Raw genomic sequence first — 143,271 nt, 5'->3', positions numbered from 1 at the left:
ACCAAAACAGCATGGTACTGGTACCAAAACAGAGATATAGACCAATGGAACAGAACAGAGTCCTCAGAAATAATACCACACATCTACAGCCATCTGATCTTTGACAAACCTGAGAGAAACAAGAAATGGGGAAAGGATTCCCTATTTAATAAATGGTGCTGGGAAAATTGGCTAGCCATAAGTAGAAAGCTGAAACTGGATCCTTTCCTTACTCCTTATACGAAAATTAATTCAAGATGGATTAGAGACTTAAATGTTAGACCTAATACCATAAAAACCCTAGAGGAAAACCTAGGTAGTACCATTCAGGACATAGGCATGGGCAAAGACTTCATGTCTAAAACACCAAAAGCAATGGCAGCAAAAGCCAAAATTGACAAATGGGATCTCATTAAACTAAAGAGCTTCTGCACAGCAAAAGAAACTACCATCAGAGTGAACAGGCAACCTACAGAATGGGAGAAAATTTTTGCAATCTACTCATCTGACAAAGGGCTAATATCCAGAACCTACAAAGAACTCAAACAAATTTACAAGAAAAAACAAACAACCCCATCAAAAAGTGGGCAAAGGATATGAACAGACATTTCTCAAAAGAAGACATTCATACAGCCAACAGACACATGAAAAAATGCTCATCATCACTGGCCATCAGAGAAATGCAAATCAAAACCACAATGAGATACCATCTCACACCAGTTAGAATGGCGATCATTAAAAAGTCAGGAAACAACAGGTGCTGGAGAGGATGTGGAGAAATAGGAACACTTTTACACTGTTGGTGGGATTGTAAACTAGTTCAACCATTATGGAAAACAGTATGGTGATTCCTCAAGGATCTAGAACTAGATGTACCATATGACCCAGCCATCCCATTACTGGGTATATACCCAAAGGATTATAAATTATGCTGCTATAAAGACACATGCACACGTATGTTTATTGCAGCACTATTCACAATAGCGAAGACTTGGAATCAACCCAAATGTCCATCAGTGACAGACTGGATTAAGAGAATGTGGCACATATACACCATGGAATACTATGCAGCCATAAAAAAGGATGAGTTTGTGTCCTTTGTAGGGACATGGATGCAGCTGGAAACCATCATTCTCAGCAAACTATCACAAGAACAGAAAACCAAACACCGCATGTTCTCACTCATAGGTGGGAACTGAACAATGAGATCACTTGGACTCAGGAAGGGGAACATCACACACCGGGGCCTATCATGGGGAGGGGGGAGGGGGGAGGGATTGCATTGGGAGTTATACCTGATGTAAATGACGAGTTGATGGGTGCAGCACACCAACATGGCACAAGTATACATATGTAACAAACCTGCACGTTATGCACATGTACCCTACAACTTAAAGTATAATAATACTAAATAAAAAATAAATAAATAAATAAATAAAAGAAAAAAAAAGTGAGCAAAGGACATAAACAAACACTTTTGAAAAGAAGACATACATGCTGCCAACAAATATATGGAAAAAAGTTCAACATCAACGATTATTAGAGACATGCAATTCAAAAGCACAAAGAGATACCCTCTCACACCAGTCAGAAAGGCTATTATTAAAAAGTCAAAAAATAACAGTTGCTGGCAAAATTGCAGAGAAAAGAAGAACAATTATGCACTGTTGGTGGGTATGTAAATTAGTTCAATCATTGTGGAAAACAGTGTGGCGATTCCTCAAAGGCTTAAAGACAGAACTATCATTCAACCCAGAAATCCCATTACTCGGTATATACCCAAAATAATGTAAGTCATTTTATTATAAAGACACATGCACGCGTGTGTTCACTGCAGTACTATTGACAAGAGCAAAGAGAAGGAATCGACCTAAATGCCCATCAGTGGTAGACTGGATAAAGAAAATGTAGTACATATACAGCATGAAATTCTATGCAGCTATAAAAAAAGGCTACATCCTTTGGAGAAACATGGATGGAGCTGGAGGCTCCTTAGCACACTAATGTAGGAACAGAACACCAAATATCACATGTTCTCTCTTATAAGTGGGAACCAAATGATGAAAACATAGAGGGGAACAACAAATACTAGGACTCAATTGAGGGTGGAAGTTGAGAGGAGAGAGAGGATCAAGAAAAAAATAACTGGTAGGTACTAGGCTTAATACCTAGGTGATAAAATAATCTGTAAAATAATCCCCCATGACGTGAGTTTACCTGTAAAACAAACCTGCACTTGTACCCATGAACTTAAAATAAAAGTTAAAAAAAGAGAGAAAATGTCCTTAGAATATAAGCTTTATTATATAAACAACAACAAAAATATCCACAACTAGGGGAAAAAGAGGAAGAAGGAGAAAGAAGAGGAGGTGAAAAATACTTATAATTTAATGTGAAAATTGTTTAGGGGTCAAAAGTTTATTTTCTTGAAGATTTTAAACATTGAATCAGAAATGTCCCTGGTATATAGTAGTTACTCAATATTGGCTGATTGATTAAAGAACTGAATAGATGAGATAGGTATCTGTGATATCAGAGAGTAAAAGTGTAACATAATATAACCCTAAAGGTTTTTCTGAGTGTGCCCTTATTCTTCAATGGCTTTCTGACCACACAGTAGAAAATTTGTTAAACAGAATATTGAAAAATGACTTACTCCTGATTAGCAATATTTTGAGAGTTTGTTTTGACTCAACAAATAAAATATTTTATCTTATTAGATATACTAGCTTGCTTCCAGATAAAATGTGTGAATTTTTGAGTATTGTTACAACTCAAGTATGCATGTTCATTAATACTACTACACTAAACTTTCTAGTCAGTCATTCATAGGTTGTAATCATGGTGTTAATTTAAGGATAGATTAAAGTTAATTTTGAACCATCATTTTATTTTGTTTTTATTCTTCAGTTTTGCATGTTGTCTTAGTCTGTTTTGTGCTGCTTTATTAGAATGTCTGAGACTGAGTAATTTGTAATGAACAGAGATTTATTTCGTATAGTCCTGAAGGCCAGGAAGTCCAAGATCAAGGAGCCCACCTCTGGCAAGGGCTTTTGTGCTACATCATCCCATGGCAGAAGGCGGAAGGGAAAAGGAGCATAAAAGAGAAAAAGAAATATAAAACTGGAGGTCAGATTCAAGCTATACCCATTGCACTTTTGTAATAATGGCATTAATATATTCGTAACAATAGAGCCTTCATGATCAAATCACCTCTTAAAGGTTTTACCTCTTAACACTATTGCTTTGGGCATTATTTCCTGCACAAATTCTGGGTGACACTTGCAAGCCATAGCACAGATAAATAATCTACCTGCATTGTCAAACTCGTTTGAATATGTTGTAATGATCTTGTTAAATATCTTACCAACTCAATTATAAGTTTTTCCAATATGAATAATACCTTTTATTTTAACAAGTTTTTCATTGGGAAGATGTAAAAAATGTAAAAAGAAATAGTATGCAGCTTAACTAATAGTATAGGATTGAAAATTATGTAATTCTAACCCAATATAAACAATAAAAGTTTAAAAATGCGCATATTGGTAAGTGGGTTCATAATAAGTTTAATATCTTATCAAATCATCTAATCTTTTGCTTTCTTTAGCAGACTGATGGTGTAAGGAAAGCTAAACATATCAAAGTTGAAAGGGTAAGCTTTTTTTTTTTTTTTTCTTTTGAGACGGAGTCTCGCTCTGTCGCCCAGGCTGGAGTGCAGTGGCCGGATCTCAGCTCACTGCAAGCTCCGCCTCCCGGGTTCCCGCCATTCTCCTGCCTCAGCCTCCTGAGTAGCTGGGACTACAGGCGCCCGCCACCACGCCTGGCTAATTTTTTGTATTTTTAGTAGAGACAGGGTTTCACCGTGGTCTCGATCTCCTGACCTTGTTATCCGCCTGCCTCGGCCTCCCAAAGTGCTGGGATTACAGGCGTGAGCCACCACGCCCAGCTGAAAGGGTAAACTTATATAAGAGTGGTTGTTGGTTAACTGGATAGCTGTATAAAAAAACAACAACATAAGCATCAACAACAACAACAACAACAAAAAACCTTGAATTCTACCACACACCAAACACAAAAATTAATTTAATCGGGATCATTTACCTAAATATGAAAGATGAAACAAAAATGCTTCTAGAAAAAACTCCAAAATTTAAGATAGGAAAAGATGTCTTCTACAACATACAAAAAGTACTAATCATCTTGTAAAATATTTATAAATTAGAATTCATTAAAATTAAGAAATTTTATTTATCAAACACTATTAGTAGAAAAAAGACAAACAATAATAAGACAATGATATATGCTTTTTGTATCTAAAGAAGTATAAATGAATAAAGAATGTTCAAATTAGCTATAAAATAACAGACAACCCAATTGTTTTTAAATAGACAAAATAATAGGATTATTTGAAAATTTCAAAATTCCAAAATAAAACAATAAAGTTGAATGTAGTTTACTGAAGATAATCATATAGTTCACAGCTGGAAAAGGATCACCAGATGCATTATTTGAAGAATGTCAATTGTCCAGCTGATTTTTTTTATAAGTAGCTCTATGCAATAAAAATTGAGTTCATAATTTTGCCCAGTGAGGAAGAGGGAATTACTTAGATAAGACTGCATCACAGTGTAGGGAATGGTAGCAACTGCTTCTGTTTGGAGTGAAAGATTTTACAGTAGTAAAACAAATTTAATGGGCCAGTTCACTCTTTTTCAATCATGCTGTTAAAGTTTACTATTGAAATACTTGCTGTCTGAGGAATTACCATCACTTCAGTTTATTTGCAACCTCTGTCCTATATAACAGCAGGACTGTTTCTTTCCTCCTCAGAAAGATGAAATTGCAACAGCACGGTAAATCTCTCACATAACAAAAGAACTTGTACTTTAAAAAATGTCTTAAGTCTTCCTACTACAAATAACAGATTTAAAGCAGATTTAAGATGTGACTAATTTTATTTAATGCATCATAAGGGATCCTAAAAGTAAAGAATGAGATTTTGTAAGAATCTCTAGCATAGAAATCTCTAGCATCACAGAAACATTTCCCATTCACTGCCTTTTATGATTCATCAATTCATTGATAATCAAAAAAATGAATTATTCTCTAATTGTATGGAAAATCACTGGTTGTCTATAAAAAAACCAGAACTTTCCAATAATAGCTTTAAGCCTTCAAATCATCATTATTTTCCAAAATTCATAAACAAGAGTCACTAGCTGTTACTGACATCTTTTAATAAACATGGAACTTGAAAAGAGTAATTCACAGAGAGATTCTTTCCTTTATGTTCCTATCTCTTTTGTGTCTTTTCATCTTTTCCTTTGTTCTCTTTCCCATGAATTCCCCTCTTATTATTAAATTCCTAACTTTGTAACTAAAACCTGTAGTTGAAATTGACATGAACCTAATAGAAAATTGAGCAAAATACTCAACAGGCACTTTCAAAATTAGAATTCTAAATGGTTAACATGTGTGTGAAAAGATACTCAAATTTGTGTTTGTAACGATCCATCTTTAATAATTCTATCAACAATATGTACATTATTATTTATAAGTAATAGATTATTCACATACAAATAACTGTGTTCCCTTTTCCCAGTGCTCACCCCTCAGGTGTTGCAATGAAAGCCAGATGAAAACATTTTCTACATGAGTGGCCAGAACTTCCATGTAAGAGGGATGGAACAAAAAGGATAGTCTCTGCTTATATATAGGAAAAAATGGCTGCTGACTTTCCTCTTCTTGAAAAGAGACAAAATGTTCACCCCTTGGAGACAGAATGGGAAGGATTCCAGGATTTCACTCTAAACTCTTCGAATGTACATGCATCTCTCTGAAGGCCAGATAAACTTTGATGTGTATAGATTTTAGGATATAAAGTTATCTATCTATACCATGGTAACACAGATAAAACATTGAACTAGATAGTCAGGGCTACTTGTATATCTTGTGTTATGAACTGAATTTTGTCTTTTTGCCCCATGCTACCATCAAATTTATATGTGAAATCCTAACCCCCAGGACCTAGGATGTGGCCATATTTGGAGACAGGATCTTTACAGAAGTAATTAAGTTAAAATGACATCATTAATGTGACCCAAATTCAACATGACAGTCTTTATAGAAAGAGAATATTTGGACCTGAGACATACAGAGAAAAAATAATAAGAAGATAGGGAGAACAGAGTCATTGTGTTAGGCTGTTTTTACATTGCTATAAAGGAACTATCTGAGACTGGGTAATTCATAAAGAAAAGAGATTTAATTGGCTCACAGTTCTGCAGGCTGTCAAGAAGCATGGCACATACAAATGCTGCTGTTGAGGACTTTGGTAGGCTTCTGCTCAGGGCATAAGACTAAGGGGTAGCCAGCACATCACATGGTGAGATCAGGAGTGAGACACAGAGGTGGGAGGTGTCACAGTCTTTCAAACAACCAATTCTGGTGAACTCAGATGGGGTACTCACTCATTATCTCGAGGAGGGCACCAAGCCATTCATGAGGAATTTGCCCCCCATGATCAAATTTCTCCCTCTAGGCCCTGCCTCCAGTATTGGAGATCAAATTTCAAAGTGACATTTGAAGGACACAAATATACCAACGATTTCAGTCATCTCTAAGCCAAAGAGACAGGCCTGGAATAGCTCTTTCCCTCATGACTCTTAGAAGGAACCAACCTCCTGACAAATTGGACTTCTAACCTCCAAAACTGAGAGAAAAGAATTTTTTGTTTGTTTGTTTATTTAAGCCACCCAGTCTGTGATAATTTGTAATGGCAGCCTACTCAACTAATACCAACGATAACACAGTCACAGTTTTAATAAGTTCCATGAAGAAAGTGGACAGAATGCTAACGAATAAATGACCTAGGTTAAGTTAACCTGACCTGGATAGAACGGATAAAAGTTCCTGAAGAACTGGCACTTCATCCAAGATATGATAAAGGTGATGTGACAGAGAGCCCAGAGAAGAGCTCTCTGGGCAAAGGTAACATTAGCTTGGAACAACGAAGAGCCTGACTCTAGAGAAGGTCAGTGCTGCAGGATTGGGGTCCTGGTGAGGGCAGTGGAAGCTCTCCATGTAACATGAAGTGCAGTGAGGAGTGAGAACCACAGTGCAGAATGAATGGAGGAGAAGCGGAGGCACTGGGTCTTGGTGACAACCATTATAAAAAGTTTGGTTGAGAAAGATGAGTTGTAAGAGAAGAGAGAGAGCTTAAGTACATCTGTTTCTGTTTATACAAATATGTACCAATTAAACACACTTCTAAGTAACTAGGGAGACAAAGAATAAATCTCAAGGAAATTAGACATGCTATAACAAGAAATGGAAATAAAAATACAGCACACAAAAAGTATAAGATGTAGCTAAAACAGTGCTATATGAGAATTTTATAATACCTTATAACAATAGCAAAAGAATTAAACCTAAAGCAAGCACTAGGAAGAAAATAATGAAGATGGCAGCAGAAATAAAGGGCACTAGTCATAAAGAAAATCAACAAAACCAAAGCTGATGTTTTGATCTACAAAACTGATAAATTTTGTTACTTGGCCTAGAAAACAGAGTGAAGCCATCAAATTACGAAAAATCTAGAATGAAAAAAGGGAAAATTAACACTAACCATACACAAATACAAAGAATTACAAGGTGGAACCTTAATTCAATCCCAACTAATTATTTAAATGATAAAATATATAAATATTGGCCAGGCATGGTGGCTTATGACTCCGACTGTAATCCCAGCACTTTGGGAGACAGGCAGATGGATCACCTGAGGTCAGAAGTTCGAGACCAGTCCAACCAACATGGTGAAACCCCATCTCTACTAAAAAAAAAAATGCAAAAATTAGCCAGGCATGGTGGTAGGCACCTGTAATTCCAAGTACTTGGGAGGCTGAGGCAGGGAGAATTATTTGAACCCAGGAGGCAGAGGTTGCAGTGAGCTGAGATCGTGCCACTGCACTCCAGCCTGGGCGACAGAGTGAGATCCATCTCAAAAAATAAAAATATATAAAAATAAAAAATAAAAAAGTATAAATATTTTGAAAAGTCACAGACTACAAAGCTGACTTCAGTAATATTTTTAAAAATCCAAATATAGATCTATGAATTAGTTTTCTATAACTACTATAACAAAATACTAGAGAATAGATTTTAAGTGTTCTGACCACACACACACACACACAAAGTGTGTGATGTAAGTAGTTATGTTAATTAGCTTGATTTAGCCATTCCACAATGTGTATATATTTGTTATATATATATGCGTGTGTGTATATATATATATTATATATATATATTTCAAAACATGTTACACCATAGATATGTACACTTCTATTATTATAAAAGTGGTGAAAAGAAAAAATGAAAACAAAGTATCACAAACTTGGTGGCTTAAAACAACAGAAATTTATGTTCTCAGAGTTCTGGATGCCACTAATCCAAAATCAGTATCGCTGAGCCAAAACAAAGGTGTTAGCAGGGCTTCATGTTCTCTGGAGGTTTTAGATGAGTATCATTCCTTGTCTGCTCCAGGTGCTTGTGGATGTCAGTTTTCCTTGGCTTATGGCTACATTATGCTGATCTTTCTAGGCCAAAATCTTTAAATTGCTTGATTCTATTTTCTTACAGCCTCTTCTTGTGTGAGTATCCGATTTATCTGTGTCAAATCTCTCTTAGCCCTTATCTTAGTAGGACACTTGTGCTCTCCATTAGGGCCCATCTGAATAACCAGGATAATCTACTTATCTCAAAATCTTTCATTTAATCACATCTGCAAAGACATCACCATATAATTTGCCTAAACTGTGTTCAAGTGGATGCCCCTGTATTCCACATCATAAAGTATACCTATATCAAGTATTACATTAATTTAAAAACTTAAAATCACGGAAGAAAAGCCTAGGTACCAGTGAAGCTGATGAATTTTACCAAGTGATTAAAGAAGAATTAACACCAGTCCTTCAAAACACTTCAAAAAAATTAGAAATTCACTTTCTTAATCATTCTATGAGGCCAGAAATACCCTGATACCACAACCAAAGACGTCACATAAAATAATAAAGTATCATTTATCAACATTAACATGATAACCCTCAACAAAATATTTAACAACTGAATTTAAGAACATATAGAGAACTATAAAACATGATTTATTGGGATCAGTGTAAGACATCATATTACTAGAATAAAGGTAAAAAATACATTATTGTCTCAATAGAAACAGAAAAAAAAAAAAAAAAAACCACTTGATAAAATCCAATGCACATTCATGATAAAATCACACAACAACCTATGATTAGAAGAGAACTCTCAGAATCTGATAAAGCATTGGATTATATACTCATACTTATTTATATAATACTTAAAGAGTGAATGTTCTTCCCCTATGATAAGAAAGAGAACAAAATGTCTGATTTCACCACTTCCGTTCAATGTGGTACTAGAAATTCTAGCCAGGATAAGTAGACAAGGATAAGAAATAAAAGCCATTTAGATTTGAAGACAAGAAAAGCTCTCTCTATTGGCAGGTGAAATAATCTTATATATAGAAAATCCTGAGAAATCCATACATACACATACATGCAAAACTATTTGAACTAATACACAAGTTTATCAAGTTTGCAGAATACCAGATTTACAAACAAATGTATTTCATTTCTATACAATGGCAAAATCAAAAAATAAATTTCAAAAACAACTCCATTTACAGTAGCATGAAGATAAAGAAAATAATTAACAATACAATTAAAAAATAAGTTCAAGATTTGTACATTAACAATTACACAACATTGTTGACAGAAATTACAGAAGGTCTAAAGAATTGAAAACTGACATCCCACACTAATGAAATGGAATGCAAAACTGTTAAAATATCAATAATTTATAATGATCTACTAAATCGATACAATTGCTCTCAACCCCCAGCTACCTTTTTGTATAAATTCACAACTGACCATTCAATTTATATGAAAATGCCAAGAAACCAGATTAGCCAACACACCTTGAAAAGAACAACAAAGTTTGGGCTAACTCGTCCAGATTTTTATTATTTACTACAAAATTTCAGTAGTCAGTACAGATGGTATTGCAAACGGATAAACATGTAGATAAACTGGATGTAATGAAAGTTGAAAATAAATTCCTTTTTATGGTCAACTGATTTTAGACAATTAAATAGGGAAACAATACTTATAACAAATGTTACTGAGACAAAAGTATATTCACATGCAAAACAACGATAGTTGAGCCCTACCTGAAACATATACAAAAATCAACTCAAGATGATTATAGACCTAAATATGAAAGCTAAAATTATAAAATTCTTATAAGAAAATATAGGAGTAAGAGTTCTGTAAATAATGTTTCTTGGATATGAAACAAGATAAGAAAGCAAAATGAGAAAGAGTGCATTGATTTGACTTCATCAAATTAAAAACTTTTGTGCTTCAAAGGACATCATTCAAATAGGGAAACTCAACAAATATAATCGTAGCAACATTTGAAAATTATACAGGTGATAATAGACTTGTACCTAGAAAATATAAATACCACTTATAACTCACTAATAAAAATGTGAATAACTTAGTTTAAAGGTGAAAATTATTTTCATGAACAATTCTCTAAAGAAAATATACATTGGTCAATAAGCACATGAAAAGATGCTCCACACTATTAGTCATTAGACACATTAAAATCAAATCCATGATGCAATATTACTTTATACCCAATAGGAGGGCTCACATAAAAAAGTAGAAAGCAACACAATTACAAGTGTTTCCAAGAATTTGGAGAAATCGGAATTCTAAAGTGTTGGTGGATTTGTAAAATGATGCAGACCCTTCAAAAAGCAGTTCAAAAGTTTCAAAACATGATATATATATATCGTGTGTGTATATATATATATATAGGCATATACTCAAGATAATTAAAAACATATATCTACATTAAAACATGTCATTTTTCTAGCATCATTCTTCATATTAGCAAAAATTCAGATACGATCCAAAAGTTGAACAACTGGCTAACATATAAACAAATATAGCATAGTCATAGTATGGAATAGTATTTGGCAATAAAGAGGAATGAAGTATAGATACACGTGGTAGCATAAATGAAGACTGAAAACATTGTAACAAATTTTAAACAGCCAGATACCTTTAAAAGGCCACATATTAAATAAATCAATTGATGTAAAATCTGCAGAACAGGCAAATGCACAGAGATAGCAGGTAGATTTGTGTCTCCCAGGGGCTTGGGAAGAAGAGAAGAGTTAGTTAATTGTTTCCTTTTTAAAGTGATAAACTGTTCTAAAATTAGACCGTTGTGATAATTGTACAACTGCATGAATATACTAAAAGCTACTGAATTGCACAAATTTGAAAGTAAATTTTATGGTTTGTATATTAAAATAAAGTCATTATTTAAAAAATGGCCGATTTGTGTGCTGGGTATGATCTTGAGAACTTGGGATTTATAAATAAGTTTATTTAGGAAAGGACTCTATTAGTTACTTTTCACACTGCTATGAAGGATACTACCTGAGACTGGGTAATTATAAAGGAAAGAGGTTTAGTGACTCGCAGTTCCATAGGCTTAATAGAAAATATGGCTAGGGAAGCCTCAGGAAACTTACAATCATAGCAGAGGGGAAGCAGGCACCTTCTTCACAAGGTGGCAGGAAAGAAAATTAATGCAAACACAGGAAAAAATGCCACTTTTAAAACCATCACATCTTGTGAGACTCACTATCAGGAGAACAGCATGGGTAAAACCATCCCCATGATCCAATCACCTCCCATCTGCTCCCTCCCTCTACACCTGGTAATTCTGAGGATTACAATTCAAGATGTGGGGACACAGAGTCAAACCATATCAATGACAGTCATCTGAATGACGATATATCCTCGTGTTAATGGATTAATGACTAGGTGTGACATTTGTGATGATCTTCATGAATTTTTAATGCTTATTTGATTCACACCCGTTGTATGTTTTCAAATGTCTTTATAACAGTATATAATAAAATGTTTAAAATTTCACATTTGTAACAAAAATGAAGTTAGGAAAATATCAACAAGTTATAGGCAAGCTAAAATTGATTAGAAAACTAGTGAACATAAAAACTAGCATGATATAGTAAAACTGAAAAGCAATGCTACAACAGAATGGCTGTTTTCTTTGCCAAGAAATTTTAGCCATCTTAGTTTGCATCTTTGAAACTGATGTTAAATGTCTCAAGCCGTATTTCTAATTGGGGAAGATTAGCAAACTAATAAACGCAGTGGCAGATATTTATCATAAAATCACCAAGCAGTAGTTAAATCTTCTTCCTTCTGGGATCATTAACTATAGCTTAATTAGTTCTGCTTTAAAATCAGCTTGTACTTTTAACTCAACTATATAATAAAGTATACAAAAGTCATATAAATATACTGAAATTAATTTTCTACAATGAATGTGCAATAATTTAATAATCAGAAAATATTACTTCACATTATTGCAGACATAATTTTCTATAATCTAAGAGAAAATTTAAAGATAATTTATATTAATTGAAAGCAGTGAAAGGAGATAGGACAAGATAGTCTTAAGGGGAATGTTTTTATGAATTTAGAAGAGCATATAAATTATAAGCACATGGGACAGTTACATTTTGTAAAATGGCGTTGCCTATGAAACTATTATTCAGCTGGAGTAGAATTTTTATATGATGTGGCCGGGGTATCAACATCAATTTTGTGTACCTGGATATGTGACAAGTGGGACTGCTGGATCATATGGTAGTTCTATTTTAAGTTTTTTTGAGGTACTTCCATACTCCTTTCCATAAGGTTTGTACCAATTTATATTTTCACCAACAGTGCACAGTCTCCCTTTTCTCCACATTCTTGACAATACTTTTTATGTCTACTGTTTTTGATAATGGTCACGACCCTGGTTATAATCCTGCAGTAGTCCTTGTAAATCCTGAAATATATTCTTTTCTTTTTAGCAAAGTAGAATTTCTGAATACTCTGATTTGCTTATTGGAATAAGTAGGAAGTTTTTTCAGATTTTGCCTTGAAGGGAAACCTAGCAGTGTGTCTCACTCAGTTCACTGCTTTTTGCTTTTTACTAGTTATCTTTGGGCAAAAGTAACTGCAGTTTTTGCCATTGCTTTTAGTGACAAAAACCACAACAACTTTTGCAACAACCTAATGTTATCTTGTCTTTGAAGTCTCTTTTTTTTTTCTGTCTCATCCCTTGAGACCACCAGAAGTTCTGCTTGATTTTTCTGTTTATTCTTCAACAGCATCTCTGCGAACTAGCGAATTCTGGATTCAAACCTATTTACTCTGTGGCCAGAATGTTGTGATTGTTGACTGACAGTTAACATCTCTGTATTTCCCCTCTCTCAAATGTTGTATCTCCTAGTACAATTTCTTTAGCATCTCCCTGGCCCAAATTAAATAAACAAAAACAGAAATAAAAACAAAAACAAAAAATCTAGCTGAGAAACATAACAGTGTTTCTTATATGTCTTGGATTTTGCCACGATTTATAGTTGTTTTCTTCACTACTAATATCATTGGACTTGACACTATTTACATAATGTCTCACATCACTCTGCCATACTCATAAGCAAAAGTAACACTGACATCTTTTTAATTTTATTTTAAGGAAAATAACTTCTCAGCCAAGTGCAGTGGCTCACGCCTGTAATCTCAACATTTTGGGAGGCCGAGGTGGGTGGATTACCTGAGGTCAGTAGTTCTAATCATTCTAGCTAACATGGTGAAACCCCATGTCTACTAAAAATACAAAAATTAGCTGAGCACAGTTACACATACCTGTAGTCCCAGCTACTCAGGAGACTGAGGCAAGAGAATCACTTAAACCCGTGAGGCTGAGCTTGCAGTGAGCCGAGATCGTGCCACTGCACCCAAGCCTGGGTGACAAAGCAAGACTCTGACTCAAAAAAAGAAAACAAACAGACCCTCCTATACTAAGTTTGTTCTATAATCATTAAATTTTCATATAAAATAAAGGTAAGGAATGGGGAGAAAGGCAAATTATGTAAAGATTTATTTGCTCTTGAGTTTATTCTAACCTCTGAATGTGGAAGATAATTGCATAACAGTTAAAATTTATGAGTCAGTATTTACTCATTTAATTCATATTAATTGAACACATCTGTAGTTAGGTAAAAAATCATGGATGCTGGAACTTACAGTTAATTTGTCTAGTGCAAGACAACATTATGTTACAATTATATCACGTAGCATCATGTTATGTTCATCATATTATATAAACATATGTCATAGATAGAATAGAAATCTAGGGAAACATCAACTGAGATAACTAGGGCAGATGGTTTAATGTACCTTTATATGAATGTGTGTTTTGTTTATATTATAATCATGTATTCGTCTTTCAAACTAGTGGTTCTTGTTGCTATTGTTATGCACCATATCTATGACTGTGATAAAATACACAGTGACCAGCTGCCCCTTCTGTTCTGACATTCTTGTGAGCTATTTGACAAATTATTACTTTGGACTCTGCCAATAGAGATTTTTCTCTGTCCTCAGAAAGGCTGCTTCTTACCCTTGCAGCACACCATGTATTCCTTCAAATTGAGTCATTCTTCTGCCATTTGTTTTCCTCTATCTTAGCCTCCTGCTGCTTCTCCCTGCCATTGGCATAGATGGCACATTGCTTCGTATTATGCTTTGTGCATCTTTGAATTAGTCTTGCCTGCTTTTTGTACAATTTCCCTTTTTTCAGGTCACTCTACCATCTCAGATTTAGCATGTAGGTAAAATTCTTTAGGGAGTGAAAAGCCAAGTATGGGAGAGTCATGATGAATGTGGGTTTTCCCTCTACAGTGAATTCCTGAAGACTTTGTTCTTCTATTTTCTTTTTTTTTTTTTTTGAGACGGAGTCTCGCTCTGTCGCCCAGGCTGGAGTGCAGTGGCCGGATCTCAGCTCACTGCAAGCTCCGCCTCCTGGGTTCACGCCATTCTCCCGCCTCAGCCTCCTGAGTAGCTGGGACCACAGGTGCCCGCCACCTCGCCCGGCTAATTTTTTGTATTTTTTAGTAGAGACGGGGTTTCACAGTGTTAGCCAGCATGGTCTCGATCTCCTGACCTCGTGATCCGCCCATCTCGGCCTTCCAAAGTGCTGGGATTACAGGCTTGAGCCACCGCGCCCGGCCTTCTATTTTCAAATGTAGCTCCTGTGAGAGGAACATGAAACCTTTCCTCAGAATAGGTGAAGAGAAGCATTGGGTCACAAACAAAAGAAACATTTCCAAATAAATAAATTATACATGACTTTAATAATCTGAATCTTAGCAACTCAGATCATAACCTTGACTCCCCCAAGGAAACGTCAAAGTAACTATCGTTTTTCACAAAGCATGATCCCATCGAAGGGCTATCAACTTCATCCTGTCCAATTGATCAAATTCTCATTATGATAGCTTAAATAATAGCAGACAAAGAAAGAAATCATATTTATTGACACGGTTCCCTGAAAATGGTGATGCTTTCAGAATTTGAACAGAAAGCTAAGATTTATCTAGCATAGAGGCCTGTGTGTAAAGTGATACAAACAGGGAAGGAGTACAGTATACTCAAGGCATTGGAAAGAAGTAAAAGAAAAATTGTATTTTAATATTTTAATACAAGAAGGTCTCTAGTCAATTTCTTTCTTTCTTTCTTTTCTTTCCTTTCCTTCCTCTCTCTCTCTTTCCTTCTTTCCTTCCTTCCTTCCTTCCTTCCTTCCTTCCTTCCTTCCTTCCTTCTTTCCTTCTTTCTTTCTCTTTCTCTCCTCTCTCTTCTCCCCTCCCCTCCCCTCCCCTCCCCTCCCCTGCCCTCCTCTCCTCTCCTCTTTCGACCAGGTCTCATTCTGTCACTCAGGCTAGGAGGTTCGGGTGTAGTGGTATGATCTTGCCTCACTTCAACCTCCACAGCCTGGTCTCAAGAGATTCCCCACCTCAGCCTCCCTAGTAACTGCCACAATGCCTATTAGTAGACATGTGTTTTCACAGCGTTGCCAGGCTTGTCTCTATCACTTGAGCTCAAGGGATCCAGTTGCCTTGGCCTTCCAAAGTGCTGAAATTACAGGCATGAGACACCGTGCCCAACCTCTACTGGTCAATTTCTAAGTTTCAGCCTTTCCCCTTGCCCCCATTATGTTCTACAAATGCTGGACTCCTGCTGTAGATGTGAAACTGAGACATTTTCTAATTATTCCATTTTCTTTCTTATCTCAATGCCCTTTGTTTCTCTTTTTGTTTGTTTTTCTTTTTTGTTGTTGTTTCTCTTCTCCTGTGTTTTCTCTGCCATATTATTTTCAGTGTTCTGCAATAAAGAAGAGACATATTAAACCCGCTATGTGTGGAAAGAAATGTAATAGATTCTCTATTCTGTCACACTTCATCTATTATTATGTCATCAAAAACCTGTAGGCATAACAATAAAATAAAAACCCAAGGCAACAGTAGCTGCCAGTGGATTTTACAGATTAATCATTATATGCCCTAAATAATATGGATTTCAGTGGACTCCGAAGATGATTTTTTGAGTTATAGCATATGGGCTACAGAAGGTTTCTAAAATATTTAGGAATTAGGATAGTCACTTGTGACATTACTGAATTAGGGTGAAAGCGGAGGTAGAAACATCATATGGCCCTCAATTTCCACTTTACCCCTTTTCTTTTGTTAGACCCATCGCTTTGACTTTAGCATTTATAGGAAGTTTTAGGTAATATCAGTTAGTAATTTAAAAGCAGTCCTTCGGAAATGTATTAGTTGGCATACCACTCCCTTGAAACTCTCCTTAAAAAAGAATGGAAATGTAAATATCTTAGAAATTCTGCATGAAATAGTCTCCACTTGAAAATACATTAACATGTTTTAATGTATCCTATGACCTCTAGTTAATATTTTTGCTTAACTCTCCAATCAGTATTTCCAAATTTATTTGATCCCCAAAATTATTTATTTTGTTCCATAACATTCTTTAACACTCTTGTATTTTATCTCAGATGTTTTCTTCTAACATAACACTTCTTAACATCTCAAGGAATTGGGGTTCTGCCAAACACCTTAAAGAAATTGTGCCAAAACAGATATATGAATGACTGATTAAAATAGTTTTATTAACTCTTATCTCTCTAGTTTCCCTTGTATACTATTTTCAGAGTTGCTTTCTAAAACATAATTTTGGCTGGTTGCAGTGACTCACACATACAGTCCCAGCAATTTAAGAGGCCAAGGCCGGAGGGTCACTTGGGGTCAGGAGTTCAAGATCAGCCTAGGCAAAATAGCAAGTGCCCATCTCTCCAATATTTTATTTTTTTTAAATATTTAAACAATTAACTGGGCAAGGCTGAGGTAGGAAGATCACTTGAGCCCAGGAATTCGAGGCTGCAGTGAGCTATGCTCATGATCATGCCACTACACTCCAGCCTGGGTGATAGAGGGAGAACTTGTCTCTAAAAAATAAACAAATAACAATAAAATTAAATAAGACATATTTTATCTTCTGGAAAAAAGTCCAAAGGACACATTTTTGTCCGTGTATAAGTACATGTATATTTTATTAAATATTTATATATGTGATAATAATTGCTATGTTCTGTATTCAATATGCATTTTCATATATATATTATTTTGAGATGGAGTTTCACTCTTGTTGCCCAGGCTGGAGTGCAGTGGCGTGGTCTCAGATCACTGCAACCTTTGCCTGCCAGTTCAAGCTATTCTCCTGTCTTAGCCTCACATGTAGCTGGGATAACAGGCGCCTGCTACTATATCCAGCTAATTTTTGTATTTTTAGTAGACACAGGGTTTCACCATGTTGGCCAGGCTGAGCTGTAACTCCTGACTTCGGGTGATCTGCCCACCTCTACCTCACCAAGTGTTGAGATTACAGGCTTGAGCCACTGTCTCTGACCACATTTTTATATTTTGCATTCTTAAATTTCCTTTACTTTCAATCAGAATGAATCATTTCTTCAAAGCAGTATCCAAGTTGCATCTTATCCTCTTAAGCTATGCTATTTTAGTCTTTCTAACATCACCCGATTTTTTTCTCCAGTCAAAATCATATTCATCTGTCATATATTCACAATATTAATATTGTATTTGACTTAAATTTAACATCCTCTATTAGTTTTGTAGAAACGTAAATTATGCATTCTCATGTGTTCCCAGAGGTCATGTGTTGTACCTCAGCTACAGAATGTATTTATTTAAATCCAAGTTGTACTATATAATTCAATTATAACATTTATGTGTGTCTCAAATTTTTAACACAGTGTTTTAATCATGCAATGAATCAAATGCCGAAAGTTGATATTTTCAACAAACTTTCCTCGTTATATTTCCTTTGGGTGTTTTTGGTGTTCAATATCTAAAACACATATTGGGATACGTTATTTCTTTTACGTGAATATTTAATGGCAAAATTCAAGTCAGCAACATTAACTAATATCATTCAGTGCCTGAAACAGGGCTAGGCACATAACAGGCTTAATAAATACTTTTCAGGTGGAAGGGATTCAAACATCTGTTTTCCAGGTTGCTGATATTTGTTCCACTTGATAACTTTTCCTTTTTAGCTCTTTTTTTTTTCTTTTCTTCTTTTTTTCTTAAGTTATTACATTTATTGAAACATTTCCACAGCAATCTTTAGAGGAGTTTTACAGATGCACTATTAGCAGGCAGGACTACACAGGGAGTCTAGGAGTCCAGCTTCATTCAATAGTATCTGAGTAACTAAACTTGATAGAGCAGCAAGGGAGCAGATGCATTTTTACTAGAAATGAAGACTTGTGTTCTTGTAGAATTCTGATATATAACAACGCTACTTGTTGGCCCATAAGAAAATAGAAAATTATTCTCTGTGTACGTCTGGCTAAGCTAAATATGTTTACAAAAATAACTTTTCTGTCACATTCCATTATATGGGTGAACAGTCAAACAGGTAGGAAGAGAATAAAATGCTCACATATTTATAGTTTTATACTCAAGATCTCTTTCCTCACACACACGAAATGAAAATATAAGATGAATAATTGAAAAATGTAAGGAACTTCTGGATATATTTTTCATTGCTATATTTGCTTCTCGCACATTATCAGTTTTTATGTTTCCTTAGTTCCAGATTCCGTGAAGTAGGACTGCTTCAGTTTGTATTATCAGAGCTCTTTTACATTTAGAGTTGTTCATTTTCTAGTATAAGTACATTGAGGATCTACTTTGCATATGGAGTCTGAATTATTTAGAGACCACCAGTGAGTTTCATTTTTCTTTGAACTTAGAAAATCATTTTCTGTCCTGTTATGGAGAAACATATCAATAAAATATTGGTTGATTTTTCTGTGCTATCCTAAGCAGTTTATTTTTTTCCTGGAAAAAAAAGAGAGACAGTATTGTGAATATTATATCATCCAAAATAGTTTAGAGTCAAGTTAAATGTATGTTAATTTCTATATATTGGATTCTCATTTTATGCCACGTGTGGTGGAGGGCTGTGTAACGAAGTTGGTTGAGAGGGTCTTTGCCTTTTTACATGCCAGGTATATAATCCTTCTCTACATGCTATAGCTACCATGTGGTGGTGTATTTCTCTAGTTTTCAGATATTGAAATAATATGCAACTATCCTGAAAGGTGATGCTTTTTTTTAAGTTTTTACGTTTTGGTTGGCAAATTAGTTATTAATTATTCTACATGATTGAAAGTTTTAGAAAGCCATTTTAAAATGGACAAGTATATGTGGTTATATAAAGAGACACCTTCATAAAGGTCATTGAGTATTTTCTGGCTCAGACTCAGGGATGGTGAGTCTTGACAAAAATTCCTGTTTAATTTGTGGTGCTCAGTCAATACCCACCAAATACACCACCTCATCTTTATTTCTGGCTTACTCTTTTCTTCAATAACATACATTCTTTTTCCCCCTCCATCCTAGTTTGGGGGGATACTTGTCCATTGCATGTTTGTGTGGAGATACATAATATGCTTTCGTCTTTTTAAATATTTTTCCTGTTTCTCTGTTATTGTCTCTCAGGAAGTCAAAAGTAACTACCATGTGAAATACCACTAATTACTATAGAAATAGGAGAAGACAGAAAAAAAAAATGTGCATTAACTCTTCAAGGCTATACTCCAGTGATTTTATATGTCATCTATGTTCATATTTCATTAGCTATAAGAGTGAAATGCAATTTTAGTTTATATTAAGGAGGAAGAGAAATAGAAATGCTATAGATCAGTACTGAAGACTACCGTGAGGCATTGGTTTAATCCAGTTACAGTTTACAATTTATTTTAAAGTTTTAATGAGAGGAGATTAAGTTAAAAATTTTAATCTAAAGCCTCAATCTAACAAAAATGTTATGAAAAACACAGAGCCATAATTCAGCTTACTACAGAAAATAACTCCTATTATATTCTATGTGATATCCAATAATTTGCACAATAATGTGACTTCAGGTGGCAGGAAGGAATGTGCATGTACAACACCATCTAAGAGCTAGGGGACATTTTAGTGTGAATTGGATGAATTATCTGTCTTATCTCTTACTTTGAGGTCTTATGAATTATTCATTCTAGCACAATTGGACTCTGAAAATGTAAACCATTTTTGCTTCTTCTTGGCAGAGTTGAAATTACATTTCCCATTTTTCAAGGAATAATTTGTCTACCGTTAATATGTGCTCAGTACAGTAGGCAGAATTCCAGAAAGGATTTAAAATGCATGGGTGTCTGCTTTGAGTTTGTGTAGTTCAGGTGTTACCCATAGACTCAGAAAGAGTTTAAATAGGATTTAGGTTCTTCTTCTCTGGCTCTCTTCTTTCTAAAATTTAGCCCTCAATTTCCAGTAGATGTGGGCATATGTTTCTCCGGACATTTTCCTATGGTATTTCTTTTAAGCTAGCAAGTGTGTTTTTATTTAGAAGTTTCAGTCATCTGCAGAGTGTAGACCATCATTCCATACGGTGAGAAGCCATAAAAAATAGGGTATTGATCTTATAATGTTTCTTTCTTTAAAGTGTTAAATTCCCTCTGCTATCTGCCCACATTTCTAAATTTTTCAGATACTCTGCATGGGAATTAGTCTGATAGGGGCTACACAGGGATACCTGAAGCATACATCTTTTTGCTTTCAACTTTATTAAGGTATAACTGACAAAATTATATGTCTTTGGAGTGTATAAAGTGATAATACATGTATACATTGTGAAATAATTTAATCAAGCTAATTATCACATCCTCACATGTTTAATATGTGTATGTGTGTGTGTAATAGCATTTAAGGTCTACTCTCTTAGCAAATTTCAAGTATACAATAGTATGATTAACTATGGTCACGATTATAAAGATTAGATCCCTTTAACATATTCGTCTTGTAAATGAAAGTTTGTACCCTTTAACCAACATCATCTCATCTCTACCACCTCCCAAACCCTGGCAACTACAATTACTTTCTGTTTCTATAGGTTCTGCCTCTTGAGATAACTTGTGTAAGTGAGAACATGCAGTATTTGTCATTTTTATGACTTACTTTACTTTGTATGATGTCTTTAAGGTTCTTACATGTTGTCAAAAATGGCAGAATTTTCTTCTATTTTAAGGATGGTAATATTCCATTGTATATATCTATGTCACATTTTCTTTAGCCAATCATCTCTCAGTAGAAACTCAGGTTATTGCCATGTCTTGATTATTGTAAATAATTCTGCAATGAACATGGGAGTATAGCTATATCTTCAACATAATAATGTTAATTTCTTTGGATGTATACCCAGGAGTTAGATTGCTGGAACATTCGGTACTTATTTTTAAATTTTTTGAAGAGACTCCGTACTGTTTTCTATCAAGGCTGTAGCAATTTACATTCTCACTAACAGTAAGTAAAAGTTTCCCTTTCTCCACATCCTCACCAACATTTATCTTTTAAAATTATGTAATTATTTTATTTTATTTTTATTTTTATTAATAAAGATATATCTCTCATGCAGAATAATTCAAAATGATTTATTTATAATAGATATTTTACTCTCAAAGAGGTTGAGTGTAACTTTCTACTCCTTAAATTGAGTTATACCTAGTGACTTCAAAAGCCTAAGAAAAACTATGTTATTTCTTTCTCTTTGTATATTTATTTACTTATGTAACTGACATATAAAATTATAGGTAGAACATGTTGTTTTGAAATAATGTATGCTTTGTGCAACAGCTCAATTGAACTATTAATAGCATATGTGTTATTTCACATATCTTTTTTGGTGAGAACAGTGTATTTTTTTATTCACTTTAAAATATGAGGGAAAGTAAGATAGCATAGTTCAAGAGGGAAGTCTTTGTTAGCTCAGAGTTGTTTAAAAAGATTCCTTGTTCCATGTCACCAAATATAGCCCATGGGCCAAACCTGGTCAGCCCCACTTTCTTGAATGCCTTTTGAGCTATGAATTGTTTTCACAATTTTGAATGGTTGTACAAAATTCAAAAGTGGAATGATATTTTCTGACATATTAATGTTTTACAAAATTCATAAAGTTGAGTAATTGTGACGGAAACCACGAAGCTAACATTTTATATCTAGCCTGTTACAGAAAAAGATTACTGACTACTCTAGAACACAGTGTAGCCCTGTAAGAGCATCAAATAATTAGAAACCACTTGGTGTTTATCACAGTCCTTTGCAGATCCTTCTTGCTCTCTGGTGTTACTACTAGACTTGCCCCATGTCTTTTAGTTGTGACTTACTTTACCTGGAAAGACTATGATACAGAATGAAGTCTTATCTACTTACAAAATGCATAATATAACAGTGATACTACTTCCAGTAAACATTATAATATAGAGATTCTGTAGAAGAAGTCACAGTGATACCATTTAGCGATCTATTTAGGAATATCCAGATGAAATAATCACTTTGGAAGACTATCTGTCAATATCTATGACACTTATGCCAACTGAGTATCTACTGAAAACAATTTCGCTCCTGGCTGTATGCCTCAAATTTATAAATTTATATTTCTACCAAAAGACATTCACAAGAAACTTCAGAGAACTTTGCTCATGGGGGATTTGGAATAAACCAAGTGTCTATCAAAAATGGAATATATAAAGACAATTTTAAATACAATATTACATGTGAATAATAAGAAAAATAATTACTACTGTTACAGGAAATACCATAATAAATAACAGAAGTCAAAAAATATATCTGTATGATGCAACTTATATAAAATTTTCAACAGACATAATTAAGGTAACAGAAGTCCAAATAGTGGTTACTTATGGGAGATTATGACTGGGAGGAATATTGGAAATATTCTCTATGTGGATATAATTAGTGTTGCTACATACACACACATACATGTACATATGTGTGTATATATTCTTTGGAATATATACTTAATATTTGTGTATTTTACTGTTTGTATGTTGTCCCCAAATTTAAGAATGAAGAAAATTCAGGCAACCCAGTGTAACTGAGTTTTGTTAGTCCAGAGTTGTTTAAAAGTCTCTCTTAATAAAAACAAAAACAAAAACAAAAAACAGAAAACCTAAATGAACAAAAGAACATTCTTAGACATTTGGTTTCAGTCTCCCAAAAAAAGCATTTTTCAGCATTGATTCATTTTGTTTCATATTCTTTTACAGATGAAATTCTATGGAGAGACAGTAACTTTAGTCATTGGGCAAATCTGAGAACATACAGTGTAAAAAGTGTGTGAAGGTAGTATAGTGTCCCCAGGGGAAAGGGGTATAAAGGAAGACTTCCTGAATGAATTGTATAGTCTTTTTATCTTCTGAAACCATGGAATTATTTTGAAGTTAAGACTAGAATATAATTGCAAACATAATTAGAAAAATGGTTTCAAGAACTATTTGAAGAACCATTTCAAGTTCTTTGTTTTCAGGTATCCTCAATTTCAGATTTCCTATCTTCTCAAATAAAACACATCAGCAGCATTGCTAATAAGTATAATGGTTATAAATCAGAAAAAAAAAATGGCAAAATACACTACCACCCATGCCATTGCAATACAAATGCATTTCTTAATGAATGCTTATATGCTATAAGTGCTGTCTTTTCTCAAGGGATCCCTTATACAATAAAGTTCCTGTACTCAGACAAATTCAGACATTTTCTTAGGCATCATTTTGCTGACATTTACTGACATTTGACCCATAATGCTTCCCTTTAGGAGAAAGTAGGATACAGCCTGTGCTTGCTCTTCTGGAACCCTTTACCCTCTAACCTAATTTAAGGGGTTTATTTGGAATATATATATGTGTGTGTGTGTGTGTGTGTGTGTGTACATATATGTGTGTGTGTATATATGTGTGTGTATATATATACACACATATATTGATTAAAAAAAGAAAAACAGAAAACCTAAATAAACAAAATAACATTCTTAGATATTTGGTTTCAGTCTGCCAAAAAAAGCATGTTTCAACATTGATTCATATATATGTGTGTATATATGTATACATATACACATACACACACACACACACACACACACACATGCACATATATTTTATGTCTCACTCTGTCGCCCAGGCTGGAGTGCAATCTCAGCTCACTGCCACCTCTGCCTCCCGGTTCAAGTGGTTCTCCTTCCTTAGCCTCACAAGTGGCTGGGATTACAGGCACGTGCCACCACACCTGGCTAATTTTTTGTATTTTTAGTAGAGATGGGTTTTCACCATGTTGGCTAGGCTGGTCTTGAACTCCTGACCTCAGGTGATCCGACTGCCTCGGCCTCCCAAATTGCTGGGATTACAGGCATGAGCCACTGCTCCCAGCCAAGGCTACCATTTTAGTTAAGACAGTAAAACGATCATGAGCCCAGGCTTATTAGTGAAATCAACAAAGTGAACTTTAAGAAATCTGTACAGTATATAATCATTCTTTCTGAATTGCTCTTGCAAATTAAGAATAAAACAATTTGGCTACTCTAAAAAAAACAATTGTTAAATTGACAAGCTTAAACTACTTTAAGGGCAAGAACAAGCCTTATTGTCAAAACAAATAATTTACAGAAAAATTCAAGAAAACATCTTAAGGGAAAATATTATAAAAGCACTTAAATATTTAAATATTTTATTTATCTGGACTTTGTTTTACAAAAAAAATTTGCCCTCTGTTGTAAGAGCTTGCAATGAGTGAGGATGCTTCAGTAATCTTTTTCTCTTTTCCTTTTTTAAAAATCTGGTTTTTCTGCTAGAGGCAGAACTTTTTCTGGAGAAAGACATTAAATCATGCTGCTAGCTCTACCCCATTATTTTATACACTTCATAAAGAGACTGGAAATATCCTCAAATAGGAATTTATATGGTAGCGCTAAATAACTTCAAATTCAGTGTGTTTCTTCAAGGATGAACTAAGTGTTCATATGCAGGTTATACTTAATAGTCAAGCAGAAGCACACTGAAAATCCTTAAAGAGTAGGAAAGAGCTGAGACCGTCTACAATTTTCAACACGGTAAAGTTTCAGTAATGACAAAACATTTATATTAAACATGTTGATTTTCCCCCAGCATTGCATTGACCAAAATTTTTTTGGTAGGTAAAACTGAGCAACAGGAAAATATCAGTAACAGCCCTGCGAAGCAAATGGAAAACAAGACAAAGGTGCCCTAAGAGATGACAAAATTACAGCATTACATAATATTTAATCTAGTACAGATAGCCAGTAGCATATGTACGATGTTAAAACTAACAGGCTGGTGCTCCAGGCTGGGAAACATTCATTGTCTTCCTACTAATGATCCCCTAATGGACAACTTCAGCGCACGATGGGGTGTATTTTCACATAGAATCATTTTACCACAGACTGACTTTCTTGCCCAGTCTAATTTGCAGAAGGGATAAAAATACTTGGAAGCGAGACGTTTAGAGAGAAAAAGAAAACTTTTCTGTTTTTATTTTTAAAGAGTAATTCCGAAAGATACCACCGTATGTGGATCCTACACATTCACCTGTTTATCATGTGTGAAGTGGAATCGTCTGTTGACTGCATATTTCAATTCAAATTGTTGAAAGATTCTGAGATGATGCTGGCACTTGATTAATAATATAATCCTATTCTCTAGGTAGATAGAAGTCAGTAGTCCAAATAAGAGTTTTGAAAGTAAACATTCCTCTTAGAGAAACGTACAAGAGCAATTTACAGAATCTTATAGTGTATGAGATTTTGAAGATGACTTGTTTGTACCAACAGGAGAGAACATCCTAACAGAGGCTCCGAGGGAAGAACTTTGACACTGTGCCAAAGGAGTCACTTAATGTAATACAATTTTCTTTAAAGGCTATGTTGAGTATCTGGATATGAGAACTCATCCTTATTTTTACTTGAGGCATTAACATTAAGAAAGTGTGAGTCTCCTTCACAGGTAGAATTTTACAGTAGAAAGCTAGAAAATTTGTTTTATTGATACCTGTTGGTTTTTGTTTTTCATAGAGCTTTTTTTAAGTTCCAGTAAGACTGAAATTAATATAATACATTAAAATGTTTGTTGAGGAAAACTCTGAGTATTTATGAAGTGTTGATAAATCTCTCATCATGGCTACTTGCATCTGATTGGTTAGACTTACAAATTGAACCCATAGAGAAAATGCTATCATAGTAAAATGTCCCATATAATCAGGTGTGTTTCATACATACATTTATGAAGAAATAAATTGACGTGTGTGAATCTATTGATTCACTTGTAGAACTTAAAGACAGAAATAACATTTGACCCAGTGATCTAATTGCCATGTATATATCCAAATGAACATAAATTATATTATAGAGACACATGTATGCACATGTATGTTCACTGCAGCACTATTCACAATAGCAGTGACATGTAATCAACCTCAATGTCCATCAGTGGTAGACCGGATAAAGAGTAAAGATAAAGAGTAAAGATAAGTTGTAGAGTAACCATTTTACTTTAGATTTCCAAGATCTCGTAGTGATTTAAGATGAGATTTCTAGCACTTATAGTATGAAATCTCTGCAATTCAAAATCTGTAATAATTTCATTCATATTGTAATATACATGAAATCATGTAATATATAATTAATAAAGAGAAATATGTAAAAGTTATATTCCTGTGCAATTCCTGAAAGACAATGGATTAATTTCAAGAGTTAGCACAATTTTTGACTGCATAAATGCCTTAGGTATTACAAATGATTATTTCCTGTTCACTATATCAAAATCAGAAGAATTTCCATTGTTCAACACTTAGGTAATAATCATTATTTGCAATAAGTTTTTGAAAGAAAACTAATGGACTTTTTTCAATAAATTAATTTATATTGCTATTAGAATCTCTAGGAATTTGTTTTATATAAGAAACAAAGGATTGTCTAGACTCATATTATATGCTTTAATGCAATTAAAAATAATATTTTGCATCCTTTAATTTACCTACAAAGTAAAGAGAAAAAAAGGACAATTAGCAAAGCATATATTTCTGATCATACAGAAAAAGTGCATGTATGTTTTTATATTACAAATATATTCTAATAAAATAAAGTCAACTTTATTATTTTCACTGAATAGCCTACTGGAATTACAATCTATGAGCTATATCCTCCAATTCTATTTAATTATAATATTTGCATATTGTTTTATATATAGATTTGCTAGAAAATTCAATAGTAGGAAAATGTGAGTTCTTGTGCTATATGTTTTTAAATTGTCTCTAGTGTTTTCACTTCCATTGACCTATTATACTAATTTGCTCCATCGATGTGATCATGTACACCAATAGTTCTCAACACTAAAAGAAAAATAGAATTATATGAGAAATTTTAAAACCTACCAACACCTAGTCCCACCTCAGATTTTATGATTAAATTAAGAAGAGACATCCCCCAGGAATTGTGAAACAAATTTATGAGAAAAAGCAAACAACCCCATTGAAAAGTGAGCAAAAGATACAAACAGACACTTTTTAAAAGACAAACATGCAGCCAACAACCACATGTAAAAAAGCTTAACATCACTGATTATTAGAGAAATGCAAGTCAAAACCACAGTGAGATACCATCTCACACCAGTCAGAATGGTTAGTACTTAAAAGTGAAGAAACAACAGATGCTGGTGAGGTTGCAGAGAAAAAGAAACACTTATACACTGCTGGTGGGAGTGTAAATTACTTTAACCATTGTAGAAGGCAGTGTGACAACTCCACAAAAACCTAAAGACAGAAATAACATTTGACCCAGTGATCTAATTGCCACGTATATATCCAAATGAATATGTTATTATATTATAAAGACACATGTATGCACATGTATCTGCAGCACTATTCACAATAGCAATGACATGTAACCAACCTCAATGCCCATCCGTGGTAGACCGGATAAAGAAAATGTGGTACATATACACTGTGAAATACTATACAGTGATGAAAAAGAAAGAAATCATGTCCTTTGCAGAAACGTGAATGGAACTGGGGACCATTATCCTTAGCAAAATAATGCAGGAACAGACAACCAAATACCACATGTTCTCTCTTATAAATGCAAGCTAAATGATGAGAACACATGGACACTTAGAGGGGAACGACACACACTGGGGCCTCTCAGAGTGGAGGGTGGGAGGAGAAAGAGGTTAAGAAAAAAGAACTAATGGGTATTAGGCTCAATACCTAGCTAATAAAATAATCTGTACAGCAAACCCCCAGGACACAAGTTTACCTATTTAACAAATCTGCAAATGTAACCCTCAAAAAGTTTAAAAAATATTGTAAAAGACCACTAAAGAATCCAAATTCTCAAGTTGATTCTAATGTATATCCAGGTTTGGGAGTTATTATTGTATAGAAGTCAGGTTGACCATAATAATTTTATACAATGTATCATTTTAAATAAACTCATTTAATATGCCTTATATTATATAACATATATCATTTCCACATCTTCATTAATAAATAAAGTTTAAAAAGTAAATTAAAAAGGTATTCGTATTTCCTATTATTTAGTCTTGAACTTTAGTTTTGACATTCATATGTATGTAAAATATGTATACTTTACACTTTACCACTTTTTCATTTTTCTATAATTGCGGTTTGCTGGATTTCCATCAGATTGCTAGGTTCTATTCTAAGGGAGAGTTATCCCAGCATCAGGTGTAATATAACAGCTTAGAATTAAGCCTCAAGAGAGTGTAAAAGGTTGGTTTACTTGCTTCTGTATAATGTGGATACCAGAATCTTGACTTCTATAACTGTGATTTTGTTTTAAATTTTGTGGTTTTCATTTTTAATTGGGGTTTACTACATTTGAAAAACAGCACTTTGTCAAACTGCCCCAACTCAGAAATTATAGGTATGCCACAAAAACACTGTGCGTTAAGTTCTAGACAACCTCGATAAAGAAATATCACAATAAAGTGAGTCACACAACTTTTTTGGTTGCCCAATGCATATCAAAGTTATGCTTACAATATATTATAGTCTATTAAATGTCAAATTGCATAATGTCTATAAAAACAATGTATAAACTTTCATTTAACAATATTTTATTGCCAAAATAAAATAGTAAATAATCGAGCCTTTGAAGTGTCATAATAATTTTGCTGCTGGAGATTCTTGCCTCAAGGCTGATGGCTGCTGACTGACCAACGTGGTCGTTTCTGTAATTTGAGGTGGCTGTGTCAATTTCTTAAAATAAGACAACAATGAAATGGGCCACATCAATTGACTTTTCCATTAAAGTTATCTCTGGAGCATGCAAAACTGTTTGATAGCATTTTGAGAATGAAAATACTCTCCATATCTCATAGGTTGAAAGCTAGATCTTTTTGTGCCAAACAGCAAGCCAAGTTGTAAATGAAAGGAAAAGTTACTGGAGGTAATTAAAAGTGCTACACCAGTGAACACACAAATGACAAGAAAGCAAAACTGATTGCCACTACTTTATCAACTAAGTTTATGTAATGTTCTAAATCTTTCTTTGTCATTTTAACAATTTTCATAGCATCTTCACCAGGAGTAGATTCTTTCTCAAGAAACCAGTTTTTCTGCTCACCCATAAGTAATAACTGCTCATTCATTCAAGTTTTATCATAAGACTGCAACAATTCAGTACACTTCTAATACTGGTTATCTTGCTAGTTCCCCCAAATCTGCAGTTACTTCCTCCACTGAAGTCGTGAACCCCTCAAAGTCATTCAGGAGGGTTAGATGCAACTTTTTCCAAATTCCTGTTAATGTGGGTATTTTGACCTCCTCTCATAAATCACAAATGTTCTTAGAGGCATATCGAATGGTGAATTTTTTTCCAGAAGTTTTACAATTTATTTTGCCCAGATGTATCAGGGGAATCACTATTTAAGGTAGCAGCAGTAGCCTCATGAAATGTATTTTTTAAACAACAAGACTTAAAAATTCAAATTTCTCTTGATTCATGGGCTACAGAGTGAATGTTATATTAGCAGGCATGAAAACAACATTATCCCCTTGAATATCTCCATGAGAGGTCTTAGATGACTAGGTGCATGGTCAATGAGCAGTAATAGTTTAGAAAGAAATCTGTTTCTGACACATAGATTTCAACACTGCACTTAAAATATTCAGTACACCACGATGTAAACAGATGTGCTGTTATCCAGGTTTTGTTATTCCATTTCTAGAGCGCAGTCAGAGTAGACTTTGCATAATTGTAACAATTAAAGCCACCAATTGCATTAACTACTGAGTTAAGCTGTCCTTTGAAACTTCGAAGCCAGGCATTAACTTCTGCTGTCTAGCTAAGAAAGTCCTAGATGGCATCTTCTTAGATAGAAGTCTGCATCATCAACATTAAAAATAGGTTGTTTACTGTAGCCACCTTCATGAATGATCTTAGCTAGACTCCCGGATAACTTCCTGCTGCTTCTATGTCAGCACTTGCTGTTTGTGTTATGGAGATGGTTTCTTTCCATACGCCTATAAATACACCTCTGGTAACTTCACACACTTTTTTCCACAGCTTTCGTACCTCTCTCATCGTTCATAGAGTTAAAAGCCTTATTCTGAATTAGGCTTTTACTCAGGAGAATGTTGTAACTTTTTTGGTCTTCTATTCAGACCAGTAAAACATTCTTCATATCAGCGATCAATTTTGCTTTCTTGTCATTTGTGTGTTCACTTGTGTAGCACTTTTAATTTCTTTCAATAACTTTCCTTTGCATTTACAACTGGGCTTACTATTTCTCACAAGAGACTTAGCTTTCAACCTATCTTGGCTTTCAACATACCTTCCTCAATAAGCTCAATCATTTGTAATTTTTAATTTAAAGTAAAACATGGAAATCTTCCTTCCCTCCTTACAAGCCATTGTATTGTTATTAATTAGCCTATTTTTTTTCCTTAAGTTATTGGGGGTACAGATGGTATTAGTCGGTAACTATATTAATTTTTTACCTTTATTGATACATAGTAGTTTACATATTTATTGAGTACATGTGGGTCCTTCTTACATACGTAGAATGCATAATGATCAAGGTATTTGGAATATCCATTACCTTAAGTATCATTTTTATATGTTTATATATAAACATATAAAAGAAAGTCCTCCTTTCTTTCAGTTTTTTACAAATATACATAATATTGTTGCTAAGTATGGTTACTCTATTCTGCTGTCAAACATTAGAATTCATTTTTCTATTTAATTCTCTATTTCTACCTATAATGAACATCTGTTTAGCCTTATGCTTGCCTTCACCCACCCTTCCCACTCTCTAGTATCTAGTTTATATCATTCTATTTTCTATGTCCATGAGGTCAAGTTTTTTAGCTTACACAAATGAGTGAGACTATAAAATACTTGTATTTCTGTTCCTGGCTTATTTGACTTAACAGAATGACCTCTGATGCCCTCTATGTTGTTGCAAATGACATGGTTTCTTTTCTTTCCTTTTCCATTTTTTTTTTCTTTTTTTTTTTGAGATAGGATCTTGTCTTGCTCTGTTGCACAGGCTGGAGAGCAGTGGCACATTCGTGGCTCACCACAGCCTCTACCCGCCAGGCTACAGGGATTCTCCCATCTCAGCCTCCCGAGTATCTGCAACTACAGGTGTGCATCACCATGCCTGGTTATTATTTTTATTTTTATTTTATTTTTTTGTAGACGTGGGGTTTAACCATGTTGCCCAGACTGGTCTCAACCTCCTGGGGTCAAGCCATCTGCCCTCCTTGACTTCCCATAATGCTAGGATTATAGTTGTTAGACACTGAAACTGGCTGACATTATTTCATTCTTTTATATGGTCAAATAATATTCCATTGTATATATATACATATCACATTTTATTTATCCATTCATGTATTAGTAAGACACTTAGTTTGATTCTATATCTTGGCTATTGTGTATAATGCTGTGATAAACATGAAAATGCAGGTTATAATTTTGATAAACTGATTTCTTTTCCTTTGCGTAGAAGATATCCAGTAGTTAGACTGTTGGAACATATGGTAGTTCTATTTTCATTTTCTTTTTTCAGAAATCTAGACACTTCTTTCCATAGTGCATGCACTAATTTACATTTATGCCAACAGTGTATGGGTTCCTTTTTTCTGCATCCTTGACAGTGTTTTGTTGTTGTTGTTGTTGTTGTTGTTTTGGCTTTATAATGATAACCATCCAAACAGAGGTAAGATAATGTCTCATGGTGGTTTTTGATTTGTACTTTCCTGATGATTAGTGATGTTGAAATTTTTTTCATGTGCCTGCTTGGTATTTGGATGCCTTTTTTCAGGGGGAAATGTCTACTCATGTTCTTTGCCCATTCTTGATAGAAACATTATGTTTTGTTTTGTTTTACTGTTGAATTTTTTGAATTCCTTGCATATTATGGATATTACGCCCTTTCAGATGAGTAATTTTCAAATATTTTCTCCCATTCATAAGGTTGTCTCTTCACTCTGTTGATTGTTTCTTTTGGCATGCAAAGCTTTTTTATTTTCACATACTACTGTTTGTCTAATTTTTGCTTTGTTTCCTGTGCCTTTCTCGGTCTTAACCATAAAAATATTTGCCTAGACCCTTGTACTGAAGAGTTTTCCTTATTTTAATCCAGTAGTTTTATAGTTTTGGGTCTTACATTTTAGTTTTTAACCCATTTGAATTGACTTTTGTATATGGTGGGAGGTAGGGATCCAGTTTCATTCTAGTGTCTCAGGTTATCTTGACTTTCCAGCATCATTTATTAAAAAGTGTGTTTATTCTGCAATGTATGTTCTTGAAAGATTTGTTGAAGATCAATGGCTATATTTTGATGTTCCTTATTTTGTTCCATTAGTTTAAGTATCTATTGTTATACAGGTATTATCCTATTTTAGTTACTATAGCCTTGTAATATGTTTTAAAGTCACATGATGTGATGTTTTTAGTTTTTCTTTTTGCTCAGGACAGCTTTGGCCATTCAGGATCATTTTTGGGGCCATATGAATTTTAGAGTTTTTTTCTCTTTCTTTAAAAATGAATGTTGGTATTTTGCTAGGAATTGCATTGAATCTGTCTAATGCTCTGGACAGTTGTTCTTTTTAACAATATTGATTCATGAACTCCATTAACAGAGGATTTGCTTTTCATGGTTTTGTGTCCTCTTCAATTACCTACATCAATGTTTTGTAGTTTTTCTTGCAGAGATCTCTCATTTCCTGGGGTAAATTTATTCCTAGGTATTTTTTTTTTTTTTTTTTTGGTAGCTATTGTAAGTGGGATTACCTTCTTAATTTCTATTTTAGCTATATTATTATTGGTTTATAGTAACGTTACTATTTTTGTGTATTGATTTTGTATCCTGAAACTTTACCTATTTTTTATCAGTTCTAAAAGATTTTTGATAGAGTGTTTGGTTTTTCTAAATATAATTTCATGTCATCTGCAAATACGGAAAATTTGTCTTTTTTTTTTTTTCCAATTTGAATGCCTTTTATTTCGTTTTCTTGCCTGATCTCTCTGGCTAGGACTTTTAGTACTGTGTTAAATAGAAGTGGTGAAAATGGGCATTCTTTTTGTCAGGCCTCTGAGCCCAAGCCAAGCCATCATATCCCCTGTGACTTGCACATATACGCCCAGATGGCCTGAAGTAACTGAAGAATCACAAAAGAAGTGAAAATGCCCTGCCCCGCCTTAACTGATGACATTCCACCACAAAAGAAGTGAAAATGGCCAGTCCTTGCCTTAAGCGATGACATTACCTTGTGAAATTCCTTTTCCTGGCTCATCCTGGCTCAAAAACTCCCCTACTGAGGACCTTGTGACTCCCACTCCTGCCCGCCAGAGAACAACCCCCCTTTGACTGGAATTTTCCTTTACCTACCCAAATCCTATAAAACGGCCCCACCCTTATCTCCCTTGCTGACTCTCTTTTCGGACTCAGCCCGCCTGCACCCAGGTGATTAAAAAGCTTTATTGCTCACACAAAGCCTGTTTGGTGGTCTCTTCACACGGACGCGCATGACACTTTTCTTGTTGCAGTTCTTAGATGAAAGACTTTCAACTTTTCCTCAGTCAATATATTGTTAACTGTAGGTTTGTCATATATAACTTTTAGTATTTTATGGTATGTATCTTCTATGTTGAGTTTGTTGAGAGTTTTTACCAGTAAGTGGTGTAAATTTTGTCAAATGCTTTTTTCTGTGCCTATTGAGAGACCATAGAGTTTTCGTCCTACATTCTATTGATGTGATGTGTTACGTCGATCAATTTGCATGTGTTGAACCATTCTTTCATCTGAGAGATTAATCCTGCTTGTAAGTGGCGTATTATCTTTTGGGTATGCTGTTGAATTTGATTTGCTAGTATCTTTTTGAGGAATTTTTTTGTGTCCACGTTCATGATGTAGCTGTCTTTTGTGTTTGTACCCTTGTCTGGTTTTCTGTCAGGGTAATGCTGGTTTTGTAGGATAAGTTAAGAATAGTTCTCTCCATTTTTATTTTTTGGAATGCTTTTGGGAGGATTGATATTAGTTTCTGTTTATGTGTTTAGTAGAATTTGGCTTTGAATCCACCCATTTCTGTCCTTTATTTTTTCATTGAATGGTTTTTTAATACTGATTTAATCTTGCTATTTCTTACTGGTCACAATTTTTAATTTCTTCTCGATTCAATATTGCTAGATAGTTTTTTTTTTCCCATTATTTTTTCCTTTTCCAGTTTGTAAGCATCTATTTGTTTGTTATACACTCTAATTTTTTTTTTTTTTAATCTCTGTTGTATCAGTTATGGTTTTTTTTTTTTTTTTTTTTTTTTGACAGTTTCATACTGTCTCCCAGGCTGGAGTACAGTGGCACAATCTTGGCTCACTGTCACCTCCACCTCCCAGGTTCGAGCAATTCTCATGCCTCTGCCTCCCAAGTAGCTGGGACTACAGGTGCGTGCCACCATGTTCAGCTAATTTTTGTAATTTTCTTTTAGTAGAGATGGTGTTTCCCATGTTGGCCAGGCTGGTCTCAAACTCCTGACCTTACGTGATCCACCTACCTTGGTATCTCAAAGTGCTGGAATTACAGGCCTGAGCCACTGTGCCCGGCCAAGTTATAATGTATTATTTTTCAATTATGATTTTATTTGGGTATTCTCTCTTACTTTCTTGGTTAGACCAGTTAGCAGTTTATCAATTTTGTTTATCTTTTGAAGAGCCAGCATTTTATTTCGTTGATTCTTTGTAAATTTGTTATTGTTAGTCTCTATTTAATTTAGTTTTGCACTGATCTTTATTATTTCTCCTGTCTTACTAGCTTGGGTTTGGTTTGTTCTTGTTTTTCTAGTTCTTTGAAGTGCATTGTATTATATATTTGAAACATTTCTGTTTATTTGATGTAGGCATTGTTGCTATTACATTCCTTCTTAGCCCTACTTTTGCTGTTTCTCACAGGCTTTGGTATGTTTTATATCTATTTTCATTTGTATCAATAAATTGTTTGACTTCCACCTTAATTTCTTCATAGACCCAGTGGTCATTGAGGAGCATATTGCTGTATTTCCATGTATTTGTAAAGTTTCCAAAGTTTCTGTTGGTATTGATTTTTAGTTTTATTCCAATGTGATCTGAGAGGATGCTTAATATGATTTTAATTTTTTAATTGGTTCAGAATTCTTTCGTGGCCTAAAATTTGGTCAATTATGTACAATGTTCTATATAATAATGAGAAAAAAGTGTGTTCTGCCATTGTTTGATAAAATTTTCTGCAAATATCTGTCAGGTCAATTTGGAAAGCACCGTTTAAGTCCAATATTTCTTTGTTGATTTTATTCTAAATGACCTATCTAATGCTGAGAGTGGGGTATTGAAGTCTCTCACTATTATTGAATTGATGTTTATCCATTTCTTTAAATCTAGTAATATTTACCTTATGGATTTGGGTGCTCCAGTGTGGGTGCATACATATTTTGAATTATAATATGCTTGATGTAGGAATTTCTTTACCATTATACAATGATCTTTTTTGTTCTTTTTTACTATTTTGACTTAAAGTATGATGCATTTGATACATACATAGCTACTCCTGCTTGCTTTTGGTTTTCCTTTGCATGGAATATATTTTTCCATTTCTTTGCTTTCAGTCTTTATGTATATTTATAAGAAAAATGTGTTTCTTTTTAGAAATATATTTTTTGTTTAATGCACTCACCTATTCTCTATTATTTCGGTGGAAAATTTAATCTGTTTACCCTTAACGTTCTTATTTCTATAGGAGATTTTATTCATATTATATTGTTAATTATTTTGTAGTTGTTTGGTATATTTTTTGTTTTGTTTTGTTTTCTCTCTCTTATTGTTTATCTGTTTGGTTTGCTCGTTTTCTGTCGTGGAACCAATGGAGTCCTTTCTTTTCCTCATTTGTGCATTTGAGTTACCAGTGAGTTTTATACTTTAGTGTGCTGCCATGATTATACTGTCAACCTGTCACCTCTAGGTTTAGGACTCCCTTGAAAAATTCTTACTAGGCCTGTTTTAGTGGTGGTGAATTCCTTCAGCATTTGCTTCTCTGGAAAAGACTATTTCTCCATTTATGAAGACTTTTTGCTGGCTTTATTATTGGGTGACAGTTTTATTCTTTTTTTTTTTTTATTTCAGTACTGTTTCTACATCATCCCATTCTCTCCTGGACTGTGAAATTTCTGCTGAGAAGTTCACTGCTACTTTGATAAGGACTTTAAAAAATAGGTGGCTAAATGTTTTCCTATTGCAGTTTTTAGAAGTTTCTTTTTTATCATTGACTTTATACAGCTTGACTATAATGTGCTGTGAAAAAGACCTTATTGCATTGTATCTGTGAAATGTTGGGACTCCTATATCTGAATTGAGAAGTTTTCATTTGTTATTTTGTTTAATAGGTTATTCTTTCTTCACCTTGGGGGATAACAAAAATTCATACATTTGGTCACTTTATATGTCCTATATATCACAAAGGCTTTGTTCATTGTTCTTTTTTTATTTATCTTTGTCTAACTGGATTATTTATAAAGGCTTGTCTTTATGTTCTGAGATTCTTTCATTCTGCTTGAGCTACTCTATTATTAAAGCTTTCAATTGTATTTTGTATTTCATTCAGTAAACTGTTCACTTCCAGAATTATCATTCTTTATGATACCTATCTCTTTGGTTAATATATTATTCATATCCTAATTTTTAAAATTTTCTTTGGATTATTCTTCCGAACTTTCTTGTATCTCATTGAGCTTTTTCAGTCACATAATTATAAATACTTTTCTGTGACTTTTGTGGATTATTAAAACTGGAATCTGTTGCTAGGGAATTGTTGTGTTCCTTTAGAGGTGTCAAATTTTCTTTCTTTTTAATGGTCACTGTGTTCTTTCATTGGTATCTGCTCATCTGGTTTAATAAGGAACTCTTTTGATTATTTGAGTTTGTTTTCACACAGGAGGACTTTTTTCTTATGTTGTATCAAGAGTGTTGGTTGAGTAAGGCCCTTTGGATTTGATTTTGATGCCTGCAATGGTGTAGTCTGTGCATGATTTCTTCTGCTGTAAACAGTATCAGTAGTATCTGTGATTTTCTCAGTGGTTTAGAGTGCAGTTATTAGTGAAGGCTAAGGTAAAGCTTTGCTAGGCACAAGGAAGCCAGGTGGGCCAGTCTTTGGGCCCCAGGAATGGCAGTATTGGTCTGAGCATAGCTGTTCTCAGGCCTCAAGTCAGCATTCACTGGAACAGGTGTTAGCAGGGCTAGGTGGACCAACTCTTGGACATTCTGGTGGCTTCCTCAGATGCTGGTAGTATCAGTGATGAGCAAACCAAGTGAGTGGGTTTTTGGGTCACTGAGCATCCTGCACGGTGTGGTCAATGACAGCAGCAGTGGCAGGATGATCCTCTGGGTCTGAAGCAGTGGATACTTGTGTTGGCAGTGGCTGCAATGTGGGGTCACCACCCACAGACCAAGGCATGCAGCTTTCAGCAGCTCATGGTGGGAATGTGGACCCCTGAGGGTCTCTCACTTACTTTTCCCTGCAATAGTGAATCCCTCTTGGCTCACAGCCAATCTCAGCCAAGCCAATCACTCACTTTCATATTCTTCTGTGTCACAGGTGTTTCCCATGACTTCTCTATTGGACTCTAGCATTCTATCCTAGATGTTGTGTTCAAGATGTGATTATTTATCATTTTGGTTCTTTTTTCTGGAGAAGGCAAGTGTCCGATGTCTCTAGTCAGTCATCTTGAGCCCCTTAATTCTTTTAATACACAGGTCAGTCCTGTGGTTTGAGTATTATCATTACTTTCAGTTTTTGGAAGAGAAAATTAAATGTGGAGAAGCTAAGCTGAATGAGTTCACACAACTGCTAAGTGGTAGAGCCTGTATTAGAAGTCTTCCAGTCAGGATTTAAGGTCCTTGTTTTATTCTCCACAAGGTTGTATCTTTGTTTAATCTTTATTCCAATTGTTGTCTCCTTAATAAATCTGTTACAGACAAAGAGAATGAATTTTAGGGAAATTAAGTAACTTTTCTAAACTAAGCAATGACAAAGTTGTGATAACATATAAGTGACTCCAAATTCTACTACATTTTTTACCAGACCAGCATTTATGATGTACATCTTTTTATAAATGCATGTTTACGATTCAGTAATCTTAATTATGTTTTCCAAATGTAACAACTTTTGGATATTAAGATTACTTCTATGATACGATTCTTTGACAAAATATGCATACAGTTTGTTTCTTTGCTCTTAAGTTGAATCGGCAAATTCCTTGAAAAGTAGTTTTGGTGATTTGAAAAATTAGTGAAAAATACAGCCATTAGCTCATGCATTTTTAAAATTGAAACAGCCTGAAGTAAAATGTTCCTGAGATCACTCCTTCATTACGTATTCTTAATTTTGGCAAGATGAATTTTTTATAAATTTTTAAAAATCCCAAAAGTTTCTCGAGGTTCAACTTATACTAGGTAGAATTTTTCTGAATTGCTTATCAGATAATAGTTGTACAATTAGAAACATATGTTTGCTTTGATTTTATGTCACTTTGTTTTCAAAGATAAAACATAAAACTCTGTTACCTGTGGAATTAATTGCTTTTGATGTAGCAAGTAATGTATGTTAAATAATAAATGTCCTCTGAGAATGTACTAAAAAAGGAATAAAAAAGGAATAAAAACTCATCTGAATTTCACATTGCTTTTAAGGTATTATTTCCCATGAGTATTACAGTAGGCCTTCATTCAAATAGTTCTCTGCTCCTAAATTATGTATATGAAGTTAAAATGTCATATATCTATTTATTTTAATATATATCCATATATATGACATGTATGAAAGTCTATTATTGATAATAATTATTTTATGTTTTCATTACAAAAGAATTCATGTTATATATATCTAGTGCTACATAACAAATATTATTTTTACTTATAATTTTAATAATTATCTAAGAATTCAAGAAAATCTCAAAGTAAAAAGAGATTCAAAGATATTACCAATGAAGATTTCATGTCGTATTAGATAATCCAGAATAAATTTTGATCATGTGACCAAAATACATTTCAGGACATACCACTTTTCATTTCAACAATGTGGCTTTGCTGCTTGACATATTTTATTTATTTATAGAGTGTGGAGATCGCAAAGTGTAATTATCAGTTACAAATTGTAAAATCAAGGACAGGAAGTTAAACCATGAAGTGCCCTTCTGTAGAGCTTATTTTCACCACAGTAGGAACATTTTATGAGGATATAAAACAAGTGTATCTATAAGTACCTTCCTATGCCATCTACAAAGCAGATAATCAATCTCTCCTATTCTATTCTATTCTATTCTATTCTATTCTATTCTATCCTATCCTATCCTATCCTATCCTATCCTATCCTATCCTATCCTATCCTATCCTTCCTTTTCCTCTCCTATTTTTAGCAATCCTTCGTCTGCCTTCTCCGATATTTTCTTCCTTCTTTAAAAAGCTTCCTCAAAAACAGCTCTCATCTTACATTTTTATGTTCTAATTTTTCTGACATTTTTATGTTTTAAAACTTCAGTGAGTAATTCCAAGAACTTATATCATGCTGGGAAAGATTAAGAGCATCGTAAAATAAGTCCAATAAATGAAAAATTAACAATGACCATAGGGTAGATGTGGTATCTCTGTACATCTACTTCCTACTCTGCTAGGAATTACCCCACCAGAATTTGTATGTCTTATATAGAGAATGGTCATTATCTCTACCTATACTCAAGCCAGGAATATGGAATAATCTTTAAGTCTACCATCTCTTTCAGGTCTCTATAACATCAAAATTCATTTATTGTTATTTTTAAATTCTTAGTGCCTCTTGAATCTTCCCACTTTCAATACTTCTACCACAGACTACCACATCACCTCTTACCTGGATTACTATGGTAACTAGCAAATAAATGCCTGACTCAGGAAAACTCTTTGAAGCCATTTCCCCATGAATCAGCCAAAGTGAGTTTTTGTCAAGCTAAATTATCATGCTTTTGCATCAATTAAACCATGAATCTATGTATATTATCTTCAAGGCAAATTTATAATTTTTTAAAATGGCAGTGCTGTCTGTACCAGTGATCCTCAACTGGGGTTGGTATCACTCCCCTGGGATGTATTTGGAAAAGTGTAAGATAGCACCTCACACCTGTTAGGAAGGCCATTGGAAAAAAATAAAATGAAATATTTTAGTGACGATGCAGAGAATTTGAAACCAACTTTCTCACCAACAGGGCCCAAGGGTTTCAGTATTTCAATATTTCCCCTCATCCTCACTGAAACATTTCCTTTATTTTTTCCTTTATTTCTTTCTTTTTTTTAATAATGGCCTTTCTAACCGGTGTGAGGTGATATCTTACTGTGGCTTTGACTTTCATTTCCCTGATGATTAGTGATATTGAGCAACTTTTTCTATGCCTTTTGGCCATTTGTATGTCTTCTCTGACGAAATGTCTTTTTAAGACCTTTGACCATTCTTTAATTGGGTTATTTGCTTTTTTATGTTATTGAGTTGTAGAAGCTCTTTATATATTTTGGATATTTATCCCTTGCAACATATATGATTTGCAAATATTATGTCTCATCGAGTAGGTAGCTTTTCCACTCTGTTCATTACTCTCTGCTGTGAAGAAGTTTTTGGTACAGTACTTCTTGTCTATTTTCACTTTTGTTGTCTGTGCTGTGGGGTGCAGCCATTGTGGAAAACAGTATGGAGTTTCCCTCAAAAATTAAAAACAGAACTACCATGTGATCCAGAAGGCCCATTTCTGTGTCTTTATCCAAAAGAATTGAAATCAGGATCTCAGAGAGGTATTTATATTCCCACACTCATAGCAGCAGCATTATTCACAATAGCCAAGAGATAGAAACAACCTGAATGTCCATCGGCAGATAATTAGATTTAAAAATTGTATACTTACATATGTACCATGGAATATAATTCAACCATCAAAAAGGATGAAAATTATATCCTTTGCTACAACATTTTTGGATCTTGAGGGCATTATGCTAAGTGAAATAAGCCAGTCACACAAGGACAAATAAGGCATGATTACACCCCTGTGAGGTATATTGAACAGTCAAATTCATAGAAGCAGAAAGTAGAACAGTGGTTATCAGGGCATCGAGGGGAGAGAAAATGAAGGTTTGTCATTGAATAGGTATAGAGTTTCAGTCTAACAAGATTAAAACCCTCTAGGGCTCTGCTGTACAGCATTGTGCTTATAGTTAAAACTGGACACTTAAAACAGTTGTTAGGTGGGTGGATATCATGTTAGGTGTTTCTTTACCACAAGAAAGAGAAATAAATCAAGAATGTTAAATGTGTGAGATAGTCACATACCTTGAAAAAGTTTGTACTCTAAATGCCAATAGTAATAAATTGAAAAAGTTTGCAATGGCACGTAAGATATAACATAATATATCTAGGAGAATAGATGTCAATTCTTTAGAAGAGTTGGATGGGATGTGATGAGTTAAAGCAAAGATATGTTCTATTTTTATATGCTAGGTTTTCAGCACTGGCACAATGTCAAGGAAATATCAGCTTGTATTTATTATGATTATTATCATTATTATATCTAAGTGATTTATCGGTATTTAAAGTGAAAAAAAATATATGGAGTCCAAAGGAAAGACTAGAGAGTCATTTAAAAATATTCTGTGCAGATGTAAAATTAGATCTGCTCTGTCAACATGTGAGTTGACAGTGGAAACAGTCAATTAAGGGGAGAACAGGACATATTCCAGCTTTTAAAGAACAGTTACACTGAATAGAGGAGAAGAAAAGATTGGACATAAAATAAAAAGAGAGAGAGAGACAGGAAAGAAAATAAACCATGAAATTTTGGCAGGGTCAAAGAATCCATATGCTTCAATTTAAAGGATCAGTCATGCAACATGCTCCAGAAAGGAGAAAACATATGCAAGATTCAGAAAAAGTCTATTTCATTATTGATGAGAATATGCTTTGCATAGAACAAATATTCCAAAAACTTTGTCAAATTTAGTTCCAAAAATCTGTCAAATTGGTAAGCATAAAGAGAGCAATTTTATGCCAGTAAAATCTTAAGCATAAAGTGAAGGAATTAAAACAAAAACTTGTTTTAAAATTTGGTGATAGGAAATAGTTGAAACAAAGAATGTAGACAAAAAAATTGAGAGAAAATTAGGAAATACATTTTTGTTTACTAGGGGTTGGTTTTGGAGGTGTAAATCTTCAGTCAACAAATATTTATGGGGGATTTAATTGTGACAGGCCCTGTTCAGGGCTCTGTATCACAGGCACATTTCTAACGGAGAAGCACAGAGAAATACAGAAACATACACACTCAAGGCCCCAAAGAATTGCCTCCTCGTTTATCTTTCAAATCCAGAAGGCATCACGTTCAAAACTGTCTGCTATAGCTCTATGAATATTACAGCACTGTTGGCACTCTAATGTACTCCCCAGACATTTCACCTGCCTTCTAGCAATACTGCTTCCAGGATTGATAGAGAAAAAAAATATACCTCCTTGTTTTATGTCCTCTGTTTTGTCATTTATGGCCCCCCCTACAGTCCTAAAATATATGTCAGATAATTTTAGGCCGAGTAACTTATCTTTTATAGAATAAGATAGGGAACTAAAACAGTCACTTTTCTATAAAAATGATTTTTGGGTTTTCATGTCCATACCTCCAATCCTAATAATTTTCCAGGCTTTATGTTGCGTTACTCTAGGATACCTTCTGTAGTGTATACCATTTTAACACTCGTAAATAGTAAAACATCATTACAATAAAAAAACTCAATAAAAATTAATAGTTTTACGGCCTATGCCAAATGCAGTATGTACAAAGATGGAGAAAACAGACTTGACCCCTGCTGTCATGGAGCTGGCAGTTTCATTGCTCAAGAAACACACAAAAGCAAAATGCCCTTCATGAAGATTTCCTGAATCCCTATGACAGAGATAATTTTTATTATAATTTGTTGCTCTTCATGTGTACTTATGTTAAAATATTTAATAATCTAACTTGCTGTCGATGTATTTATATGTTAATTATTCCTTGTAGACTGTTTACTAGTAGATGGCTATACTTAGAACACACTAAGTGTTTAATAATGCTAATTTAAAATTTCATACCATTCATATATTTCATTGTATGAAATAAACCACAATTCACTTTTAAATTACTAAGAAATTAATGAGTTTTGGTCTCAGAAATATTCTCAAGTCTAGTAAAAGCAAGTTCATAAGTATTCACAGCAAGATATTTCAAAGTTTTTTGCTATGTTACAATTTTATATTTTCGATTAAACACAAGGAACAGAAATACAGACCTTAATAATACCCTTATCTTACAGTGGGATAATCAAAAGCAGACAGGAGAGTGTTGGATTCTAGTATCATTGGTTGTTAATACATTGTCCCTAAAACTTGAAGAAAGTGTTGTGGGACTACTGCATATTTAAGAGTCCGGCTCATTTATAGTGGTAAGTTTCACCCATTGAGCAGTGACTATTAAACAATATATTTTTACTGTTCAGAAATATGACAGAATTTTGCCACTTCCAAATTACAGCCCTTCCCATAGAAACTATAGACATATTACTTAATAATTAAGTCCTGTTCTACAGAGTTGTCTGCAAAAAATGTTTATGGATTGAGTTATAGGAAAATATGTAGTGCCAGGAAGTTGAAATAACTCTTTTATCTTTGTTTGTATGCAGAATTTTTATCTTTGTTCATATGCAGAATTTTTAGATCCAACAAGATAGTCACAGAAATATAATGTCATTCTTATTATGCAAATATAACAGCTTATTAAATGTTATTCTCCTTATTTTCTCAATGTTGGGAGAAGCTTCAAATAGGGAGAACAAAGTAATAGGTTGCAGGGCACTCCATAATATAAAATGAGATGGAGGTCCATCTCATTCTTTAAGGACTTATGAAGGAGCTGAAGAAAACTTGTTCTAGTAAGATTAGTTAATAACCCCGTTCAGCTTATAAAAATGGTTGAATAGTCTAGGAGAGTTCTCCTTAGAGACAATGTTAATGTGCTAGTTTCTTCTCCCTCAATGAGCAAGGAAATAATGCCAACCCTTCTCCTCAATTTGAAACTCATCAGAAAGATTCTTCAAAGGAAATACATGGACTCACAAAGCTTGACATGTGTACCCTAGAGTTTGAAGAACAAAAGGTATCACGTTTGACTGAAGTATGAAGACTTAAACAGTCAGAAGCTATGGTTAAACCTACCCCTGTCTTCAGGAAGAATGAAAAAAAAATGTAACTGTTTGTTAACTTTCCATTCGTGGAGCAAGGTGCGTGTCTCTAGGGCCTAGTCCCTGAGAGGGAAGGCAGAGATAAGAGTGACTCATCTTAGAAGCATCTCGTTCAAGAGAATACATAAAAGTTTACCAGTGGAAGGGTGGATGACTGAAACCCCAGATGTTCAGGAAAGAATCCTAAGTGTCTATAGCAGAGGACAAAGAGAAATTATCTGCTCCAAAGCAAATATATTCAAACATTTTCAACTGGAGATAGCAGAGAATCTCCATAAGTGACTCACCAAATGGAGCACAGCCATAGCATATGAACACAAGACTGGACTCCGCCTCAAATTCCCTACCCAACACCAACTCTATCCCTCACCCAGACATTGGAAGAGTCAGAAACAGTAGTCTATGAGCAAAGGATTAAGTACAATAAGAAGAGAAAGGGTCAGCTGAGCAATCTTGCCATAATTTTTCAAGCAAGTGTTGAAACTGGAGAGGAAGGCTTTAAACGAGAAAAAAGCTGGAAGTCTTGATAATATTGTGGATTCTATTGATCACTTAAATATGAGTATTATGTGGCTTAAGAGGATTTTTCCATTTATTTTTATTTATTTATTTTAAATTTTACTTTATGTTCTGGGAAACATGTGCTGAACATTCAGGTTTGTTACATACGTATACATGTTCCATGGTGGTTTGCTACACCCAACAACGCGTCATCTAGGTTTTAGGACCCGCACGCATTAGGTGTTTGTCCTATGCTCTCCCCCCTCTTTCCGCCCACACTCCAAGAGGCCCCAGTATGTGATGTTCCCCTCCCCATGTACATGTGTTCTAGTTGTTCAACTCTCACTAATGAGTGAGAACAAGCAGTGCCTGGTTTTCTGTTCCTGTGTTAGTTTGTTGAGGATGATGGTTTCCAGCTTCATCCATGTGCCTGCAAAGGACATGAACGCATTCATTTTATGGTTGTAGGCTTAAAAAGATTGAAAAGATTATGGAAACATTCTAACATTTAATCCAGCAGCAGGAAAGGAGAAATCCAGAGAGAAGACATAAATGGTCAATAGCAGGGAAGATAAGGAGAGTTGTATTTTCATCCTACTCAGTCCAAATTATTTAATTAAGCCATTACACAACTGAGGAAGTCAAAGTGATTGTTTTTCCAAAATGTACGATTCATAAGAGTTATTGGAAAATTTGAATGTTTATAATCATATAGTTATTGTTTTACTTTCCTTAACATTTTAGATAAGGCATTTATGTATTTATTTATTTTTGCTGTCTTCTTTAAAAAATAAATGTTATTATGTATATTTAAGGTGTACATATAATGCTATAAAATACACATATATTAAAATGGTTGTTATAGTGAAACAAATGAACACATCAGTCATCTCAGTTTTTAATATCAAAATAGAGAATATAGTTGAGCATTTGCCATTTTTGGCTAAATTGTGTATTTTTTAAAACTGCACACTCGAAAAGACCATGGATTTAACTCAAATTATCATAGATTCTGATATTTGCACAGCATACAATTAGTTTCTTTTAAGTATTTATTTAAAATATTTGTAAATATAGAAATTTAACAAGTAAAATATGTATTTATTCCATATTAAAGTACAATATACTCATCAAAAATGTTGCCCTATAATGTATGGAAAAATCACACACTGCACACACTTTACTGTTAAAGAATAACACTACTGTTAAGGAATATAGGAACCAACTGCATTTGTCAGGGTTCAACCATGGGACAGAAAATATTCAGTAATTGGAATAAAAGAAAATGCAACATGGAGAATTATTCAGAAGCAGGAAGGGATTTACTCTAAAGAATAGAGAAGTATAGACAGCAGTCACTATTGCTAAGGTGGAGGCAGAGCCCCCAAGGAACCAATAAATCTCGAAGATTCCCTTCCTTCAGTGGCCTGGCCATTCAGGCCTCATTGCAGACAGCACAACTCTGGCTCTGGATGACAGAGTTTGCTAAGGTGCTTCAAGGAAGCAGAGGTGTCCTGTGAGGCTCCTGTGGAACTGACTGGGACGCTGCTGGAACTCCCTGGAGCAAACGCCACTGGCTGCCTTTCCTGCATGCAGCTAACACACAGTAGGAGAAAAAAGGAAATGAGCACACTAGAATCAAGTCCCATTCTACTCCTGTGTCCCACCAGCGCCATCTACTGACAAACCTTAAGCGTCTTGCCAGTTGGCATAGGAGGAATGTATATTTTTAAAATGTTTTTAATTGAAACAATGGAGTTCGGAAAGGCCAAGAAAAATGAATTTGGAGCTGAGAAGCAAGAAGGCAATAACTCACATGACAACATTTATGATGGAAAATGTATGAAATCTGGAAGGATCACAGGTAGATGGATACCTACATAGGCAGACGTAGATATTAAATATTTTGGCATATGGGAAATAGTAGAAACTATTACATAATGTTTAAAATAATATACTGTTCATTAAAGGAAATTAATATGGTATAAAATGTTATTTATTATTTTCACAACTGAAAAAGAAGTGGAAACAGGAGAAGGACTAGCATCAACAGTAAGGATTTCTTTAAAATAAAATAAGCTTTCATTTTAATAAGACACACATCATTAGGAAAAATTATACTACCCTATTCTCAGTTATATTTTGGACTGGAAAAAAAATCTTTAGGATTTTCAGGAATCTCCAGATTTAACTCACCAAGTTCATGAAAAATGATATCACCAACCCAATATTTTCTCTACCAGAATTGCCTTATTTGAAAGACTGTGTCTGAACTTAGACCCAGTGTAACTGATTTTATGAAAAAAAAAAAGTATATATATAACAGATTCTGTTAAATTCTAAGAGTTGTGGAGTATGTCAGAATCTTTTCATTTTTTCTGTGTCCAGCCATAGTCTATTAAAACAGCTTTTCTCAAAGTGTGATCTTGGGACCAGCAGCATCACTGTCACCCAGGAACTTACTAGGTCAGGTTGTGTCCTGACCTCAGTCTCTGAGGTCAGGCCCCAACCAAGACCTCCTGGATGAGGCATTTTGAGGATTGGGCCCATTAATCTGTATTTTCAGAATATATCTAGGTAATTCTCACGCAAGCCAAAGTTTGAGAACCACTGATGAGTTTCTCTATCATGTTATTGGCAATTCTTCCAGATTTATAAAATATTTAATGAATATATCTTTTTAGAAGTCTACTTGAATATAGTTTATTCTGAAGGTTGCTTCTTCTGGTAGAGTTTCTCATGTATATCTGTCTTGCCCACTGAATGAACATATGAGAAGTACTGCAGTTACCTGAAGGTTATTATGTATGGACAAAAATAACATGTAGTTGACTGGAGTTTAAACATTAGAAATAGAGCAAATATTATTACTTGAAATTTACTAACACTAAAATAAATGAAAACCTTATTCTGGTGTTTAAACTATGTATTTTAGCTCTGTTATTTTATAAATAAAGGTTTCAAATTATATATATATATGTAATTTTATATACAAAAACATATAGTACATTATTCTCATTTCAAAAGAAATGTGCAACTTAGTGTTCGGCAACCCAAATCTTTTGAATTTTTGCCATTTGGAGCACTGAAGTAAATCAAAAACTAATGAAAAATTCAATACTGTAACACGTTTAAGTTGAGCAATATGTAAATTCAGATTTTTGTTTTTCTGCTGGAAAAATCCCCCTCAACACTTTAAGATCCACCACCATATCCTACAAGTATCATCCTACTAAGTAGTACTTTTTACTTTTAGTTGGTAATCAAATAGATATAAAATTCTATAAGCTAATGGCACCAAGCTACTTAAAGCAGATATTAGTAAAACCAATTCTATATTCCAGATGAATTTTCTTATCTCCAAAATTGTATTTTAATTTAAACCTTTTTATATCACTTGCTAGGAAACTAAAATTTTTCATGTAATATTCAGATTGTTTATATAGGTATACGTCTCAGGCATTACACTCAAAACAGATGTAATATACACTAATAATTTGTTCAAGAATCTCCTTATCTATGCAGTATCTGGTTACAGGGAAAGCACTATTCCCTCTAGATTTATTTTATCTTAATATTTGGTGTTATGGGCAGAAGACCAAGTTGACTCCCAAATCTGAGATCACATATCTTTTGTGGTTACTGTAATCTCCATTTAATATACTTCACCAGATTCTGCCTTGAGCAATGTCCACATGCACACAGAAAATCAGTTGTACTCTGTCTAGTGTCAGCTTCTCAGAGTCCAGACTCAAGTCTCATGTGTGTAAGTCTCACCGTTTCTGCATGGAAACTAATCTTAGCTACCATTGATTTACATAATCACAAATTAAATATATTTTGTTGTTGTTATTTTTGTTTTTGACATTGCTCAAAGCAAACAAGATATATTTATTATATGGTTCAGAGTAAGACAGAGCTATCATTCTAAGGAACTGAGTTCTTAAAATAGTTTAAAAAAGGGAAGTACTTTTTTGGCTACTAGATTTGGAAAAAGAATCTTTTTGATTTTTATTCAATTTGTGGAGCTGTTTCTACTGTTCTATTCAGTAAGATTTTAGCATCATAACAGAAATTCAGCCCCTGAGGTCAGGAAATCAGGTTTCCATGGTAAAACTTCCTCTGATGGTATTTTGCAGACATTAATAGGAATTCTGGACTTTCTATGGCACAGGTTTTGAAGAACATAACAGGAACTTACATATCTAACTTACCTGTAGACATCTGAAGGCAATACACATTAAAGAAATTGCCTGTTAGTTGAGTGTGTTCTCTCTGACTGGTATTAACACAAGGATGATAGATTTTCTCCAGCCAGTTTTCATGTCACTACCTTAATTTCAAAACTGTTTTCTTTTCAATAGGCCTATATATCTGCTCTTGTTCCAAAATGCATTTCACTTTCATGTGTATTTCTAGATACCAGAACTACAAATAGAACTACAAAGGTTCTATTTTTCTGTATTAAAATTCACAAAATGCTGCATTTTGAGAATGAAAAAGCTGAAGTAATAATGTTTGTCCAGAAATTAAGATCATCATCACCTCTAGCAGAACTGGAATCATCTAACAGCTGTTGTTGTCATATAAACTTTGCCCTAAAATTTATCCGTGTGTCAGAGCCAGATTCTTATTGGAAGTCAGCGTGCCTGCTGTCAAAATTTACGATGTGTGTGCGTGTGTGTCTCTGTGCGTGTGTGTTTTCTTTTCTGTCTTTGTAATTCCAGTCTTCAACTTTCATTTTAATTTTTTTTCTTTCTAACTTGCTGTGGCATGAATTGTATGCAGTTTCTTGTGCAATGCCCTGCTGTTTCTTTAAACATTCAAGTCTGTTTCCCCAGCAATATACTTTTAAGAAATATTTCTAAGATATGTGTTTAAACAATAAAAATGTACAAATTCACCTTCAGAATGTATTGCCTAAAGAATTATCTATCTATCTATCTATCTATCTATCTATCTATCTATCTATCTATCTATCTATCATCTATCTATCTATCTATCATCTATCTATCTATCTTACCTACCTATCTCTATATCTATCTATCTATCCATCTATCATCTATCTATCTATCTATCTATCTATCTATTTATCTATCTATCTATCTATCTATCTATCTATCTATCTACCTATCTCTGTATCTATCTATCTATCTATCTATCTATCTATCTATCTATCTATCTATCTATCTATCTATCTATCTATCTACCTATGTGATCATCAAGACAATTTAACCGCAATGGTTTCCTTTTGGGTTTGCAACAGTAATGAGGAACAGAGCTTGGAGAAACACTTCACTATGTGGCTTTTTGAAATTTTTTGTTATTTGATTTGTGAAGTATTTTAGAAATTTAAAATAAAATTTTAAAAAATACACATAGAAGAAAATAGTTCCAAGAAAATAAATCAATATAGTATAATCAGTTCAAGTAATACATCAAAGATGGCTTTAAACCTTTCTGTTTGTGACTTCTCTTTCTAGCATGGTCAGACTTCCTATGTGAAGGTCTTTCTAGAGGGAATGTGGCAAGCCTGAACTTTTATTCTGGCTTAGGATATGGTAATTTGGAGTATTTAATAAATAGATGAGATAAATCTATAATATATTGTTTCTCTCCATTTATTTATGTGTGTGTGTGTGTAACAATTAGGCCTACCCTATTAAGTGATATATATACTTACATCTTTCATATACATTTTTGAGGGGGTGGATCCCATCTAACTCATCATGAACTGAGAGGGATAAAGTAAATCTTACTACCAGTGGGTTTCTATTTCTCCTTGTATTTTTTTAAACAAATTGTTTCCTGACTGTTGGTACAATTTGATGTTTGTAAGTTTTGTTACATCACAATTATGACTTGCATTTTTAGCATTATAAAAGTGTTCTACTTTTCTTGTTTAATTCTTCCTGACCTGAAGTTCTGTTAACCTGTTTGGTATTCAAATTACATCTCCTGCCTAACGTTTAGCACACTTTTAGATTTAAGTATAAAATACAACAGGAAGGTGCTCAAATCCCAAAAGTGAAGCTAGACACACTTTTGCAAAGTGATCACACCTATGTTACTCCTAAGCTTATCAAGACATCCAGCATTGTCAGCACCTGAGACACCTTTCTATATGCATTCAACAGGCTATATCATTATTTTACCTAGTTGGCAAGTTTGGGCTTGTATGCTATGTAACATGGCAAGTCAATCTCATAGTTATGAAACCACTCTTGGTCTTCTTTAGCTATACAGTAGATCTACTGTGGTGATATTACGTAGTGATATTACATGGTATGCTGTATCTATGGATTAAAAACCTTTGGTAGTGGTGCTGACTGAGGCCACAGCATTGAAGAAAAGTGCAATTGTGCAAACATGTGAATTTCTCTAGGTAATTTGCTTCTCTTCTTTGTAAATAAGGGCTTCGATGTAATCTATGTTATCATTTGATGAAAAGCTTCTTAATGGAAGTACAGTGTTGGGGATCATCATTGCTTTCTGTTGGCAAGTTGTACATTTGGTAGCAGCAGTTCAGAAACACAGTAGCTGCCTCAATTCCAGTCTTCTACATTTCAGTTCTTTAATTATTCTTCCTTACAGGCCTTTGACTAGCTAGATAATGAATTTGTTAACATTCACAAGTTGAGTTGACATTCAAAATGGGTAATCAGGTTACTGGGAATTTTACTTACTGGGAATTTTTTTGCTTCACTACTATCTTTAAAGGCCACTTTTGAGTGGGAATTTAGTATAGTTCCAGCCTACTTACTTAGCCGCCTTACTCAAAAACACAGTTGGAGCTTTTCCTTTTCTGTTATCTGGTCACAAATGATGTCCCAAGATGACATATTGCTATATTGGTGCAATATCTTGTGCCATATTGGTGAATATCATGGATATTTAGGCTACTGGCTCATGTGACTTGCTTGTGTTTTGTTTTCCAGTCTTGGTAAAGTTTGTTCCAGGATGTACTCTTTTACCTTATGTTGAAGTATGGCTATCCTACTCAATTTTATAACTCCATGAGTTTAAGAAAAGCCAGCTCATGATGAGTACTACTTTCCATGTTGTTCCTTAGTGTTTCATGTCAAGAGGTCTTTCTCTACCTGCATCCAGTAACATGCCAGTAACTGCTTTTCAAAACTTGTGTAATTCTCTGCTGCAGATGGCATGCCATTGTTATAAGATGTAGTGGTCTACTTAATATTTCCTCCATTTGTCTAAAATGCACCAGCCAGTACATTCCTTTCCAAGAGTGTACTTGAAAGAGTAAATATGTTTTCTACAAATATAATTAGGCTTGCAGTGGATTTTAAATTATGTTAGGAAAAATTGGCAGCCTTATGACAGTAAGTAGTCCATTCTATTAAACTGGCATTTATCCTAGCATTTCTGTATATTCTTAAACAGAATCATAATACCTCAAAGTGTGTATTGTTATTATGGATAGTATTCTGCTTTCTAATATGTTTTCTAGGAAATTATTGCTGATATATGATAATACTATTAATATTATTGATTTATGTTAGTTGAGTTTGTATCTGGAGAGTGAGTTGAATGCTTTATTTGTTGTAGACTGACACCATCCCAGATTACATTGACGAATGTTATAAAAATTGTTTCACTGTCTTATGCCAGAAGCTTACCTGTGGGCCATCTACTATAGGTGATTGAATCTTCATTGCCATCAGGATGGAAAATGATCCAGACACAAAATCCAATATTAGCTTCTGCTGTTTTTAATGATTCCATTTTTGGTAATACTTGCCTTGCCAAAATGATGGTGTCCAGTAAGTAGATGATAATAAATATGCAATATTCTATTGGAGAATTGACAGCTATAGAATGGGGATGAAGGAAGCAGGTTTGGACAGGAGGAAAAGTGTTACTAGGCATCCCAAATGAAGGATGAAGGGTTTAGATTACCTGATGAAGATCTCTGGATCTTCCAGACTCTTTTAAAGTTATTCTGAGTTGGAGAAAAGAGGCTGTTATTGTATATTGCTACCTTAAATAGTCACTGGATGTAGGTTTCTCACGGAATAGGCATGGTTTTAGGCAAATCAGTTGTTTTTCAATTGAGGCACCTTGCAAAGGAATTGAACATTGAAAGTTATCTTCTGGAAGCAATCTCACTAGCTAGGGCAGTAAGTTTTTTATAAAGGGGGATCTGTGAAGCTTACTATTATAGTGTATTCATTACATATATATTGAATTTTGTATCTGTAATTACATACACACATAACACAATACAGCAATTTTTTCTGATAGTTTTTATTTGTGAGGTAATTCATTTTGCTAGTGTTTTTTTGTCATTTTCTTTGTAGAACATTTTTATAGATCCTGTGCTAGTTCTTTCTTTTCTTTTTTTTTCTTTTTTTTTTTTTTTTTTGAGATGGAGTCTGTTCTGTCGCCCAGGCTGGAGTGCAGGGCCGGATCTCAGCTCACTGCAAGCTCCACCTCCCGGGTTTACACCATTCTCTGCCTCAGCCTCCCGAGTAGCTGGGACTACAGGCGCCCCGCCACCGGGCCTCGGGCTAGTTTTTGTATTTTTTAGTAGAGACGGGTTTCACCGTGGCTAGGCCAGGATGGTCTCATCTCCCTGACCTCGTGATCCACCCGTCTCGGCCTCCCAAAGTGCTGGGATTACAGGCTTGAGCCACCGCGCCCGGCTCTTTTCTTAAAAGTTTTCATTGAAAGAATTTGTTTTTTCTCATTCAGATGTTTTCTAAGTCTTTCTTATTATTAGGAACTGGTAAGTTAAACATATCTGGATAGCTCATTTTCACAATGCCAAAGTTCGTTCGTTCTTAGTAACCACAAACACACACTGCTTCCTGCAAATATGGCTTGTTATGTGAATTTTAGTCTATGTAAATCTTACTGCCTTTATCTGAAATTAACTGGGCTGGAAGAGCTCCTGCCAACATCCTGCACACTTTATATTTTCTAATCTTACTGCCTTTATCTGAAATTAACTGGGCTGGAAGAGCTCTGCCAACATCCTGCACACTTTATATTTTCTACGTCTTGCAACTCTTTTGCCTTTAGGCCATATTCTCTCCTCAGAAATTATATTTTGTCATCTACTTTAGCTAAGTTCAGCATCAGTAAACTATCCTCAGTTTTTCTCCTATTCAGTACATGTGTATTTTGAATAAATATCCTTGCTTTTGACAGTCATTAATGTATTATGGTTTCATAAAAAAATAAGCTTGGATTTTTTATCTTTCACATTCTTATACTTTTGAGTGATTTCTAGGAGGAGAAAGAAAAATTGTTCAATTTTCCAACCCATATAAATTCTGGAAATCAACTAAATCCTATATTAAAATAAACTTCTTAAAAGTCTTTCTACGAATATAATTAGGCTTGCAGTAGATTCTAAATTATGTTGGGAAAAATTGGCAGGCTTACAATAGTACGTAGTCCATTCTATTAACTTGGCATTTATCCTAGCATTTCTTTACATTCTTAAACAGACTCATAATACCTCAAAGAGTATATTTTTGTTATGGATAGTATTCTGCTTTCTACTATGTTTTCTAGAACTTATTGGTGATATGTGATAATATTATTATTGATTTTTGTTAGTTGAGTTTGTATCTGGAGAGTGTGTTGAATGGTTTATTTGTTGTAGATTAATACTCTTGCTTTTCCTAAGACATTTTATTTCCCTTAGAATCATGCTTCTACTTCTCTCATTTTTCTTCCTCTGAGATTATATTGAACAATTGTGTATCATCTTGTTATCATGTTCTGTTTGTGTTGAATAATAGTGGACATTCCAGTGTTGTTACTGATTTGAAAAGGGATTACATGTATACTTAACTCTGATGTTTCTATAATATGTTGGTAGCTATATTAGATAAAGAGAATTCCTACTCAAATTTACTTATTCTGTGCATTATTAAATATTTTAGGTGTTGAAATGATGTGAAATACATTTGGGACCTTAATTTACAATTCATTTCTTAACTAATTAATGGTAAAATATATTGATAAAAGTTCCTGTTATTAAGATAACATTCAAATATCTGGGCAAAACCTTTCATAATTATGATCCACTGTAAAAATCTAAAGATGGACTCAGATAATACAATCATTTAGAATTGTGGTGTGGATGAGCACAAGAGAAATGACTTTTCTATTTTCATGTCATCTTAACTAATTTTGAAATTAATTATTGTGTTGATTATTATTGTATGTCAACTTGATTGGATTGAAAGATGCAAAGTATTGCTCCTGGGTGTGTCTGCGAGGGTGCTGCCAAAGGAGATTAACATTTGAGTCAGTGGACTGGGAAAGGCAAACCCACCCTCAAGCTGGGTGGGCACAATCTGATCAGCTGCCAAGACAACTAGAATAAATGCAGAAAGACGAATGTGGAAGGACTGGAGTGGCAAAGTCTTCTGGTCTTCATCGTTCTCTCATCCTGAATGCTTCCTGCCCTCAACCAGCAGACTTCAAGTTCTTCAGCTTTTGGACTCTTGGACTTACACCAGTGATTGTCCAGGGGCTCTTGGTCTGTCAGCTACAGGCTGAAGGTTGCAGCATCAGCTTCCCTACTTTTGAGTATTTGACATAGACATACTTAGCAGCTGGCAGAACTCCCACATTGACTCCCTGACTGGTAGCTATTATGGGTGGGGGCTATCATGGTGGGGAAGGCCAAATGGAGACCATTAGAGCTGCCTCTACCTAAAAAAAATAGTAAATCAAAAACAAAATCACATCCCTGGAGGGATTGAAGAGATTAGTGCCACCATCAAGAACTTGAAAGATGCAGGGGTGGTGATTCCTATCACATCTTCATTCAACTCTTTCATTTGTCCTGTGAGCAAGACAGATGGATCTTGGAGAATGACAGTGGATTATCGTAAGCTTAACAAAGTGATGACTCCAATTGCAGCTGTGGTACCAGATGTGGTTTCATTGCTTGAGCAAGTTAGCACATCTCCTGGTACCTGGTATGCAGTCATTAATTTGGCAAATGCCTTTTTCTCCATTCCAGTCCATAAGCCCTTCCAGAAGCAATTTGCCTTCAGCTGGCAAGGTCAGAAATATACATTTACTGTCCTATCTCAGGCGTATATCAACTCTCTGGGTTTGTGTCATAATCTTGTTTGGAGAAATCTTGATCTCTTTTCCCTTCCGCAAGTTAGCACATTGGTCCATTACATTGATCACATAAACTGATTGAATCCAGTGGGTGAGAAGTAGCAAACATACTGGACTTACTGGTGAGACATTTGTATGTCAGACGATGAAAAATAAATCCTACTAAAATTCAAAGACTTTCTACTTTAGTAAAATTTCTAGTGGTCCAGTAGTGTGGGGCCTGTCAAGATATTCCTTCTAAGGTGAAGGATGAGTTGCTGCCTTTAACCCCTCCCACAACAAAGAAAGAGGCACAAAATCTAGTGAGCCTATTTGGATTTAGGAGGTAACACATTCCTCATTTGAATATGTTACTTTGATGCATTTATTGAGTGACCTGAAAGGCTGCCAGTTTTGTGGAGTCCAGGAAAACGTTCTGCAACCAGTCCAGGTTGCTGTGCCCGCTGCTCTGCCACATGGGTCATGTGACCCAGAAGATCCAATGGTGCTTTAGGTGTCAGTGGCCGATAGGGATGCTGTTTGAAGCCTTTGGAAGACCCCCATTGGTGAATCACATAGGAGAACTCTAGGATTTTGGAGCAAAGCCCTGTCATCTTCTGCAGATAACTACTCTCCTTTCGAGAGACACCTGTTGACCTGTTACACGGCTTTGGTAGAAACTAAACATTTCACCATGGGTCATCAAGTCACCATGTGACCTGAACTGCCTATCATGAAATGGGTGCTTTCTGACCCATCTAGCCATAAATCGAAGCATGCAGAGGAGCATTCCATCATCAAATGGCAGTGGTATATACATGATCGGACTAGAGCAGGTTCTGAGGGGACAAGTAAATTACATGAGAAAGTAGGTCAAATGCCCATGGTCTCCATTCCTGCCACCCTGCCTTCTCTCTCCCAGCCTACACCAGTGGTCTCATGGGGGAGTTCTCTATAATCAGTTGACAGAGAAAGGGAAAGCAAGGGCCTAGTATTCTGACAGCTCTGCACGATATTCAGATATTCAGGCACCACTTGAACATGGACAGCTGAAGCACTACAGCCCCTTTCTAGGACATCCCTGAAGGACAGTGGTGAAGGGAAATCTCAGTGGTCAGAACTTCAAGCAGGGTACCTCACTGTGCACTCTGCTTGGAGGGAGAAATGGCCAGATGTGTGATTATATACTGATTCATGGGCTGCAGTTAATGGTTCGTCTGGATGGTCAGGGACTTGGAAGAAGCGTGACTGGAAAATTGGTGACAAAGAAATTTGCGGAAGAAATATGTGGATGGACCTAACCAAGTGGTCAAAAACTGTGAAGAGGGTCGGGCACGGTGGCTCAAGCCTGTAATCTCAGAACTTTAGGAGGCAGAGATGGGCTGATCACGAGGTCAGGAGATCGAGATCATCCTGGCTAACACGGTGAAATTCTGTCTCTACTAAAAAATACAAAAAATTAGCCAGGTGTGGTGGTGGGTGCCTGTAGTTCCAGCTACTCAGGAGGCTGAGGCAGGAGAATGGTGTGAACCCGGGAGGCGGAGCTTGCAGTGAGCCAAGATCACACCATTGCACTCCAGCCTGGGCGACAGAGCGATACCTTGTCTCCAAAAAAAAAAAAAAAAAAAAAAAAAAAAATGCCCTGTGAAAATATTTGGATGTCATATGAGTGCTCACCAAAGAGTAAACTGCACAGAGGAGAATTTTAATAATGGAGTGGATAGAATGACTCATTCTGTGGACACCACTCAGACTCTTTCCCCAGCATCCCTGTCATCACCCAATGGTCCCATGAATAAAGTAGCCATGGTGACAGGGATGGAAGTTATGCATAGGCTCAACAACTTGGACTTCTACTCACCAAGGCTGCCCTGGCTACAACCACTGTTGAGTACCTAATTTGCCACAGCAGAGAGCAACACCAAGCCTCTGATATGGCACCATTACTTGGGGTGATCAGCCAGCTACTTGGTGGCAAGTTGATTGTATTGGACCACTTTTTTTAAGGAAAGGGCTGCAGTTTATCCTCACTGCAATAGACACTTACTCCAGGCATGGGTTTGCCTATCCTGCACACAAAGCTTCTGCCAAGACTACCATCTGTGGACTCATGGAATGCCTTATCCACCATCCACCATCATGGTATTCCAAACAGCATTGCCTCTGACCAAGGCACTCACTTTACCAGTAAAGTTCAGCAGTGGACTCATGCTCATTGAATTCACTCATCTTACCATGTTCCCTGTCATCTGAAGCAGCTAGATTGATAAAACAGTGGAATGGCCTTTTGAAGTCACAAGTACAATGACAACTGGGTGATAACACTTTGTAAGGCTGGGGCAAAGTTCTCCAGAAGGTTGTGTATGCTCTGAATCAGCATCCAATATACGATACTGTTTCTCCCATAGTCAGGATTCACAGTTCCAGGAACCAAGGGGTGGAAGTGGAAGTGGTACCACTTACCATTACCCCTAGTGATCCACTAGCAAAAATTTTGCTTCCTGTTCCCACAACACTATGTTCTGCTGGCCTAGAGGTTTTCAGTTCCAGATGGAGGAATGCTGTCACCAGGAAACACAGCAATGGTTCCATTAAACTGGAAGTTAAGGTTGCCACCTGGACACTTTGGGCTCCTCCTACCTCTAAGTCAACAGGCTAAGAAGGGAGCCACAGTGTTGGCTGGGTTGACCCAGACTATCACGATGAAATCAGTCTACTACTCCACAATGGAGGTAAGGTGGAGTATGTGTGGGATACAGGAGTGTCCCTTAGGGTATCTCTTAATATTAGCATTCCTTGTGATGAAGGTCGATGGAAAAATACAACAACCCAATCCAGGCAGGACTGCAAAGGGCCCAGACCCTTCAGGAATAAAGGTTTAGGTCACTCAACCAGGTAAAAATCCACAACCTGCAGAGGTGCTTGCTGAAGGCAAAGGGAATACAGAATGGGTAATAGAAGAAGGTAGTTATCAATACCAGCTATGACCACATGACCAGTTGTAGAAATGGGAGCTGTAATTGTCATTAGTATTTCCTCCTTATTTTGTTAAGAACATGGTTGTGCATATATACACTTGTAGGAAGAGAATATCTTCATTTTATTTCCTTTCTTTTTCCCTTATCGTATGACATAAGATTTACTGGCTTCATATCAACATTTAAGGGTTGTTAAGTTTATGTAATAGCATTTGGGCTGGGGATTGGTGAGTTTCCACTTGTACGAAGAAGAGCTGCATTATATTAGGTGTAATTATAACTTTATCATTGTCTTTATTTGAAGAGTATGTATGATTTCAGGAGATGTGTATGGATTCAAGTTGACAAGGGTAGACTTGTGATGGTAAATACTGAGTATCAACTTGATTGAATTGGAGAATGCAAAGTATTTTTTCTGGGTGTGTCTGTGAGGATGTAGCCAAAGTAGGTTAACATTTGTGTCAGTGGATTGGGAGAGGCAGACCTACCCTCAACCTTGATGGGCACAATCTAATCAGCTGCCAGTGTGACTAGAATCAAAGGAGTCAGAAGAACATGGAAAGACTAGACTGGCTGAGTCTTCTGGCCTCAATCATTTTCCCTTACTGGATACTTCCTGTTCTCAAACATCAGACTCCAAGTTTTTCAGCTTTTGGACTCCTGGACTTACACCAGTGATTTGCTAGGGGCTCTCAGGCCTTCGGCCCCAGACTAAATGCTGCACTCTCAGTTTCACAGCTATTGAAGTTCTGGGACTTGGACTGGCTTCCTGGTTCTTTAACTTGCAGATGGCCTGTAGTGCAACTTCACTTTGTGATTATTGGAGTCAATTATCCTAATAAACTCCTCTACATATATTTATCTATGCAATTCGTTTCGTACCTTTAAAGAACCCTAATATAAGTACATTCTAACTTTGACAAATAAGCGAGGCCTTTTTTTCTCATGTATTATTTTTTTCTGTGAAAGTTGTATACAATAGAGTTTTCCTTGATAATTTGGTAGAACATTTCTGTAATACAATCTTGTATGGGCATAAAGTATGTGTGGATGGGTGTTGGGTGTGGCAGTGGTGAGCAATGAGAAGTCTCTAAGTAGCATTTCAGTTACTGTCATGCTTCTCTATATGTCTACTATGATAACTTTGGCATTTTAAATTTTTCCCGAAGAGCATATTCATTTTATCTAGGTTTGCAAATTACACTGACATATAATTGTGTGTGTGTCCACATAAATGTGTGCATATGTGCACACACATGCACATATATATACACACACATATATTTATATGCACAATGCATATGTCTCTACATATATATTCTGTTTTGACTAAACTTGTTTTATTTAGATGTTTTGTTTACTGTTATTTTCTTTCTTTTATATTGTAGAAGTTTTTCTAGAGTTGTGTTTGCATTTCAGTCTTCTCCAAAAAATATCCTTTGGATTTGCTTAAACTTATTAATCATGCCAATCAAATTCACGATACTAAAAAAGGTTTCTAAGAGTTCTCATGCTATTCTTCATGCTATACCTTCAGACTGTCTTTACCTACTTTTTGTCTCTCATGCTGGGTGTATGAGAGGGAGCTGGAATTCCAACACCTTTCCAAGAGTTACCACCTTTTTAGGAGGTGATCTCGGAAAAAAATTTAAAGTACTGGCAAGGACAGGTAGAATAGCTATAAAACTCGAAGATGTTTGCTATGTCTTTTGGCCCATTCTGACTGCTATAACAAAATACTATGAAGTTTGAGTAGATTATAAATAAAAAAGAAAACATTTCTCACTCTTTTGGAGGCTGGGGAGTTTAAGAAAAAGATGCCAGAGAATTTGACATCTGGTAAGGCCTACTTTCTGGTTCATAGATGGCACCTTCTGAATTCTGTCCTCACATGGTGGCAAGGCCCCTTGGGCCACTTTAAAAAGGTACTAATCTCATTCATGAGGGAACCTCACCAATTATGTAATTGCCTCTCAAGGGTGTTATTTCCTAATAACATCATATTGTGGTTGAGGATTCCAGCATATAGATTTTCAGGCCACTGTACTATGTTAAGTGTGCTTTTACTAACAGGTAAGCACTAAACTAATAATGCCTTAATAATTAAGATTAAGTCTTCTCAGTTCATAAAAAATCTGGAGGACAGAATTTGCTAGCAAAGGTTTAATGGTAAAGTGTCATAACTCTAGGTTAGCATCTTATAGTACCTTAATTTGTATGGTAGTACCCTTTACACTCAACCTGCAATTAGCACTTACTCTGTGACAACCTTTTCTTTTAAAATAGATTAACGTTTTTTGCATTTAATCCTTACAGAAAAACTATAAGGTAGATCTTGTTACTTCTCCCTCAGATGAGTCAATAGGAAATAAAAATATTTAGTAAAAATTTCTAACAAATTTCAGTTTATTTCTCATTGGTCAACACTGAGTCACAGCTTATTCCTTTGCCAGGGATTGGATTTTTATTTCATGAAATCAAAAGATCTATGTCTATACCAAAAAAAAAAATTAGGGTTTTGTTACCAGGCAAAAATGAGAGTAGAAATAATAGTCTTCAACCTAAAATCTTTGCGGAAGAACTGAAATTATGGGAGAAATAAATCAAAAGTTCATGGTGGGTACAATGAGAGATAAATTATGCAAATTAGTTGAGCCACATAATTGATATTATTGATATCATTGCTATTACTTAGATTTAAATATATAAGCAAATAAAATGCTTTCAATGTTTTTTGTTTTTCAAATAGAATGAAAAGCTTTTATAATAGATGAAAATAAAGATAAAATCAGTATAACACTAAGAATTATAAAATCTTATTGTATTGAACTTGTCTTTGAATGTATTCAAGTGAATTTATAAATAAATGAATACAATAAGTGAATTGCACCACAAAATATAACAAAATCCAAAGATCAAGTGCATTTTTTGACCATCAGTATGGTGTTTTGGCAGGAAATACGTAGACTTGATCATGAAAGACTTTTTAGAACTGTTGGAGAAAAAAGTCTAGAAAACATTTTAAACTATATACTATGAAGCATGACAGTTAATGAAGTTAAAGTGTATGTAGAACTGTAGAAATATAATATAAAATATGACAGTTAAGGAAGGTAAAGTGTATATAAAACTGTAGAAAACAAGAAATAGAATTTGGAAAAATACCATGTTTTGAGGTATCTTTGTAAATTCATGCAACTATATTTGTAATGAAATTTTTCACAAAAAATATGAGCTTATGGTTATGTAAGCTGAGGTTTAAGATTAGATGACGATGATGATAAAACACAGATTGTGCAAAGAAGCAGATTTAATTCATTAGTTATGTGAAGCATAATATACAGTAATGGAAGTTCATACTTCTTGCAGTCAAATTTTCCAGCAATCCAGTGCTAGCTTAAGGATAAAACTATTATTTCTGAAGTTTCTTTCTAACATATTCCACTTATAATTAACTTCTATTTTTATCATCCTTTTTAGCATTTCATTTGTATCTCTTAAAGAAAGAAAATGTAAACTTTTAGAGCCACAAAATTGATATCATTTGTATCAATTATGGTAACATCTGGTAGTTAGCAGTATATTCATGGACCTAGGCTTTCTTTCTTACTAAAGAGTCTAACTTCCCTAAGGGTTTATATGTAGTTTTTGGTTTTTCTCTGTATTCAGTACCATTCCCCTGATGCTGACCGACATGTTTAGTGAACAGAACACAGTGTATTTTTATTGATAACATGGAGAATATTGATTTAATGGTAGCAGAGTTGTTTATTGAAAAAAATAGGCACAACAGTTCCCAACAACAAGCTACCAATCCCTTGTAAATTGAAGAAAAATACCTAAGACTTACTTATAATACCTAAGACTTACTTAGAAAATACCTAAGACTTACTGATAAAATCTACATACAGAATTTTTTGAAAAAAAATTTTAGTTAAAATATGAATTAAATGACTTCTATATTATTCCCATCTTTTAATACTATATTGTTGCTTAATTCTTACTAAATTGTGTATCCATTATTAATTAATTGTGTTTCCATTATTAATTAATTGTGTATCTATTATTAATTAATTCTTACTAAATTGTGTATCCATTATTAATAAAAACTGTAAGATTACAAATTAATAAGATTTTTAATTTCTACAAAAACATTTTAAAATAAAATTAAATCCAAAGAAATCTATATTACACATCATAGATTTGTTAAAATTGCTGATGTTATTCCTGACATTTGTATGGGTTTATGTGCTTAAGAATCAGGTGGGAATCTTGATAAAAATATACATATTTTTGATATGTATATTCTTGATATGTATATTCTTGAATATGTATATTCTTGATAAAAATATACACATGTGCCATTTGACATTTTAAATCTTTGGGGATAAGAGTGAGAGAAGAGTCAACATTTTTATCAATTACTCAAGCTAATTTTGATATACCATGAAGTTTTATAAGTACTGATATATTTTTTTTCTTTACTATGGCTGAATAGTATAAGTGAATTAAGGTGAGAAGCAATTTTCAATGCACTAATCTAAAACTGTACAGATGACAAATAGTATTTCAACAGATGAAGAAAAAATAAACTTTACTATTTATAAACTTTACTGTTTATAGAAAAGAATTTGATTTCACTCTTTGATTCAAGAGTGAAAAACACAATAATTTAATGCACTTTGTGGTAATGGTGGAGTGTTGAGGTTCTGTTTTTATAAGTCACAATATTTCAAATTAACCATGCAGAAAAATATTGTATTTCCTTATATTGACCAGACACAATATTGGACAGTGTCATATGCAATATGAGTGCCAGACTAGGGTCCATTAATAATAAAGGAGCTAGTGAGTGAGACAATTTAGATGACTCAATGGGGTGATTCAGAGACAGACTTTGTTGAAGTTATATTTAGTTGGCAGTTATAAGTTAGATAATTAAAATTATCTAATACTGAGTCAGGTGAGGTGGCTCACACCTGTAATCCCAGCACTTTGGGAGGCTGAGGCAGGTGAATCACTTGAGGTCAGGAGTTCGAGACAAGCCTGGCCACATGGTGAAGCCCTGTCTCTACAAAAAATGCAAAATTTAGCTGGGCATGGTGGCATATGCCTGTAATCCCAGCTACTTGCTAGGCTGAGACTGAGGCAGGAGAATTGCTTGAACCCAGGAAGCGGAGGTTACAATGAGCTAAGATCACGGAACTGCACTCAAGCCTGGGTGACAGAGTAAGACTCCATCTCAAAGAAAAAAAAAAAAAAAGAATTATCTAATACTGAATTCTTATGTGATAATTACCAGATTTTAGAAATTTTGAAAAGTATACAAACACATAGAAATTCCTAAGAATAGTGACTCTTCATTTGAAGAACTTTTTTTTTTCCTTTAGAGTCTATGAATGGGCTAAGTGTTGCTGCTTAAACTATAAGGATTATTTCACTAATATTTAGAAGCCTTCAAGTCAGAAACCAAAAAAGAGCTGCTAATGAAAAGATCTCATTAAGTAATCATCCACATCTCTCCCGACCTATCACCCTTCTAAGTCTCCATAGTCTAACATCCCCCTCTCTATATCCATGTGTACGCATTTCTTAGCCCACATTTATGAATGAGAACCTGCAGTGTTTGGCGTTCTGTGCCTGGTTTGTTTCAGTTAATAACTGCTAGTTCCATCCATGCTGCTACAAAAGACATGATTTCATTCTTTTCTACGGCTGAATCCTACTTCATTGTGTATATATACTACATTTTCTTTATCCAATTATCCATGGATGGACACTTTGAATTTTCCATATACTTGCTATAATGAATAATGTTGTGGTAAACATAAAGCACAGGTATGATATATTTTTGATATATCGATTTCCTTTGGATAAATACTCTGCAGTGGATTGAATGATAGCACTATATTTAGTTATTTGAGAAATCTCTATACTGTTATCTATAGAGTTTGTACTAATTTAAATTCCCACCGTCAGTGTGTAAGTGTATTTCTTTCCTCCACCATTTCCTCCACTTTCTCACCAATGTGATTTTTTTTGGTCTTTTTAGTAATAGCCATTGTTTTCCAAGATAGTAGATTAGAGGCTTTTAACATGCCTCAGCCACTTGTAAATAGCAAGATAATGCATTAAGATAAACTCTGTTAGCTTTAATACAAAAAAAAAATGGAAATCCACTGAAATCATGAAGGGCGCTTCAGATCCTGGGGAAGAGAATGAGGATAACCACCCCCATGTGACAGTGTCCAGCTAATAAAAGTGAGTGAAACCATAAAACATGAGAGAGGAAGACAGCTTCATTCTGTGACTCAACCTTCCACAGGGGATATTAGCAACCCAGGCTGAAGCAGAGCACCTTGTTTCTCCCATGCACGGTAACTAACATGTGGAGAGACTTGGAGATGCGGGAAGAAAAGACACTGGGAAAAGTAGCAGGAATTTTCCCAGATCTGGTACTGAGAGCAGGAAGCCATTTTTATTCCAGGTGCATACGAAGCCATTTTTAATCCAGTTGCATATAAAGCTATTCTTTGGAGACCTAGCAATATGGCCGTCCATGCAAGCATTTCAGTCTTGGGCCAGAGATTGGAGCGCCTGCTCTAGAGTAGGCTAGAGACTTCTACGGTCAGAACTGTGGCAAGCACCCCAGCAGTAGGCACTGAAATTGTGCTCTCTCCTGCCACAGGCCTGGGGTGAGAGGAAAGCTGTCACAGTGACCGTTTCCCCTGGGCAACAAGACTTGCATCCAGGGCCAACTTGGTGACCTGGAAATGGTGTTTGTGTGCCCTTGCTGCATGCCCCAGTCTGCTTTCCTGAGCTTATGTCGTAGTGGGGTCCTCTCTGCTCCACCTAAGAGCACTCACTCCCATGAACCAGCAATCTGAAGCACCCCACCCTTCATGAGCAGAGATGATAGTGCAGCAGGGCCTTTCCTCTCCACACCCAGGCGAAACTCCAGGCATTCAGGACATCCGTTCATCTTCCTTCTGCATCGATTGTGATGCAGTGAGACCCTCTCTGTTCCACAACCAGGCAGGTCTTCAGGCATTTGGAGCACCCATTTGTATGGATGAACAAACTGAGGTGTCCCACTATTACTATGCAGAGATCCTGGGGCAAGCAGACCTTCTCCACTTCATACCCAGGCAGATCTAGAGACATTCAGAGCAACTGTTTGCCTGGTTGAGCAGCTTCAGACATGCCACACATCCTGGGAACGGATGGTGGTACAGTGAGGACCTTGTCACTCCACACACAAGCAGCTCTCTAGGCATTTGGAGTACCTGCTCACCTGTATCAGCAGCCTGAATGATCCTACGCTTCCTGCATGTTGACTGTGGTCCAGGTGGACATCTCTGCTTCAGGCCCAGGCAAAACAGGTCCAGGTATTCAAAGGACCTGTTTGCCCAGCTTGAGCTGCCAGGCCCTTCCTGTGCAGAAATCCTATACCTCTCTAATTCCAACCCGGGCTGACCTCCAGGCATTCAGAGCACCTACTTTCTTGTCTCAGCATCCTGAGCTACCCTACCCTTCCTATGGGAAGATCGTAGTGTAGCGGGGCCCTGTCCTATCCGTGCCCAGGAAAATTTCTCGGCATTTCGAACACAAATTTACCTGGATTACCAGCCTGAATTGTAGTACCCTTCTTGTGCGGGGATTGTGGTATAGGGCATAGTTCTATACTCCATGCCCAGGCTGATCACTAGACATCTAGAGGACCTATTCTCTTCAATTAGAAATTTAGGCCACTCCCACCCTCAGTGCGGAAAACTTGAGGCCAAGACAGTTTCCCAGGTCCATGCCTAGGCAAACCTCCGGGCACTTGGTGGTCAACCACTGGATTCTCTTTCCCTACTGATGCTTCTGCCTGCTAAAGGGGACCTGTAGAAGGATCTGCCTGGCCTGGTCCCCCTCATCTTTCCCATCCCAACCCCCCGAGGCTGATCAGGAAGGGGAGACTACGTGAACTCCACCAATGAGCTCATTGCTTGAGGCAACAGAGAACTTCTCAAAGTAAACAAGAATAAAATATATTCACAACCACATCAGCAAAAGCTGGCTCTTACCTATCCCCGCCATCTACTGGCTTGTGGGTCAAACTGCAAGCCCAATATAAAACCTATTGACAGAAGGGCATAGGGCTGTAGAGGCAAAGTGAAAAGACCCCTACCTAGCACTCTCTACAGTCACACCCCACTAGGGAGCAGGTACAGGGAAAGGGAAACAAATAATATTATAGAAAAAGAAAGAAAAAAATCTTACCTACATGAAAATAATTACAAAATTTAGAAGTGCTAGTATCTTTGGATTAGAAGGAACCAGTGAAAGTATACTGGCACCATGAAAAATGTGAAAGTGGTGACACCAGAGGATCACACTGGCTCTCCAGCCATGGTCCCTGACTATAATAGAGACTCAGAAATTAATATAAAGAATTCAGTGCATGGATTGCAAGGAAACTCAACAGGATCCAAGACAAGGTTGAAAATCAACACAAAGAAATTTCTAAAGCAATGCAGGTAAGGAAGAAAAGATAAACATCTTAAAAATAAATCAACCAGACCTTCTAGAAGGAGAAATCTCACTGAAATAATTTCAAAATACAATTGAAAGCTTTATCTAAAGACTGGATCAAGCAAAATAAATAACTTTAGAGCTTGAAGACCAGTCTTCTCAAATAACCCAGTCAGACAAAAATAAAGGAAAAAAAGAAATTAAAAAAGTGAACAAAGTCTTTGAGAAATATGGGAATGTGTAAAGTGACAACATATGAATTATTGGCATTCCTGAGAGAAAAGGACAATAGTAAACAACTAGGAAAACCTATTTGAGGGAATAATACCAGAAAATTTCTCTATTTTTTAGAAAGGTAGACATCCTGACCCAAGAAATAAATACAGCATCTGTGACATACTATACAAAATGAACATCATCAAGGCATATAGTCACAAGACTGTCCAAGGTCAATGTTAAAGAAAAAATATTTAAAAAGAAAAGATTAAATCACATACAAAGGGAACTAGATCAGGATAATAGCAGACTTTTTATCAGAATCTTTGCAAGCCAAGAGAGACTGGGGGCTTATTTTAAGCATTTTTAAAGAAAGGAAATTCCACCCAAGAATTTCACATTCCACTAATATAAACTTCATAAGCAAAGGCAAAATAAAACCTTTTTCCAAATAAGCAATAACTAAGGGAATTTATTATAATACCAGCCTTATGAAAGATCTTTAAGGAGTTCTAAACAAGAACATGAAAGAATGATACCTGCTAACACAAAACATGCTTTATTACATAGCCCACAGACCTTATAAAGTAACCACACAATGTAAGCTACAAAGGAAGCAGCTAGCAACTCCATGGTAGGAACAAAACCTCACAAATAAATACGAACATTGAAAGTAAACAGTGTAAACACCCCACTTAAGAGGCAGTTTCAAGTTGAGTAAAAAACAAGACCCATTCATCTGCTGTTTTCAAGAGACTTATCTCACACATAACACCACTCATTGGCTCAAAGTAAAGGTTTGGAGAAACATCTATCGCACAAATGGACATTTAAAAAAACCATAAGTCACTATGCTTATATTGAACACAACAGGCTTTACACCAATAACTTCAAAAAACAACAAAGAACAGCATTACATAATGATGAAGGTTCAGTTCAACAAGAAAATCGCATACTTAAATGAGGTAGTTAACCTATTTAGAGCATCTACCATTGGAGCAACCACATTGATAAAACAAGTACTTTGAGACCTAGGAAAAAACTAAGACATCTACATAATAATAGTGGGAAACTTCAAACCCCACTGAGAGCATTAGGTAGATCATCTAGGTAGAAAACTAAAAATTGAATTTTGGAAATAAAATTCACACTGGACCAGTTGGACCTACCTAATAAACACCTACAGAACCCTTCACCCATCAACCATAGAATATATTATCTTCTCATCCACACATGGAACATACTACAAGGTTGAACTCATGCTCAGCCACAAAGTGTCAATAAGCTGAAGAAAAAGGAAAATCATATCACTTGTACTGTCAGATCACAGTGGAATAAAAATAGAAATTATTACCAAGAAGATCTCCCCAAGCCTCACAATTACATGGGAATTGAACAACTTGCTCTTGAATGACTTTTGGCAAAGCAACAAAATTAAGGTAGAAATACAAAATACAAAAATCTTTGAAATAGATGAAAACAGAGACATAGCATACTGAAATTTCAGGGATGCACCAAAAGCAATGTAACGGGGAACGTATATATAGCACTAAGCACCTATCCCAGAAGTTAGAAAGATCTCAAATTAATATTATAATATCATACCTAGAGGAACTATATAAACAAGAACAAACTAACACCAAACATTGGTTCTTTGAAAGGTTAAACAAAACTGAATGACCACTGGCTAGATTAACAAAAACAAAACAAAAAGAATTTTCAAATATGCAAAATCACAAACAACGGTAACATTACAACTCATTCCACAGATACAAAGATTATCAGAGACTTTTATTAATAACTCTGTGCACACAAACTAGAAAGTCTAGAGGAAATGGATAAATCCTGTAACCACATAGCCTCTGAAGATTGAATCAGGAAGAAATTGAATCCCTGAATAGAGCTATATCAAGTTGCAAAATTGAATCATTAATGAAAACCATACCAACCCAAAAAAGCCTTGAAGCGGGTAGATTTGCAGTTAAATGCTACCAGATGTACAAAGAGCTGCTGGCATTTCTACTCAAGCTATTCTAAAAAATTGAGGAGGAAAAATTCCTCCCTAAGTCATTCGACAAAGTCAGCATCACCCTGACACTAAAACCTGCAAAGACGTAACAACAACAAGAACAAACTACAGAACAATGTCCTTGATGCCATAAAAGTCTTCAACAAAATACTGTCGAACTAAATCTAATAGCACATGAAAAAGTTAATTTACCTCGATCAGTTAGCCTTTATTCCTGGGATGATGCAAGGGTGGTTCAACATATACAAATCAATACATGTGATTAACCATGTAAACAGAATTAAAACAAAAATCATATGATCATCTTAATAGTTGAATAAAAGTGATGAAATACAATATCCCTTCATGATAAAAATTCTCAACAAACTAGGTATCACATGAACATACATCAAAATAATTAGATACATCTATGACAAACCCACAGACATCATACTGAAAGGGCAAATGCTAGAAGCATTCTCCTTAACAGTAGGAACAAGACAAGGATGCCCACTCTCACCACTCCTATTCAATATAGTACTAGAAGACTTAACCAGAGCAATCAGGCAAGAGAAAGAAATAAAAGACATCCAAATAGGAAAATAATAAGTTAAATATCTCTCTTCACTATATTTGAAAAAAACAAAAAAGTATTCTAAAATTTATATGGAACAAAAAACAGAGCCCAAATAGCCAAAGCAATCCTAAGCAAAAAGAACAAAGTTGACTGGGCACAGTGGCTCATGCCTGTAATCCCAGCACTTTGGGAGGCCGAAGCAGGTGGATCATGTGGTCAGGAGTTCGAGACCAGCCTGGCCAACATGATGAAACCCCATGTCTACAAAAAATACAAAAATTAGCTGGATGTGGTGGTGCATGGCTGTAATCCTAACTACTCAGGAGGCTGAGACAGGAGAATTGCTTGAACCTGGGAAGTAGAGGTTGCAGTGAGCTGAGATTGCGCCGCTGCACTGCAACCTGGGAGAGAGAGCGAAACTCCAGCTCAGAAAAAAAAAAAGAAAAAAAAAAAAGAACAAAGAACAAAGTTGGAGAGATCATCTTACCTGACTTCAAACTATACTAGAAGGCTACAGTAACCAAAACATCATGGTATTTGTACAAAAACAGAAACATAGACAAATGCGACAGAATAAAGAACCCAGAAATAAAGCTGCACACCTACAGGCATCAGATCTTCGACAAAGTTGACAAAAATAAACAATGGAGAATGGAATTCTTATTTTAATGGTGCTGCGATAGCTGGCTAGCCATATGCAGAGAACTAAAACCAGACTTTTTAAATAACAGCCGTTCTAACTAGAGTAACATATCTCATTGTGGTTTTAATATGCATTTATCTGATTATTAGTAATATGGACCATTGTTTTCATATACCTTTTGCCGTTATGTCTTCTTTTAAAAACATATCTATTCATGTGTGTTGCCCACTTTCTAATGGAATTGTTTCATTTTGTTGATGTTCTTGAATTGAGTTTCTTGTATATGTGGATACTAGTCCAAAGGTTACCTCTTTATTTATGCAACTAGAATGCACAGTGAAGCATTAGTATTCTTAGTTTTTTATTTGCATAGTCCTTGAGGAGTTTGAGAGTACAACTTTAAAAGTGCGCAAAATCATCATTATACTGGCCACTGGTAGTGGTCATAATAAACACACATCAAGTGTGTTAGTACACTATCATTAGACTGTAGCAATCCTACATATCTGCAACAATTTAGTAACATAGAGAATAACTAGAAAACTTATAAAGATCTCTTAGTATATATGACTGAAATTTCTCTGCCATAGATGATACTAGTTTTGAATCAAACACTTAAATTAGTTCATTATGGTTCCCCTTATGTCCAGGTAAAATTAGAATGTCCAATAATACGCATTTCTTTGGACTGGGGAGTTCTTCAGAACACAGATTTTTGGTGCTAAGCCATGAAATTTCCATATATAAAGGGGAAAAGTTGTTAACATGAGTGACGTTGTTTCTAGTTTCTATAAATCTAGAAATGGCCGTTCCCTCCTCACCCACTCTTAAATACATGTAGACTTTGGCAGGAATACAGGACTTTTTTTTTATGTTTGATGTACTTTTGATTTCAAAGCAATTAAATCTGAATAAAGAGAACATCAAAGGGCAGATTAGTTTAAGTCTCTTAAAATACTACTGAATATTGTGGGGATTTTCTGAGCAGCCTGCTTCAAAAATTCTGAAATGTGATGAATGAACAATCTAGTCTTATGCTCTGAAAGCCTTTGGAGCCTTGAGGAGCAAAGACTGGGAATAGAAATGAGCAATTTTGATACATGTCAAGGGGCACTTCTCCCCTAAAACACACATACAAAGGACCACTTAATTATATATTCTAGTAGATTTCCTTCGACATGATATTTTGGTAGCAACTTTTCCTTCTCACAGAAACTCTTACTTGTACTCTTGTTGATTTTTTTTTTTTATTATCAGCATCAGTTAGCCTAGTGTTCAAAGAAAGGAGTAGATGCTGACTCAGTAACTACTAATGGACACAAAATGGATCTCATGTTGATGGTCATAAAGAAGATATGGAACAGAAATTTCCCTTCTATGTGTATTATACTCATTAATGTATTTGAGTCACACTAGAACAAGAAGGCACACACTATATCTAACATGGAGGAGAGATTAGATTGTGTATTTTATTTTCTATTCTAAGCTCACTAGGACATACTATTATTCACTATCTTGACTAAATAATTATACTTCCTGAATCATATTACATCAGAACTTTGGTGAACAACAATGACATAGGAATTAATAGTAGACATGAAGGGTAGTGAATTAAATAAAAAGTTTTTACTGTATTCTTATAAAGTAATTAATTAAATTTTTAGCATTTTGTTTTCTGTTAAGATTTCACATGTGATTTAACATGTTACTTTATAATTTCACTTTTTAAAACATTAAGTTTTAAACATCTTTGTATGTAATTAAATATTCTTTTACATAAATATTTTTAAGTAATTACATAGGTATTCATTTTATAAAATTATCATGATTTTAAAAACATTTTTCATTGCTGGACCTATGGATCATTTTTATTTTTATTACTATAATAAAGAATACTGCAAATAAAACATTTAAATTTTCCATGCTAATTGTTGTCTTATATAGATTTCTATATATAAAGTTGAGGAACCAAATAATGCACAGATGTTTCTGGTCTTGTTAAACGGGCATTCAAACATACTATACAAACTTACTCTTCCAAGTATATTGCTCAACAGTACCAAAATGTAAATGATCATTAATTATCCATAATTTGTGTAAGCTTCATTTTTTTCTTCTTATGTTAGAATGGAAAATAAAGAATATTGTATATTGATTTAGTTAGTGTATCAAGGCTGTTTTACTAGAATAATACACCATGATCATATTTTCTTTTTGACTACTTTAGGGATATATTTAGTTTCATTCTCATAAAAATTTATAGCTCAATGAATAAATGAACAATGAGGTAATGTTCTCCAAAGCATGTCCAGTTTTATATCATGATTCATCATATATAAGAACTGCTATGGAAAAGATAATGCTATTCTAGAATTGCATATAGGACAGGTTGATTTATCTTTGCATTCTGTGTGTTTTGATGTACAGACTTTTTAAAGGCATTCATTCATTAATTTGACAGGGCATGCCTCCTCTATGTATGACAGCATAGTGGTTCTAGGGGTATGTAAAATGAATAAAATACTGACTCTGCCCTTAAGGAATTTAAAAACTAGTAGGAGAGAGACATGAAAATAAATAGCCATGATACAGAATGAAATGCTAAGTGCCCCCAGAGAGGTGTGAAAGCATACTCCAGGAAAATGCTGATAGATGCAATTGCTTCTATAGAAGGTAAACAGGTAAACTGACATTTGTTGGGACTTTAAATATTGGATAGTGTTTTATTCTTTTTCAGAACAGTCATTTCTTTGGCACTTTTAAAAAATAATGAAAGGAAAATCATATTTCCATATATGATAAGTAACACTAAAATACTCACATTTCTTAAAATGTCAATAATGGAAGGGATCTCAAAGATCATCTAGTCCTATATATTATTAATATCAAGACATGAATAAAATATTTTGGAAATTGAAGTATGTTTACAACAAAACCTCAACTATCCATACTCATGTAATAATTCTGTAAGACTTCTAACCTTGACAAATACATTTGTCTACTTCCTAGTCTATTTGTCCTAGGCAGCAACTTGACATTTTACAGTTCATTTGGAGAGAAATCTTTGCAAAACTACTTGGGATCCTTGATTTGGTTAAAGCTAGAGGAAATTGTGGCTGGGAAAAAAAAAAAAAAAAAAAGACTTAATAGGCCGGGCGTGGTGGCTCACGCCTGTAATCCCAGCATTTTGGGAGGCAGAGGTGGGAGGATTGCCTGAGATCAGGAGTTCGAGACCAGTTTGGCCAACGTGGGGAAACTCTGTCTCTACTAAATTAAAAAAAAATAAAATTAGCTGGGTGTGGTGGCATGGTGGCATGCACCTGTAATCCCAGCTACTCAGGAGACTGAGGCAGGGGAATTACTTGAACAAGGGAGGTGGTGGTTGCAGTGAGCCAAGATTGTGCCACTGCACTCCAGCCTAGTGCCAGAACGAGACTCTGTCTCAAAAAAAAAAAAAAAAAGAAGACTTAATATACTTTCAGATGATTTTATTATCTTGATTGATAGTATTTAAGTTACAATAAACTTCTTATTGATTTCTTTTTATTGGAGAGTATTTTCAATTGAGAATCAGAATATTGGGATGTAGTTTTTATTATTTAAATAATTACTAGTATCAACTTAAGAAAGTCTTTAGACTTTTCTTGACATAGATTTTCTCACCCAATTATTTCCAAGTCCCTTTTAACTATATCTAAAATTTTTGCTTTTTTTCTTTGTAAAATCGTAAATGAAATATATATTTGATATTGACTTTACTAGATAGAAAGGCTGTGATGTTGGATGTTGGAAACTCTCATGCTCAGTTCTCATTACGTCAACCATTTCAATTGTCACCTTTCTCCCACTTTCCCAGTGATTACGGCATTCTACAAGTTATTTTCTTTTGTCTTCCATTTCTATTTAATACATTGGTAAAATTCTAAGCCCAAATTTAACTGTTAGTTCAAACTGCTTTTTAAGGGTGTAATTTTCTGCTATATTTGCCCTTTAATTATATAAAGCTATGTAATTGCTCTAGAGAGAATAAGAATGCAGGTGGGATGTAATATAACATGTACCTTTTCTGAACAAGTAAAAAGTTGTGCAAATTGAAGCTGTAATTACTATTTGCAGGTGTAAAGAAAAAATGATTTTCTAGTCACTGTATTCATTCATCTTCAGTAGGAAATTATAGTTTTTCTAATTTAAAAAAGTCACTTGATTTTTCTGAGCATTTGATTGCTTGAATATCACACACTTTTACTTTTTGTATGAATTGGGCTGTTTAGAGGTTACTGTCTAGAAAATGTTGAGACATTTATTTAAATCCAGGGTATATTATACATTCCAGACTGTCAGCTCAAGGCTAAAGTCTTCCTTGAAACATGAGAAATGGATAACCATGTGCATGTGACTAGTACCTACTCCATGACAGTTTTCTTAAGAACCCTGTGGTAGAATTAAATTATCAGAGGTCATGGAAAAAGCTGCTTGTGTCTAATGAGTATCACACTGGAAGGCCATTATTGAGGTAGCCATAATTTTTATTAACAATACACATACAACCAATAGTGTCAAGATAATTCAAGACTGAACAGTCCATCCATACACCAACCTGTAGATTCCTGCCAGTTTATGCAACTCAGGGAATTACCAAAAATAAATTTTAAAAATTAAAGTATATTCCAGTGAATTTACTTAATTTTGAACGAATTTTTTGTCAAAATTTTCACTTTATTTTATCTATCTTCTATCCTTTAAAAATTGTTTTGCTCTTTTAAAATTGAATTTACATATTTATTGAAAATATTTACATTATATGTGTACTTTTTACTATAAGTACTCTTCAATATAATTCAAAATATTTATTTTTCTAAATTATTTATTAAATTTAATTGACATAGAAAATTATTTATCTTTATTGTACACAGGAGGATATTCTGAAATATGTGTACATTATGAGATGGCTTCATATCCAATAAATAGTCTTGATACTAAATTCAGACCAATACAAAACCATAAAACTACTGAGCAATATCCCCAATGAACACAAATGTAAAATTTCTCAACAAAATATGAGCAAACTGAATTCAACAGCACTTCCAAAAGATGATACACTATGATCAAGTGGGTTTTATACCAGGGATGCAAGGATGGTTCAATAATGCAAATCAATAAATGTGATGCATAACATAAATAGAATCAAAGACAAAAACTATGTAATCTCAATAGATACACTAACAGTGTATAAGCGCTTTCTTTTCTCCACTGTTAGTAGTAAGTGTAAATTAGTACAACATCTATGGAAAATTTTTGGACATTTTGCAAACAACTAAAAACAGAACTAAATTCAATCAACCAATCTCACGACTAGCTATCTACCTAAAGAAAAATAAATCATTATATAAAAAGACAACTGCATGTCCATACTTATTGTAGGACAATTCACAATTGCGAAGACATAGAACCAACCTAAGTGCCCATCAACCGAAGAGTAGGGAAAGGATACACAATGAAACACTATTCAGTCGTAAAACTGAAATTATGTCTTTTGCAGCAACATAGATGAAACTGGAAGTCATTATTTTAATTGAAATACACAGAGAGAGAAATAACACATGTTATCACTTATAATTGAGAGTTTAATAATGTGTACACATACAGGTAGTGTGTGAAATATCAGACAGTGGAGACTTAGAAGAGGGTGGGTGATGAGAAATTACTTAATATCTATAATGTATGTTAATCACTGATAGATATACACTAAAAGCCTGATTTCAATACTTTGCAATATATCAATATAACAAAATAATACTTGTACCTCATAAAGTTATACAAATCAAATACAATTTTAAATATGATTACTGAGATCAACATAATGGAGTTTTACTCCTAAATTTTCTTCTAGTAGTTTTAACGTTTCTGGTCTTACATTCAAGTCTTCAATCGATTTTGAGTTGACTTTTTTATATGGTGTGAAGTAAGGTCCGATTTTATTCTTTTGCATGTGGATGTCCAGTTATTTCACATTTTTGAACATTCTGTCCTTTTCCCGTGCATCCTTGGCACTTTCACAAAAATTAATTGACCACTGATGTGTAGCTTTATCTTTTGGCTTTATATTCTGTTCTATTGGTCAATGTGTCTGTTTTTATTGGGGGGAAGAGGATATTTTTTGCCAATACCATGTTATTTTGATTATAATTGCTTTGTAATACATTTTGAAATCAATGATGTGGTTTGGCTATGTTCCCACCCAAATCTCATCTTGAACTGTAGTTCCAAAAATCTCCATGTGTTCTGTAAAGGACCCAGTGGGAGGTAATTGGATAATAGAAGTGGATACCTCCATGCTGGTCTCATGATAGTGAGTTCTCATCTGATGTTTTTATAAGAGGATTTTCCCGCATTCCCTTGGCACTTCTCATTGCTGCTGCTATGTAAAGAAGGATGTGTTTGCTTACCCTTCTGCCATGAGTGTAAGTTTCCTTAGGCCTCCCCAGTCATGCTGAACTGTGGTCAATTAAACCTCTTTCCTTTATAAATTACCCAGTCTCTGGTATGTCTTTATTAGCAGCATCAAAATGAACTAATACAGTAAATTGGCACCATGTGTGGGGGTGCTGTTGTAAAGATACCCCAAAATGTGAAATGACTTTGGAACTGGGTAATAGGAAGAGGTTGGAACGGTTTGGAGGGCTCAAAAGAAGACATGAAAATGTGGGAAAGTTTGGAACTTCCTAGAGATTTGTTGAATGGCTTTGACCAAAATGCTGACATTAATATGGACAATAAGTCCAGGATGAGCTAGTCTCAGATGGAGATGAGGAACTTGTTGGGAACTGGAGCAAAGGTGACTCTTATTATGCTTTAGCAAAGAGACTGTCAGCATTTAGCCCCTGCCCTAGAGAGGTGTGGACTGTGAACTTGAGAGATAATTTAAGGTACCTGGCAGAAGAAATTTCTAAGCAGCAAAGCATTCAAGAGGTGACAGAACATAAAAGTTTGGAAAATTTGCAGCCTGATAATGCAATAGAAAACAAAAACCCATTTTCTAAGGATAAATTTAAGCCTGCTGCAGAAATTTGCATAACTAATGAGGAGGCAAATATTTATTGCCAAGACAATGGGGAAAATGTCTCCAGGAAATGTCATAGACATTCACAGCAGCCCTTCCCATCACAAGCCTCAAGACCTAGGAGAAAAAACATAGTTTCCTGGGCTGGGTCCAGGGACTCCTGCTGTGTGCAGCCTAGGGAATTGGTGTCCTGTGTGCTAGCCAGTACGGCTATGGCAAGAAAGGGTCAAGGTACAGCCGGGTCTATGGTTTCAGAGGGTGTAAGGGCCAAGCCTTGGCAGCTTCCACTTGGTGTTTGTCCTGAAGGTACAGAGAAGAGAATAATTGAGGTTTGGGAACCTCCACCTAGATTTCAAAGGATGTATGGGAAGGCCTGGATGTCCAAGCAGGGGTATGCTGCAAGGGGTAGAACACTCATTTGAGAACCTCTGCTAGGGCAGTGCAAAAGGGAAATGTGGGGTTGGAGCCCCCACAGTATCCCCACTGGGACACTGCCTAGTAAAGCTGTGAGAAGAGGGCCAGCCTCCTCCAGATTCCAGAACAGATTTCAGACATCCACTGACGGCTTGCAGCATGCATTGGGAAAAGCTGCAGACACTCAATGTCAGCCATGAAAGCAGCCATGAGGGGAGTTGTACCCTGCAAAACTACATGGTCAGAGCTGCCCAAAATCATAGGAGCCCACCCCTTGCATCAGCATGTCCTGCATGTGAGATATGGAGTCAATGGAGATCATTTTGTAACTTAAGGTTTAATGACTGCCCTGTTGGATTTTGGACTGGCATGGGGCTTGTAGCTCCATTATTCTGGCTGATTTCTCCTGTTTGGAATGGGTGTATTCACCCAATGCCTGTACTCGCATTGTATCTAGAAAGTAGTTATTGATTTTACAGGCTCATAGGCAGAAATGACCTGCCTTTCTCAGATGAGACTTTGGATTTGGACTTTTGAGTTAATGCTGGAATGAGTTAAGACTTTGGGGGACTGTTGGAAGGGCATGATTGTGTTTTGAATTGTGAGGACATAAGATTTCAAAGGGTCCGAGGGCAGAATGATATGGTTTGGCTGTGTCCCCTCTGAAATCTCATCTTGAACTGTGGTTCTCCACTTATTGTGGGAGAGGCCTGGTGGGAGGTAATTGAATCATGAGGGGTGGTTACCTCCATGCTGTTCTCATGATAGTGAGGGAGTTTTCATGAGACCTGATGGTTTTATAAGGGGCTTTTCTTATAGATGTGCCCGACTTCACTTGGCACATCTTATAGATGTGCCCGACTTCACTTGGCACATCTCCTTGCTACTGCAGTGTGAAGAAGAACATATTTGCATCCCCTTCCACCATGATTGTAAGTTTCCTGAGACCTCCCCAGCCGTGGTGAATCATGAGTCAATTAAACCTATTTTCTGTATAAATCACCCAGTCTCAGGTATGTCTTTATTAGCAGTGTGAAAACAGATTAATACAATCAGAGAGTATGGTACCTCCAGGTTTGTTAATTTTCACTCTAGATTGCTCTGTCTATCCTGTATTTTTTTTTTTTTGGTTTCACAACAATTTTAGAATTTTTGTTTCTATTTCTGTGAAAAAAAAGGTTATTGAAATATTCATAGAAAATGCTTTATACCTGTTTATCACTTTGATTGGTATGGAAGTTTTAATAATATTAATTCTTCTTATCTTGGAACACTAATTTTTTTCCGTCTATTTATACATTTGGAAATGTCTTTCATTAATGTTTTCTAGTTTTGGGTGTACAGTTCTTTCTCCTCCTTGGATAAATTTAGTCAGAAGTATTTTATTTTACCGTTTGTAGTCATCAAAAATGTTTTTTTAATTTCTTTTTCAGATACTTTGTTGTCATCATATACAAATGCTAGTGATTTTTGTGTATTTATTTTGTACCTTATAACTTTACTAAATTTGTTGACTAGTTCAGACAGTTTTGTGTAGTCTTCAGAGTTTTGTAAATATTGGATTCTCTCATCTGCAAATACAAACAATATTATTTCTTTCCTAATTTGGATACCCTTTATTCATTTTGTTCCTCCCTGTTTGTTTTAGGTAGGACTTGCAATGTCCTTTTAATTAGTAGTAGCAGGAGTACACCTTGTCTTGTTCCAGATTTTAGATGAAAAGCTCTCAGCTCTTCCCTATTGAGTGTGATGATGTTAGCTGTGGGTTTATTATCTATGGCTTTTATTGTGTTGAGGTGCTTCTTTTTATACTTATTTGAGGGTTTTATCAGGAAAATATGATAAATTTTATTAAATGCCTTTTCTGTATCTATTTAGATGGTCACATAGTTTTGTTCTTCATCATTCCCTTCATGTGGTGTATTACACTTATTACCTTGCATATATTGCAGCATCCTTGCATCGCAGGGATAAATCCCACTTGAAAATGGTGAATAATTTGTAGTTGTGCTGTTGAATTATGTTGTATTACAGTCTACCTCTTCCTTCATAGCTATCTATTAATATTTGTTTAATATATTTCGGAGCTCCAATTTTGGATGATATATGTATTTATAAATGATACAGTCTCTTGATTAACTAACCTCATTAACATAATACAATGACCTTCTCCTCCTTTCTTATAGTTTCTGACTTCTTAAAGTCTGTTTTATCTGATATAAATATAGCTATTCCTGCTCTCCTTTTGTTTTCATTTGTACAGATTTTTTTTTTCCATTCCTTCACTTTCAGTCTATGTGCTTCCCTTAAAGGTGGGATGTAGTTGGGTCTTGGCTGCATCATTATTATTTTTTAATCCATTAAGTTATTCCTTACCTTTTAATTGGATAATTCATTTACATTCAAGGTAATTGTTAATTGATAAGGGGTTACTATTGTCCTGTTTATTTCACCTTGAACAACTCTTCGTGGTATTTCTCGTAAAGAAGGTCTGATGGTAATGGACCCCCTCAGTTTTTATTTTTCTGAGAAATTCTTTATCTATTTTTCATTTCTAAATAACAGCATTTTTATTTACAGTATGCTTACTTTGCAGTTCTTTTTCCCTCAGCACTTTGACTACATCATTTCATTCTTTCCTGGCATGTGGTATTTCTACTGAGAAATCTGCTGATAGCCTTATTGGAATTCCCTTACATTTGATTTATTTCCTTTCTCTACCTGCTTTCAGGATCTTCTCTTTATTTTTAATTTTTGATGGCTTGATTATATTATGTCTTGGTGTAGTCTTATTTGGAGTTAATCTGATTACAGATCTTTGATTTCCAGTCTTCTTGGAACTCTCTTAACATTTGATTATTTTTTCTTTTCTCTTGCTGCTTTCAGGATCTTCTCTTTATCTTTACTTTTTGACGGTTTGATTATAATATGTCTTGATGTAGTCTTATTTGGAGTTAATCTGATTAGAGATGTTGGATTTTCCTCTAGATGGATATTTTTATATTTTCTTGTATTTGAAAAGCATTCTGCTATTGTTTTTAAAAATAATCTAATACTTTGATAATCTCTTCTTCAATTTATGTAACTCTAATATTTTCTCTTTTGATGCTGTTCCATACATTCTTTATTCTCTCATCATTCTGTTTCATTGTTTTCTTCCTCTATGTATTATCAAATAACCTGTCTTTGAGTTCACAGATTTCTTTATGTGTGTGTGTAAAAAAACATATTGTTTATGCCCTCTTATTTTATTCATTGTATTTTATAGCTCCATAATTCCATTATTTGTTTATTTTAATAGCCTTAGGAATACGAGTGGCTTTTTGTTACATGGATGAATTTGATGGTGGTTGTGTTGGTTAATACTGAGTATCAACTTGATTGGATTGAAGGATGCAAAGTACTGATCCTGGGTGTGTCTGTGAGGTTATTGCCAGAGGAGATTAACATTTGAGTCACTGGGTTGTGGAAGGCAGACCCACACTTAATCTGGTGGGCACAATCTAATCAGCTGCCAGTGAATACAAAGCAGGCAGAAAAACGTGAAGTGGCGAGAATGACCTAGCCTCCCAGTCTTCATCTTTCCCCCATGCTGGATGCTTCCTGCCCTCAATCGTCAGCCTCTAAGTACTTTGGTTTTGAGACTCAGACTGGCTCTCCTTGCTCTTCAAACTTGCAGACAGCCTATTGTGGGACCTTGTGATCATGTAAGTTAATACTTAATAAACTTCCCATAGATAGATAGATAGATAGATAGATATAGATATATAGGATGTATGTAGCTCCATAATTGCATTATTTATTTATTTTAATAGCCTTAGGAGTACAAATGGGTTTTAGTTACATGGATGAATTTGATAGTGGTTGTGATGGTTAATACTGAGTATCAACTTGATTGGATTGAAGAATGCAAAGTACCAATCCTGAGTGTATCTGTGAGGTTATTATATATAGGATATATATCTATATTTCTATCTATCTATCTATCTATCTATCTATCTATCTATCTATCTATCCATCCTATTAGTTCTGAGCCTCTAGGGAACCCTGACTAATACAGTGGTGAAGTCTGGGATTTCAGTGAACAATGTACATAATATGTAGTTGTTTTTTTTTTATCTCTCACCTCCTTTCCAGTCTTCCACTTCTGATTGTTCAGTGTCCAGTATACCAATCTGTATGCCTTTGTGTAACCATAACTTAGATACCACTTATAAGTGAGAATATGTAGTGCTGGGTTTTTAATTTCTAAGGCACTTCACTTAGAATAATGGCTTGTAGTTCCATCAAAGTTGCTACAATATACATTATTTTATTCTTTCTTATGACTGAGTAGGATTCCATGATGTGTGTGTGTATTTGTGTGTGTGTAATCAAAAACAATAAACAACCAAGACAATATGTTTAACAGAGAATATTAAAGTTATTTTCAAAAAAACAAACAGAAATTATGGAGGTAACTACATCACTAATCCTGGAAATGCAAATTAAAATCACAGTGATATATCATATATATGTGTGAGTGTGTGTATGTGTATCACACTTCATCTACTCATCACTTGCTAGGCACTTAGGTTGATTTCATAGATTTGAAATTGTGAATTGTGTTATGATGAACATATGCATGCAGGTGTCTTCTTGATATAGGGACTTCCTTTACTTTGGGTAGGTAGCCAGTTGTGGGATTACTGGATCAAATGATAGGTCTACTTTTGGTTCTTTGATAAATCTTCATGCTGTTTTCCATAGAGGTTGTACTGATTTACACTCCTACCAGCAATGTATAAGCATTTCCTTTTCACCACATTCATGTCAACATCTATTGTTTTCTGACTTTTAAATAATTTCTATTCTGGCTGGGATAAGGTGGTATATCATTGTGGTTTTATTTTGCATTTCTCTGATGATTAGTGATGTATGCAGTTAACTCCATAATTTCTGATTGATTTTTTTAAAACTTCAATATCTCTGTTAAACTTATTGTTTTGGTTATTTATTGTTTTCCTGATTTCATGAAATTGCTTTTCTTTATTTGTTTAAATTTTGTTGAATTTTCTTAGAACAATTATGTTGAAGTTTTTGTCAGGTAACTTATATAGTTTCATTTCCTTGAGGTCTGTTATTGGGATATTACTGTGTTCTTCTGATTGCAGTATATCTCCTTGGTTTTTTTTATGTTTCTTGTTGTCTTACATTGATGTCTGTAGATACGAAGAAGTAGAAACTTTTTTCCACTCTTTGTGTACTGGTTTTGTCTGAGATAACTCTTGACTAGTCAACCCATTCAAAAATTCTGGGAAAGTCATCTGGAGTGGCCGGTATATAGCCTTGGTTTAGAGTTTCCAGGTAGTCTTCCCTGGTTCTTGGGCAAGCAGGTAGATGTGCCTGGCATCTAGGTTCATGGGGTTAGGCCTGGAGTATAAGCTGACTGCTTTGGACCACTTGAATCTGAGTAGGTGTAGTAAGTCTGTGTGGATAGGAATAGAGCTTGTACTCATAGCCAGGGTTCACAGACACTGACCTATCATTGAGGTAGACCTTGAGCATCAATATACAGATGCTAACCAGATACTGGGATAGCCCTGGTGCCCACATCCTCTGTGATGGTTTTAGAACATGAATCCCCAAGGGCAGGCCTGACATTGGGGTGGGCCTGGAGCTTAATCCATAGGGAAGGGCCTAAAGCCTGAGTTTGCAGGGATGGTCTTGTAGTCTCTTTCTGTGGAGACTGGTGGAACCATGGGCTACAGGAGTGGGTCTACGTGCTGGCTCTGCTAGAGCAGGCCTGGACCTTGACCGTGACCCTGGGTTCACTAAACTAGGGGCCATATGGACCAGCCTGAAATTGTGAGGCCACGATGGTGCTAGGCAGACATTGAAACTGAGTTTGTGGGAGCAGATTTGGAGACTGAGATTGCAGGTGTTGGACTAGAGCCTGAAGTCATGTGGCTTGGTCTAGGGCCTTGGGTTGGATGCACTGGAGCCTATGTCTTTAGGGGCCAATTCAGTGCCCAGGGACTACTGGGGTGAGCCTGAATCTGGGTCTACTAGAAATGGAACAGCTTGGCCAGGCCTAGAAGGTGGGGCAGTCTTCCATGTAGCAGGACTATAACTTGTATCTATGGAACTGGCCTGGTGAGCAGACTTGGCTCTGGGTTGGCTTATAACGGCGGGGTGGGCCTAGAGTCTAAGGGATTATTTGTGGCCGGGAAGGCCTGAAGTATGCATCCTCAGGGGCAGACCGGGGATAAGGTCTGTCAGTGCTGGCCTCATGACTAGAAATTTGGGGCCAACCTGGTGCTAGGCCAGGCCTATGCAGTCAGCCTTGTGCTGTGAGTAGTTTGGAGCCTGGGGCAATGTGTGCTAACCTAGAGTCTGGAATCCTGGGACTACCCCTGGGGCCTGAGTCTGTTGGGAGTGGCCTGGTCCTGGGTTGGGACCAAAGTTCAGTGACATTGGACTGGAGCTGACCTGAAGCTGAGGCCAGCCTGGAGCCCGGAGGCACTGGGGTTGGTCTGATTGAGGGCAGTCCTAGAGACAGACTGACAGACCTGATCTATTAGTCAGGGTTCTCTAGAGGTACAGAACTAATAGGATAGATGTATATATGAAGAGTTTATTAAGGATTATTGACTCACAGGATCACAAGGTAAAGTCCTACAATAGGTCATCTGCAAGCTGAGGAGCAAGGAATCCAGTCCAAGTCTCAAAATCTCAAAAGTAGGGAAGCTGACACTAAAGCCTTCAATCTGTGGCTGAAGGTCTGAGAGCCCCTGCAAACCACTGATGTAAGTTCAAGAGTCCAAAAGTTGAAGAACTTGGAGTCTGATGTTCCAGGGCAGGAAGCATCCAGCAAGGGAGAAAGATGAAGGGCAGGAGACTCAGCCAGTCTAGTCCTTCCACATTCTTCTGCCTGCTTTAGTCTAGCCATACTGGCAGCTGATTAGATAGTGCCCACCCAAACTAAGTGTGGGTCTGCCTCTCCTAGTCCACTGACTCAAATGTTAATCTCCTTTGGCAGCACCCTCACAGACACACCCAGGGATAATAATTTACATCCTTCAATCCAATCAAGTTGACACTCAATATTAACTATCACACCGGGAGACTAGGCCTGTGGGATTCTGATTGGCACTGGGTGGGCCTGGAGCTGTAGACTGTAGCCAGTCTCTGGGTCTGTGGGGGTCTTCCCAACACTAAGTTTTACTCAGGCAGACCTAGTGTGAGTGTCTGAGGTAAAAGTCGGTGCTCATTTACCTCTCCTTTCCCACATGGAAGATGTGTCTTTCTATACTTTGCCACCTGGGGTTGGGAGAATGGTAACAAAAATGTTAAATTATCCTACTGACTCCCTTTAATTTTTTTTTCTTATTTCTGTGCTACGGTCAGTTGCTGTAATTTCTCACTTTGTTTCCTTAGCTCCTGTAAGGTATTTCTGTGCATGGATAATTTTTTAACTTGATATTACTGCAAGGAGAAGAACACCGGGAAATCCTATTCCTCAGTCACTGATATCCAGCTCCTACTGAATACAACTCATTGGCATCCCTGAAAGAGATGGGGAGAAAACACGCAACTTGGAAAACATGTTTTAGAATATTGTCCATGAAAATTCCTGCAGCCTCATTAAGGTGGCCAACATTCTAAGGAAATGCAGAAAACTCAAAGATCCTATATAAGAAGATCATCCCCATGACACGTGATCATCGGATTCTCCAAGATCAAAGTAAAAGAAAAAAATGTTAAAGGCATCTAGAGAGAAGGGGCAAGTTACCTACAAAGAGAACCCCTGATACGAGGCTAACATCAGACTTTTTAGTAGGAAACCTACAAGCCAAAAGAGATTGGGAACCTACATTCAGCATTCTTTTTTTTTTGTTTTGAGACAGAGCCTTGCTCTGTCGTCCAGGCTGGAGTGCAGTGGTGCGATCTCAGCTCACTGAAAGCTCCGCCTCCCGGGTTCATGACACTCTCCTGCCTCAGCCTCCCAAGTAGCTGGAACTACAGGTGCCCGCCACCATGCCCAGCTTTTTTTTTTTTTTTTTAGTGGAGATGGGGTTTCACCCTGTTAGCCAGGATGGTCTTCATCTCCTAACCTCGTGATCTGCCCACCTCAGCCTCCCAAAGTGCTGGGATTACAGGCATGAGCCATGGTGCCCGGCCTCAACATTCTAAATGTATATTTATTTCTTTTAACAGCATCATGTATGAGTAAAGTATTTTTTATATTGTATTCTTCTACCAGATTTTTAAATAATTAGAATGTTAGTTAGAAACAATCTATGTTGGATTTTAATTTATTCTTTTCTCCCAAATGCCCTTTATAAGCTCATGAATATAATTAGTAAATATTAAGTAATTGACATATAGCCAATTTTTGCTATTTAGAAATACAGATAGATATGGATTTTACTTATATTAGTCCTAAATATGATAATCAAATATATAATTTACACCTAAAATTGCATTCAAATATTTTTGGTAATTGTTAATGCCCAGAGCTAAAAATGCTTGTATAACTAACTTTATATTTTGACGCAATGTAATGGTTATTTTGTTCCATGCTGTACCCGACTCCAGACCAAACATTTTTGTTATTATGCACTGAATGAGAGGGATGAGGAGGTATTTAAAATTTTTTCCCATAATACATTTTAACATATTCGGCTTTGTTAGAAAGTGTTTGCATCCGGTGATTGAGACTCCAAAGCCAACACTGCCATTGTTTGAGGTTATATATATTTTCGTTCATTTGTTTTTGTTCTGTACACTTTTGAAGCCAGTGTTATCTACAGCTATGAAAGTATTTTGCCTATATAATTCTTGCAGAAAGCCAATATATTTAAAACATTATCTCTCACATGGCCTGCCTTGTCATTTTTGTCCATAATTAGTACCACAAATTACTTCCAATTACTTAAAGCTAAGCAAAATATCCTGCCTGGTGTGTTTATAAAAATACATTTAAGATTTGTGTGACTTATTTCTATGTTGGAAGACATTAAAGAAGAAAAGGTAAATATTTATATAAAACAGTAACATATAGACACTAAAATGCAAACTATATTATGGTCAGCAGTCAATAGTTGGTATGCTACTTATTAGCTTCTTTAACAATGTAATTACTAATTAGCTTCTTTTTTCTCTCTCTCTTTATCTTCTTAATTATTTGTTAAACTTTTATTTTGGATTTGGGGGTAGATGTGAAGGTTTGTTACATAGTTAAACATGTGTCAAGTGGGTTTGTTGTACATATTATTTCATCACCTAGGTATTAAACCCAGTAACCAACAGTTATCTTTTCTGCTCCCCTCCCTGCTCCCACCCTCCCGTGTCAATAGACCCTAATAATGTCTGCTGTTTCCTTCTTCATGATCATAAATTCTTATTATTTAGATCCTACTTATTAGTGAGAACATGTAGTAGTTGATTTTCTGTTCTTGCCTTAGTCTGCTAAGGATAATAGTCTTTAGCTCCGATTTGACTGTTTCTAAACCAAAAAACATGTTGTCAAAAATACATACATACATACATACATACATACATACTTTTCTCAGCTCTTACCAGAACTGTTCAAATAATACTCACTAATTATCTACAATTGGTTTTATAAATTCGGTACAATTTCTGTTCAGAAATAAAGGTACAAATTCTTCAGACATTTGGATTAGTGCTTATATGGCTTGGAACCTTTTATTAGCTAATAATTCTGGGAGCTTAAAATACTTTAATGAGTCTTAAAATATAGACACTATTAATTTTTAGTACTTTGACATTTTGAAGATTATAATGCACATGATTAAGGCTAATTCAATAAGATAATTACACATATAATTTGCTTAATTGAGATGGATGAGTGTTGGAAAAAGTTGGCTAAATATAGGGATCTCAAATTGAAGATTACGTCTGTTCAGTTGAAAATGTGACCCTCCTAATATAAAGCACAATTCTGTCATTTTAATCTAGTATTAAATTCTGCAACTGTTTCCTTTAGCTGTAATTTTCCATGTCAACAATTTTTTAGCAAATTAACAATGCATCCTTTTATATGTAATTATTATTAGTATTGTTGGCATTCATTATATTTAAACCGGTTATTAATATAAACATATTAGAAATGCCAAGTTTAATATCTTCAATTAATCTATAAATCATACATATATACTTCTTCATTTAATAATTAAGACATAGTTTTTAGAAGACACAGGACTGAGCTACTATGCTATTGTATGTATTTAGTTTAAAGTAAGTATCTTAGGCTGGGGATGGTGGCTCATGCCTGTAATCCCAGCAAATTGATTGATAAGCTGAGGTGGAAGTATTGCTTGAGTTCAGGACTTTGAGACCAACATGAACAGCATAGCAACCCCCTGTCTCAACAATAAATAATTAAAAAACTAACTGAGTGCAGTGGCATGCACCTGTAGTCCTAGCTAGTCAGGATGCTGAGGTGGGAGAATTGCTCGAAACTAGGATTTCAAGGCTGCTGTTAACCATGATCGTGCAACTGCGCTCCAGCCAGGGCAACAGAGCGAGACTCAGTATCTAAATTAAAATAAATACTGAGAAAGTTTTTCTGTTAATTAAAAAATTATACTTTCATTATCTCTTCTATAACTTCTGTTTCTAATTCCTACAGAGTTGTAGACTATATTCAAAATTTGATTATCTGTCCACTGGCAGATTGTCTAGCAGGTTTAAATGTGGAAGGTAACCACACAATTTTTCTATGACATACCCCAAATCTCACTATTAACTGAAAGAGAAATATATCACATTTTCATTGTATAAATCAATATTGAATTATTATTGTTAGCTTCACTTCTAGACACAGTGGGATAATTGTGCTAGGTTTACCTTATTATTGTAAACAATGATAGCACTGAACAGATATGAAAGATGACATTTTTCAGGCTTTCTACTATAGTTAGCACAGGTCTTAGATTTTTGAGAGAAGGGAAATACATGTCTGAGCTTTCATCCTACAGCATTTTCTGACTGCAGAACAAGGGTATGAAGGCCATGTGGAAAGCAGCTCTCTTGAGAAGCTGAGGAAATAGAAATAGAAGTTTGAGGATGGTGAATTTTGGAATTTGTCAAGCATTATACCACAAAGGAGAGAGCTACACCCAGATAAATCTCCAGAATGTCTGTTGTTTCTTCTAGAGACCTCATTGAAAGCTTGGCTATGTGTTATGAGGCTGAAAGAAAAAGAAAAAGAATTACTGCAATACCAACTGCTAAATAAATATACTAGAGATTTCATGGTGTTGGAAATTCTAGACTTCCAACCCATATGGAGTAGAGATATTCCCTTTGAGATACCCTATATTCTATTGAGAAAGCAAGTCTATGGTTTAGAAGTATAGATCCACAGAGCTTTTACATAAAAGGCCAGCTAGCAATTATTTTAGGTTTTCATGGCCATATGATCTCCATATCAACTACTCAGCTTTGCAATTTTAGTGGCAAAGATGCTACTGATAATTCATAAGCAAATAGGCATTGGTATGATGAAAAAATATATTTTAAAACTAAACATATAAAAACCAGATTATTTGGCCGGTGAACTTTAGTTTGCCTACTTTTGTTCTAGAGTATTTGCCAAATTCTAGGAGTGAGGACAAAATTAAAATAGAGTTGCCCTAGCAAAACACAAAATCAAGTATGACATTACTAATAGAGGCCTCCACTATTTTAACTGTATCTCAAAACAAAATGCAATGCTTTTTAAAGGACAGTAATGTAACACCAGTTCCCTACAATGTATAGTCCACAATGATTGGCATAAAATTAACCAGAAACATTATACATGCAATGAATCAGAAAATATAACTCATAATTTAAAAAAAAAAACCATACAAATACGCCTGTGGTGACTCAGATGCTATATTTTAAAAATAACTTAAAACTGACAAATAAATATGTATCTGACAATTTAAAGCAAAGGATGCATATCATCAATAAAGATATGTAAAAACAAAAGGAAAAGGACACGTAAAAATAAAATAGGACTTTTTGACTGAAAATTATAAGATCTGAAATTCTAAAGGACATACATAAATTTCAGAAAATATTCTCTGACCACAGTGGAATTGAATTTGAAATCATTGTTAAATAAGATGGAAATTATTGGTAAATAAATATCAATGATCAAACTAAACATTTGGAATTTATTATTTTTGTTTTAACTTTTAGGTTGAGGTGTATATGTGCAGCTTTGTTACACAGGTAAAGATGTGTCTGGGGGTTTGTTGAACGGATTACTTCATCAACCAGTTATACACCATGGAATGCTATGCAGTCATAAAAAGGATGAGATCATGTCCTTTGCAGGGACCTGGATGGAGAGGGAGGCCATTATCCTTAGCAAACTAATTCAGGAACAGAAAACCAAATTTCACATATTCTGACTTATAAGTGGAAGCTAAATGGTGAGAACACATGATGGGAACAACACACACTGGAACCTATCAGAGAGTGGAAGCTGAGAGGAGGGAACAGATCAGGAAAAATAGCTAATGAATACATTTGGAACTTAATTAGCACATTTCTAAATAATTTTGGGATAAAAGAAGTGGTTATTAGATATTTAAAAAGTGGATATATTTTGGACTTAATGATAATATGTAACATGTCAAAATGTATGTGATACAGGCAAAACCATGCTTAGTGTCATAATTGATAGTACATTTAAATGCTGTTAGAAAAGAAAAGATATTTAAAATTAATAATTGGCATTTCTACCCTAAAAACTAGAAAATAAAAGCTAATTAAGAAAATGGAAAAAATATATAGAAATAATAAAATAATAAAGTAAAAGCTAAGTAAAAGGAAGAAAAAATATAGAAATTATTTAAATAAATATAAATTTTAGTTTTCAAGGTATAAACTAGATTCAGTATAAAAACAACAGCAAACTAAATCTTGGAACTAAAGTAATATTTTTTTCTCAAATATTATGTATTAATTTTAATTGAATAATAGAATTATTCAATGACTGGCTATGATACAATAAGTTTAAATTTAATTTTAAATTGTATTATTTAAAAAGTTACTGTTTGTGTAATATTATCTTAGAATATAGACAGGATATATTGGTCTCTAAGTTATTAAATTCTCTTGGATAATTTTACATATACTTTTTTTCTCAGATTTTTATTTTTTTAAAGTTTCTGCTAATTGAAATAGAGAAATGTAGAATAATAAACAATAAAAATAGAGTGCATTAATTACAAAGGTAAGGACTGTGGTATCTAAGAAAGCAGGAAGTGAAATTATATGAAAGATGTAAAGCCTTTTCAAGTAAGTTTTGCTGATTCATTCTCTCTCTCTTTCTCATCATCATCGTCATCTATCCCATAATTCACTTGATAGGTGAGGACTGCTCCTTTAGTTACATATTAATGTTCTATTGCTGCTGTAAAACATTACTACCAATTTACAGGCATAAAACAACACAAATTTATTTTCTTACAGTTCTGAAGGTCAGAAGTTTGAAATCAGTTTTGCTGGACTAAAATCAAGTTTTCCACAAGCTGAAGTTTCTGGAGTCTAAAGCGAGGAATCTACATTCTTGAGTTTTTCAGCCTCTAGAGAACAGGAGCATTCCTTAGCTCATCGCTCCTTCCTCCATCTTTAAAACAAGCAGTGAAACGTCTTCTGTCTTCTCTTGTGTTTGGTCCCTTCTTCCGCCCTTAAATTCTCTCTTTCTGACTTTAATATTTCTCTTATAAAGGCCCTTGTGATTATATTTAACCCCAAAATATAATCCTGGATAATCTTCCCATCTCAAGACCCTTACCATAATCATACCTGCAAAGACCTTTTTTTTTAAAAAAATGTAAGGTAAAATATTTACAGCTTCCAGGGATCGGAGTATGGATATTTTGGGGTGCCATTATTAAGCCTACCACAGGTCACATAATGTGAAGATTATTGGTGATCTAGAAAAAAACTAGGATGGGACTTGATGAGACAAAGTGTCCAGTCTGAAGGCAGATTAAGGAAGGAGAGAATTGTAGCCATTGGATATAGAAAATACTGTTCAGGACATTTGATGAAAACCACGGAAGGAATAATTGAGTACTCATTGGCAGAAGTGCCATTAATAACTTGTTTTCCTCTTTTAATTTAAAATGTGAAAAATAACATATTTTGTTGATGGGCATAGGATAATAGCAAAAACACTGATGTAAAAGTAAAAGAAAATAGTTTCTGGAAAGATTTCCTTGATTGAGCAAATGAGGATTAAAGCATGAATAAGAACATGAAAAGTATATTTACGGAAACAGGAAAGTAGAATGTAAGAGACAGACGACAGCACATGGATAGATATGAGGTTGACAGTTGAAAAAAGCCTTTGCCCAGTTCCGTCAGTGAAGTAGGACCTGAGTGTTGTTGAATTATTATAGTGGCATGTGAAATGTTTAAAACAGTTCCCAAACTTTTCAGCACCAGGAACTGATTTCGTGGCAGACAATTTTTCCATTGACAGGGTCGGGGGGATGGGTTGGGGATGAAACTGTTTCAACTCAGATCATCAAGCATTAGATTCTCATAAGGAGCTGTGCAACCTAGATCCCTCCTGTATGCAGCTCCTAATAGGACTTGTGCTCCCATGAGAATCTAATGTCCTTGCTGAACTGACAGGAGGCGGAGTTCAGATAGTAATGTGAAATCTGTTGGTGCAATTTTGACTTCTGAAGAGGATGTACATTACTCATGTGTGCCTACTCCCTTTATCACTTATGGTGGGATGTACTAATTAATGCTACTATATTAAATGATATGGGAATCTAGTATCTTATGTTTGGGGTCTGTATTTCTTTCTTTTTTTTTTTTTTTTTTTGAGACGGAGTCTTGCTCTGTCGCCCAGGCTGGAGTGTAGTAGCCGGATCTCAGCTCACTGCAAGCTCCGCCTCCCGGGTTTACGCCATTCTCCTGCCTCAGCCTCCCGAGTACCTGGGACTACAGGCTCCCGCCACCTCGCCCGGCTAGTTGTTTTGTATTTTTTAGTAGAGACAGGGTTTCACCGTGTTAGCCAGGATGGTCTCGATCTCCTGACCTCGTGATCCGCCCGTCTCGGCCTCCCAAAGTGCTGGGATTACAGGCTTGAGCCACCGCGCCCGGCTGGGTCTGTATTTCTAATGCGAAAGTTATAAGAGAAATGTATGAAGTAATGGAGTTAAAATGGTAGAAGCAAAAGCATCATGGCATAGTTGAAGTAATGTGGATTCTTGTTGTTTCTGTCTTTGGAAAGTCATCTACTATAACAAAGCATCTATTTTGTCATTTTTAAAATAAGAATAATATCTAACACATTGAATTTCCGTGAGAGTTTATTGTGATAATCTGCTAAGAGGACTATTACACAACTGTACCATTCCATTTTCACGCTGCTGATAAAGACATACCTGATACTGGGTAATTTATAAAGAAAAAGAGGTTTAATGGACTCACTGTTCCATGTGGCTGAGGAGGCCTCACAGTCATGGCAGAAGGCAAAAGGCACTCTTACATGGTGGCGGACAGGAGATAATTTGTGCAGGGAAACTCCCTCTTATAAAACCATCAGATGTCATGAGATGTTCATTATCACAAGAACAACACAAGACCTGCTCCCATGATTCAGTTACCTCCCACCTGGTCCCTTTCACGATAGCTGGGAATTGTGGGAACTGCAATTCAAGATCAGATTTGGGTGGGGATACAGCCAAACCGTATCAACAACCATGCACAAAAATAAATACAATTAAAACCAAACTCATTTAATATCTGGTCCTTGTTACTATTGTTGTAAATAAGTTTATTTTGTTGTTACTGCTCTGGTGGTGGAAAATAATAGGTTGGGAATACATCCTGCACTAATTTCATATGTATTTTGAGATCAAATATATATATACAGCTATATAGAGATTATATAAATTTATATATAATATACAAATATGCACGTGTACATGCACGCGCGCGCGCACACACACACACACACACACACACACACAGGCGTGTTCTGTTTCCTAGACTAAGGATTGCAGTTATATAACTTCATGCAGATCTTCGATCAAATTTGATTTTGAAATATTTTGCCCACATAACTTGGGAAGTTGTTTTGGACATCTTAAAACCTTTACTGATGATCTAATCATCTGATTAACCCCAGCTATGATAGTAGTTTTGCTTTTATTTTTCAGCCCAACTTCAAATCACTAATTAATGTAATTAATATATGTATTTAAAAAATCAAATTAAAATTTAAAAATCTCTTTTTGTGTAAATAAAAGAAAATAACTGGTATCATTGAGATAATTGTATAATTATTTGTATGATAAAATATATAATATACAAATATATCTAATCAATATAAAGTATTTATTTACAATAAGTGTAAAAATAGCAGCAGAATATTACCAGTTGTGATGGTAGTAATAAATTATGATAAACCACATGACTTCTCCCTTCTTCCTTATGAATAACATATAAAGAAATCTAAATTATGCTTGTTAGAAGTACATGAAAGGAAGTAAATTTCTGTGTATGTCTGTACATATATACATATATATTGAAACCATATATACATATGGATAAGTAAAGAATAGCATCTTTAGAATAAAAAAGATTCATGGCTATAAACATTTATGAAATGGGCTGCACATTAGACTCTCAAAGGGAAACTCATGAAGCGCTATCTTTGAGAGTCTAGTACATAGTCAATTTCATGAAACTTTGTAGCCAGTTACTAAAATACTTTTGTTATAATTTAATCATTTTCACTTTATAAAAATACAAAGGGAGTTGGTGGGACTCAACTGAATAATAGTGTGTTTCAATTGAAATCTAAACTTATTTATGGGCAAAATAACCTAAATAGTTCCTCCCTAAAAATACACACTATATATAGCCTCCATAACACAGCATGAGCCAAATAGATTTATTTTTATAGGTTTATCCCAGAATATTTCAAATGGAGAGTAAACTTCAGGGCAGCATAAACACTATGTGAATCAGGAATACACGTTATTCCATGTAGTAAAAATAAAAAAACAAAAGTTAGGGAACAATAATATTGATAAGATTTCTTAGATTATTGATTTTTAACACAGAGCAGCTAAATGTCGTTGTTTTGGGAATACATTTTTTATCAAGCAATTACATATTTTAGAATTTTTTTTAACATTTTATAAACATTTCAACCAAAGACACTTAGGTTCTATTAACAAAGAAATATTCAGATTGTTTTTCCCCTAACAAACATGAAGACATGTGCGTGAATAAACTATTACTATTTTATGTCTACTTCTTCTTCGATGTTTTAAAATCAATAGTCCATTTTCTACTAAGATGAAAAATAAAACTGAATCAGCATGGAATTTAATTAAATATTTACAAAACTCATCTATGTATATTATTTTGTTTTATAAGAAAATAATGAATATTCTAGACAAATATGATATTTACTTAAATCATCTTCAATTAAGTGGTGTTGTTCTAAAGAAGTAATTTACTTAAAAATAGTTTACTGCTGTTGTGATTTCTAAGGGCACATAAAAATTATTACTTCTGGAAAGTTTGGGTTTATTTTGAGAACAATATGAAGACATACCATTAAAAACATTGTAGGGAAGAATAGACTGAATTTTCAAAAGCATAACAAAGTGTGTAGGCTAGGTAAGAAATGGGAAGCACAAATCACAATTACAAAACAATAGACTAAGTTGATAGAAGTCTTAGGGGCTGATGGAATGTGAGGTAGAAAGGGAAGTTTTTGGTTTTCTTTGATTTTGTGCCAAGGAAAAAATTCAGAAGGAATTTTTGTTTTCATGTAAAAATCCCAAGAGAGAATAAAACCAAAGGTACCTAATAATGCATTCAATTGGGTTAGCGGCTAGGAAACCAAATCAGGAAGTTACTTGAAGCTGCATAGCACATTCAGACTCAGAGCATATGCTCCAAAGGAAAGCTGCTGCTTGCACAGGCAGGGTCTGCCTGGGATACATCACTCTATGCCCCAGTTAGTAAAATGGAAATAACAATGTTAATTGATCATTGGGTTCTTTGAGGATTAACTAAGCTAACACTATTAAATACTTAGAACAGTACGTGGCAGTTTGAAAACTCTCCTCAAACCTTAACTTTTCAATCCAAAGCACATTGCTTTCTTGACTAATCTGCTGTCAAGCAGAGAAATCATGGGGAGTAGTAGGGGTGTTAGTGAGTGCAAAGTCTACACACATAAAGTTCTAGGGATATAGAGCTTAAATTAAAGAAACCATAAAAAATGGCTGTGCCAAGGGTGATAGATGGGCATGTGGCATTTGTAGAACATATTGGCCTACATATCTTCAGGAATACTGTTGGTAAAAGCTTGTTACTTCAAAGCAAAGTTTTAACCATTGCAAATAGGTATTGAGAGAACCCCAAATGAAGAAGTAAGTACTCTGATCCAAATTAGTAACAAGCAGGCAGAAACGATTTGACAGACATGAGTACATAATAAAATATCAGGAGAACTTTGAGAGTGAAAGGACAAGAGCAAAAAATAGAACAGATAGACACCTGCATATACACAGGTATAAATCACACTTGTGATATGTGTGTGTACATATGCATACACATAGCATATACTACAATATATTTCCATACAGATAACTCATAACCTGTTACTGTATTCAGTTAATCACATAGGTGGCTCTTAACCCATAGAAGTGATATGATATTTTGACTAAACTTTCTGCTGCCAGCATACAATACATAACATAGGCAACTCTAATTAATTAACGCTGGTTATGGACTAAAGTTTTTGTTTGTCTGTTTTGGTTTAGAAACAAGGTCTCGCTCTGTTACTCCAGCTAGAGTACAGTGGTGTGGTCATAGTTCACTGCATCCTGGAGTTCCTGGGTTCAATGGATTCTTCCACCTTGCCTGCCAAGTAACTAGGGTTACAGGTGCTCACCATCATGCCCAGCTAATATTCTTAATTTTTAGATGGTTTGTTTTGGTAAAGATGAGGTGCTGCTGTATTGCTCAGGCTGGCCTCTAACTCGGCTCCAGTGACCCTCCAACCGTGGCCTCCCAGACTGTTGAGATTACAGGTGTGAACCACTGCACTCAGATCATTTTTATGAAATAAAGTTTAGAGGGTATAATATATATCCTACACATTAATACATACCAACAACCAGGCTATTGTAGAAAATAAATCATAGGTAAAATAATAAGGCAATTGTCTAATAAATCATATTTCAATACAATTATATACAAGTATAAATATAGGAAACATAGAAAAAAACTATTACTAACAAACCACACAAATTTATTATTGTTTGGTCACAATAATAAATTGGAAATGTTCATTAATGTTGTCTTCTGTGGTAAGTATCTGCTAAATTTCAATTATTTGTGTGATAGGTGAATGAATATTAGAGTTTGGGGCAAAAATACTAAAATTCCGAGATTTTGACAATCTGAGATTATTATTTTTCAAATATATTAAGAACAGAAACATGTCAAGGACATTTTTCAAAAGGTCAGACTCTAGCCTTAGCTTTTCGGAATATATTAATTGTAAAACAACACTAATGGGTTCCCTGGTTGAGTGAGCAACTGCTGGATATACTATTGGACAGATGTCTTAGTCCCTGAGAGTTAGATCTGTATCATGTAAACTTATAATGAGTAACACCCATTTTCTGAACTTCTATACCCATAGGTAATTAAATGTCTTCCTTGTTTATAGTCTGTTTCCTAATCTAAAAGGCAAACTATCTGGCCAAACATGCAATACCACCTAAACTGTCTTCTACCTTATTATTCTAATGACCCCCATGGTTTTTTCACAAAACACTACTTCCTATTTCTTTCATTTACATCTGCTCACCATTCAGTTCCCTGAGTCACAGTCATTGTACATGTTTCACCTTAGGATGTATAAATTAGACCTTTTTAGAGTATGGTAATATAAAGGCATCAAAACAAATGAAAGCTAAGAGGTAAAAAGTGTGTGTGTGTGAGTGTGTGTGTGTGTTTTGGTATTTTGGAGATGATGTTGGGTTTCTTACAGTGAGTCTGGGGTTCTAAAATGTATGAGAATGTAAGAAATTGGGAGAATGTATAAAAAACATAAACTCACAGAATTCTATTTTTCCTTTTGTACTTATTATTATATATTTTATACAGTACCTTTACAACAGCAATCCCTTCATATGTCTAATAACAGTTTATATATTTAAGCTCTGGCTTGCCCTTTCTCTTCACAAAAGAACCCTTCTTGAGAGAGAGGAAAAACACCTTCTTCCAGTCATCTTCTGACCTTCTAAAGACTTCCTCCTGGACTAAAATAACTGAACAGGACTTCCAAGATTTCTCTTACCTCCTTTCAACAGGTACCATACTTATCTTAGAATTGCTTAATGCAGAATGTTTTATAATGTGACCTAATTATCAGAATCCTTATTTGAATTCTTAAGTACTTTTTATACCACAATAATAAGAGAAAAGTTCTATTTGTAAGGGTATTGCGAATAAAGGAGTGGCTTTAACAATTCCATCCACCCATCTCCACCCAATATCCCACAGTAGGGTGTTTTTACTGAGCTGACATCCTTGGAATGCATAGGTGCTAAGGCAAGAGTCTTCCTCAACATTAGTTGATTATGGCCCTATATTTCCTTTGTTTTCCTACATAATACAGAAGTGTAAGGTATATGAAAAATTCCATGTTTAATTGCATACAACTCAATTGATTTTCAGAAACGGGATGCACTCATGTGATTAGTAACCGGATCAAGGAATAGAAACGTAGCACACAGAAGCTCACCTTTCCACCCATTTTTTTTTTACTTGATATAAAAAAATACTAACATAATATACTGTATTGCATTTGGCTTTTTTCATTTAACAATATATCATAAGATTTAGCCACATAACTATGTGTAATTATAGATCATTTATTCTCCTTGCTACACAGTATTTCTTTGTGTGACTATAGCACAACACATTTATCATTCTTCTGTTGATGGACACGGGTATTTCCAGTTTGAATCCATTAAAAATAGTTTTGCTTTAAACATTATAGTATATATCTTTTTCAAGAGACTTAATTGTTTGAGAGCATAGTATGCATCTTTAGGAAACTATGTGAACACATTTACTGGGGGTGTATCCTATGGAATTGCTGGACCAGAGGATTTGCAAATGCTTACTTTTAGTGGATATCATTGAAAAGTTTTCTAAAGCATTTGCAGTGCATGAGAGTTCCAATTTCATCACAAATTCAAAATTTGATGTGATTGTTTTTGTTTCGTTTCAGCCATTTTGGTGGGTGGAAAATGATGTTGCATTATTGTTTTGCATTTCTTTTAATAATATCTGTTTAACTTGGGAATATTTTCAAATATTTATTGATTATTTGCATATTCTCATCAATGGAGTGTGAGCTCAAATGTTTACCATTTTTTCTGAGTTATTCTGTTTTTTTTTTCTTTTTTAATATATATGCAAAACCTTACCGAACAGCACCCACAACTTCTTTGAAACTATACATTTAAGAAAACTGATTTTTTTTAAAAAAAGTTTTCTTTCTCATCAGTGTTATAACAAAATTAATTTATTTGAGGTCCTGCTAGTTTTATTTCACTTAAAGTTACAGTTTCTAAGAACCTATCTACAATGCTAAGGGAAGACATGCAGTATATTATGTAAATCTTTTGCTGAAAAATTTATTAGAAGTATTTTCTCCCAATTCCTGGATGCCCTTTTACTCTGTTAAGAGTTTAGAGAGAAGTTTTTCATTTGAACATAGTATAATTTAGTTTAAGTTATCATTTTTTCTTATCACTGGTGTTGTCTGAGCCCCTTTCGGAAAGCTTATCTACTCTATGTTCACAAAGACACTCCCATGTTTTTCCTTTATTGTTTGTCTTCGTATTAAGATCTTCAGTTCGTGTATTTGTGTGTGTGTTTTAAGAGGGTAAAATAAAGATCCAGATACATATTATTTCACAGATGACTATACAATTGAGCCACTAACATGTCTTGAATTCTATTTTTTTTACAACTACACCACAGTGTCACCTTTGGCATAAATCATCTATGTATATGTGTATATGTGCATCTGTTCCTCTATTTTATTCTGGGTACTTGGTCAGTATGACTATTCTTGCACCTACACTGTCTTAGTAACAGTAGATTATGCTCTCTGTTAGTTCAAATCCTTCAGCTTTGTTCTTTAAATAACCTTCTGTATTTTTGTGCCGATGGAATTTCATTTGTGATTATTTTAAATCTGACATCTTTCCATGTTAAATTCTTCAAACTGTAGTCATTGTGTAACCCTCTCTTTATTTGCCTTTTTATTTTACTTTTAAAAATTATGCCTCAGTTGGGAGGTTTTGCACAATTTTTTTTTAAAAAAGTTCCTAGATATTTTGTGATATTTCAATACTACTCAAAAGTTTATCTTTTTGTTTTTATAAAATTAAAATTTGATTTATTGCTTATTTACTGTGTATCTAGTGATCTTCTCAAACTGGTACGTTCATTTATAAATTCATTTATAAACTTGTTTGTGGTTACTCGGATTATCTTTATTTACAATGCTATGACATACCTGATGATAGTTTTATTTATTCCTGTCTTTGTTGTATGTACTTGCATGTTTTCCTAAATTTATTTTTACCTTTAGGTCAGGTAAAGGCTACTTGTATTATTTTAAATGGAAGTGTTAGTAGCAGTCATCTTTGTCTCCTTCCCAACCTCAGAGAAAAATATTTCAATAATTAACCATTAGGTATGATATTTACTGTATTATTTTAATACTGCTTGTTTTGCGAATACTCTAGTTTAGACTACTTAGAAATGTTTATTCTGAGCCTACTCAATCATGTTTTTTCCTCTATTTTTACTTGATGTGCACATTGACTGTTGAGTGCTTCATCAAAGTTGCTTTCTAGAATAAATCAATGACATTCTATTTACATATCACTGAAACTAATTTACTAATGTATTTGTTAGGATTGTTTGCTAATGTTTATGAAAGAGATTGACCTATCATTTTTCTTTGCATACTTTTTGTCACATAAAATAGTTACTGGTCACATAAAATTAGATGGGACACATTTCTTCCTTTCCTCCTTCCACAAAATGAGCATGTGCAATTGATACTATTTCTTTCGTAGAATTTTGTGATAATTCAACAATGAAGTTAATTGAGGTTAGACTTTTCTTCATGATATTTTTAAACTAGATACAGTTTCTTTAAAATAAAGAGCTATTCCAAGTAATATATTTCAATAAATTTATGTCTTCCAAATATTTTGCCAATTTTTTTTGGAGAAAAGTTTTATTCTTTTTCAAAATATACTGTCTTATTTACATATTTAGACTCTTAAATTTTTCCATTGTTGGCATTGGTGGATACCTTCTTCTACATTTTTTCCTAGATCTGTCTTCCTAGAATTTTATTAATATTATTAGACTTCTCAAATAAATAATTTACATTGACAATTTTCTATATTTTGATGTTTGCTTTCTCTTTATTTTCTGTTGTATTTATTGGTCTCTGACATCTTTATTTAGGATTTATTTTCTGTTCCTTTTCCAGAAAAGTGAGATACCATCATTATGCTTTCTGTTACTACATAAAGTATTTACTATTTTTAAATACTTTATATAAGTGAAGCCATGTAGTATTTGTCCTTCTGTGACTGACTGATTTTACATAGCATAATGTCACCTATGTTCATTCGTATTATCAAAAATGGTAGGATTTTTTCGCTATTAAGACTGAATGATATTCCATTGTTCATATATACCACACGTGCTTTGTCAATTAACCTATCAATGGGCATATGCCTCGTTTCTACCTCTTGGCTATTGTGAATAATGCTGCAATAAAAAATGGGAGGTGCAGATAGCTCTTTGAAATTCCCATTTTAATCATTTTGGATATGTACTTACAAATGAGATTGTTGCATCATATGGTAAGTCTTTTTTTTAATTAATGAGGACCTTCCATATTTTTTTTCATAGTGGTTGCACTATTATACATTTCCGCCAAAAGTGTATAAGGGTTTTATTCTCCCCACACCCTTGCCATCGAGTATCTTTTTTTCATTTGATGACAGCCATCCTGAGAGGTATGAGGTGATAGTCATGATAGTTTCGACATACCTTTCTCTGACAGTTAGTTAGGTTGAGCACCCATTCATATACCTGGCGGCCATTTGTGTGTCTTCATTGGAAAAAACGTCTGTTTCAGCCCTTTATCCATTTTTAATAAATGATTTATGGCTTGAAGGCATTTTCTCCTACTTAGTAGGTTGCCTTCTTACTCTGTCGATTGTTTCTTTTGCTGTGCAGAAGCTTTTATTTTGATGTAGCCCACTTGTCTGTTTTTGCTTTTGTTGCCTGTGCTTTTGGTGTCAAACCCAAGAAATCATTGCCAAGACCAATGCCAAGATTTTTCTGTATGTTTTCTTCAAAGAGCTTACAGTTTCAGGTCTTATACTTAAATCTTTAATGCATTTTTAGTTTATCTTGGTGTATGGAGTAAAATGGGAGTCTAATTTCATTCTTACCCATATCCAGTTTTACCAACACCAATTGTTTAAGAGACTACCATTTTACAATTGTGTGTTTTTGACACGCTTGTCAAAGATCAGAAAACTAGTTTCATCATGTTTGGTCACATCACATACCAAATTTGTAAGGTGTCTAAATGCAACTAAAAGTAATGTTAAAACACTGTTGTTAGCTCTCACATGGCATTCTCGCACTGACTGATTTTTCTGCATTGGCATTATTTTAATGATGCAGACATTTATTGGGCAAATTAATATACGTTCTTCTATCCATACTGAATTTATTAAAAACATATTTTCCTGTACTATTTTCAATGTGCCATGTTGAAAAAAATAAATTTATTTTAAACCTTTATTTTCTAAGCATTTAATTACATTTTCAATAAAAAATGTATTTTACATGGGATTAAAACATATTTTAGACTGATTTGAGATTTAAAATATTATGTTAAGTTTTGATGTGATATCAGAGGACTGTCCTATTTTAGCTTAATAAAGTAATAATCTGTCATGTTTATATTCATAAGTGCCCTTGGTAAACAGGGGAAGTTCTCAGTATCTTGTAGATTCTCTGAGATAAGCGAGATGGGAGAAGAATCTGAGAGATTCAGACTCCTGATGCTGAGTATCTTGGCCATAGAAACATCTACTCAAAGAGGGGATGGAGAGGAAGAAAGGAAACATGAAGCGGAGACTTTAGACTATCCATAGTGTTACATAATGCACTGTGTTGGTGACGCAGGCACGTACAGGATCCAATGGTCTACCTAGCGATGACTCAATGACTAGGCTATGCAAGATGAGAGATTGTCAGTAAGTGGGTGCTTTCTGGTTGTTCTTTATTGTATCCTGACAATTTTCTTCTAAAGTTCTCCTTACTATGATAATATTTGACTATTTCTGTACTCACAGTGATTTATATACTAGACTTATAGCTTCAGTCAACATTATTTATATAAAAAATATTGCTCTGAGGGTTACTTTGTTGAATTGCTTAAGTTGTAAATATGTTTAGCTTCTTTCTAGTCTCAGAATGGCAGAAGTAGTCTATTATTTTCAGAGACTCTTAATGACTAACTTCGTCGTACGCGTTCTTGATTTATTTAGATAAACTTCAGCTCACTGACTCTTCTTTAAGATTTGAAGGATCATTGAAAAGTTAAATGACTGAAGAAACTAATAAATTAAGAAAAGAACTGATGTGGATATTAAACTCTTCATTGTTTAATATTAAACTGTTTATTGTTTAATAAATAGTTTAAATTATGGAAAAGACAGAGTATTTTTCTTTTGTTGTGCAAGCCAGTATTTCCCTGGGTGCATTTATTTTTCCTGGAGGATTTTATGTAACAAATTGACAACTGTTTTGTTTTGCTTTGTTTTCCTCTGTGATTAGGCAACAAAAGTAATTTGGAATATTTGTGCATCCTTTCAAAGAAAAGGGAGGATAACAAAATGTTGCCATATAGTATGACTACTCAAATTTTGAAAAAGCAAAGTTTTTAGGGAAAAATATGTTGTAAATGATTATAAAATGAAAGAATACACTTTTTGATAATAAATAAAATGGAAACCTTAATTTAATAACAAAAATACATAAAAAATGTTATGACATTTGTCCTCCTCACTCTCGAGGACACTTGGCCTTTTCTCTCTTATTACATGTTGATTAATTCGCTCAGAATCAGACTGAAAAATCACTTTTCCCATGAGTTAATTTCCCTAGTGGAATCCAAGGTCATATTTGAAATCAATTTTTTGTTACATTATGCTATGTGTTGATATAGCTTATATGTCAAACTTTCATTCAACTATTTTCTTTACCTTTATGTATATATAATTGTCACATATTCATACTTTTTATAGTAGGGTATTTAACTTTTTTGCAACTATACAGATATAGGGATCAAAGATACAAAGTATAAATTTATGACAATCTAGAATGGTGCTAGTTACTTACATAAATCCAGGTAGTTCTTAAGTAGAGCTTTTGGCAATAATTTGTGTTTATTATTGGGACATAACTTTAGTTCAAGTCTCTATTTCTATGGTTGTTGTCACATATGTGTTTATTATTGGGGAACTTTCATAATCAACTTTCTTAATTTATTCAACTTAGAGAAAAGTAATTAGAGATATAGAATAGAAAGGTGAGAGGACTTTCTTTGTAGTGTAAGTGTTGTAAGTTTATTTTTAATGTAAGTGAAGGTTTATTGTTTTATAACAGACCTTATTTTTAAAGCAGCTTTATACTCATGTGAGAATTGATGAGATAGTTTCCATATAGAAAATGCCCAAATATACTAGCACATAGTTTCCCCTACTGTTAACATCTTACATTAACAAGATACATTTGTCACAATTAATTAACAAATGTTGATTCAGTATTGTTAACAATAGCTCACATTTTATTCAGATTTATTCTTTACTTAATGTCATTTTCTGTTCCAAGATGTAGTCTTTTAAAAAATTTACTTTTTGCACTTACTTTATATTAAACCAAAGTATTTCAATCTCATCACGTATATTTCCTGCGTAAGTCCTAGAACCATCTTTTCTCCAAAGATCCCTTATTTTCTTTATTAGATAATCATATTAACAACCAAGATTTTACACTAAGTGTGCTCATTGCCATTGAAGACTTACTTACCCAGCATATATACATATACATATACATGTTGCATAAATATATATGCAAATACTTATCTATGTATTTACATATTTATAAATATCTGTATCTGTAACCACCTTTAATTTTATTATCCTAACCATGATTCCTTACTAGTGTCTCAAATCTAAGCCATTAATAAATGTATCATTCTAGCCTCTTCCCCTTAATTATCTATAAATTTCCTGTCCAACAATGAGAAACCTGGTTTCACCCTGCATTATCCATTGACTTGATTATTCCTAATGGTATTTTAAGTGTGTTTAATATTATTTGATAATTTTAATTTTTTTCCTAATACCATATAAACCTTTTATTCTGAGACTATATGTTTTACTACTTAATCTTTTCAGCTGTTTTTCACTTCTTATCTTTTGTCATATTAAATTTAAGGATTCAGCCTGACTCATACATCTATTGTTCAAGTCTCTATTCTTTTTGATGTTATTTTCTAAAATTCTTTGTGTACACATTGAAATGCATCAGGTGATCTCTTACAATCAGTATGTATTTCAATATAATAGGACTTTGAGTAAAATATTTTGCAGAGCTTTGAGCAATTTACAATAATTCTACTATCTCATATGTATTTTAGGTGTGTATGTGTGAATGTGTGTGTTTGTGCTATCATCTAACATCCATTTTTGTAAACCTCTGATTATACATTAAAACTCACCAGATATGATAACAACTCTTTGAAATTCAAAGAAAAATCTATCAAATTCCTAATATAAGTTCCTTTAACATGACTTTATGTAAAATATATTGAGAATTTAACTGATGGCATATTTTTGTTTGAGACAATATGACTCTTTTTATTACTCATTTTAGCATATACTTTCAGGGATAAGTTATATTGAAAAATAGATTCTGCCTGTTTTGATTAGCAATACTATAATTAGCAATACTATAATGCACTGTAGATTTTGTACATGTCAGATGATTTCTTATTTGAAGACGATAAATATGATCAATGATAGTAAAATCGGTGTTTAATCTTATTTTTTTCATTAGTAGGTAGAACTTCCTTTAGCTCCATTCATGCTTCACTGACCAGTAAGGGGATATTCACAAAGACTCTTGGCTTGATCAAACTTCAGTCATACTCTTGAATTTTCTCTTAGGCACATCTGTGCACCTGCTTGTAAAATTTAGTTTGAAGAAGAACACTGCCAGGTCACTTTATCAAGAACTTCCCAACACTTGATATCTGATCATCCTCCATATCTGATCAAGCTTCTCATCCTTCAGTATCCCTCAGATGATGTCTCATTACCGTGGTTTATCTTCAGTACAAATCCTATCAGGTTGGTTCAACTAGAATCCCACTAACTCTTGAGGTTCATGTTTAGTAATTTTCCATGCACTGACATGCCTTACCACCCCCTGCTCCTTGATTGTAGATTTCCAATTGTGTATGCTGTATTCTGAGTTGATCCCAGTCTCTCCTCTACTGCAAAATCCAATACTATGCAGTAGTACTGATTAAAATTTACCTTACTACTTGCTTTAACAAGTGCCATTGAATAATTTTTCTTTAACAGTACAAAAAGCCTGATCATGGAACTGATTTGTAATCTGTGACCAAAAACTAGTGAAATTCTTACCAGTGCTTCAGAATCAGCAGACCCATTTAACTAGCTTCAATACCAAAGTAGGCATTTCAGTTGTGACTTATTTTGCATAGTTTCACACTTTCTCATTGCTGCATATTTCATATTGTAAAAGTTATTTGTGTATTGATACTGTTAAAATATTTTGGAATAATACTGTCTAATATTTGTAAGATTCATATAATTTGCAGATCCATGGTCTAGTATATTTTGGTCACATTGGTATTCATTAGAATTGTCATGTTTTCTATAGCTATTGTTTATCACAAAATTACCCTCTTACTCTTTGTAGTCTGAACTGAATTTGACCAGTTGGTTTAAACGGAGGCTGATTCTTGAGAACGAGTCTGTTTGTTGGGGTTCTACTGTGTCTTTTTGAATAAATTAATATATCTAAAAGTTATACGGAATTTATGTTATTTTGTACTAGTTTACGTGTTATTCATATATTAACACATCTAATCTTCACAAGAACTCAAGGAGTTTGGTTCTATTATTTTATAGGTGAGGATACTGATTAATAGAAAGAACTTTAAAATTATTTAAGATTGCATAGCTAGACAGTGACAAACAAAATTTGACCTTACTTTGCACCTAAATATGAATTCTCTGCTTAGTCACTATATTTGCTATATGTCACCTGAAATATGATCTCTTACCTTCTGGTCTATTTCATTTGAAGGATAACAGGAACTTAAAAAAAAAAACTGTGAAATAATATCAGTAGATAAACCTGGATTTTTAGGATTTTCTCTCATGGAAAAAGTGGTAGTATCAGTATTACAGCAAAATTTAGGTATTTCACCTTCACCTTGTTGGTGCCTTTACAAAATACATAGTTCTCAAAATATTAATGCTCCTGAAGCTCAAAGGTATTGGTAGTTAATTTTATTATACAGACTTAAAAACAAATATAAGTAGGATAAAGTTTTGGTGCCAAACATACCTGAAATTTCATAGACTTCACTGGTGGGAGACAGAACACCTTCTTAGTTATGAGTTCTCATGGCACCGGCTTCTGGGCATATGTTTTGCTGAGGATAAATGACACAATTTAACCTAAATAGAAAACTAAGATATATTTAGCGAAGAGAGCTTCCATTGATTGTATGTGTTATATTGTACCATGACCCAAATACTGTTTTGGTTCTGTTTTATATTTCAATAAATTTATTTTTTTGAATATCATATTTATGGAAAAGTTTCAAAGACAATTCAGAATTACTGTACACATCTCACTTAGTTTCCTCTATTATTAACAAGTTGCATACCTATGGCACAGTTATCAAAACTAAGAAACGAATGCTGGTGCACTATTGATTAACCACACTCCAAGATGTATTTGATTTTTATTAATAATTACTTTTCCATTATTGTACTGTTTATTATCTAGAATCCAGTTGAGTGTATTGGGTTTATTTGCATTTAGTTACTGTGTCTCCCCAGTTTCCTCTGGTTTGTGACAGTTTCTCAGTTGTGTCCTTTTTATTTTTCCTTTTACTTTGATAGTCTTGGGGTAAAATGGCCAAGTATCCTGTAGAATGCCTCAATCTGAGTTTCTTCAATGTTTTATTTGTTTGCTTTTTTTTTTTTTTTTTTAAAAAAAAAGACTGAGTCTCGCTCTGTTGCCCAGGCGATCTTGGCTCACTGCAAGCTCCGCCACCCGAGTTCACGCCATTCTCCTGCCTCAGCCTCCCGAGTAGCTGGGATTACAGGCGCCCGCCACCACGCCTGGCTAATTTTTTTGTATTTTTAGTAGAGACGGGGTTTCACCGGGTTAGCCAGGATGGTCTCGATCACCTGACCTCGTGATCCGCCCGTCTCGGCCTCCTAAAGTGCTGGGATTACAAGCGTGAGCCACCGCGCCAGGCCTTGCTTATTTGTTTTTTTTATAATTAGACTGGGGTTATGAGGTCTTGGACAGAATACCACATAGGTGAAGTAATCTCATCATGGCCTATTATAGTATCTACTTGATGGCCCCCATAATGTTTCATCACCTGTGTGTGCTTGCCAGGTATTTCTTCTTTAAGTTGCTATTTGTAGCTTTTCTAGCCTTCTCTTTGGAAGTGAATCATTAAGTTTACTCTAACATCAAAAGTGGAGAGTGGGGAGATAGGAATTGTGTTCTACCTTCTGGAATAAGAAATATCTGCATATATTATTTGCAATGATTTTGTAAGAAAGATTTATCTCTTCTTTGCCATACATTTACCAAAGTATTCTTTAAACACTCAAATAAATTCATTTTTAAACCATCATATTAGCAATAATTTCTATCACTTGTTGCATTGGTTTCTCAATTTAATTAACCAAATTAAAAACAAATAATTGTGAACATTATTGCTTTTCGTATATGATATATACTTAAGAACATTACTCCATTATTGTAAAATTGCCATTTGCAGTTTTCCCTGTAATTTATTTTGAGACTGGTATGTGATAATAAAAATTTAGTGAAAAGACACTTATAAAACACACAAATAGTATACCTAAAATACATATGACTGAACATACACTTGTGTACACATAACATTACAATAAAGATATGCATTTTCAGATGAGTTCTGTAGTGCTGATGCTTACAGATACCCTAATCTCCCCAGGTGGAAAATGTCTGCTTTGTATTACTTCTGATACTACCAAGGTAGAGTGGCGGTAAAATAAATGCCGCTAGAAAATTCAATGACTGTAAACAAACAAACAAAAGACCAGAATAAGTCTGGATTTACTTTATTTTGCCTATGATTTTTGTTTAAACACTGTATATAGATTTTTTTCATTTAAGGATGTTTAGGCTCTATCATATTTGAGAAAGGCACTTAAGTTAAACTGATAAAAATGAAATTACTATCTCAAATGCACTGATGCAAGTTTAACTAGTATATTTCTCGTGCTGATTGCCTTCAGTATAGGATTTTAAGAAATGATAAAGTCTTACTTCACAATCTCTGAAATTTTAGGGAAAGTTTTTATTATTTATCTATCTATGATAATAACACAAATGTGTAATTCTGAGTTAGGCTTTGAAAAAATTACTCATTTGTATGTTTTCTTACATAGTTGGAACCTATATGACTTTCTGTTATATTCAGTCTTTAGATTTGTAACTAGAAAGGAGACTAAATAACATTCTTAGAAAGAATCAGTTTTAACTAATTCTTCATTAGATAGGTAAATAAAGAGTAAAAACCTTTCCCTAAAATTTCAGAGATTAATTGTGAAGTAAGACTTTTACCCAGTGGCCCTTATAAAGACAAAGTTGAGTCAATTCAATGCTCTTGTCTGAACACAGAAGGATGTACTTCTATTGGTGATGATACCAAATTATCTGGTCTTCAGATATACTCACATATTAAAATATTTTTAAACATAAAGACAATGAAAGTAAAATTTTTGAAAATTAACTAATTATATTTGAATGGGCAAAGTCACCTTATTCTAACTTTTAAGTGATGAGCATCCATTGATTCAAACTTCTTACTCAGAACTCCACTAATGGTTCACCTAATCCTCCCATTTTGCAGATAGGAAGCGCACTGAGAAATATTAAATTAATAACCTCAGCTCACCTAAGCTCAGTTCACAAAATACAGTTTTACTTAGTTGAGTTTTAACTTTGGTTTAGAGCCCTAAATTTAATTCTGTGATAGTCTCTATTTGTCAGCCCTTACATGTGAAACGTCTAGGTAGGGTATAGATTGTACAAGCAATTTTATAGAGTAATTTATGTGTGAGTCATGGGGTTACTGAACCAGTCAGGAATTATAAGACTGCTGCTACATAGAGAGAAGCAATTAAAAACAAAAAGGAAGCAAAGCAATGTGAGATAAACAGAGTAGATGTGTATGACATTCTTAAAAGCATCTGTTTTAAGATATCCTGCTGGTAGAAAAATTAAATTAGATTCAAATATAATTGTGACATATTTTAGAATACGAAATGTCATTCTGTTTGTCAGGCAGGCTTATGTTACTTGCATTCACAGCAATTATTATTATTTTTTGATTCAAGAGTGATCTAACAAATAGTCTGTCTTACCCCTAATACCAATGCTGAAATTTTAAATACTCGATAGAAAATATTAATCTTTATGAAGGTGTTTACATCCTTGGAATGGAAAATTTTTCTCCCCATAGACAAATTGCTGATTGTTTTTCTCTCCTATCTTTGGGGAAATGTGAGATTTAAATTTACTTTTATAATCATGTTTTTTCAAATTTATCTGCCTTCTAAGGAAAAAATAATAGAAGAAACTGGGATTTTGGAAATAAATACAATAAAAGACCCATCAAGTAAAGAGTGAATTATGTGCATTTGAAATGCTGCATCATGTTTATTTGAAACGTAAATGATTCTGTTATATCAGATCATCTGAAAAACTGACAAAAATATATCCAAAGTAAGCCTATGTAAATATATTTATAAAATTTATAATGGAAATATATAAATATACTTATATGTATAATGGAGATATTTAGTCATACAAAAATATAAATATGACTTAATTAAAATATTTCAGAGTTGATAAAATATTTTAGGCTTTTAAATTTTACTTTGAACCAGTATACATAGCTATCTTTTTAACATTTAAAGGGAAAATATCATTAGCTTAGCATTTTGCAGGTTTTCAAGCTCCACAAGGGGAGAAAAATGAAAACAAAACCAGCATAATTTTGTATTTGGAGTGCAATGATTAGGACATAAATTATAATTACAAAATAATTAGGTTATATTACATCATATTATTGAAAGAAGGCTTCTAAACCAGTCTGATTGGTGATTGCTTCTTTTGTTTTAACAGTAACACATTTTCAAAACTATAGAATATAAAATATTTAACATCTTACCGTCTAATTAATATGCTCATCTTTAATATTTTGGAGACATCTCACTTGTATTATAACAAACACTGAAATTGAAGTGTCCAGAGTGAACCTTTTCATGTTGGTAGCTTCACAACTGTTTCAGAACACTAAGGCTGATGGCACTTCACCATCTGACCATCCGTTTTACTTTGGCAGCAATGCAGTGATGGTACTGTTGTCATGAGAGCCTTTCATTTAGTATTTTATAATTTTATGCTTATATTTTCCCTGTACTAATGTATTTAAAATAATTTAAAAACTTTAATATTGTAAAAATTTGGAGGATTTGTGTGTGTGTGTGTGTGAGTGCAAGAATTTGATATTATGTCAAAAATTGTACAGTCATCCCTGAAGTAGATGTCAATATTAAGAACTGAGTAAATTATTTCATAATATAGACTTACTTATAAAAGACAAAGTATTTCTAACATATGAAAACAGCATGATTATGAATGAAAAAGAGATAAAACATATGAAGCTCGCTTCTTACTAAGGTATAATAACACTTAAAAGAACAAAAATGCTGGCAAGACACACAAAGACAGATTTTCTCATTTCCTTCCTTGGCTTTAGGGAGAAAATGTACTGTACAGTGGAACCCTGGCTTTGGCTGGACCCAAGACCGTATGTTAAATTAATTAATGTAAATTATATTGCTTTTTTAAAAAAGCATATATTCCATTTCCCATCATTTAAACTTCTGAACTCACATATATACAGAACATGGACAAAACTACACACTGTTTCCTACTACTAATAATAAGCAACTAAAAGATAATCCCTTAGTAGATAAACTCATCCTTAAACAAATTTAACTCATATTAAGTGAGCAAACAGATGGAGCTGGCGTAGTGCCTTAAAGGTCAGGAAATTCAGACTTGGTAGAGCTGATGAGGTGGAAAGGCAAGAGTATACCAGAGTCGAGGATTGCCCCGAGAAAAACTCTTTGATTCTATCATCATCTTCAGTAATGATCTTGGATTCTTAATGTAAAGTTTCGAACAAAATCCATATTTTATGATGATATATGATGAAAAGAAGAGCCAAATCATAAAATACAAAAGGGACTGTGTTGATTAAACACCTGCAGTATTTAGTATTCCTCTCTCTTACTTTACAAGGTTCTGCCTGTAAAGCCAGGAAAATGGATTAAAAACAGATTTATGAAATAGTTGATATTATTACTTTGTAATTTTAACTATAGTGTATCATAAATAAAAGATTTGGTATTTTAAATTTATTTTGGATTTGAAGAAAGCATATATAAAGTTATTAAAATTAGTGAGCAACCTCTCTGGGATTGAATTTTGTTTTAACATTTCATGTTCTTGGAAACACAAAGTGTAAGTGTAAGGAGTTACTGGTTCTGAGATTGTAAACACAAAAAGGCTCTTCCCTTTATTTGCTTTGATGTCTCTTTATTATTCATTCTGTTGAACCAATGATTAAAAGTGAAGTTGTTGGCAAGAAAAGCAGATGGTTTTTACAGCAAATAATTGTGTTTCCCCATAAAACACATAGAAAATGGGGATTTGGTGGACAACCTCATGTATTTGGTTTAAAATATTCTGTTGTCAAATCCATTTTACTCAACTAGCAGAAAAGGATTTGTGTTAGCAATAAGATAATCATCATTCCTTTTCTCATTCTTCATGTCCACAGTTAGCAAATGCCTTTTTAATATGAGAAAATCAAAGAAGTAAGAAAAATAGTTGAGATAAAAATGTTAGTATTGTTATGGGATCTTTGGGTGTTGCTTTTCTGGCCAGAAATCTCTGTGACCGATGGTGCCTTTTCCCAAGTGCTTGTCCTCCACCCAGGAAGAATGAGGTATGCAGACAAGTAGAGGGAAAGCAAGATGAAGAGGAGCTTTACTGAATGTTAGAAAAGCTCTGAGGAGACCTGCAGTTGGGTAGCTCCTCTCTGTAGGCAGGTCAGACCTTCAAGTGTTCAACTCTCAGCAGAGAGGAGGCCCTGGAGGGGCAAGAGACTCTGCCAATTTTCCATAGGCGAGCCTGTAAGAGGCACACTATTCTAGTCTGTGGGACTGGTAGCCCGGCCCCCAGCTTTCAGGCCCTCCCTGGCCTGAAGGTAGGGCCTCACTGGAGACCCATCCCCTTTTTAATATGAGAAAATCAAAGAAGAAAAAATATGTGAGATAAAAATGTTAGTATGACTAATTTTCCTTAAGTTGATTATTTACGTATGACTCTTTTATAAACCCATAAACAAATGAAACAGTATGCCTTGTGTTTAAGAGAGAACAATCTTCTCCATTATTAGTCATTTATCTGAATTTACTTTTTTCTTTCAGGGTCTACTTTAGCATGCAGTTAAGAATCACAACTATGATGTCAATATGTGTTTCTGGACTTCAGAAGAGTTTAATACCACCTCAGTATACCTTGCCTTGTAGGTTATCAATAAATATTTCATATCATTTTGTTTATTTGAGTCTTAGAAATATGTCATGTGAAGTATTAAGATAGTCATAGAAATATGATATTATGTGAGAGAATTAAATAGCTTTTCCTGAATAATTTTGTCATGATAAAAGTCACTTAAAAAGCTGTGAGCAGATCTCATTTCCCATAGCACTACCAGCTCCCATTCCTTTTCTCCACAATTTTGCTTTGAAAATCCATTATGTATCTATATATTTTTATCAGTGTAGTTTGAAAAAGTGGCTGGTCGTCCTTCACTGATGAAGCGTGTTGAAAGTCATTTCTACTTACCAGATTCAGTAATTGGGCAAGAACAAATAAAGTACATAGAAATCAGTGTCTCAGCAAAGAGACTGATATAATTTTTGCAAACACTGTCACTACTTTGTTTTATTTTCATGTGTACATCCACAAGATTGAACAAGTTGAGCAGTCGATGCAAAAAATATAATTTGATTATTTTCCTTTCTCTGAAGATTTCCTTGCTATCTCTGCATGGGTTAGATACCAAAGAGTTCTCACTGGTCATATTGTAAAAAGTCCTCCTGTAATTGCAGCACTTTGGGAGGCCGAGGTGGGTGGATCACGAGGTCAGGAGATCAAGACCATCCTGGCTAACACAGTGAAACCCTGTCTCTCCTAAAAATACAAAAAATTAGCTGGGCGTGGTGGCGGGCGCCTGTAGTCCCAGCTACTCGGGAGGTTGAGGCAGGAGAATGGTGTGAACCCCGGGGGCAGAGCTTGAAGTAAGCCGAGATTGCGCCACTGCACTCCAGCCTGGGTGACAGAGGGAGACTCCTTCTCAGAAAAAAAAAAAAAAAAAAAATCCTCTGGTCACAGTGGCCCACAGAATATTCTCAGTATATAATTAACAAGGTTTTAGCATAAGCCAAACTTACAAAATTGTGTTCATTCTTCTGGAGTACTTTAGGATCCTTACAGCAGTAGTAAAAGAGAGACCTTTGTAATTAGAAAACATAAATTTGTTTATGGAAATTCAACTTTATTCTCTACATTTGCTAATTTCAGAATGGTACTTGGGCAACTGAGAAGAAAATGGGGGTGTAATTACAAAGACACTTCTTGAATAGTACCATCTTGAAGTGTTGACATTCTGTAGGCTCAGCAGGGTTCAAAGCTGACACATTGTTTCATTAAGTGCTTTGGTGGGATAAAGTCTGGTTTTCTAGGAAACAGCTCCTGAGATGAGGTAGTCTACCTAATGTATTGATGCTTTTTTTTTTTTTTTTTTTTTTTTTGAGACGGAATCTCGCTCTGTCTCCAGGCCGGAATGCAGTGATGCGATCTTGGCTCACTGCAACCTCCGCCTCCCGGGTTCAAGCGATTCTCCTGCCTCAACATCTGGAGTAGCTGGGACTAAAGGCTCGTGTCACCACGCCCAGCTAAGTTTTGTATTTTTAGTAGAGACGGGGTTTCACCATGTTGACCAGCATGGTCTCGATTTCTTGACCTTGTGATCCGCCCACCTCAGCCTCCCAAAGTTCTGGGATTACAGGAGCGAGCCACCGCGCCCGGCAATGTAGTGTTTCTTACGCTAATCAATAATGAGTCTCAGCCCCTGATCACTTCTCAGGCTGTGGCTCTGGCACTTTTCTCTTTCTGGTTAGAAGTGAGTTGAAGAAGAGCAAGAGAATGTTCAGAGAAACATGGGAGTAACTAATATAATCTCCCTTCTCAAATTATGTATTAGCAGAATTACTTTTTCTGTTGGCCATGATCAACTAGACCTGACAGAAGTATTATTACTTATATTGTTCGTGTTATTATTCATTTTCTTTGATTATTCTTGATGCTTATTATTGTTAAAGCAAATATTTTGATTATTTTCTATTATTTCCCATTTTCTTAATTTCTGTTACTTTTAAATATTTATTTATTTCACATACCTAATACATTTAGTTTGTTCTTTTAGCTTCCAAACAAAATTATCAACATAGAAAAGACAACACAATTAAAAAAATCTACAGTAGGGCATCAGACAGTTTCTGCACTTGAAATAGCAACAAATGTTAGCACAATTATTAATATGTTTTTATGTCTTTGTGCCACATGCTGTGCTATGAATCACTTCATCACACAGTAGGGTAACTTAATGTTATGTTTAGGCTGAGCGCAAGGAAACTAGGAATATCCAATAAAGGAATGAGTATTTACATCTGAAAGTATTGGGAAAATCAGGAGATGACTGTATTACCTAGAAACATGGAAGGAAATTATAGGAAAAGGGCAGAGCACAACTAAACACACAAGCAAGAAAGTAAATGGCTTGCTTTGAGAATAGCTAGCAGCTTTTCTTATTAACACCATATGATCAAAATTATAATGAAAATTTTTAAAATGTAACAATGCAGGTGTTTATGAAAATAAAAAGGGTAAAGAAGAACTGAACATTTTTGTCTCGATTGTAAGCCTCCGTGAAAACTGTTAGATGTTAAATTTCACAAAAAGATATGGAGAAGAATATTCATTATAGAAAACAATAAAACAGGAGTTAAAGGCCTAAAATTCAAGCTAAAAACTGTTATAAGAAATGGATAAACAGTATTGTACTCTATGAATCTATGTCCTTATCTATGCAACTATATTTTGTAGAATGCAAGTGGAGGTTCTGAGGCTTCTTATCCAGCCTCCTTTACCCTTCCTCCACCTTTCTTCCTGTAAGTAAAAGGAAAACTCTATTTTAACTCAGAAATATTTTGCTCAGAAAAGATCTTAGAAAAAAATCTCAGAAGTGTTTTTGGTTCAAAAATCTGTTTCCTTGAAAACTTAAGTGTAAATACAGTGAAAAGTATTAGATCCTCTTGTACTTCTGATTAAACATTTTTTTCACTTATAAAACTAATTTGTAATAGTATTCAAACTCTCCAAAATGTTCAATATGCTTTTTTATTAAAATAGGTGACATATGAAGAATTTACCATAATGAAAATATCTTAAATTGTTGATTGAAAATACCTCACTAATTATTATGTTACAATGTCTGTGACTGTAAAAATGAGATAATTTCACTAAATAATTGAAATAGACTTTGCTAGCTCTAATTGATGTGAGTCAATGCACTTTTGTTATTATGAAATAAAAACCCAGTACATTTGTAGAAATATAAAAATGATTTCTAAATTCTGTAATTAAATTACATCTAATGAAATTAAACATTTTATTTTATTATTTTTATCTTAATTGGCCAAATGTTACATTTCTCTAATGCAGTAATAGGTGGGCTAATGGAAAACACCTTATATGCAAATATCTGTCCTTAATGTTTTAATGGACAACTATACATTTTCCAAGTGCTAAAATAGGAAAAAAATGTATTAGAAACTTTGAACCTGGTCCTCAAAGTAATACCTGACTATTGCTGGTAGCCAGTATCACCACATAATTCTGTTGTGCAATGAAACTCAGAAAGTTTTGTAGTTGTTGTTTTTAAGACATCGTAAATCTAAATATGTAGAGTAAACCACTATGCTTCATGGCCAGGGAATTAGGCATACTAGTTAAAAGTCTTTTAGTAGTAATAAGACATCTATATATCTCTCAAAATAATACCACCAACTCCCTCGCACACTACTTTCTTAAGTCAACATCCTCTCTTCTACATTAAAAATGGAAAATAAATATTCTCTTTTAAATAATTTCCATGTGATCTGCTCAGAAGTTGTACCTCAGCCTGTTGTTTCCTCATTTGTGTTCTTATCTGTTGTGAACTATGGCCCGCTTGGTTTCCGGTCACCACTTAAACAGAAGCATCTATCTCACTTTTTGCAAAGGGTGAAGGGAAAGGCAATATAAACAAACCACATTACATTCTACTGACTTCTACTTTTTCTCCACAGCAATACTGAACAACACTATGTGAGTGAGTCTGACAGAATAATTAAAGTTTAATTATGCAATAAGTATATGTGTAATAAATATACTGGGGTGCAAAAAATACCATATCTACTTACTTTTGAGACTGAATTTAAGCTCTCCCATGCAACTATTCTTCAGGATGGGATGAAATTCATTCTCAGTCATGAACAATGGTTTAAATGAGGAAGATTACTATTTTTTATAATCCTACTTAAGACTCCAGAAGAAAGACTATTCTTCAGTTCACCACACTAGGTCCGCAATGATGTGTTCATTGACCCAGGTACCTTGAGATAGCTTTTCTCCTCCCTTTGACTCTAGCTTAAATTCAGTGATCATTTTAGAGCTGAGGGATGGGACACCCTGAGTGCAGTCTCCAGGAGACAGCACCACAGTCATTCTTGGGGACTCAAGAAAGGGTTTGACCCATCAAGTCTTAATTCTCTTCCTAGTTCCTGTTGAACACTTTTTAGACACCCATCCTCCTGCTTGGGCAAATTCTGCCGAAGTTTGTCTTTAAAAAAGACATTAATATCTTAGGGTAGAAAGTGTCTTCCTTGGATTAAAGACATTAACACATCTCTAAGGAAAGAAGATAGAAGTTCATCTCTTCTTCCTTCCACGCACGCAGAGCAAAGGGAACAAATCAAAATTAATATATCAGTTATCATTCTGCCACATACGATTTGTCCCATTGTCTAGCATGAAGAAAGCAAAAGTGTATGTGAATAGAAAGGGGAATCTAAACGTTTTACCATTCTCATTGATCAAAGACTTGCACAGAGAAATGTAAAATTTTAATTGTTTGTTTATTTTTTCCAACTTTTATTTTAGATTCAGGAGGTACATGCGCAGGTTTGTTACAAGAATATTTTGCCTGATGCTGAGATTTGGAGTATGAATGACCACATAACCCAGGCACTGACTATAGTTCCCAGTAGTTTCATTTTCAACTCTTGCCCTCTTCCTCCCACCCCTCCTAATAGTTCCCAGCTTCTGTTGTAGCTATTGTTATATCTATGTGTACCCAATGTTTAGCTCCCACATATAAGTGAGAACATGCAGTATTTGATTTTCTGTTTCAGCGTTAATTAGGATAATGCTGTCTAGCTACCTTCATGATGCTGCAAGGGACATAATTTTATTATTTTTGTGGCTGCATTGTATTCAGTATGGTATACAAGTGCTACATTTTCTTTTTCATTTTAATCTACCTATGATGTGCACCTAGGTTGATTCTATGTCTTTGATATTGTAAATAGTGCCTGTTAAATATGTGAATAGATTTGTCTTTTTGGTAGAACCATTTGTTTTGTATATATACTCAGTAATAGGATTGCTCGGTCAAATGGTAGTTCTGTTTTTATTTATTTATTTTTGAGAAATCTTCAAACTGCTTTCCACAGTGGTTGAACTAATTTACATTCCTATCAACGGTATGTAAGTGTTCTCATTTTTCTGCAGCTTCACCAGCTGCTGTTTATTTTACTTTTTAGTAACTATTCTGACTGATACGAGAAGCCATCTCGCTGTGGTTTTGATTGGTATTTCTCTAATGATTTCTGAGGATTCTTATATGTATGTTGGCTGTTTGTATGTTTATTTCTTCTGTATATGTCTAGCTAGCTATTCTAGCACCATTTAAATAGGAATTTCATTCCTCATTGGTTATTTTTGTCGACTTTATTGAAGATTAATTGGCTGCAGGTGTGCAGTTTTATTTCTAGGTTTTCTATTGTGTCCCATTGGCCTATGTGTCTGTCTTGTACCAAAACCATGCTGTTTTAGTTACTGTAGCTATATAGTATAGTTTGAAGTCAGGTAAGGTAGTGTCTTCAGCTTTGTTATTTGCTTAGGATTGCTTCAGGTATTCAGGTTCTTTTATGATTCCACATGAATTTTAGAGTCATTTTTTTTTTCTAGTTCTGTGAAAAATGACATTGGTAGATGAAAGGAATATTGTTGAATCTGCAGATTGTTTTGGGCAGATGGCTATTTTAAAGGTATTGATTCTTCCAATCTATGAGCATGAAAAGTTTTTCTATTTGCTTGGCCCATCTATGATTTCTTTTAGTAGTGTTTTAGAGTTCTCCTTGTAGAGCTCTTTCTCCTTCTTGGTACTATTCCTAGTTATTTTATTTTGTTTTTGGCTATTGTAAATGGGATTGCATCCTTGATTTGGCTTTCAGATTGAAAATTATTGGCATAAACAAATGCTACTGATTTTTGTATATAGTATCCTGACAGTAACTGAAATTATTTATCAGTTACTGGTGCCTTTTGATAGAGCCTTTAGGGATTTTTTTGTATAGAATCTTAACATCAGAACAGAGAGGTTTTTGACGTTTTCTTCCTAGTTGGATGCCTTTTATTTCTTTCTCTTGACTGATCATTCTGGCTAACATTTTCAGCATTATGTTGAATAGGAATGGTGAGGGTGAGCATCTTTGTCTTGTTCCAGTTCTCAAAAGAAATGGTTCTACTTTTTGCTGGTCCAGTATGATGTTGGATGGCTGAGTTTGTTATAGATGGCTCTTAGTATTTTGAAGTATTTTTGTTTGGTGCCTTGATTATTGAGGAACTTTATGATGAAGCCATGATGAATATTATTCAGAACTTTTTCCAGATCTATTGAAATGATCATATGGTTTTTGTTTTTAATTCTGTTTATGTTGTGATTTATATTTGTTGATTTGCATATGTTGAATCCAACTTGCATCCCCAGAATGAAGCCTCATTGTTAATGATAAACTAACTTTTTGTTGTGTTGTTGGATTTTGTTTGCTAGCATGTTGTTGAGAATTGTTGTGTCTATGTTCATCAATAATATTGGTGTGTAGTTTTATCTTTTATTGTTTCCTTGTCAGATTTTGGTATTAGAGTGTGATGTTGGTTTCAGAAAAGAGTTAGAAAGGAATATTTTCTCAGTTTTTTTAATAGATTCATTGAATTGGCACCAGATCTTATTTGTACTTTGGCTATGAATCTATCTGGTCCAGGGCTTTTATTGGTTTCTAGGTTTTTATTACTAATTCAATGTCAGCTCTTGATATTGGTCTGTTAAGGTTTCAATTTCTTCCTGAATCAAGTAGGAGATTGTGTGTTTCCAGTATGTATTTGTTTGTTCTCACACCTCTATAAAGAACTACCCAAGACTAAGTAATTATAAATGAAAAAGGTTTAATCTACTCACAGTTCCTAGGGCGGTCTCAGGGAACTTGCAAGCACCTTCTTTACAAGGCAGGAGGAGAGAGAGAGAGTGCAAGAGGGGAAACGCCACTCTTTAAAATCATCAGCTCTTATGAGAACTCACTCACTGTCATGAGAACAGAATGAGAGTAACCACTCCCATGATCCAGTGACCTCCCACGGGTCCCTCTCTTGACATGTGGAGATTACAATTTAAGATGAGATTTGGGTTGGGACACAGAGCCAAATTATATCATTCTGCCCCAACCCTTCCCAACACTCATATACTTTTCACATTTCAAAACAAATCATGCCTCCCCAGCAGTCCCCCAAACTCTTAACTCATTCCAACATTAACCCACAAGTCCAAGTCCAAAATCTCATCTGAGACAAGGCAAACCCATTCTCCCTATGAACTTCTAAAATAAAAAACAAGTTAGTTACCTCCAAAACACAATGGGGGTACAGTACAGGCCTTGAGTAAATGTTTCTATTTTAAGTTGGAGAAATTGGCCAGAAAATAGGCACCATAGGCCCCATGAAAGTCTGAAACCTGAGAAGGTGGTCATTAAATATTAAATCTCCAAAATAATCTCCTTTGCCTCTGTATGTCACTTCTAGTTCACACTGATGCAAAGGGTGAACTCCCAAGGCATTGGGCAGCTCTGCTTCTCTGGCTCTGCAGGGTACAGGCCCCTCAGCTACTTTCACAGGCTGATGTTGAGTGCCTGCTGCTTTTTCAGGCATATGGTGTAAGCTGTTGTTAGGTCTACCATTCTGGGGTCTGGAGGATGGTGGCCCTCTTCTCACAGGTCCACTAGAAAGTGACTCAGTGGGGACTCTGTTGTAGCTCCAACCCCACATTTCCCATCTGCATTGCCCTAGTAGAGGTTTTCCATAAAGACTCCATTCCTGCATCAGACTTCTGCCTAGAACCAGGCATTTTCATACATCCTCTGAAATCTAGGTAGAGGTTCCCAAACCTCAACACTTGTCTTCTGCATACCCTCAGGCCCAACATGATGGGGAAGCCACAAAGGCTTGGGGCTTGCACCATCTGAAGCAAAGGCCCAAGATGTACCTTGGCGCCTTTTAGCCATGGCTGGAGATAGAGTGGCTGGGACATAGGGTGCCATGTCCTGAGGCTGCAAAGAGCAGTGGGGTCCTGGGTTTGGCCCATGAAACCATTTTTCCCTCTAGGCTTCCAGGCCTGTAGTGGGAGGGGCTGCTATAAAGATCTCTGGAGATATCCTGGATACATTTTTCCCATTGTCTTGGCAATTAACATTTGACATCTCAATACTTATGCAAATTTCTGCAGCCAGCTTGAATTTCTTACCCAAAAATTGTTTTTATTCCACCACATGGTCAGGCTGTAAATTTTCCAAACCTTTATATCTGCTTTCCTTTTAAACGTAAGTTCCAAATTCAAACCATCTCTTTGCGAATGCATATAAATGCGTGTTTTCAGAAAAAGCCAGGTCAGCTCTTGAATGCTTTCCTGCTTAGATATCCCCTTTGCCAGATACCTACATAATCTCTCTCAGGTTCAAAGTTCCACAGATCTCTAGGGAAGGGGCAAAATGCTGCCAGTCTATTTGCTAAGGCATAGCGAGAGTGACCTTTGCTGCAGTTCCCAATAATTTCTCAATATCCATCTGAGACCATCTCAGCCTGAACTTCATTGTTCATGTTGCTATCAGCATTTTGGGCAAAACCATTCAACAAGACTCTAGGAAGTTCCAGACTTTCCCACATCTTTCTGTCTTTTTCTAATCCCTCCAAACAGTTCAACCTCTGCCAGTTAGCTATTTTCAAAGTGGCTTCTACATTTTCACGTCTCCTTATAGCAGTACCCCCATTTCTGGTACCAATTGTCTGCATTAGCCTATTCTCACACTACTATAAAGAAATACCAGAGACTGGATAATTTATAAATAAATGAGGTTTAATTGACTCACAGTTCCATATGGTTGGGGAAGACTCTGAAAACTTAACAATCATGCTGGAAAGCAAAGGAGAAGCAATCACTTTCTTCACAAGGTGGCAGGAGAGAGACAGTGTGAGGGGTGAATTGTCACATTTTAAAACCACCAACTCTCATGAGAACTCACTCACTATCATGAGAACAGCATGGTAGAAACTGCTCCCATGATGCAATCATCTCCCACCAAGTCCCTTTCTCAACACATGGGGATTACAATTTGAGATGAGATTTGGGTGATTAAACACACCCAGGCCATATAACAGAAATATGTCAGTTTCCTCTATATTTTCTAGTTGGTGTACATAATTGTCTCTGAGCACCTTTTGTATTTCTGTGTGATCAGTTATAATGTTACCTTTGTTATTTCTGCTTATTTGGATCTGTTTTCCTTTTTTTCTTTATTATTCCAGTAGGTGATCAATTAATCCTGTTTATTTTTTCAAAGACCCAAACTTTGGTAACCTTGATTCTTTGTATGAATTTTTGATCTCAATTTAGTTCACTTCTGCTGTAATTTTAGCAATTTATTTTCTTCCATTTGTTTTGGGGTTCTTTTGCTCTTTCTTTTCTAGTCCCTCTAGCTGTGATAATTACTGTTAATATGATATTTTTCTAATTTTTTGAGGTATCCTTTTAGTGCTTTAAACTTTCTTCTCAACTCTGCTTTTGCTGTATCCTAGGGATTTTGGTATGTTGTGTCTTTTTTATTCATTTCAGATAAGTTTTTGATTCTTGCCTTAATTTTGTGGTTTACCCAAAAGTCATTCAGGATCAACTTGTTTAACTTCCATGTAATTGTGTGGTTTTGAGAGATCTTCCTGATATAAATTTCTAATTTTATTTCACCTTATTCCAAGAGTATGCTTGGTATGATTTTTATTTTTTTTTTTTGAATTTACTGAGACTTGCTTTGTGAGTATGTGTTTAATTATGGAGTATTTTCTGTGTACAGATGAGAAGAATGTGTATTCTGTGGTTGGTGGATGGAGTGTTCTGCAGATGTCTATTAGGTCCAATTGGTCAAGTGTCTAATATATGTCCAGAAATTATTTGTTAATTTATTGCTAGATGATCTATCTGATGCTATCAGTGCTGAAACCCTGTGCTATTATTGTGTGACTTGCTGATTGTTTTCTTCGGTCTAGAAGTACTTGTTTTATGAATCTAGGTACTCATGTTGGGTGTATGTGTATTTCAGATAGTTAATTCTTCTTGTTGAATTTGAACCCTTTATCTTTATGTAATGCACTTTTTTTCTTTCTTTTTTTTTTTTTTTTACTGTTGTTAAAGTATGTTTTATCTACTATAAGAAGATAGACCTCTGCATTTTTCTACAACTCTTTACTTTGAGCCTAGGATTGTCATTACATGTGAGATGGCTATCTTGAAGACAGCACAGGATGAGTCTTGTTATTTTAATCCAACTTGCCAGTCTATACCTTTCAAATGGAGAACTTAGACCATTTACCTTCAAAGTTAACATTAATATGTGAAGTTTTGATCCTATCGTGAAATTGTTAGTTGGTTTCTTTGTAGTTTCTATTTTGTGGTTACTATATAGGTACTGTGGTGGGCTATGTATTTAAGTGTGTTTTTGGTGGTAGCAGGTATTGTTCATTTGCTTCTATGTTTAGAACTCCCATAAAGATATCTTATAAGTCTGGTCTTGTGGTAATGGATTGCCTTGGTGCTTGCTTATCTGGAAAAGATTTTATTTCTCCTTTGTTGACGAAGCTTAGTTTAGTGGGATGTTAAATTTTTGATTGCAAATTCTTTTCTTTAGAATGCTAATAAATGGTCCCCAGTCTTTTCTGGCTTCTAACGTTTCTGCTGTGAAGCCTGCCATTAGCCTGCTGTATGTGATCTGGTCTTTTTCTCTAGCTGCATTGAAGAATTTTTCTTGAATGTTGACCTTGGTGACTATATGCCTTGGTGATGTTTACTTTGTATAGTTTCTTGCAAGTGTTCTGTGGACTTTTCTTCTATCTGGATGTCTACCTCTCTAGCAAGATTAGGGAAATTTTCATGAATTATTCCCTCAATTATCTTGAACTCTTTCCTCAAATATCCAGCTTTCTTGGTTGTTTATTTTTTCCCTTCTCTCACAGGTATGCCAGTAATTTGTAGATTTAGCCACATTACATAATCCTGTATTTCTCTAAGATTCTGCTCAATTTTTTGTTTATTTTTTCTGTGTTAGTTTGAAACTCTGATGTTCAAGCTCTGAAGTTATTTCTTCTGCCTGATCCAATCTGTTGATAAAGCTTTCAAGTGCATTTTGAAATTTTGTAAGTTTCCCAATTTAAAAACGTCTGGTGATTTTAAGATTTGTATCTTTTTCTTCATTTTCTGGATTGCTTTAGACGTTTCTTTGTGTTGATTTTGAAACTTTTCTTGGATCTCATTGAGCTTCCTTGCAACCTATGCTTTGAATTATTTATCTATTATTTATGAGTTTCCATGTTGGTTAGGGACCATTGCTGGATAACTAATGCCATTCTTTGAGGAAGGGTGGGGCATCTCAGGCTGCTGAGCCAGGCAAACATTTGCTCAATGCCTGGAGATCTGCCTGGGTGTTGAAGGGAGAGGGCCTGACTGCCGCACAGTCTATTTCCACAAAGAGTAGGGCATCTCAGACTTCTGATCCAGGCAAGAACTTATTCCAAGTCCCTGGATTTCTGCTTGGAGGTGCACTAGAGAGGGCCCTGCTGCATCACTATCTCAGGAGAGCAGGCTGGGTTGCCCTGCAATGACCCACACAGACTGGTTCCAGGTTGCCCACCTGATGCTGGCTGCAAGTGTCATTGCCCAGGAGAAACTACCACTGTAGCAGCTCTTCTCCCTGAGGCCTGTGACAGGGGAGAGCACAGTTTCAGCACTTACATTTCCTGATGCGCTTTCCACAGGTCTGGCTGTGTAAGTGTAGGCACTCCAATCTCTGCTCCAGATTAGGCACTCCAATCTCTGGCCCAAAACTGAAATGACTAAGCAGCCATACTGACAAGTCACCCAAAGATGTCTAATTGTTTATGTGCCTGAATTAAAAATGGTGTGCTGCTCTTGATCCTGCATCTGGAAAAATGTCTGCAGCTCCTCCAGGTGCCTTTTCCTCACAGTGTCTCCAAGTCTCTCTGCAAGATAACTCCAGGGCTTGAAAGAAACGACATGCTCTCCCTTGGCCTGAGTTGCTTGGATCCCCACTGGAAAAGTGAGTCACAGACGGAGGGGCTCTGCCTGTCTCCTGGGCTTCTCTCACTCAGCCAGACACTGTCATAGAGGCTGTTTACCCATGTTTTCCTCATGACCTGGGGTTTCCTTCAAAAATCTAGTGGATTCCTATTTTCTTTTTTGACTTAAAGCTCACAGAGTTTATCTTTATGGACTATGACACTATTTCCAATTAGCTGAGACATGCTAGAAGCCTCAAATCTATCATCTTGAAAGAAAACTACAATTTTAGTAGTACTATTTATTATGAAAGAAAGGCAAAGAAAGGTAACAGTGCAGTGTAGTAAAATAAAAATTATCTTTGAAATTTCAGGTGTGGATTTGAATGTGAAATTAGACATTTCTGAACACATCCACTTGAGAGGTGGTTGTATGTTCCTTTCACTTGTTCTACTATAAATCGGGGTATATTAGATTATTAGGAGTGCCATAGTATAGTAGCACAGACTGGGTAGCTTAAACAACTGACATTTATTTTCTCACAAATCTGGAGGCTAAAAATCCAAGGTTAAAGTGTCAGCAGGTTTAGTTTTCTCTGAGGCCTCCCTTTGACTTTTACATTGCTAGCCTTTCTCCTTTTCCCCATATGGTTTATTTGTCTCTGTTGTCTGTGTCCTAATACCCTCTGCATAAGAAAAGGACACAAGTCATATTGGATTAGGGCCTGTGCTAATGACCCCATTTTAACTTAGTTACCTCTTCAAAGACCCTATCTCCAAATACAGCCACATTATTATATATTGGGCATTAGGGCTTCAACATTTCAATTTGGAGAAACAATTCAACCCATACATGAGAAATGACATTTACCTCATGATTTTTGTGATGAAAACAGAATAGTATGTTTATTCATTCCTAGTGTTGAAATGGTGTGTTATTTATAGCTTTTGGGATATGATCTATAAAGCAGCTAACAATATTTTTTTGTACATATTTGGGTGGATTTGTGTTTTCATTTGTCTTGGATAATTTCCAATGAGCAAAAATGCCAGGTAGAATATTAAATTCATGTTTAAATTGAGATACTGCTAAAGTATTTCCCAAGTGTCTATACCAGTTTGTATTACCATCAGCAGCATTTGGAAGTTTAATTTGCTCTACTTCTTTGCCAGTACTTGATACCATTTTTTTAAATGTTAGCCATTGTAATGAATATGTAGTGACATATAATTTTGATTTTTGAATTTGCATTTATATGATAACTAGTGATGTTGGCTTTTTATTCATGTGATTATTGGCCATTTGCATAGCTTCTTTGGAAAAATGGTCAAATCTTTGGGGTTTTTTGGTGTGTGTTAATTGGGTTGTTTGTCTTTTTATTATTAAATAATATTAATTCCTTAGAAGTCTGTATACAAGTCAATTAAAAGATACATGTTTGTCAAAAAGTTTCTCCCACTCTGCAGCTGGTCAATTTGTTTGGTGTTTGTAACTCTGCCTTTTGAAGGACAAAAGATTATAAACCTAAGGTCTATTTTACCTTTTTTTCCCCCACTATACCTAGGATTTATGTTGCCTAGTTTTAAAATAAAAATAACTTTGCTTCACCAAATATCACAAATATTTATTCCTATTTTCTCCTGGAATTTTAATAGTTTTAGGTTTTACATTTATGTAAAAGATAAACTGTGAGTTAGATTTTTGTGTATGGTTTGAAGAGAGTCATGGTTAATTATTTTCCATTCAGTTATTACACACAATTTATTGAAAACCTCTTTTCTGATTGAATTAGACAGCTTTATACATTTTTCCATCTATTTTTCCTGTGTACATTATAAATATCATAAGATAGTGTTACTTTTTTTTTAACAGCATATGCTTATCAGGAACTAAGGGGTTATTAATAGAGAAAAAACCAAATATATTATTTTGCATTTACTCCGATGTTTTTTATTGTAAAACTCTTCTTTCTTTTCTGAGGAGTAGTTTCCATTTCACACATTTTTTTCTTCTGTTCTTAGATGCCTTCCTGCATTGTTTCCTATAGTTCAGGGCTGATGAAAATTGATTCTCTTACTTTTCTTTATCTGAAAATATCTATAAGAAATCCTTTCTTGAATGATATTTTAGGTGAATGTAGGATTCTTTACAGATTTTTTTTTTTTTTTAAAAGAAACCTGGAGATGTTCGACTCTCTTCCCTTCTTCATGAATTTTGATGAAGAGTTAGCAATTCAGCAGACTGTTGTTCCTGTATATCTAACATGTCATTTTTCATTTGTCACTTTCAATATTTGTTCTTTATTTCTGGTATTCAGCAGTCTGAATATGATGTTCCTGAGCTTGAACTTCCTTCTGTTTATTATGGTTGGTACTTGCTCAATATCTTGGATTTGGAAATTTCCATATCTTGCCAAATTTGGAAAACATTTAGAGAATAATATCTTCACCTTGTTTTTGTTCCATTTTTTAAACTATTTTCTTTGTAATACCCTAATTATACAATGTCCAAGGACCATTTGCTATAATCTAACAGGTCCCAAAGACTCTGTTCTTTATTTTTTATATTTTTCCTATTTGCTATTTACTTGGATCCTTCATATTAATCTATCTTCAAATGTACTTTCTCCTTATTCTGCCATTTGATTTGGCTGTAAAATTTCCCATTTTTTTCCCCAGAAACTGCATTGCCCAGTTCTAGATTTTCCATTTTCATGGTTTCTAACTCTCAGCTCAAATCTATTTATCTGTTGAGATTTTTATTGATCATGCTTTATTTTCATGTATTGCACATAGTTATAGCAGATTCTTTTAAATCCTTGCAATTTAGTTGAAATACGTGGTTCATCACATGTTCTTGGGTGAGTTTGATGTTATCCTGTCTGGCCCTTCCCCTTTCAGGGTTCCTCCACTCTTTTCAGTGTTCATGGTATACAATCTTTTCTTTCCCCATGCAAGGGTAATTATTTCCACAAGTGTCTCCAACACGTTTTTGCATGCATCATGAACTGCTAGTTACAAACTGAAACCTTAAACAGGAGGAGGCTATATATATATATTTCTCTGTATGCTCTCCTTCATGTACTCAGTTCCCAAAGGGCACTGTTTTCTTTTGTTCCTTTTCCAGTACAGCGAGTCCTCAATGACATCATTTTCATTTAATGTTGTTTTATTATAGTGTTGATGAGGCAAAAAAAGCAAAAAAAAAAAAAAAAAAAAAAGCAAAACAAACAAAAAACCATTTCTAGTTAGGGCCACTGTTGGCGTGGAGTTTGCATATTCTCCTTGTGTGTATGTGGGTTTTCTTCAGGTACTCTGGTTTCCTCCCACCTGCCAAAGATGTGCATATTAGATGACTTGGCGTGTCTACGTTGTTCTAGTCTGTGTGAATGTACTTTTGTGTATGAGCGCTGCTGTGATTAAATACAGCCTTGGCCAGGGTGGTTTCCACTCAGAGCCCTGAGATGCTGTAGGTACTTACCATGCACAACCCTGAAATGAACTAAGTATGTCGGAAAGTGAATGACTGAATAAAAATGAATAATTGTAAAATAAATATTTGCCAAGTAAATTATAATCATACAAATGGATAATAATAAACAATGTAGTCTAAAAACTTTCATTGAACCATCATGTTTTGTTATGGTTTTTGAACTGCTTGGAAGTAGGACGTGCTGCTTACAATTTTCACCTAGTGAATATTTATTGCTTGATTTAACCGACCACCACTATGACCACCATCACTTACTGATTCACCAAAAATTGAGTCAATTATTATTTTATTTGTTTTCTTAAATGCATATATAGCTCACATTTATTTTAATGTTTAATATTAGATGTTAATTTTGTCTTTATGTAGAAGTTTGGTGATTGTTGTGACCAGAAATATGCCATAGGAACTTAACAGTTTTTAATATCTATTAGTATAGGGTAAAATCTGATTCTTTAAACATCGTTCCTTTTTAATTCACAGTTTCCAAGAAATTGTCAATGCTATAAACGACTTACTATACTTTCAGGTACCTGTTTTTATATTATGTTTCAGTTGTTTTTCTGCAGGGAGTATTCCAATACAGTCACTTCTATTGTGGTCAATTGTAAAAGTTATATAAATTATTTTTTGATATCTGAATTTTATGTGCTAATAAATGCAGAACATTATTACATCTACATAAATAACCAATGATTAATAGTCAACTATTGACTATACTAAGGTATAACTGAACAAGGGAGAGGATCATTCTCCAGATGTGCTAAGTTATAGAAACAATTAAGTGGGCTAAATTATATTAATAGTAAAAATACTGAGGCAAAATGAAGAATTTTCAGACTACAAGTTTTTGGAGACCGGAAATAAAAGCCATGATGGGATCTAAGATGTCTAGATTATTTTAAGCATAGAAGTACAGAATAGTCTGCAGTGTGGTAATTTGTGTAGTTTTGGGGTGGTGACAGTAGTAACAGTGATGATGGTAAAAGTGGTAACAATGCTGGTAGTGATGATTATATCATTAGTGGTGGTGGGGATAGTAGTATTGGGGTGCTGACTAAGGTAGAAGTGGTAATGGAAATGTAATGATAATGAGGTCAAAATCTGGGAAAATCTATTTGAAGAACAGATGAGATAACAAGTTTCACAAGGGGATGAAAATTCTTCCTTTTTCTAACATTGTGAAAATCATTCTCTAAAAAAAATACGAAATGATATTTTAATCTCAGTTTAAATAATCTTCAATATGTAGTTGAGCCTTATTTAACCAATTTGACTTGTTTCCCATGAAGAATTGTTTATTTTTTAAGCTCCCACAAAGTTATGGAAACGTGACTCCCCAAACCAAAAACATATTACTCAATAAAACTGTATCTGCAATATTTTACTGGCTATGATCCTATAGCATTTTGTTCATTTTTTATAATACTTACAATGGTGAAGCACATTTATTCATTTATGTAAATTATTTGAGAATGAGCATGATGCTTATTCATTTATTTATATTTTCAAAAGGTTTATTCGGGTACACAGTGTGTATATTTATGGTGTACATGAGATCTTTTGATACAAGCATGCAAAGCATAATAATCATGTCATGAAAATGGGGTGCACATTCTTTCAAGCATTTAACCTTTTGTTACAATCCAATTATACTCTTCTAGTTATTTTTTAAATGTACAGTTAAATTATTACTGACTATTGTCACTCTGTTATCAAACCCTAGCTTTTATTCATTCTTTCTAATCTTTTGTACCCATTAACTATCCCCAATTCTCCACCTACGCCATAACCTACTACCCTTCCCATCATTTGGTAATGAGTGTTCTTACTCTCTATCTCCACAAATAAGGACATGTGATATTTGTCGTTTTGTGCTTGGCTTATTTCACTTAGCATAGTTACCTCTAGTTTCATGCATGTTGTTGGAACTGACAGGGTCTCATTCATTTTTATGGCTGAATTGTACTCCATTATGTATAAGTATCACATTGTCTTCATTCATTCATTCATCTGTTGACGAATGCTTAACTTGCTTCCAATCTTTGCTCCTCTGAATAGTGCTGCAAAAAACATGGGAGTGCAGATACCTCCTGAATATACAGATTTCCTTTCTTTTGGGTATACACTCAACAGTAGGATTGCTGGAATATATGGTAGTTCTATTTTTAGTTTTTTGAGGAATCTCCAAACTGTTCTCCATAATGGTTATACTAATTTACATTTCTGCCAACAGTGTTTGAGGCTTTCCTTTTTTCCATATTTTTCTCAGCATTTGTTATTGCCTGTTTTGGATAAAAGTCATTTCAACTGGGATTAGACGATATCTCCCTGTAGTTTTAATTTGTATTTCTCTGATAATTCATAATGTTGAGCACCTTTTCATATGCCTGTTTGTCATTTGCATGCCTTCTTTTAAGAAACATCTATTCAAAGCCTGTGCCCATTTTTAAATCAGACTATTAGATATTTTTCCTATGGAGTTGTTTGAACTCCTTATACACTCTGAAATTAATCCTTAGTCAGATGGCTAATTGGCAAATGTTTTCTCCCATTCCGTGGCTTGTCTCTTCACTTTCTTGATTGTGTCCTTTGCCGTGCAGAAACTTTTAAACTTGATATAATCCCATTTGTCAATTTTTGCCTTGATTGCTTGTGCTTGTGAGTACTACTCAAGAAATTTTTGTCCAGACCAATTTCCTAGAGAGTTTCCTCAATGTTTTCTTGTAGTAGTTTCATAGTTCAAGGTCTTAGATTTACGTCTTTAATCCATTCTGATTATATTTTTGTATATGGCAAGAGATAGCGTTCTGGTTTCATTCTTCTGCACAGTCAGTCGTCCCAGCACCATTTATTGAAGAGACTTTCCTTTCCCCAGTGTATGTTCTTGGCACTTTTGTTGAAAACAAGCTCACTGTGAGTGTGTGGATTTGTTTCTTGGCTACTATGTTCCATTGGTCTATGTGTCTGTTTGTATGTCAGTACCATAATATTTTGAATTCTGTAGGTCTGTAGTACAATTTAAAATCAGGTTATCTGATTCCTCCAGTTTTGTTTGTTGTTGTTGTTGCTATTCAAGATAGTTTTAGCTATTTTGGGTCTTTTGTGGTATTTTGATAGGGATTGCATTGAATCTGTAGATTGCTTTGGGTAGTTTGGAAATTTTAGCAGTATTACTTCTTCTAACACATGAATATGAAATATTTTTCCATTATTTTGTGTTCTCTTCCATTTCTTTCTTCGGTGTTTTTCAGCTTTCATTATAGAAATCTTTCACTTCTTTGGTTAAATTAATTTCTAAGTATTTTATTTTATGTTTAACTATTATAAATGGTATTAATTTCTTTATATCATTTTCATATTGTTTGCTCTTGGCATATAGTAATGCTTCTGATTTCTGTATGTTGGTTTTGTCTCTTGCAACTTTAGTGAACTCATTTATCAATTATAATTTTTTTTAGTGGATCATTTATGTTTTTCCAAATATAAGATCATATCATCTGCAAACAAAGATAATTTTACTTCTTCCTTTTCTATATGGGTGGCCTTGTTTTCTTTCTCTTTTTTGATTGCTCTAGCTAGGACTTTCAGCACTGTTTTGAATAACAGTGGTGAACGTGGGCATCCTTGTCATTTTTCAGATTTTAGAAAAAAAATTCAGGTTTTCCCCATTCAGTATGCTACTAGCTCTGTGTGTATAATATATGACTTATTATTTTGATATATGTTCCTTCTATGCCAATTTTGAGGGATTTTTATAGTGAAGGGATATTAAATTTTATCAAATGAATTTTCAGCATCAGTTGAAATGATCATATGGATTTTCTTCTTCATTCTGTTGATATGATGTATCACATTGATTGATTTGCCTATGTTGAACCATCCTTGCATCACTGAGATAAATGCCACTTGGTCTTGAAAAATGATCTTTTTTAATGTGTTGTTGAATTTGCTTTGCTACTAGCATTGCGTTGAGGATTTGAACATCAAAGTTCACCAGGAACATTAACATGTAGTATTTTTCTGTTGATGTGTCTTTGGTTTTGGTATCAGAGTAATACTAGCCTCATAGAATTTGTTTGGAAATATTCCCTACTTTATTTTTTGAAATAGTTTAAGTAGGATTGGTATTAGTTCTTTTTAAAATATTTGTTAGAATTCAATGGCGAAGCCATCAGGTCCCAGGCTTTTCTTTGCTGGGAGAACTTTTATTACATCCTTGATCTCATTATTAGTTGTTGGTCTGTCAAGATTTTGGATATCTACATGGTTCGATATTGGTAGGTTGTATTTGTCTAGGAATTTATCATTTTCCTCTAAATTTTCCAATTTATTGACGTATCTTTGCTCAGAGTAGCCACTAATGATCCTTTGAATTTCTGTGGTGTCAGTTGTAATGTCTTCTTTATCGTCTTTGATACCTTATTTATTTTGGTCTTCTCCCTTGTTTTCTTCATTAGTTGATTAAAGGTTTGCCAATTTTGTTTACCTTTTTAAAAAACATTTTTAAATTGAAATTTGGTATTGATTTATTCATTTATAATTCATTAATTTTGCCTTTTATTTCTTTTCTTCCAGTAATTTTGGGTTTATTTTGCTTTTGCTTTTCTAATTTTTTAAGATGCATCATTAGGTTATTTATTTGAAGTTCTTTTTTGACATAGGCACTTACAACTATAAATTTCCCTCTTAGTATTACTTTCCCTGAATCTCATAGGGTTCAATATGTTATGTTTCCCTTATCATTTGTTTCAAGAAATTTCCCATTTTCTTCTGTCTTCATTAACCCACTGGTTATTTGGGAGCATGTTTTCAAATTTTCATATGTATGTATACTTTTCAAAATTCCTTCTCTTATTAATTTCTAGTTTTATTCCATTGTGGTTAGAAAAGATGCTTAATATTATTTCAATTTTTTCAATGTTTAAGATTTGTTTTGTGATTTAACATACGGTCTATCCTTGTGAATGATCCATCTGCTGAGGAGAAGAACGTGTATTCTTCAGCCATTGGATGAAATGCTCTATAAATGTCTATTAGGTCCATTTATTCTATCATGCATATTAAGTCAGATGTTTCTTTGTTGATTTTTCTTGTCTAGGAGATCTGTTCAGTGCTGATGGTGGAGCTTTGATGTCTCCAGTTATTAATGTATTGAGATTTCTCTCTGTCTTTTGCTCTAATATTGTTTATACATCTGGGTGCTACAGTGTTGGGTGCATATATAGCTAAAATTGTTATATCCTCTTGCTTATCATTATATAATGACTTCCTTTGTGTCTTATGTTTTTTATTTCTCGGAATCTATTTTGTTTGATATAAGTATAGCGACTCCTGGTTTTGTTTTGTTTTTTCCACTTCCGGTGTCATGGGATATCTTTTTCCACCCCTGTATTTTCCATCTATGTTTGTGTTTGTATGTGAAGTGTGTTTCTTGTAGAAAAACGATCAGTGACCTTTGTATTTTTTATCCATTCAGCCACTCTTTATTTTTATTGTAGAGTTTTGTCCATTTACATTTAATACTATTATTCATACATATGGGCTTACTTCTGTCGTTTTGTTATTTTTTGTTGTTTTGTGCCCTTCTCTTCACTTATTCCTTCCTTCCTGTCTTCCTTTTAGTGAATATTTATCTGGTGGTATGATTTAATTTCTTACTTTGTATTTCCTGTGCATCTATTGTATCTTTTTCACTTTGAGGTTACCATGAAGTTTGTGAATGCTATCTTATAACCCATTTTTTTAAACTGAAGACAATTTATCACCGACTGCATAAACATACTAACAAACATGTGATAAGAAAACTGATAAAAATTCTACACTTCAACATTGTCTCCCCAGTCTTTAACTTTTCATTGTTTCTCTATGTTTTATTGTGCTATGTCTTGTAAAGTTGTCATAGTATTTTTTTGTTGTTGTTTATCTTTTAGTCTTTCTACTTCAGAGCAGTTTACATACTACATGTACTGTATAATAATATTCTGGGTTTTTCTGTGTGCCTGCAATGACCAGTGAGTTTTGCATAATTTCTGCTTGCTCACTAACATACTTCTTTTTAACAGACTGAAGAACTCCCTTTAGCATTTCTTATAAAACTAATATAGGGTTGATGAAATCTTTCAGGTTTTGTCTGTCTAGGAATATCTTTATTTCTTATTCATACTTAAAGAATATTTTTACTGGTTACACTATTCTAGAGTAAAATTATTTTTTTCCGTCAGCACTTTAAATATGTCATGCCACTCTCTCCTGGCCTGCAGGGTGTCCATTGAAAAGTCTGCTGCCAGACATATTGGAACTCTATTGTCTGTGTGTGAGTGTGTGTGTGTGTGCGTGTGTGTGTGTCTGTGTGTGTGTTGATGCTTTTAGAATTCTTTCTTCCTTTTTGACCTTTGGGAGTTTAATTAGTAAATGCCTTGTCGTCTCCTTTGGGTTAAACCTGTTTGTTTTTCTATAATCTTCTTTTACTTGAATGTTAATACCTTTCTCTAAGTTTGGAAAGTTCTCTGATATTATGCCTTTGAATAAACTTTCTACTCTTAACTTGTTTGCTACCTCCTCTTTAAGGCTAATGACTCTTAGATTTTTTCTTTTGATGCTACTTCTAGGTCTTGTACACATGCTTTATTGTCTTTTTTTTTTTTCTTTTTGCTCCTCTGTGTATTTTCACATAGTCTGTCCTCAAGCTCACTTGTAGTTTCTGATGCTTAAGTAATTCTGCTATTAAAAGACTCTGGTGTGTTCTCAGTTTTCAACTCCAGAATTTCTACTTGATTCTTTGTAATTATTTCAATATTTTTTTAAAAAAAATATCTGATTGAATTATGAATTACTTCTCTATGTTATCTTGAGTTTCTCTGAGTTTTCTTAAAACAACTGTTCTGAAAAGTCGTGTATCTCTGTTTCTCCAGAATGGGTGCCTTATTTAGTTAATTTTGTAAGGTCTTGTTTTCTCACATGGTCTTAATGTTTTTAGATGTTTGTCGGTGTCTGTGCATTGAAGAATTTGATATTTATCATAATGTTTGCAGTCTGGGCTTGTTTCAGGCTATCCTTCTTGGCAATGCTTTCCAGGATTAGAAGGAACTTTGGCCCTAAGCCCAATAATGCCGTGGCTTCACACAGTACTTTGATAGAAGTATCACCTTGGTGGTCTTGGATAAGATTCAGAAGAATTATCTGGATCACCAGGCAGAGACTCTTTGTCTTTTTCTCTTAATTTCTCTTAAACAAATGGAGTTTCTCTCTCTCTCTCTCTCTCTCTCTCTCTCTCTCCCCCCCCCCCCCCCCCCCCGATATGTCTTAAACTGGGAGTGTGGTGATGCAAGTACTCCTGTGGTCACCACCACTGGGACTGTGCTGGGTCACACATGAAGCCAGCACAGCAGTGGGTTTTACCCAAGGCCTGCTCTAACCACTACCTTAATACCAGTTATGTTCACTCAAGGCCTTTGGGCTCTACAATCAATAGGTAGCAAAGCCAGCCAGGTTAATGTCTTTCCCTTCAGGGTAGTGAGTTCCCCCAGGCCCCTGGTGGGTCCAGGGATCCTATCTGGAAACCAGAGATCACAATCAGAAACCATAGAAATTTACCTGATATTCTATTATATTACATCTGTGCTGGCACTCATAGCACAATACAAAGTCCTTCCCACTCTACCCTTCCCTGTTCACAGGCAGGGGATCCTATCCCTGTAGCTATCCCTACCACTAGCCAATAGGGGGTTCTGCCAGACCACCATTGATGTTCACTTAAAGCCCATGGGCTCTTCAGTCATCCTGTGGTGAATGCTGCCAAGCCTGGGACTTCTTCAGGTCACTGGGCTCCCCTCTGCCCCAGGACAGGTCCAAAAATGCTGTCCAAGTCCCTAGCCCTGGACTCACTTACCCCCAAATCCTGTTTGTTTTTCTCCTCCACTGTCACTGATCTGGTACCTAGAATGCAAGACAAAATTCCCTTTAATTTTCTCTTTGCTTTTCTCAAACGAAGTGAGTTCCACTATAGTCACCTCAGCTGGAGGTGTGTTGGGTTACAGCTGAAGTCAGCATGTTTCAGATACCAAGGCCCATGACATGCTACCTGATTATCACTGCTGGTTATTCAGGAACCAAGGCTCTTTTGTTAGTAGGTGTTAAATCCTTCCAGGACTGGGTCTTTCCCTTCAAGGCAGCAGATGTCCTTTTTTTCTTGGGGTATGCATAGAAATGTTATCAGTGAGCTAGCTCCTGGAATGGGGACCTTATAACTCCACCCAGTGCCCTGTTCTACTGTGGCTGAACTGTTATCTGAGGTGCAGGATAAAGTTCTCTTTACTCTTTGCTCTCTTCTCTTTAAGCAGAAGTAAGGAGTCACTTTCCTTGTAGTGGGTTACACTGCCTGGGGTTGCAGGAGTGGTGATGGAAAAACTCCCTTAGCTGCCTTTGCTGATGTCTCCCTAGGTTGCATGCTACTCTAATCCACTGACTCTGAGCCCAGCCCAGCACTAGCAGTTACCTATGAATTGTAATCCTTATGTCCTAGACTGCCTTTCAAGTTTACCTAGGACACTAGAGCACTTTGGCCCTCAGTGCCAAGACATTCAAGTTCCAACCATTGAGATATTCAATTCTCATCTGGCTAGATCTGGTCCAAATGCCTCCTCCATGTGTGGGCAGTGGCTGAGCCCAGCACAGCTTTGCTTTCTGCTGTGACAGAGAACACTGAGTTCAATGCAAAATTCTCCAGTCACTGTGCTCCCTCTCCCTCAAGTACAGGTTCTCCTCCCCACACAAAGCTGCTGCCAGGGGATGGGGAAAGGGTGGTATTGGTTATTTAAGATTCTATTTCTTAGCCCCTTCAATACCAAAATAACCTGATTTTTGGTTATTTTGACAAGTGTTTTTCTGTGTGCTGATAGTTGTTAAAATGTGGTGTTCCTGGTGGAGGCATAAATGATGTAGGCTTCTGTTCTGCAGTCTTTCTGTGTCCTCCAGGACTGTGCTTAGTATTACCATACAGAGCAATTTGAATGATGATGAAATAGAAGGTTTGGAATTTTAACCACTATTTGCAGTGTATAGGTGCACAAACCACTATGGTACATGTAAACCTATATAGCAAACCTGCACATTCTGCACATATATCCCAGAACTTAAAGTAAAATTTTAAAATGTTATATTTCTTACTATATAAATGAAAAAGCTCTAATAATACTGGATCACCCAGAAGTGTATTACAAAATCTTTAAAAGGGCTTCCTCTCCACCTTTACCAACTCAATATTCCTCAAAAATCTGTATAGCCAACACAAATAAAGGCTGATGCCTCCAAGTTTGGTTCATATGTCTTTCCTCCAAGAATCTTGGGGCATTAGCACAGAGAAACCTTTGAATTACTTCGACATGAGAGTCCTATGATGCTGAAGTGGAAAACCAGGAGCCACTTATAGGACCACTATGGATTATTCATTTCTCTTTACCAGCTCACCTTCTCTAGACAGAGACATGTGGGAGTAACAATCATAGGATTTATGGACCTCCTTTTTCCTTCCTAATATAGGGATATCTTTTCCTCTTTCTTTCTTTCTGTTGTTTTTTCCCCTCACTGTCTTCTACTTTAGAAAAAATTCTCACTCCAAGATCTCAAAAATAATAGTAACAAGTATCCTAGAAGAAAAGTTTACTTTAGAAACTCTTATTTTCTTTTCTACTTGTTATGTTCCTTTCACTGAGCCAGTACAAAATATGGCTACCTGCTCTAAATGAAGCATATTTGGAAGTGTAGAAATATGCAGAGGAAGAAACTACTAATAGAACCTTAATAAATCATTATTCTGACTACTGAGTGAATATTTGTGAAATCAATGAAAATAAAATTAGTTTAGAGATGGAGAAAAATTCTAATTTTCTTTAAATTGGGTGATATTTAGGAAGAAAAAATCCTGGCATTTTCAATAGTTCTCATAGTTCCCTACATTATCAATCATGTGTTATTTTTGTTAATCTTTGAGAAGTCCCTTATGGTTACTCATGTTTAAAAATAGGGCTGAATTTATTCAAATTTGGCAGAAGAGGATGAGTTTAGGAGTCCAGTTGATCTCTCCACACCATACTGTGTTATAATCTGGTGGGAAGTTAAATCATCTCAGGGCTGGTGAAAGAAAAGAAAAATAAAAGAAGCTTAGGCTGGACTGAGAGGCTCTGGGGCTTTAAACAAGTTTCAAAATTAGGAAAGTGATGATCTTGTCTTACATTCCATATCTTATCACACCCTCTTATTTGTATTTCTTAATGCAACCTGCAAGCCAAATTACTATTTTAATGGATACAATTAATTCATTACTGTATGTTAAAGTAGAACAAAATTCCTCTAGCCTCTTATTCTGAAGAGAAATAACACTATTTCAACTCAGCCAGTTTTAAGAAAATAACAAATTTTTTTTGATTAGTTCTGTGCCTTTTGTTCCTAATAGTATTCAAAATAAATTGAACTCATGTGCTGATCTGTAGCACACATCAAACTCCTTAGTTAGCAGGATTTAAATTACTTCAAATACGTCCCTAGGGTGGATCTCAATTGAATTAATAGCTAGATCCCTACCAAATAATCTCTTGAAAGGCAACAAAATCTTTGTGAAATGGCTTCTCTGACAAATGTCTGTCTAAAGGACTGCTACTCAAATTTAATGTGCATATAAAACACACAGAGATGTGGATTTTAGGCCAAAAATTTAAAGCTTCTGTTTAAGTAGGCTTAGAGTAGGACCCAACTCTCTGTGTTTTTAACTAGACCTCAGGTGATTCTGAGATAAGTGCTTTGTCTATTCGAGTATCTACCTTATGTGATATTTAAGAGATGTTCCTCTATCCTTTTCCAATCACACTAAGAAGATGCTTGTTTCTTATTTTCTTTTCTCCATCAACTCTTCTTTTTTCCCATAGAAAACATGAACAAATCTAAAACCTGATTTTCATTTTTTTCAATCTTGTATATTTTTAGATGGTTTTCTTTTTGCAAGTCACTTAAGCTTTTCTTTTCCACCTTCATTTTCTTCAAAATGTTTTATGCTATTACCAGAAATTTATTATTTCCCTAATTAAGCAACTTATAGAGTTCTAAATTCACTGTAATAAATAATTTATAGTTAAGTGGAGTATATATATACACACTATTTTTATAAATAAATATTAGTAACTACAAAAGAGAGAAAATATATAACCAGTAACTTAAGCTTCTTTACTAAAAATTAAATATTTCTGAGACCTCTGTTCTGTTCCATTGGTCTATATATCTGTTTTGGTGCCAATACCATGCTGTTTTGGTTACTGTAGTCTTATAGTATAGTTTGAAGTCAGGTAGCATGATGCCTCCAGCTTTGTTCTTTTTGCTTAGGATTATCTTGGCTATACAGGCTCTTTTTTGGTTCCATATGAAATTTAAAGTAGTTTTTTTCTAATTATGTGAGGAAAGTCAATGGTAGTCTGATGGGGATAGCATTGAATCTATAAATTACTTTGGGCAGTATGGCCATTTTCATGATATGATTCTTCCTATCCATGAGCATGGAATGTTTCTCCATTTGTTTGCATCCTCTGTTATTTCCTTGAGCAGTAGTTTGTAGTTCTCCTTGAAGAGGTCCTTGACATCCCTTGTAAATTATATTCCTAGATATTTTATTCACTTTGTAGCAATTGTGAATGGGAATTCACTGATAATTTGGCTCTCTGTTTGTCTATTATTGGTACCAAACCACAATGGTACATGTAAACCTATGTAGCAAACCTGCACATTCTGCACATATATCCCAGAACTTAAAGTAATTTAATTCTATCAAATAATAATGCAATGATAATACCATATAACCATCAGGTGCTTTATGGTAAGTACTGCTAAATAGTAAGGTAATACTATCTGCCTTTTTCCTCTTTGTTAGAATTCCCTTTGCTCACTTTGAATACTTCTACAACTAAATACAATTTATTATCATGTTACTGGCTATGTATGTGCACACATATTCACAAATAAAAGTTAATTTAGAACTTTTATTAGAATAGTAATTAAATTATAGTTGAATTTGGGGAATGTTAGCATGATTATAAGATTTAGTTTTCTTAGATACAAGCAGTGTATTATTTATGTCTTTATATGCTACCTTTAATTCTATTTTTGTGAATG

At 34.8% G+C, this 143,271-nt stretch overlaps 1 long non-coding RNA gene across 1 annotated transcript; it reads right to left on the bottom strand.

Annotated features, from left to right (window-relative positions):
• Positions 1-36,463: 36,463 nt before the first annotated feature.
• Positions 36,464-113,079, bottom strand: LOC103883200. The gene is made up of 3 exons (XR_645340.4): positions 112,945-113,079; positions 109,041-109,128; positions 36,464-38,917 (listed from the first exon to the last, which is right to left on the bottom strand). It is a non-coding gene; the product is annotated as an uncharacterized LOC103883200 (long non-coding RNA).
• Positions 113,080-143,271: the final 30,192 nt, after the last annotated feature.

Source organism: Papio anubis, chromosome 4 (genome assembly GCF_008728515.1).
Source record: "Papio anubis isolate 15944 chromosome 4, Panubis1.0, whole genome shotgun sequence".
In the NCBI taxonomy this organism is placed as follows: domain Eukaryota; kingdom Metazoa; phylum Chordata; class Mammalia; order Primates; family Cercopithecidae; genus Papio; species Papio anubis.
Note: the sequence above shows the minus strand (reverse complement) of the source record. Positions and strands in the feature narration are given on the sequence as shown.